General features: G+C 58.2%; 1 protein-coding gene across 1 annotated transcript; it reads right to left on the bottom strand.

Annotated features, from left to right (window-relative positions):
* Positions 1-73271: 73271 nt before the first annotated feature.
* On the bottom strand, positions 73272-132079 carry KCNK9 (potassium two pore domain channel subfamily K member 9). Its single transcript, XM_090282724.1, has 2 exons — positions 131419-132079; positions 73272-74110 (listed from the first exon to the last, which is right to left on the bottom strand). Exons 1-2 carry the CDS (start codon positions 132077-132079, stop codon positions 73272-73274), a joined length of 1500 nt encoding a protein of 499 aa, XP_090138850.1.
* Between the last annotated feature and the right edge of the window lie 9041 nt (positions 132080-141120).

Here is a 141120-nt window from a genome sequence, read left to right as displayed (position 1 = left end):
ACTTGAACCTTGCCTGCCCTGTGTGTGACCCTGGGGCAAACGGTGCGGTGCTGGCTGTTAGTGGACTGTGTTTGCTGCCCCCAAGGGCCTGTAAGTTTGTGGATATGACATGCCATTCACTTGAATACTGGCCACTTCTCTCTGTGGCTTGCCCACAGCAGGTGCCACATGGCCACGCATCCAGTGTCTGTGGGCTTGTTTGGATGAATGGATAGAAACCTGCCTTCACAGAAGCCTGAAAAGGAGCCACCTTCTCCCGGCTCTGCTGTGTGACTTTGGACAACTCACTTTCCTTTTCTGGTCCCTGGTTTTCCTGCCTGCATAAGACTGATGCTCTGAGCATAAATCTGTGCTGAAAATTGATTCCCTTAATCTGACGTACTGTGTGGGGTCCGTCCATATGTCCCGGGGGGATGGTGGACCTCAGACCACAGACCATGAGCAGATCCAAACTCCAAAGTGTAAGGCGGAAGCCCAGAGGTCAGGAATCAACCCTTTCCTCTCTCGACTTCGTTTTCCACTTACCGTTGTCAACGCCGTCTCGTGAACCCTTGCGACAGCCCCCAAGAGAAGCAGCACAGGGTTGCCACCACCTCATTCTGTGGAGGAGGTAATGAGGCCCCAGCAAGGTGGTGGGTCTGGCTGAGGCCTCCCAGGTTGTCGCGGTGAGTCCCAGTCTAGAAAAGAGCATCCACAGAACCTACTGTGAGCGGGTGAGCTGCCAGGGCCACCAAGGAGGCAGGTGACACAGCCTGGAGATTCAGGGGTGACCTGGGCTTCGCTTCAAGGACAGGCAGCAGTGACCTGCAAAGCCAAGTCCAGAACGGGCCAGCCAGACACAGGACGCTATAGACGGAAACCTTGTATCCTCCCACAATTTTTCTGGAGAGAATGATTATACTACTCTTCTAAAAATGAGAGCAACAGAGAACAGACCTACTAAGCTCATTGTAGGAGAATGAGGAAATGTTTGTCTTCACAGTGAATGTCCACTATCAGCGTCGACTGTTCTTCAGCAGCAGGTGTGCTCACTACAACGGTTGGAGCCTATGAGGGGGGACCCAAAAAAAAATGGAATTATCTTCTGGAGGGCAGGCCCCTTGCAGTACAGGCTCCCCCCACTAGGTGAGTGTCCTAGGAACCCGTCTGGATCAGTGGCCAGCTGGCGTCATTGTGAGAGGCTGCATCCGGCTTCAGTGAATTTTTTTTAAGACTCTTTCAGCGCATTTGCCCATTTCATGATGGGTGATTTATGAGCACACATCGCGCTGAGTGTTCAGCAGTTTTTGACCAAAAACGGCACGACCCCCATGCTCCACCCTCTCTATTCACCTGATCTCACCCTGAGTGACTTATTTTTGTTTCCCTGGATGAAGAAAGGTCCTCCAAGGGAAATGGTTTGCGGACGTGGAGGAGGTGAAACAAAAACCAGCAGAAGCACCAAGAGGCACCAACCCCGACGAGCTCAAACACTGTCCTGAGCCGTGGGAAAGTGTAGTGGGCGTAGTGCGTCCGATGGAGAGCACTGGAAGGTGACTGAAGTTTAAACACATGAGAATACACAATGTTCTATAAGTAAATTCTGGTTTGGGGAGGTCACCCCTCGTATTTGTTTATTATAACTTTTTTCAAGGTCCTGGGAGGTGCTGAATTTGATGGCCCTCTTACCTGTCCCGACGGCTGTGCTATTCCATCCACCTGCAAAAATATAAGTAACAGGAAAGGTTAAGGGGTTCAGAGGCATCGTTCAGTGGCCATCAGAACCGTTGGATTTGGGGGAAGTGGGGGCTGGGTTTAAAACTTGAAATTACTTAAGCTTCTTAACTCTCAATTTTTGCATCCACAAGGCTATATTCACTGTAGTGCCGTCTTTAGGACTGTCCTGAAGATGGACTGTAATCCAGTGAATGCTGGTTATTCCTATTAGTGCTACCACCTCTGAGTTCATTGTTAGTGAGACAGGGTGTTTCTAAAATTATGTGGGGAGGCAAAGGACCTAAAATAGCCAAAACAATCTTGAGGAAGAAAAACCCGAAGCACTCACACTGCCTGACAGCAGAACTGAATATAAGAAACAGTGTCTAAGAGGGTGTGGTAACGGGGCAACCGCAGACAAGGAGAGGGACGAGTCAGAGGAGCAGACCCAGTCACGCGTGATTTGTCATAGGGCATTTCAGCGGAGCGAAGAATACTTTCACAACAAATAGGGCAGGAAAAAAATGAATAAACATAAGGGAAAACATCACACCACGCAGCTAGAAGATGATGAGGCCAGGATCCACGGCAGAATTTCTACCTGCAAACGCCGTGTTGAAACTGCCCCCAGCTGCCCTTCCAGCGCGTGGCCTGCAGAGGGCCCTGAGGACGCAGCCAGCGGCCGCGCCACGCCATTTCTGCCGTCAGTACCTATAGCAAGGAGAGGGCAAGGGAGGTGATTTCTAAGGTAGCTGTAGATCCGGGGATCTGTCCTTACGTGGTCGACAGCGGGAGGAAGGTCAGCAAGGGAGGGGGCCCCACGTGCTGACCCCTGAGTGGGAGGGGCCGGCGGGCTGGAGCAGGAGCCAGGGAGGCAGGGTGTGTGCCGCTGCAGAGCAGAGAGCCGGCCCCGGGAAAGACGCTTTCCTTCTTCCTAAAGGAAGGGGAAGGCAGCGAGGTCTTACGCAAGGGTGACACGGTGCACTGGCCTTGCCAGATGACGTAGAAATCTGGCTCCCAGGACAGGGCGCCCACAGGCGCTGGCTGGACGCACAAACTCGGACAAGCTGGGCCAGCCGGGCAGAGCGGCCGGCTCCGCGAGGGTTCTGCCTCTGCTCCTGCCCAGGTCCGTGTCTTACCAATATTTCACACCAGTGCCTGAGGCCCGCTGGGCGAGGAAGACAAAGTCGGTTTCCTTTCCCTGTTTTACAAAGCAGACTCTTGGCAGATGTGCCCTCTGTAGACAACAGGAATAAATCGCCGAGGACATTGCCCCAGTGCGACCCAGACAGGGCAGTCTCCAGACATAAATAGAAAGGTCTTCCGATGAGGTAACATCAAGTGTCCTTGACGCTCGGGAAGGTTTGAGCAGGCCTGCAGAAAAGAGAAAAATGGAACCGTGGTGCTGCAGAGGACCTTCCAGCTCAGACAGGCCAACGTGGACATTGCACCCCTGCAGGGAAGGGCAGCCTGAGAAACAGACCCCTCGAAGAGACGTCCACTCAGGAATCAGGAGCATTTCTGAACAATAAGAACCGATCAGACGTTCACATTTTAAAAAGGATCCCACCGTTAATAGCAAGAGAGACTTTGGTTAACGAAGAATAAATCTAACCAAGCATGTGCAAGGTCGTCACAAAGAATACGGGCCAAAATGTTCAAAATATAAACCGAGGCCTGCCCCCAGGGAGACCTGTGGAGCAAGGTGGAGGTTGGGGAGCTTTACCATCAGGACCCCCAAAACACAGTAGGTGCTCCTCATATCCTGGGCGGAGGGAACTCATGGGAAACACACCGGCCTTCCCCACTCGAGACACGTATTTTCATTGCCATTCCAGTAAAAATCCTGACAAGGTTGGTGGGATGCTTTATTTTTCTTTCTACATCATTTTTTGAGCGGTAACATACATTAAATAACGTTCAACAGCTTTTAAGGGCACAGTGTGGTGAACTCAGACAAACTGCATGCATTCCATGCACGTAACTGGCACCCGAGCAAAGGCCCTCATTTTCATGACCCCACAGAGTCCCACGAGGCTTCCCAGGGGCTTGGCACACTGATCCTAAAATCCACACTGTAGACTGAAAGGTCAGGGGTGGCTTCCACACGTCTGAAGAACGGCGAAGAAAGGATTTGATCTAACAGATACAAAGATGCATTTCAAAACCACAGTAACTAAGACATAAATACATAGTCCGAAGGCGCCCTTTTGAATCCCAGAAATAGATACACTCTGATACAAGATCTCTATGTATTTTCCAAGCTGTAGGTACTAAAAAGGGCACCTCAAGTTAGTTTCATCGGAATACTGTCCCGCGGATTCATTCAGACGGTCTGTGGCTCTTCTGCTGTCGCCGTGGAGCTGAGCAGAGACCGTGTGGCCTGCGAAGCCCCAACACTGTCTCCATATTTACTGTCTTTGCAGGAGGAGCTGGCCAAGCCCTGCTTACGACATTTGCTGGATTCTGGGGCTCCATGACAGGGGGGCCAAACTACTTAATTCTTTGTCCTTCACTGTCTCCTAATCAGAGGCATTAAAATTAAGCACACACCCCTCCCCGTCTGCACCCCTTATGGATTTCCGTTCTGTGTCTGTAGTGAACGCTGGCTCATTGCTGCATGCGTTCCCTTATTTTCGCACAGTATCATTCCTTTTGCCTGCAGGACGCCCCTTGGGACTGAGCGCAGGCATGTGACATTAACTTAGCTCGTATTTCTTTCTCAAGCTTTGCTGTTTTGCCTTCGTTTCTGAGGTTGCTTTCGCTAGACGTGGAATTACAGGACAGCATTCATGTCCTGTCAGGACTCTGGTGGTTCTCGCGTGTATCTTTGACTTACTTACAAATCAAATAAAAAAATGACTGCTTTTACCAGTTTCCTCAGAATGCTAGGACCTTGAAATAGTCTAACTGTTGCCTTTGTGTGTTTCTGTTTTAGAATAGATCAAGGATCCATACTCTAATCTCTCAGTTATCACTGAAGAATAGTAACAGATGTAAAACTAATTGATAGAGGGAGAAAGGGAATGATTTATTTTTAATCTTAAAGTGGTTATCAGAGGGGATGGGGTGGAGAGAGGACAAGGTGGGTAAAGGGGCCAAACACAAGGTGACGGACGGGGACCGGGCCTCGGCGGTGAGCACTCAGTAGAGAACACAGACGGGTTATGAAGTTATACCAGTGACACTTATAAAACGTTACTAACGGTTACCTCAATACATTTAATTTTAAAATAAAATGAAGTAAAGGCTGGTGAAGAGAAACAGAAATAGAAACACACCACAGGGGGCCCAGCAGAACCTCTTTGCCCAAGGTCACTCCGCTGGTCACCGGCCGAGACCCGGTGGTCAGCCCAAAGGCTCCGGGTCCACGCGGAGCAGCGTCCAAACTCACAACGCCGCCTTGCCCCAAAGAGCCGCCCCGAGTTATCAAATGTGATACGAGCAGTTAAACTCACAGCGGGTGTAGGAATCACTTCTCTCCCCGTCCTGCGCACCAGGCCGGCTGCAGCCACGGTTCCCAGCCCTTGGCGGTTCCCTTCACCGGTTATTCGCTGTGCCGCGCTGTGTTTCCCTTTGCTCCTCTCTCCTTTACTGATTTATAACTAGGAAGCTCGATGGTTTTAAAAAAACCCCACTCCACTGGCTTCCCACCACTCTGAGAATAAAATGCCGAAGTGCCTTCCGAAGGGAAGGCCGCACGCCCTACCTGCCTCACGCGCCTTTCTGGCCGGCCCGCCCGTGGCCTCCCCTCCGCTCCGCTGCTCTGGCCTCCCTCGTGATCCTTTGGTTTTGGCCTTTTTCCTCGCAGACCCGCTGCGCCTCCTCTCCTGTCAGAGTCCTGGCCCTTCTCCACGGGGCCTCCTCCCACAGGGCCGCGGTTTCCAACCTCCTTCATCTCTGAGCACACCTAAACTATTACTAATATACTGCAGCACGTCAGAAAATATGTTTTTTGCCAATCTGATTTTTTTTTAAAGGCATGATTTTGATTCGTTCATACCAGACAGCTGTTGTGTGGCTGCTGTGATTTTTGTATTTGACGGTCTAACTGGGACGAGGGCCGCGCCCTCACTGAATAGTCAGGAACGCATGTTTTAAGCATTCTGGCGGCGCTCCGGTTGAACACCGCTGCTCCGGATCACTCTGTAGCTCCCGGCTTCCTTTCCTGCACGTCCCTGCTCAGAAGGAGGTCCCCCTGAGCAGCATGTCCACAGGAGCCAGGTCCCAGCGTGATCCTCGCCGCCTTTCCTCGCGGCCGCTCAGCCCGGCCCACGGGAGGCCAGGGCATGAGAGGCCCCCGCGTCTGGTTACTTACCAGCCACAAGCCAAGCTGGCAAGCTGTGAGTGCGGTGTGTTCTGTCCCCCTGCAATGACAAACCTGCAGCTGTGACAGGGCAAGTTTGAATTTCCGATGTTCAGGCTCCGCTGAGTTTTGTTCCCGGGAAGCAGGGAGGTGGGGCTCTGGTTCCCGGACTCGGTCTCACCGGGGAAGTAGGCCCCTCGCGGGGTTTCAGTGGTCGTGTGTCTGTCCTCGTGCAGGCCACCAGGAGGGGCGTCCTTTTTTTTGGTGGCAATGGAGTCCTTCGTGTTGTGAGCCCCTCCTTGGACACGGCTGCCCACTCAGGGGTCACGGGCAGGGGCGAGGACACTGGGAGCTGGGGCAGCAGGCAGGGTGGCACATCTGGGCCAGCAGGTCTGTGGCTCAAAGACACGGAAGGAGCCGCCCAAGCCCCACCCCCACCCCCCAAGTCGTGACGAAACACCAGGCTGCAGCCCAGACACGGTGACAAGTTTAAAAGTAGGCTCTTCAGTCAACCGGCTCCTGTTCGAGTCCTGGCTCAGTCACGTCCTTGCTCTGTGACTTTGAAGAGCTTCCATCACCACCGTCCGATGGCTCCAGAGGTGCTGCGGGGTGGGGGGGGTGGGGGGGAGAGCCCAGCGAGGAGGTCACGCGCCCTCTGGTAGGCGTTGGCAGCGGCAGAGTGCTGTGGCTTTGAAGAGCCTCACGCTTCTCCTCCCCCAAATCCTCGTGGTTTCCAACAGGATCGGGACAGATACACAAATTAAATGTCTCCTTGAAGATGAGCCCTGAGCTGCAGACTTGGTTTCATACGGTTTCCAGAGAGGAGAGAGGGAAGCAGGCTCTGGGGTCACTCAGAAAAGCCACCGAGGGGAGGTGGGACCAAGAGGCACCCTGGGGCTGGGGCACTGGGCAGGAGCAGGGCTGTGCACCCCCAGGCCCCTTCAGGGGACCCAGGCAAGGGGCTCCGTGTCATCAGGGCCGGATTTTGAAGGACACAATGAGTTTGAGTGCTCTCGCCACAGTTGGGAGAACAGTTGTGGTGTGCGGGGGTGGGGCAGGTCTTCTAAATCGTTCCGTTTCCTGTCCCTGGGCAAGACTTTCTTCCCACCATAAGACAACTTCCTCTTCCAAGCGGCTGCTTGCTTGCGAGCGAGCCTGTCGGACTGGGGAGCCCCTGGTGCGTGCGCACAGAGCCACCGGGCTTTCGCGTCCAACCAGAGCTGGCCAGCAGGGCTCTCGTGGTCTCTGCGCAGTGATGGCCTCTGCCCAGGCACCACGGTGGTCTCAGTCCGTCACCAGACCCTCGCTCACCTCACCCCCACGCTGTGTTCTCTGCTCACTCAGCCCTGATGGCCTCGGGGCCAAGCTAGATTCAGGGGGGCCCCTGGGCTCCTCAGCTTCCCCTCCCCCACTTCCTGAAGCTCGACCTGCAGGGCAGCCCAGGACCTGTGTTTAGGAAAGGCTGCAGGAGAACCCAGGGGATTTAGGTAACAGAACACCAGTCTGGCTGCCCGCCCCGACGAAAGCCAATCTCGTGGGCCAGGGGCCGGTGGGAAGGAGTGTGGGGTTTACCTGAGCGCCGGCATCTCGAGCAGGTGAGCGGCCCCGGCCCCAAAGCCCGTCTCCGCGTCTCAGTGCCGAGGGGCGTTTGTAAGGAGGGGGAGGGAAGCGGGGCAAAGGTATCCAGCGAACAGGGTGGGGCGTTCCCTACGTGCCGAGGAGCACAGGCCCTTCCCATGAGGACCTCGCACCTGGTCAAGCCACCGTCTGGTGTGTGTCATCCTGGTTTCACTGTTGAAGGTCAGCGGGTCTCCCAGAGCTGGGATGCCTGGAGGTCAGACTCTGTATGTCTGGAAGGTGGTGCCTGGCATTCTTACACGCCCGTCAGAGTCAGCAAGCACAGAAACAACGTCAAGAGGACAGGGCTGGGTTTCAATCCCCGCCATTACGTTTTTTCTCTCAGACTGATCCCAGGCACCAGAGCCACCGTTCAATGACCGCATATACCTACGGGGTCTGTCCAGAAGGTATCCAGCCATGTGATACGGAAAATAGAGACATTCGTGGAAGAAGAGATAAGCTACACGGTCCGTTGGGCAATGACGCCTCAGTCCCCTTCACAGCAGGCACCTGGGCCCTCACACAGATCTCCCAGTCGCCATCAGCTGCCCCGTCGTATTTTCCTGGATCTCAGTGATGGTCTGAAATCCCTTCCCTTTCAAAGGTGATGTGAGTTTTGGGAAAAGCCAGAGGTCACAGGGCACCAGAGCTGGGCTGCAGGGGGCTGAGTCCCCTGGGTGACCCGTCTTTGTTGATTGCAGCCCGTACCCGTTCAGCACTCAGGTGTCTGCCTGTCGCAGGCCTTCCAGAACGTGGGTCACTTTCCACTGATTCTTGACCATCTTTGGAGCGTTTGGAGCACACTTTTGTTTGTGCTGCGCTCACTGCATCGTCCCCGAAAGCCTCTGAGTCACCCGAATAGCTTCCGCGGGGGAACGTTCCAGCTTCACGCAAAACTTGATGCAGATTCGGTGCTCTGCTCACTCAGCCGCTTTGACTGCGACGGCCACACAGCGCACGTGCTCTCTCAACGGCATCTGTCTCCCCCACTGACTAGTACCGTGAAGTCATTGCTCACACACGTGTGTTCCAGTCCACTCTCCTTGGCTGCCAGGCTACATCAGTCTTGCACAAACCGTTCTTGTTATATTAATAATGGCTGAACTTTTTCTGGACAGACCTCATATACACATACACACACACGCATATATATGTAATATTAGTATATCGTATATATGTGTAATTAGTATATATACATAATTTAATAATGTTACATGTATACATAGGCAGATACCTACCTCTATATGCCTGCTGCTGCGGCTTGTGACATTTGCTCGGAAATTGCCAGACACACCGGCCCATTTCAACCGCGCTCTCTAACCGGGGCCTCGGGGAGGGGTGAGGATGTAACTTCAGAAGGAAAATGAGAGCCGGGTGGTCTTCTCACCGCACAGGGGGCTGCTGCCCACATCCCTTTCTAACTCCCTCCGCCTTTCAAGGTGATGATGATACTTTGGGCTCTGGAATCTTTTTTTTTTTTTAGAACTGAATCTGAAACCCAAGGTCTCTGGGGTCGCCTTGGCCAGGGATTCCGGAGGAGGTGGAACAGGGAAGCATTTCAGAAAGTCACAGCCAGGGGCGCCCAGGACCAGGCACCAAGAAGCAGGCCCTGTCTCCTTCCCTGCAGCTCTCCCAAGGCCCACGTCCCTCAGAGTCCCCTCCCTGCCACGCCTTCAGCCTTTAGTGACTTTGGGCCTCTGTTCCCCCTCAAACCAGACAGGGGGAGAGTCTGAGGAGCTCCTGCAGCTCCAGTGCCAGGACTTGCAAAAGTTTCAGGAATGTTTTGAGTGACGATTGAACTCACTCAGGGGGCAAATGTGTGCCGGGAATGGCATGAGGCAGGGCCTTAAGCCACAAGAGGGCTTTCAAGCAGCCCGAGCCCGGATCTCACAGCCGAGAGGGACCTGCTGTGTGTTTTGCACTCTCTGGTCACAGCCTGTGTTCCCTTGGCCTCCCCACCCCTCAGAGTGAGGTGTTCCCCGACCACTGGCTCGCTCCGTGTGTGGCCCGGCGCTAAGCTTTTAAACACACGTGATTACGTTTCATCCTATTCCAGGCGTTATTCAAGCTTCGCAGCCACCCTCGGAGAAAAGCATTAAGGAAACTGCTTTTACTCCGTTGTGTGTTAAGGGAGGGAGGACGCTGCCAGGTAAGGGACTTAGCAGGGTGGCAAGGCAGTGGCAGGCCTGGAACCGAGACCCGGGTCCGCTGACATCCGTCTCCAGCTCTCTTCCCAGTCGGCTTTCACAGACCGTCCTGGACGCAAGGCTCACCTGAGACGCCCCCGGCGCAGGTGCATCTGACTCACCAGCCGCGTGCCTGGGGCCGAGCTCCCCAGAAGCAGGCGCTCAGGCAGAAATACGGTGCCGGGTGCTGACTTGGGGGTGTTCTCGGGATCCTCTCCTCTGGGGGAAGGACAGGAGGTGGGTCTGGCTGTAGTAGGTCACGACCAGGCTTCGGTGGAACCTACCAGAAGCTCTGAAGCTGGGATGACCCCTCAGAACGGAGCTGAGTTGGAAGACGAGCCAGACCTTTCCTCTCGCGGCTCCTGGAGCCCCCACTGGGAGTGCGGGGACCCGCGAGGCAGCGCCGGGGCGTGGGGCCAGGTGATGCCCCGAGCAGCTGCCGCTCCAGAGAGTCGAGAGCGGAGAACGGCCAGCCCCCCAGCCTCCCTGCGGCTGGTGAAGCAGGTCTGCGGGTGCTGGAGGGAATGCGGGCGGCACCCGCAGGAACCAGGACAGGAGGTCCCCAGGGTTATCCTGAGCGCGTCTGTCCCCCTTCTCGTCGTCACCGCTGGCTGCTGGGGGCCAGCAGGGGGCAGCAAAGAGCTTCCCAGGTGCGGCCGGGAGTGGAGGTGGAGCAGGTGCCGCTGAAGGCAACCCGGGGCCGAGGATCGTCAGGCGCCAGGGGCTCAGGCCAGTCCGAGGCTGGGCCGTGACCGGAACATGGAACCAGGAGTACAGAGAACGTGTGTTCTGCAAAGAAATGGGGCTGTACCCCACGGGGGCTGGGGGCCTCGGGGTCGTGCCAAGTCCTGGAAGTGATGCGTTTGGTGGGTTTTATGAAACCCACTTTGCCTGTCGGGAGGAGACTGGCAATGGGGCCACAGAGGGGAGGGGCCTGACTCGGGGGCTCACCCCCTTGCAGCCCCCTCGTCAGTCAACCTCATGACCCAGATCTGAAAGGCTGTGGGAGGTAGGAGCCCCCACCTCCTGGAGCCCCTGCGCCCGTGAAGGAACGATGCTATTTACCATGCTTGGCGCGACGCCTGCTAAGCAATGCGCTTTCCCTAAACCACTCGACTTACTGTCTTCACCGCATTTACAGGGAGATTCGCGATGTAACCAAGAGGCTGCAGAGCGCAGCCCTGGGGGGCCCTTTGCAGAGAACCGGCGTGGCCGTTGAGGGGCAGCCGGTTCGCAGGGACAGGGCGTCTGTCCAGGAGGCAGGCCGGTCTGGGGCCACAGTCCCGGTGAGGGTGGACAGACCAGGGGTCCGAGAGTGGACGGCGCGTTGGAGGGAGCTCTATACTGAGAGGGACGCCTGAGGCACGGCCGGGAACTAAGCAGCCGGCCGAAGTGTTTGGGAAAAGGATGAAGGGTGCGGCAGGAACGCGGAGGTGCGGGCCTTTTGAGAGTGCTCAGGCGGGGGAGGCGCACCCCAGGGTGTAGAGCGGAAAGGAGACCGGGCGCGTGCGAGGAGGACAGGTGGGGGCCCGCCAGGTGTGGGGGCAGCGGCCCAGGAACCAGGAGAAGCAGGTTTCCGAGAAGAAAATAGCCCACAAAGTAACAGGAAGCACAGACGTCCAGCAGGAGGGGGCTGGAGAGGGGAAGGGTGTACATTTTCCCCAAAATACCCTTCATGGGGGCAGAGGTTTCATTACAGTGAGCCCAGGGGCTGAGGGGGGATGATGTCAGGGGAGGCATGTGGGTGGTCAGGGCGGCGGCCTGGAGATTTTAGCGTGGAGGCAAGGGGGGTGGGGGGATGGGGGATGGAGGGATGGATGGATGGACAGATGGACGGATGCATGATGCATGGAAAGATAGACAGACAGACCAACAGTAGCTTAAGTCCCACTTGTTATGTCACTCTTCTAAGCCCTTACTGTGTTATCTCATCTAATTGTATGTGATGTTTATTATTATTATTATTATTATTATTATTAATTATTATTATTTTTCTATCCCTATGCTAATAGCACGTTTCCTCATTGCCCTATCTTTATGGTAAGATTTAATATATGACATTTTCTCTTCCACGTATGTTTTAGAACAAGCTTACGTTCCAAGAGGAAAACTAAGTTAGGCTACGTGGAATTAAATTTTTAGGCTAACTGAGGCATAATCAGAATCTCATGGGGCATCTACCCTTCCAAGGGCACAGCCTACGTCACCATTCATTCCATTTTCTCTCGTCGCCTTTAATAACGCACCAGGATTTTCTATATAACGGCCTCGTATATTTTGTGAGCTATTTTCCAAGGGAGCTAATCCAATTGCTAGGCCTTTTCTGCCATTACAGTTTATAAGCCGTTATCATGGGAGCACACCTGTGGCATGAACCCACGTGGGTTCACGCTCTATCCTGCAACCTTGGCCCGGTGACGTTCCTTCAGCTCGCCTCTGATTAATTCTGTTTTCCTATAGACTCTCATAGACCCTCTGTGTAGACGTTTTTGTGACTAGGGGCAATTTTCTCTGTTCCTTTGTAATTCTTTGCACTTTTCTCTCTTCCTTTGTAACTGTTACGTCCCTCACTTTTTATTCTGCTTGTCTTACTGGGCTGAGCAGGCTGTGCGGCAGAACGTTAACTAGCCCTTCTGGTGGCCAGCGTTCCGTGCTGGCGCCAGCATCACGGGAACGCTTCCAGCGCTCCTCCGTAAGTACAATGCTTGCTGTAATTTTTAAAAATACTCTTCACCCAGTGACGGAGGCTTCCTTTCACTTCTGTTTTTTCCCTGCAAGGGGTCACGGACAGGTGTTGAGTTTCACTCAGCCCTTTGTGGCCGGTGCCAAGTGGTAAAACCCTACTCTTCCTCCTTAAATGTTAAGGTGTTGAGTGGCTTTCGTGAATGCTCTGGTGTTGGACCATCTTTGCACTTCTGAGGTAAAATGTTGCCATTTGAAACTTATTAAAAAATGAATACCAATTACCCTAACCCATTATAAAGTAGGGTGAGGTCAAGAGCTTTTCTATGTGCTTTCTAAGAGGCATCATTTGTCTTCAGGATAAAACCACACATCCAGTCATTCCTGTCCCTCCGTGAAAACCCCTTGGTGCCCCTGTTTCCTACTGATTGCCTGATCCCCGAGCCTGAGCTTCCTGCCATCTGCCCCAGCCTGTCCCCTAGAAAGAACTGCATCCTGTGGCCACTGCAGACCCCGCCCTCTGCCACAAAGCAGAACAGGTGGGGATTTTGAGGCTCACAGCTCAGTGTCGCAGTCAAGGTGAAACAGGAGACAGATGGCCAACCCCAAAGGCGTGAATGGAGACAGGGGAGCAAGTCGTCCGTGAGCAAAGGTGAGGGGAGCACCCAGGAAACCAGCCTGTGTTAGTGGCCACGCACTTGGTACAAACCGAGAGGAGGGCTCTGGGGCTCAGGGGCAGAAGGAAGAAGCTAATGCTGGAAGCCACCAAGAACCAAAGCCATAGGAGAGAGAGCTGGGGACTGGGCCCCACCGCTGTCCACGTGGGCCAGCACGGAGGGAGCCCTGGCCTTCCGTGATCCCGTCCTCCTCGGCTGCCCATGCCTCTCTCAGCTGAACGCACCTGCAGAGGAGCCCAGGGGGGCTGTTTGATGTGGGCCACGGACTTGAGCCGACTGGATGGCAGAGCAGAGGGGCAGGTGTGTCGGGAGAGGCTAATGTAGACTCCACAGCTGAGCCGGCCTGCTGACAGTAGTCACCTTAACTTGACTGTATTTGACATAATTTGACGTATTTGCGTCTATGTCAATACTCTATCTTTTTAGGAGGAGAATTTTGGAATTCTCTTTATGTTCAGAGATCTAAAAACTATAAATCTGTTTTATTCCTCATGTTAAACAATGTGTGGGGAAGATTTATTACACTGATTTTATAGATCTAATAAGCTTATTAAGCAGAATAAACATAGTTGATTATTGAACTATTGACACAGAGAACAGGTTTTACAGTCATTTCTGATGAAAAGAAAAATAATAAAGCTATTCAAGATACATTAATTGGCAGGCAAGACGAAAACAAGCCAAGCAAGCCCCATGGGCGGCTCTGAGGTAAAAGCACAACCAAAGGGGCTGGAGACCACGGAAAGGTGAAAGCAATGAACTTTCTCTAGAACGTAGACACTATGACGTGAAGACGGGCGTGAACGTATAACTCAGGGACCTCCATCATAAAAAAAGTTTTTCAGGCAGAAAAAAAACCCACAAAAACAGAGAAAACATCAGCAGGACCTAAACGTCTTCGGATCAATGGTAAATGTCATAAAGCAATAGAGTGATGTCTACAAAACTCCAAGGTAAAAAGTTTAAGCCAAGAAAATGATTAAATTAAAGCAAAGGCTGCCAAACTAACAGCCATCCCTCATTCCTGGCTGACGACGGCAGAGTCTTCCCGGCAGCAATGTGCCCATTGGCCCAGGAAACGTGTCCCGGTCGGTCTCAGGTGGTGACAGCAACCCGAGGGACGGACGCGGCAGAGGGTCTGCGGCTCGCTTCTGGCTCCTGAGACCGAGAAAGAGTCTGACTGAACTTCTAAGAAAGGTTTTCCTCCAAAGGCTAGCAGGACAGACATCCCTTGACCAGCGCCCTTTTGATTCTTCTCTGGGTACCTGTGACGGGAAGACAGGTGACTTGGAGCTTCAGCAGCCACCTTGCAACCCTGAGGGAGGAAAGACCTCAGCACACGGGGGTGGAGGAGCACCAGGGCTGAGGAGCCTTAGTGTCTTGTGCCGTCCATCGATTATTAGAATTGAAATGGGGACTGCTGGCTTCTGGGCTTCTTGTTAAGTGGCTCATAAAAGTCTTCACGTCCTAAGCTGCGATTAGTCAGCTGTATTTGCTTGCCACTGAAATGATCCTAAGGCCACTCTTCCCATGAACAGAAGTCTTTGCACTGCAGTTAAACCTAAGCTTCTTGTCGGCGGGGGGAGCAGGAACGTTTTACTGATTTGGTTTACTGATGTCTCTGCAGTGCCCAACAGGGTTCAGGGGCACAGTGGGTACAAGAATAAATATTGGTTTTATGAATGAATTGCAGCAAAAAGCAAAGCGAAGCAAACATGTTTTATCTGGGAATTTAAATAGTAGGAACATCCCAGCAGTGGGATTATCTTAAAATTTCTTTCCAGCGATCACTCAAAACAAACAAGCAAGCAGCTGGTTTGCTCATTCAAAATCCACTGTCTGTCATTGTGGCAGAAGGCAAGGATGTGTCAAGGGGACTGAGTGGCTGGTTCATAGGGTCCCCTCTGGGCCACACACACTACCGGGGTCAGCTCACCCAGACCAACAGCCCTGAGGGCTTCTTGCCCATTTCACAAGCGCTGTGGCTGTTCCAAATCGCTGACATGTTCTAGCAGATAAAACCCTTCGGAGACATCGGCTTGTACAGTGCCTGCGTGTGCTCGGGGCCCCGTGTCTCAGTCCCCAGGGGAAAGAAACACTAGAGCGTATATTCGGGTGAGGGGGGACGGAACTACATCATCTCACTCAATTCTTAGACAACTAAGCGCTCTTTTGAGTTGACAGGGCAACACGCCAAAGATATTATTTTTCCAGAACAGAGCAGGACCAGGGAATGCCAAGAAAATCATCTTCTGTGGGACCTTCCTGGGTGCGCCCTGTGGTCCAGAGGAGCCGTTCTCAGATATGGTGTCTGCTCCGTGGGGTGTCTCGGGGCACCAGGGGACGCAGCCCCAGGAATTGGAGCTTAATGACCATGGAATGACCGATGGACTTCCAACGATGCACTTTGGAAATAACGTGGGGAACGTTCAAGGTTACCTCTGTGACAGCATCCTCTTGCTGGCAGGCTGAGGCGCTCCCGCCGGCTAGCGCCCGCTCCTGGTTCCGCTCCGGGCTCCGAGGCCGACCCGAATTCCGCGTACCAGTGGGCTGCAGGGGGAGTGCTGGCCAGGGCCGTGGGTCCCTCCCTTCCCTGTGTCTGTGCCCTTTCGGCAACGTGGCTCTGCTGCTCTTCCCTCCAAGAAGTAGAGCCTGTTTCTCCACCTGCCCCTCCTTTGTCAGCCCCCAGAGTCTGAGCTGGCTGGTGAGTCAGCCTGACCTTTAGACTGTAGCCAAAGTAACATCGTGGGAGTTCTGAGCCCTGGCGCAAAAAGGCTGGAGCCTCTGTTCTCTCTCAGAGCCCCGAGAGACCAGCTAGCGGAGGCCTGGACCGGCTTCCCTGCGGGTGGAAACCACGTGGAGAGAGAGATGCCCAGCTAAGAGCCAGCGCCACTGCCAGACACGTGAACGAGGCCACCCGAGCCCCTCCTGCCCCATCACGGCGGGGACGGCAACCACAAGGACAAACTCGGAGGAAACCAGAACTGCCCGTTGGGCCCCTTCCAAACTGCTGGCCTGCAGACTCAGACATTCCAAGCCATGTCCAGGGGCCCGGGGTCCGGGGCATGTGGCCATGTCCCTCCCAAGGACCACAGGCGGCAGCTGCACCTGGGCTCTCCCACCGCAGAGAAAACAGCTCGAGGCCTGGCGGGTCCCTGGATCTGAGCGACGGCGCGCTCTTCATTTGTCAGGCGCTCTGACCCCGTCTCCCCACACCACGGGGGCTGCGCAGAGGGGAACGGCCATCCTTCGTTCAGGTGCTCTGGCCCGCAGGCCACGTCCCCAGCAGGCCCGATGGTGCTCAGAGTCTCTGCGGGAGGCAGAAGTGCTTTGCGGGGCCCTTGGCCACCCCAGAGAGGAACCACGGCCCAAACCGGGGGACTTCGGAGTGAAGCCAGGCCGTCCTCCTCTGGTGCTATTCCGCTGAGACTTTCTGGCTTGGGGCAGGCCTAGAAGTCAGTGAATGCTGGATCGCAAAGCACCGAACTGCTGGGCCGCCTGACAGACCCACGCGAGCTGGGTCTCCTGATGCAGCTCAGTGTTGAGGTCCATGGGCGCGCGCGCTCCGCAGCCATCGGGCAGACCCGGGACCCATGAGGTGGGCCTGACGGGGTCTGTAAGCTCAGGTTCCCACACGGGCGGGCAGCCCAGCCCCCTGCAGCCCCTTCTCTTGCTGTGTTGCCCCCTCTCTCTCATGGTAGCCCCCTTTGCCTCGTGGGGAGTTCCTGTGACCAGCTGATGAGGGAGAAAACCTCCAAGCCTTGCTCACAGGGAGTTCTGCACAAGGTCCCGGCACTACCCGAAAGCGTCACGCCGCCAAGGAATGGATGGGGTTGGCTTGTGCCGTGTCTCCTTGGTGGGGCTGGGGCTCGTGTTCCCACTAATTCCCTTCCCTGGGTGGTCGCAGGTCAGAGCTGCACGTCAGAGATGCACGATCTGGAAGAAGCACATGAGCTGCCATTCCTCTGGAGGCGCGCGAAGGTGACAGGGACACAAAGGCGCCCGCCAGGCTCCAGGCTGGGCACAATGTCCCTGCCTGTCTGTGTCCAGCTCTTCTCCCAGGCCCCCACCCTGCTGGCCGCAGCAGTTCCCAGCCCACCGAGAAGCCAGCTGTGGTCAGGCACACGTCCCTCAGCACCACATGCGAAGCTGGCAGGCGAGTCTTCCCAGGCGGACCGGTTAGCACGGCCTCTCTGATCCCTGGACTCTCCCTCTGTGGCTCCTCCAACAGATGGGGAGGTCAGACCCCCGTGAACCCCTCCTCCCACCCACCCTCGCCTCACAGTGACGCTGCTCCCCTGGGTGGAGCCTGGCGGATTCAGGGGCTTTGCGCCCCGGCATCAGCCCATGGGGAACAGCGCGTGGGACTAGGAGGAGGGAGGGCGAGGTGGCTCCGGGAACTTAGTCCCTGGTCCTCTCCATGTGCCCCGAGTCTGGGTAAACGGTGTAACCCAACCAGAGGTCACAGTGCCCATCGGTCAGCCCTTTCCACGGAAGGCTCTGCCCCCAGTGACCTGTAACCGACTCTCCTCCTCGCCCCTCGGGTGTGGCACAGGCAAAGCTTGCACGACCAGCTCTGGGGCTGCTCTCCCCACACTGGCTTCACACCCCCCCCACCCAGACACACACCTTTGTGAACACTCGCTTCAGCCAGTTCTCCTTAGGTCTGAGTGTGCCCCGCGGACACGCGTGGAAGAGCCGAAACTGTGAAACTCACAGAAGGACACGCAGGGGCCGGTCCTCCCCTGCTCAGGTCAGGCGGTGGTTGCTCAGAGATGGCAAAGAAAGCATAACTGGGCTTCCAGAAACACCAGTAAAAACTGAAAACACAGCTCACAGAATGGAAGAGAATATCTGCAATTCATATCTGATATAAGGGTCTAGTGTCCAGAGTCTTTGAATATAAAAAATCCCTTATTATTCAACAATAAAAAGACAAAAAACCTAATTAAAAATAGGCCAAAGACTGGAATAGACATTTCTCTCCAAAAGTAATCGGGACAGTCAGCCGGCACGTGAAAAGACGCTCGACCTCATTAGCCATCAGGGAAACGCAGCCCAACATACCTTCTCCCGCGGGAGGAGACCCGGAAAGCAGAGGGAGGGGAGCGCCGCGCCCGGGGGAAGGTGCAGAGGGACTGGAGCTCCCGCGCATCGCTGGGGCAAAGGAAAGGGATGCGGCCACCTTTAGAAACAGTCTGGCGCTCCCTCAAAATGTTCACCGTGGGATCTCCATGAGACCCCGCAATTCTCCCAGGTAGATGAAAACGCTCAACTGTACTAAATCGCAGCGGCATTACTAAGAAAGCTCAGAAAGCAGACACAGCCCACCAGTCCATCCCCGGATGAAGTGCGCAATCCAAGTGTGATTTATCCACACACGGAATACTGGCCATCCAAAGGAGAGAAGTGCTGATATGCGCCATGACGCAGCGAATCTGTAAAACGTCACGTTAAGTGACGTGAGCCGGTCCTGTAGGACCGCACGCTGTGTGATTCCGTGGCCATGAGCTATCCAGACAGATCGATACCTAGAGCGCTTGCCAGGGGCCGGTGGGAGGGGCCAGGGGATGGCATTCCTAAGGGGCATGGGATTCCTTTGGGAAAGATAAAAATGTGCTAAAATTAAATGGAAGTGAAGGTTGTAGAACTCTGTGAATAAACCAAAACCCCTGAATTATGCACGTTAGAAGGGTGAGTTTTATGAAACATAAATTATATCTCAATAAACCTTTTTCTAAAAACCGGTGTCCCAGCTCCCTGCTGACACCCGGACCGCCGGAGCTGTGATAATAGCTGTGTCAGCCTGTCTTACCTCGAAGTCTGGCTTCACCCACGGGGGTCTCCCCCGGACCCCACACCGCACATCGGGACCATCAGAAAAGATAAAGGGGTTCCAAAGGGCAAAGGGCACCTCCTCAGCTGTGTGATACAAGCGCAGGCTGACTGAACAAAGCTTAGGTTATGTAAAATAGCTTTAATCGCGCTCCCGCGAGGCTGGGTGGGCAGCCACTCTCCCGAAGGCACGCGTCTTGGGCCGGCTCAGCGGCAGAAGGGAGCTATGTGGTCTGACAGAGCCAGGGGCGAGGAATGAGGGGCTGGGGGGTTTCGTTTCTTCTCTCACAAACAAAAATTGAGCCATGGCCTGCATGGGGAGTGCAGGGTGCAGGAGGGATCGGGGCGGGGGGCAGTGCTAACACTGGTGGGGTCCCCTGTAGGGATCCGTTAGGGGGTCCCCATGCACCTAGCTGAGGGGCGCCCCTGCACTTCACGGTGGGGGCTCTGTGGACCGTGGTAGGAAGCCCACGCAACAGGGACCCGTGGGGCCCTGCTCCCCACGCACGCACCGTGCAATCTGGGGCGGGTCTCTGGTCCTCTCAGAATCTCAGGGCCGTTCTCTGTCAACCTCAGTAAATAAAGTCACCCTGGCAATGCTGCTGAGGAGGCCATGAGACACCACATATGAGGGGTGCCTGGCACGGTGGGGGGGTCTCCTAGCCCCGTTTCTAGGTCTCTCAAACGTTGACTCTGGGGGACCAGAGACTAGGTCACTGGCTCCTGAACTGAACTTGTCTCTGCACCACCCAGGAACTGGCTTAAATCGGGGACCCCTGGGGCCAAGCCCAGGTCAGTGGGCCTGGAGTGAGCAGGGACAGGGACAGGGGACCTGAGTTTGCAGACCAGCCACCAGGGGTTCTAATCCTCAGATCACTCCACGGGTGGGACTGGAAGCTTCTATGTGAGGACGAGGCACCCAGGGCCAGGGCTCTGGCCTGGCGTCGGGCAGTCACCTCTGCAGAGGTCTATTTTGAGATCCACCTCCGGCCTCTGGCAGAGTCTGGGCAGATTACGTGGGCGCCTTCTCGCTCCATCTCTCTGCTTTCTAATCTAATTCTCTCAGCGGCCAGATGTGACCGGCTCCCTCTCAAAGCCGTTTAACCATCTCCAAAGTCACCTCGGAGGATTCTGGCCTCTAAGCTCCCCTCCCTCCCTTGCCCAACACCCTCGCTCCTGGCGCTCTCCCGGTGCCAATTAGCAGTGAAGTATCCTTCTGCCGGAATAATCCGATTATGGGCCCTGAGCAGCAGCCGCAGACCTGCGCAAGCAAACCCTCATCCCCAGAGGAAAGGAAATCAGCCCTCTTAGCCTGCTGTCAGGTCAGCCTCCTGGGATACAGTGACAGCCCCCCTGACAGCCCCCTCGGGAGCACGACTGGGAGTCTGTGCCGCTCCCGGTGCCTTTAGAGACAGGGTGGATGCCAAGGTTTCTTTCCCAGAAAAATGCATCTGGGCGCGTTGATTCACATCCCGTCTCTAGAGCTCACAGCCCCTGGGAGACCGTCCCTGGGCCCTGGCTCAACTGTGTGCCCTCAGCTGCTGTCACAACCAGTCCCTGACACCTTTCCTGTTCCCTTCCATACCTTCCCCATTCTGGAATTTTCTTTCGAGAACAGTCAGTGGGATCTTACTATGGCCGTTACCCCTCACTGTGGTCTTTTCACTTCATGTCTGCCCACCTTTCCACATCAGTAACGCCCCCGTCTCTCACTGTTCGTGCTGGACAGTCCCCTGGGCTGTCCACTCTGGGCATTTCAATGGCTCCCGTCCCCTTTCAGGCAAACCAGGCATCACTGGAACACAGAGAATTCAGGAATCGGCACCAACAATATTGATCAGGAAAGAGAAAACATTTTTCAAAACAGCACTGACTCAAAGCACAGAGTGTAGCCCACAGACCTGACCCCGGTCCCCTTCACCTAGCACACGGGGTCCCTGGAGCGGCCGCCGGGAGACCACCCCCCGATGATCTATGGGTCACCTGTACCCTGTCCCCGTGAGTTAGGATGCGAGTTCCCGAGCGTCGTGCCTCTGCTCCCGAACGGAGCACGGGGCCTCCCTGTCCCTGTGTGGGGCCCCGCCAGGCACGCGGACACATCAAACGCAGGAAGAGGAGCCGCAGGGAAGGGACAGGTGCCACTTCCCTTCACCTTCCCGGCCTCCTTACAGCCCTGGCACCTTGCTTCCTCGGTGCCACCTCGGGCCAGGACAGGGAGCAGGCAGTCGGGCTCCTGCCTCCGTCTGGTGGACAAGCCCCGGTGCCAGGGCCTGATACAAGGGACAGTCTATGGCTGCTCAGCGCCCGTCCTGAGTCAGGGATGGCCTCGGGTCTGCAGTGTCCTGGACCGGACGTGCCATTGGTGTCTACGTGTCCAGCAAGCCTGACCCTCCTCCTGTCCTGAGGATGGACCTCACCCCCTTCCTGCCCCGCTTTGCTCCACCAACAGCCACGCTCGCTGGTGAGGCCTGCAAACAGGCTCAGCCAAGGGCAGGTCACGCGACCCAAGCGTCCACTCAGGATTCATCCCCGCTGCCCAGTGCTGGGCGCTGCAAGACAGAGATGCTCCCTCTCCCCTCCGAGAGGTCCGGGCTGGGAGCTGCCTGCAGGGAGGCCCGAGGCCGAGGTCACTGTGCAGAGAGCGGGGCGGGGCGGAGGCGGGCAGCGGCAGGGCAGGGCAGGAGGGTGTGCCACCCCCGCTCAGGTCCCCGAGGCGGATGCCTGTGAGCTGCCCAGAGCCCTCTCCAAAGCGCGAGGCAGCAAATGCCTTTTTAAACACTGTAAGTCCCTTGAAAATAAACATATGACAAATGCATGGAGTTCAGCAATAGGCTGAGTCCTGAAGCTCCCCTTCATCACCCAAACCTGGGACAGGCTGTGGTCCCCTCACAATATGCGGAAGGACACGGCAGGCATTTCCGTTCCACCAAGAGTCCTCACCCAGGTCCTCTCACGGCTGGGGTTCCAACGTCTGGAGCAGCGCCAGGCCCAGTGGCATGGAGCCAGTAAATCTCCGTCACGCGAGTGACAGAAGAGATTCATACAGCAAGGGCCGAGATTTTGGGAGAGTTGACCTAACATGTTAGACACTCCACGCACTTCTTCACAGTGGTGTCTTTGGAGCAGCACCATTAGGCATCTCTTGGTACCTCGAAGACATCCTTCAGGCTCTGTTAGAGGACAGTCCAACCCACGTGACGCCTTCTCAAGACCAAAACTACAATATTGTGACAGCATCATCAGACCACAATTATTCCCAATTTCCTCGTCATTACACCAAAATCAGGTTAACTGAGGGTTGCCTTGTCTAGTTAACAAAACCATCCTTTAGAAATGGACAAGCACAATTTGAAATAAGTATAATTTGGCATCTTCTGCGATTCATAGGCCCAGGAAATTACTCCCCAACAGTCTGAGCCAGAGACATATTGGAGTGACCTGCAGCCGGGCCACGGGCCGCCAGTGCGCGAAGCCATGGACTCAGCACCGCCATCTGCTCCCTGGAAGTAGAGCACCTGGACGCAGGCCACCCGGAGGATGCGTCTTGTCTCCAGGCAGAGCCGCGAGACTGGTGCCTGCAAAACCCGTGGCGGGGGGTCCAGGTGGGAGCTCTATGCTGCACGCACTGCAGCCCACGGTGGGGACGGGGCGCTGCCACGTGGCACCACAGTTCCCGGGGAAGCTGGCCCTGGTCGCGCACTAGACAGTGAGGAGGGACATGTGGCACCCTCCCCGTCTTTCCCGTTCCCTGGCTGTCATCCCCTCAGCCCAAGATTCCAGTCCTTTCAAATCATTGTCAAGGCCACACCGAGACACCTGCCAAGGAGAGGAAGGACAGGCGGTGCTCCCTGAGCCAAGTTGGAACCCAAGGAGGCTGGTGACCACAGGGATGATGGGAAAGTCACAGAAGCGCTCTGAGTGGATTCAGCAGAAAGCACCAGAAGGTGCAACCCGGGACGACAGAGAACACTGCGAAGGGTCAGCGGTGCCAGCAGCGAAGTCTGAGTGACAGACGTGCCGCGTTTGAGGAGAGTGGGGTCAGCTGAAGTTACTCGATGCCAAGACTGTGGGGGACGTGTATTTTAAAATACTTCTAAGAGGTGTGTAATTTTCTGCTTCTAGACGCACGCAAATATGCAGAGAGCCACTGAAGGGATGTACAGTCAAGAGTCTCAGAGAACGGGCCTTAATTAAATTACCCTGTTAAGTGTTGCTGAATGGCTTCTTCTAACATTTACGACTAAGTACCTTAAAACATCTTTCTCTCCTAAGAGCAATAAAAAGGATGAAATACCTTGACACGCTTAGAATAAATTAACACAGCTTATTTGAAAAGAAAGCAAATAATGAAAACTAAGAAGACCATCTCCCCGCACTCGAATCTGGCCAACGCCGATGGGCGGGCGAGAGCAGGTCTGCGTAAACAGGGAGCCTCGCTCAGCAGCCAGGGGCGGGTGACGCAATCGTCAGCCCTTCTCAATCAGCTTCTGCGCACGCAGCTCCAAACGTAGAGCCGGCGCGCTGTTCTGAAATCTCACAAAGGCTTTCTAACGTTTATCTGGGAAAAAGTAGCCACAAGGTCACTCGCCAAGATGCTTTGAGAAAGAAGACCGCTGGGTGGGACGCACCCTTTGGGGGGAAGCGAACAAATCTGAAACCATTCCGGGGGTGCCGTGCGCAACGTGACCCGCCATTATGTCATGAAGAACAACGCATTGTAGGGGGCCCTACCGTCGCAAGATGGGTTTCAACAGGGCCCAGCAAACGCTTCTGCAAAGGGCCAGGTGGTCAGTGTTTAGATCTGGTGGGCCGGCCGATGTCAGCTGCGAGCATCCCGCTCTGTGGTCGCAGCGTGGAAGGCGGCATAGGGGATACAGAATGAGTGTTTGTGTCCCGACGTGACCGTCCTTACAATGACAGGCAGAGGCTCAGCCTGGCCCAGGGCTATGGTTGGCCAACCTGAGATTTTAATATAAGGTGACTGTCCAGAATCTAGGACTCAGAGCTTATGTGCACAAATGGCCGTGGAACTCAGAACTTCCCAGACTCCCATTGGTAGGCCACGGCGGTAGCCTGGGGCGGAGAAGCCCACGGATCTTTGCAGTGTCTCCCACCAAAAGGGCGGTCGGTCTCGCCACGCTCCGACTCGCTGTGGCCAGCAGACTGCTCCGATGTGATGTCATGTGAAGCCCGGGCCCCCAGAGGAGATGTGAGCTCCTTCGCTCACATTGAGAACCCAGTTTCCATGGCAACAGACCTGGTTGTCTTTGCTAGAAGATGGGATTCTATGTGGAGGAGAACCCCAGAGACTTCCCGGAGCCTCTGCTGGCCCCCAGCCATTCTGGGAGCTGAACAGACTCTCTCATAGGCCCCAGCCACGATCGGCTAAGGCCGGACAGAGACCCCTAACTGCCTCACGAAGCCCAGCCCACGTGACTGACCACGGACTCCTCCTGTCCATACATGATGCTGCTACATTCTGAGATGGTTTGCATGTGGCAAAACTAACTGAAACCATTCTGCCTTCGGGCGTGGGAAGCACACTTATTTTATAATGTAGACTTTCCAAGGGAAGAACTATTAGAAAATCAATTGTGCTTTTGTTTATATATTTAATATTTGTTCTGAAGACCTCTTTGCCTCGCTGGGTTCTTTGGTTTTAAAATCTGATGTGATCGCATGAATATATTCATACCAAATACTATGCAGACACGGGGACACTTTTTAAAAGCAAATCTACTGGGACCTGTTCGCAAAGCATAATCGTTTTTGTTCAGGGCCACACTGGCCCCAGGGGTTGGTAATCTTGCGCTAATTGCCCCGGGCTAACGCGAGAAGAACTGAGCAGAGTCACAGGTAAAGGCTGTGTTTAGCCAAGCAAAGGGAAATGACATTCCAGTGAGCGGTATGCCCTGAAGTTTTCCAATAGCTGGGCCTGAGGCCTGAGAGAGGAGGTTAAATCTCCAGGTGGTGACAGGGAGCAAAGGCGCACGCCACCCCCCCGAGCTCGTCCTGCAGCATCCATGGTCACCCAGGGGCGCTCGGCCCTCAGCCGCGTCACTGTGAGAGGCAGGCACTGGAAAACAGCGCACGGGACCCCGATGGGGGAACGGGTTGACACATGTACCCCCCAGGACGTGCTGCTGAGAATAAGGGAACGCGGACGGTTGCGTTGGTACCCGCAGCCCCGTGGGCAAATCTCCAGACACTACACCGAGTGAAACATGGCAGGCGGCAGGCTCCCTCCTCCAACACCCTCCGGCTGCCAGGAGGCAGACTCGCGGCTGGGAGCAAGAGTATGAAGAGGAAGGAAAGGGGCCACCACGGAAGGGGACCCAGGAAACCGAGGGCAGTGACAGCGCCTTCCCTCCCTGCACTGTGTTCGTCCTTCCAGACCAGAGCTGGGGGCCTGACGTTAGCAGATTAAGTGCGATGTCTCCATGAGGGAAAAAAGTCAGAAAGAAGAAGAAAGAGGAGGCAGAAGGAGGAGAGGGGAAATTACTTTCTCCTCCATTTGAATTTTTTTTTAATTATAAATGAATAAGTTTGGGGAAAATATATATAAAGTTTGACCGACACACGTGAAAAGCCTTGCACTACGGCCGTGGACCACTTGGCAAGTGGCGCGGTCCTGTCCGCCCAGTCGGCAAGCTGGACCCGAGAAGTTCCGCTTTCGGCCCGAAGCCCCTGAACACCAGAGCCGACAGCCGAAGTTCCCCGAATCCCAGAGGAGCGATGAACATCTCTGCCTGCCAGACCCTGGAATGCATAATGGATCGTGACTTCCAGTTTATTTTAATAAATGGCCCGATAATTTGAAGGTAAACAATCCCTCCCCCTTCCTCGCTCAGCCTGGGAAGATTTATGATAAGCTGGAATCATGGCGCAACTTCAGTGGGTTCTCTAGCCCAACCCCCGGCCCCGAGGCCCAACGGCGGATGGGAGGAGGCAGGTGGGGAGCTGACCCCAGCCTCACACCTGCCGGAGGAACAGGGCAGACGGGTTTGCGGAGCACAGGGCAGTGCCCGCGGGCCCGGGGTGCAGCTCTGGGTCCTGCTCGCTCTGCCCTGTGGGCGCCCTTCCACGGGGACATCTCCCTCTCCGGGACCGTGGCCCGAGCGCCTCCCAAAGGGGCACAGAAGCATCTCAAGCCGGGTTCCTGCAGTCCCAGGGAAGCCAGGCCACAGAGCGTCCTCACGCTGGGCTGGCGTCGTCGTACCGGAGAGCGTTTCCTCTTGGGGAGACAATGTGTCTATTCAGTCCTTCCCGAGTTACACTAACTCTGGGTAAGAAAAACAGGTTCCAAACAATAGTTTTTTTTAAATGCCCTTCTTAACCTAAACACAGACAAGAGGCCAACAAATCCTACTTCCCAATAGCACACACCCACCTCCCGGAACGTGGATTCTCTGCGTCTTTACTGAGCCGCTGCTGAGTGGTCACCCCTGTGGCAGCGACGAGGTTTCCAGCCTGCGCTCCCCGGCCAGGCTCCAGGGTGGGGACCTACAAGTCGAACGTTTCCTGGGGGCCACGCTGGAGGGGGTGCCTGTGGAGCGGGAGGAAGATAGCACTTGGCAGAGGGAAGATTTGACCAGAAGCTTCATCCGACCCCAGGGGACTCTCTCACTGGGGTGGCCCTTCAGTACCGTCCAACCGTGGGACCGGAGGGCTGGTCCCTCTAGCCCACGGTGGCCAGTCACTGGGTGCATGCTCCCAGGTGAGGTTGTCACGTGGGCTAGGCAGCTCTCTTCAGCAGAGGACAGTTCCCAGAGAGGGACTCAGAGGCTTCAGCCACTGGCCAGTGCCACCAGCAGCTGCGGGCACATGGGCTCGGGGCGGAGAGGCCGGGGCCAGGGTGGCACATGGCAGCCCTCACTGCCGCGCTCTGTGCAGCCGGGGACGGTGCCTGGCCGAGGGTCTTAGCAGCCAAGGTGATGAGATGTGCTGAGTTCCTGAACTTGTTGAAAGTAGAGAAAAAATCACTTGCTGGTCAATTGGACATTTGTCAGGTACGGGATAAAAAAAGTGTCAGCCAGGATGACGCCAAGGCTGTTGGCCTCGTGACTGGGAGGCGAGGTTGCCAGTAGGGGAGCTGGAGGAGGCGGGGCTGGAACAGGTTCCGGGGTGGGGGGCGGGGGGGCTCGGGGGTTAACTTTGCACCTGTTGAATGTGAGGTGCCTGGGAGACATGCAAGGGCCCATGTGAAGCAGGCAGTGGACACACAGGGTGGGTTTACAAGGAGAGGCCCCTGGGCGGTAAGTGTGGGCTCATTGCCATGTGGATGGTACTGGAGGCCCCGGGGCAGGACGAGAACTCCAGGCAGAGCAGATGGAGATGAGGAGGGGAGGTCTGGGGTTGAGTCACAAGGAAGTCCAGCTTTCAGGTGGTGGAGCCCAGCCACGGAGACGGAGAAGGGGCAGCTGGTGACCGAGGACAAGCAGGGACGTGGAGCGAGCCATCTATTGTCTGGGCACTTGACGCTGCCTCCTTCTGGCTCGTAACAGAAGCGCTTGCCTCACTGTTTGGGTGCTAAGGCCAGGCTGAAGGGAGACAGGAGAGAAGCTGGCCGTGGACCACACAGTGCGGGGACCTGGCAGGCGAGGACGAGACAGAGGCAGAGGTACCTCAGGTGGGAGTGACAGGGGACGAGAGGGCTGTGTTCCCAAGGATAAGGTGCACTAAACCACCTGCTCCGGCCAAGAGCAGAAAGCCAGGCTTAGATACAGGTGTCCGTCCAGGCATCTTGGAGTCCCAACGCTGGGACCTGGGGACGTGATGTCACTTTCTGAGCCCCGCACAGCTGTTGGGAGAGTGAAATGACAGTGGGGCATGTGTGATAACCCCCAGGACAGCACCCGTTGCAGACAGGGAGCAGCCAGAAGCCAGACCCCAGGCTGGCCACCAGGGAGCTCACATCCTTCCCCGGGCTTCGGGGACAAGCAGGACGGACGCGCAGAAAGAGGTGGGCGTGGGGTTCCTTTTTCAGCAGTTTTTAACCCCGAACTGCTTTTCGAGCTTTGGTGAGAGAGCCAGATGTGAAACCGACGTGGAGAGCCGAAAGGTGAGGGCTCGCCTTCCGCGGGGCTTCTCGTCTTTCTTCACACACTCGTAATTAAACACAAATCTCGAATAACACAAACCGATAATTCATGCAAATGGATCCGTAATGAGATGGAAACAAGCCAAGTTTTAATCTGTTGAGCTCCTGAGAGCCCACAATGGGTTGGAAGGAACCCTGTAAAACTGTGTCCCCTCTCATCTAAAATGAGCCTGAGCACTTCACGCGGGGCTCAGTCTCGTGAGCTTCGCGTGTCTTCCATGTGGTTTCAAGTACGAATGACAATCTGTGTCAAGAAATGATCTCCCGTTGCGAGCACGTGGAGTTACCCGAGAACTCCCTTCATCGTAGCCCAGACTCGTTCGTGACCTCTTCTGAGACTTTTGAATCCTGGAAGCGAACTTGGTCCATGCGTGGCAGGTGGTCAGTAAGCGTGCTGAATGCAGCCGTAACCGAAGGCTCAGGATTTTTTTGTACATGGTCACCAATCCGCTCTGACGTGGGCCAGAGGGGAAGGCACTCATCGACCCTGGTGGAGCCCAGAGGAGAGCATTTCAGGCAGAAAAAGGCACCAGCAGCCGGTGAGCATGAATACATGTGACGGGCGGACGGCACGTGGCCCACGGCGACTGGACCGGTCGTCCGCCTCTCCATCCCGACTGCTCTCACGGGGACACACAGAAGGTCGAGCAAGGTGAATGTCCAGGCGTGCCCCTCCAAGAGTCACAGTCCCCCCAGTGTCCACTCTGCCCCCTTAACAATGAGTCACAGCTCACTCTTAGAATACAGGAGAAACCAGTGTGACTTACATGCAGAGTGTCCGGGTTACGGTAACTGGGGAGATGCCCAAAATATGGCCCCTACCTATGTGACGTTTGCAACGTAAAGAGATGTATCTGGAGTCCCCAAGAGGCTTCCCTAGGAGGACTCACAGGACTCGTGGCTGAGGCGCATGATACTGACACAGAGAAACTCGGTGAGGGGCGAGATACATGGGAAAGATCCAGAGCAAACCAGGGACGCGCTTCCAAGAGCCTCCGCCCAGTGGAGACGCATGGCCAGCACTTACTCTACCCGCGAGGGGATGTGGCCCGCTTGCATCGCTGTCTACCGGGGACGCACCTCAGGGACTCAGGGCCCCGGGTTGTCACGGGGGCTGGTGTGGCAGGCACCGAACTCTGGGCTCCCAGGAAGAGAGCAGGGTCTCAGTGTCCACCCCATCGTTTGTACAAACAGTCTGGGCACCGGAAGCCACTATGACCAGTGCTGGGAAAACCCTCCCGAAATCCAAGTTCACATCTGCAGCCAAGGGCCAGCCTTGTAAGAGAATAATGACAATTTAAAAATGACACCTGCCTTTTTGTGTTCTTACGATTTTTTGAGAGAAAAAGACAAACCCATGGAAGAAATATAAACAGCACTGCCCCAGTGTAAACAAAACCCGTACCCTGGGTTTAGGGTCACACGGCCGATCTGGGTTAACCTCTGGCTCAGTGGGATGGCGTCATCCCGCAAATTGAAAGGTTGCCGGTTCAGTTCCTGGTCAGGGCACATGCATGCCTGGGGCGCAGGTTCGGTCCCCACTCGGGCACGTCGGAGGAGCCACCCACCACGGCTTCTCTCGCACGTCAGTGTCACTGTCCGTCCCTCCCCTTCTCTCTAGGAATAAATAAGTGCAATATATGCTTTAAGTTTCCAAAATTAAGTTGTGATAATATTTCCACAATCCTGAGACCATACTAAGACACGTGATCCACCTTTCACACAGCTCATAAACCCCTGCAAACAGATTTCCATGAATCGATAGCTTACAATCTCTGGTCAAACTGTACGTAAATGAGAAGCCAGATTTGCCAGAGTAAATCACAGCCGGACCCCCCAGATGGGTACTCTTAAGTCACAGAGGAAGGAAAACAAAGAAGAGCAAAGCGAGTGGCCCACACCCCAGAAAGAGGTCGTCTAAAGGAACGGAGGAGACAATGGGAAGCCTGTTGAAAGCTCAGAATTCGGAGTCCACCACTATTTTGTTCTCAAATTCCTTTCCTAGTAGCTCCCATTTGTAAAATTGTATCACTTCTATCTTCATACATACACCCAAAACGTTGTTAAATTTATGACAATGGTGAGGCTCATGCCATGAATAACGTGCCTGGGCGTCTGTGCCGAGAACGTGTAATCGAGAGTGTACATTCCAGGAGGGGGCGGATTCTGATTTATTCACTATCATCCATATTCCATATAATAGTGCTTGGCACCGAGGAGAGTGATGAATATTTATTGAATATTATAGTTGAATGTGAAATAAAATGAGTCAGAAGGGAACCGCCGAGAATTTTGCAGTCAGGCAGAACTGGATTATAATCCTGGTTCTAGAAGCTTCTGGCTAAAGTCGGGGAGAGTTGACGATCTCTCAGCTGCAGTTTTCAATGACATAAAGTAGAAGTGACAATAGCTACTCTGCCAGGATCTTGCAGGGCTTAGAAATGAGGGCCAAGTGCCAACTATTAAATTAGCGGGTCTTAGCTCCCCGTCCCCCCGCCGACGCTCCGTCCTGTGAGACGGGCCTGGGGCTGCAGAGCACGCTGCCGTTGGCCGCCTGGTGCCTTGCTGAGCCGTGGCCACAGGGTCACCGCCGCGGGGCTGTGAGGCTGGAGGAGGAGCGTGCCCCTACTGTGTGCTGGCCGTGGACGTCCCGTCTCCCTGCTGCCCCGCAGGCTTCTCCTCGCTGCACGGGCCCGTTCCTGCCCTTGGAAGCGGCTGACGCAGACTGCGGTCTTCCCAGCGCGCACGGACCGGCTCCTTCGGGGCCTACACAGAGTATCCGCGGAGCAGCCCCTGATCGGTATGAGTCTCAGCTCCACAATCCCCTCCCTCAGGGCCCACGTTTTTGTGTAAGTCATTCTGGGCCTTCCTCTGAGCCCAGAATCCTGCAGCCGCTCCTCTGGGACCCCTTAGGGGGCCCTTTCTATGCTTCTGGTGACGTGATTAACAACCCTCTACATTCAGTGCTCTGTTCAAGTGACTGATGTGTCTGTCTCCCGACGGTCCCAGGATGACGAAGCGCTGCACGCCCGGACGTGACAGCTCCCGTCACTGCTCACGAGGAACTTTGCACGTCTGATCACAGCTGATCCTCAGACCAGTGCTGGGAAGAAGTCACTACAGGCTGTTCTCATTTTCAGAAGAAAAATAAGATTCACAGAACCAAATCCAAACACCTTCCAGGATTCAGCCTGGCCCCCGGTTAGATACCCTTTCTTCAACATTTATGGGGGGGGGGGGTCGCCAGCTGGCCCCCAACGCTGAGCCGCGGCGCATTTAAAGTCTCCTGCCAAGCCCTGGCACCAGCGAACATGATGAGTATTGGTGGAAGCCTAACCCATTTATCTGTCTCAGCAGCTCTGGCTGGCATGTGACTCACGCCCGTGCGCTCACTGCCTGGGTTCTTGGCAGGGGACAGCCTCCCCGTGACCTGAACAAGAAGACAGGGAGCCAGCAGGACAGAGGGGGTGACTGTGGGGTGGGGAGGGAACTGCGGGGTGAGCAGGTTGACCCAGATGGCAAGGCGGTGACAGCAGGATGGGGGATGGGAGAGTGTGGGACCCAGGGTGGTGCATGCAGCACTGAGGGACAGCCTCCCTGAGTCCCGGCCTGCGCTATAAACATGAGGCCGGTGCAAAAATAATGCCCGATTTCGAGGTCTATTTTAAAAATGAAAAAGCCCATGATTATGAAAATATTTATTCATTAACATAACCTTCTTGCTTTCTAGAACCTCATTCCATCTGTCAACCAGCTTATAGATGCCACATTAGTAATATTCTTTAGGTTTTGAAACAAAATATGAATCCAACTCGTTTTCAGCCTCTTCTCCTGATGCCAACCTGAGACCATCCAAATGGCTCTGTGGTCCCCGAAACAAGTGACAATCAGAAGGAGCAAGGTCAGGAGAACGTGGAGGGTGAAGCAATATTTCCCAACCAAGCTCTTCCAAGGAGTGTTTGGTGAGTGGAGCTGTGTGAGGACGAGCGTTACCGTGATGGAAGGCGACACCCTTTCTGTGGACTGAGTGGGGTCGCTTTTGGTTCAAAGCTGCTTTCAGACGATGAACTTGTTCACAGTAAAGATGAGCAGTAACTGTCTGATTGTCGTCTGACAGTCCGTCACGGACAGTTCCTTCCATGTCCCACCACACACTCACCACGACCTTCTCTGGGTGAAGGCCTCCTCTTGGTTGGTGAGCTCTTCTTCCTCCCTGACTGACCCACGATCCGCGGCGTGTAACGTGATGGTAAAGGACCCGCTTCTCAGCGCCTGTAACAGGCTGACCCAAAAATGGTGCCTGAAGGGGCCGCGAAAGCGATGATTCCCAACAAGCGACCGCTGTTGCAGATTCTCTGGAGACGGTTCATGTGGGACCCGTTTTCCAACCACTGACACCTTCCCGGTCCTTTTCAGCTGGCGCAGCATCGTCGTATGGGCTCCGTTACATTGTCCTGCACGTTCCCTAGAGGCGATGGTGGGTTTTCTGTGACAACAGCTTCCAACGCTTCAGAATCAAGTTTTCTTGGACGACCCTCCTTTGGCTCATTTTTCAGACTGAAATCCCCACTTCGGAAATGGGAAAACCACCTCCTGCAGCTTCTTTCAGTCCCGGCGTCGTTCCCATGAGCCTCTGAACAGACTTTGCTGCTGTCCTGCACGGGCACCTTCATGGGACTCACAGAGGAAAACATTTCTAACGTGGTCTTAGATGGGGCGACCGTGGGTGCAAATATTGCAGATGATTATGAACAATACTCGATAATCTGAAAAAATAAGGTTTGAAGTAGTCACTGTGACGTCACATGGAAGAGGCACAGAGTTAATAAGTCCTATCTAAAACTTTCTTTTAAAAAGTCGGACGTTACCTTTACACCAAGCAGCACCCCCAGAGGACAGGCCTTCTGCCTCTCAGAAAACCCACGATGTCACAGAGAGTTTGACCTACAGACCCTCTGCCCGTCCTCCCAGTTCCTCACTGTCGCACAGGAGCAGGGCGGTGTCTCCGCACTCTGTCCTCTGGCTTTCAGAGGACGGGGACACCAGAACCTCACATTCCGGGCTCCGACCACATCCCATCCATCAGAATCATCTGCCCCAGCCCTGCGTCCTACGGGGGCCACTCAGAGGCCGGGAGACGCTAAGTGACTTATCCAAAGTCACAGTCGGGGTCGGAAGGGGAGGATACAGTGGGAACACAGGGAAGGTCCCCAGAAATGCAGGTAATCAGGCAGAACTGGAGTGTGGGGCAGTGACACCGTCACCCCCTAAGGCACCAACTTTAGTAAAACCTGCTGTTTTAGTCCTTAAATCGTCCCTAAGATTCTTCATGGAATCTCATTTACAGGAATAAAGATGAAGGTTAGACACCTGACCTGGGAAAGGCTCATCGCGCCTGTGCTACGGACTCTGAGCAAGGGGAGGGGCTCTGGGGCTGAAATAACGGGGCTATGACTCTGTCACCGAAGGCCGTCCACGGTCCCCTTACCGCCATCCTCAGATCAGACCATTCCCTACGAAAGTCACCTTCTTTCCCCCGGGAGCAAAGCCAACAATGCAGCATGGCACGATGAATGGAAAGGGTCATGGAAAAGCTAAGCCCGTGACCTCGAGACCAGGACGGCCCACACGCTCATGCTGCCGCCGAGGAAAGGAAGGCTCGGAGAGTCGATGTGACGGGTCCGTGTGTGCACACTCAGCGTTGAAATCACTGGGCTGGGGACTTCTGTCTTCCGGTGGCTCTGCTCCCCACAATCCCACACTGTAACTCGGGGCGTAAGTTGGCCTAAAACACAAGTATCTGCCCAAAGGCTTTGGGGAAATTGCAAGTAGAATAATTCATTTGAAAACAGCCATAGAGTAATTCTATCAGTCAAGGCTCAGTCAGAGAACCAGAGCCACTAGGGTGTGTGTGTGTGTGTGTGTGTGTGTGTGTGTGTGTGTGTGTGTGTGTGTGTAGAGGGTGGGGACAGGAAGAGATGGGGGAGAGGGAGACTGAGATCCATTTATCATAGGGAATTGGATCACACAGCTGGTGGGGGGGATGCCAGTTTGAAGTCTGTAGGTCAGGCCATTGGAAAGGGAGGTCCCAGGCAGGCTGGAACCCAACCAGCATGGGGTCCAAAGGCAGGCATCTCTCTCTCTCCCCACAAGAAAAGCATAAGCTCCCTTCAAAGGTCTTCCAACTGATTAAGCAAGGCTCACTCAAGATAACCCTACCAATTTGAAGTCGGCTAACCATGGACTTGAACCACATCTGCCAAATTCACTCACAGTGGCCCCTAGAGACGTGTTTTGTGGAGGAACTGGTGACTTGTTCGGCCCAGCCCAGCCGACAACTCAGGAAGCAATCATAAAATTCACGGATACCTCAAAACACAATTTCTGGCTGAAAAATCAGGAATGCAGGCAATAACCATTGGTGAGGAAGGGTTGGGAGCCTGTGACACAGTCTCTGAATTTTGTTCACAACAGAAGAATAGGGCCAAGAGGGGCCAAGGTTTCCAGTGTGTTACTGGTCTAAGTGGCAATATCGCCATGTTCAGTTTGCTGATGCTGGTTCAGAATTTTGCATCTGTTTTCATGACAGACAGTGGCATGTCGTTTTTCTTCCCTGTAATACCTTCCTCGGTTTTCACGATCAAGTTTATGCCATTGGAAGTCAGGATGGTGGGCTCTCAGGGGGGCGCAGACACTGTCGGGAATACAGGGGTATGTCTGGCACCCAAACGTTTTCCTCTGGTCCTGTGTGTTCTCCGCTCGCGAGAAGTCATCGGTCTGCACACCGTGTGACTGTCCAGGGCCCTTAGGAAGCAGAAGTGCCTGTGAAGGAGGGTGCGGGAGGGAGTCTGAGCGGATGCAGACGGAGAGCTTCCAGACTGGCACGCAGGTCTGACATCGGTGCCAGGAGAGAGGGAGGGAGGAGTCCCAGAGCAAAACCACTGGTTAGGGGCATCCGCACCGGGCAAAAACATCCCCGCTCCCGTGTCCCCACCTCCTTCAGTCACCACGGGAGCACCCTGGGGCGGGGGTCTTGGTATGAAAACTACAGCAGATCCCCAAGGGGCAGAAGCTGGAGGCGGACGGCTGATGCCTTTCTTGTGGGAGGTTCTCGGGCAGGCAGGTCTGAGCGCACTCGCCACGGCCCTGAGGGGGCAGGACGGCAGCATGTGAGGGCTCAGCCTCCCCGGTTTGCAGATGAGAAAAGCGTGGTTCCAACACATGAAACACATGCCGGCGGAAACGAGTAAGTCTCGGGGATGCAGAACCCCAGCCTAGACCCTCGCGGCTCCCGGCTGTTCATTTCCTTCCCTCGCCAGACTTCTGTGGGCTAATTCCGCAGCCTCCAGGCCAGGCCCCTTCGTGGCTGGGGTCCCATCACGGGGAGGAAACGGGTCTGCCTTTAACACCTCCCTCTGTGTCTTAAGGAACTTCCGGAGACTCTGGGAAGGATGTGTTAATGAGGGCAAAGGCCTCTTGGGTTATTTTGCAGACAACCCTTCTTAGAAATTGGTGATAATGAGTCTCTGGCTGTTTTTCTAAGGATGAGTTCTTCAGAGGTAAAGCAGTTCAGCCTTGTAATAGCTGCGGCAGAAATAATTTATGTTGTGAGCGCAGGGAACAGAGTCAAACGGCTGCCAAAGGGCACTGACCCAGAAACCTGAGATGAACCGGCGAGGACAGCAGAGCACGTCACGGACTGACGCAGCGGCGCTGGGCAGGCCGGGGGGACCGGGCAGGGAGGACCGCCGACCGTCCCGTCCGTAGACAGAGCCGCCCTGTGATTAGAGGAGAGCTTAGCGGCTCTGCCCTTTCCCCGGGCTGCAGCGGGGAGGGGACCTCCTGCCCCGAACCTGGGCCGGCTTCCTCTGTCCCGCAGCTGAGAAAAGACGCTCTGAGAGCTCTAGTTAATTGTGGGTCCCCTTCCCGTTGCTATTATGGCACATATTCAAGTTTCTAGCAGCTCAGAACAATACAAATGTATTCACTCACCGTTCTGGAGGTCAGAGGGCCTAAGTGCACCGGACGGAGCTAAAATCACGGTGCCAGCAAACCGCCTTCCTCCGGGAGTCCCGGGACAATCTGTCCCCTTGCCTTTTCCAGCTTCTAGGGGCCGCCCACACCCCTTGGCTCACAGCCACGTCACTCTACTCTCTGCTTCTGACGACAAGTCTCTCCTCTGACTCCGACTCACCTGCTGTCCTCCCTCCAGATGCTTCAGAGGCAAGTCCGTTTCCTTGGTTTTCGGCTTTCGGAAGCCATCTGCATTCCTTAGCTTGTGGCCCCATCCTCCGACTTCAAAGCCAGCCACAGAGCACCTTCAAATCTGCCCTCAAACCAACACCCCCCCCTCCACCACTGCCACCCCTGCTTCCAGCCCCTTCTCTCCAACTCCGACCCTCCTGACTCCCTCTTGCCACGATCCTTGTGATTACATGGGACGCGCCCACCTCAAGATCTTTAATTACACCCGGAAAGTCCCTTCTGCCCATAAAGTGACAGTCGCAAGTTCCAGGGATTAGGGCAGGGTGCAAAGTTCACTCTGAGGCAAGTGCACCGGTATCCTGAAGGCAGACCCAGCCCAGCTCTTGTCTCTCCAGGGGCCTGGCTTCCTGCGCAAAGACGAGGTGGCTGGGAAGGGACAGTGGCTGTCAGCTCCGCGCATGAGGGGAGACGCCAGCTCACGGGCAACTCCGTCATGGGACCCTGTGGCAGCCGCTCAGTACCCAGGCCAGTCCCACGGCTTGGCCCTTGCTCACCGTGCCCAGGAGAGGTTACAGATGAAGGCATTCGGGTGCCTGCCAGTCTCGAGGGCACAGACCCTCATTAAGTTACGTCAGCGGTAACCAAAGCCCCTAAGCAGAGACTGAAGGGCACAAACACCTTACGCTGTTTACACTGAAATATTTATATTTAAACTGCACGTGACGATGCAACGACTGTGTATGTTAAGTTTGAAATGTATTGGCTCAAATTACCCTCATGCGTGTCAATTAAAATACAGCTTGACAGATGAAACCACTTCGAGACGCCTTGATCTAAATCAAAGCTGACAACTGCGGCTCATCAAAGTCACGGGCTCTCCCCGTCCTTGGGACAAATAAAATGAAGAAACAAGCCGGCACCCATCATAGAGTTCAAGTCCCAGACTCTTTAACTCCGAGCCTCTACTGTCTGCCTGTAGATGTCCACCTTCGGAAACACCTCCCACCTTCTATGTGGACCTAACACTAGACACCAGACACCTGACTCCTCAAACATGGGGCAAGCAAAGTTAATAAAAACAAACCCAAAACTCAAGGACACGATTGGTGAGTTTACCCATAAGAAATGCACAGAGGTACCCGTTTAACAAAGCACAGCCTTCCTACCCCAAATTAAAGTAATCGGAATGGAAAGGACTGGGCACTGCTTCGTGCCTTTAAGCAGGCAGAGTTGGGGTGCAGAGCTAAGTCAGAAAAACCAGGAGTGTTTAATTAACGCAGAACACCCCCTCCCAGCTCCCCAGCTGACTCCTATGCATTGTGGGGCCCACACGCCCACTGCAGGGCCTTCTGGCTCCCAACCCTTGCTAGGGTGACCCTGGGGCGCTACCCGTGTGTGTCCCAGACTGCCCGCACATCCGGGCTGAGGAACCCGCGTGTTCCCGTCAGCTTAAAGCCCACTCTGCGAGGGCTGCACATGGGACGAACGGCACTTCATGGAACCCAGACAGTGACTCTGTTCTTCACCCAGCGGTGAGAAACGGCCCTGCCCAGACCCAGCGCTTCTCTGGGCAGCGTCCCCGGCGACATGTATGCGCGCTTCCCCCTCACTGTCCCTTAGGGGACGCACGAATCCCACCTTTAGAAGGAGGGAGGGGCTCTTCTTCCTCGAGGACGCCTGGGTGATTGCGCAGCAGCTGCCTGCCTTTCCCAAGGGACAGTGTTTGGGATGGGACGGAACTCGGGGCACAGTCTAGGGTCGGGCTGGGCTGGCCTGGCCTGGCAGAGGGGGGCAGGTTATTCTTTGGGTGTTCTAGAGGGGATGAGCTCTGAGGCAGAAGCCTGCCGTTCTTCCAAAATTGTGTAGCTTTTGTATCTTATGTTTTAATTTATAAACTAACCCTAAAGAATTAAGATAATTAAAACCAACAGGGAACATGCTAGGAGAACTCAGGTGTTAAAGTGATTGAAGCTGTAACTAAAGAGTGAAAGATTTGAGCCCTAGTTGATGGACTTAAGTGACTAATGCGTGTGGAAAATTGTGTAGCTTTTGAATACTCATTTCCTTTGTCACCAAAAAAAGGAAAAGGGAGAAGGAAATGTCAGCTGGGACTCACTCAAAGCCGCTTGGTTGCTGCTGGAGGAGGGGTGTAGGCCCAGGTCTGCTCAGACAGACGCTGGGAGCCACGTGAGCTCTGTTCTAGCCCGGCTCCTCCTGACCCGGAGCCCTGGGCTGTCTCCGCTGCTTCCATGTAAAACAGGGAGCAGGTGACAGCTTCTGCGGCTTTCACAGACGCCGCGCCAGCAGGGGGTGTGCCCAGAGCTATGGGCGCCAGCAACCCCTCCTCCGCGGGTGTGGGAGCGGAGGCGGGACCCCAACTGGAAGGCTTGCCTCGGCCCGGACCCTGCTCGCAACAGCCGACAGGGGGAGCTTCTCCAGAGAGCAGGTGCCCCCTGTGCCCCCCGAGAACTTAGCAACACCGGGACTGGAACACACCTGACACCTGCGTCCTGTAGGGCAAGTGACCCGTGAAGTGGAGCCAGCTCGGGCCACCCTGCCGTGGCCACTGCCGCCTCTGAGTCCCCTCCGGTGTGGGAGACACTGCCGTCCGGTTCCGGTGCTTAATCAGAGGCCGCGCGCTAAAAGCCCCCCTCTGCTGGCCTGCAGGCCGGGCCCTCTGCCCCAGCTCCCGCAGCGGCTGCTCCCTTCCGCGTCCCCGCTAAGAGGTCCCCTTTAGCGTCTCACCTGTCAGAATGGTCACTGCCCCGCGACAGTGTCAGGGCCTCCTCTGCTGCCAGGCCTCTCTCTTCTCCTCACAAGACGCTGCTGGGAAGGGCCCCTCTTTGGCTCCAAGAGCCCAGGGGCAGGGCCGGTGGTTTCCGATTCTCGGCGATGTCGCAATGTCGCGGCTGCTGTGCGGCCAGCTTGGAGTCGTCCCTTATTTTACTCGGGCACTAACTGCTGCCCTGTGAATGCGGGCTTAGGCGTGATGGAATGTCTTCGCATGTCAAAGTCTGGGCCCTTATGTTCTCCTGAGCCACAGCTCACCCCCATCCACCCCCACCCGGCCATGTTCCGTGTTGTATGTGGCGTGTCGAGGTTCAGAGACAGCTCATGGAACAGGCGGTGTGCAGCTGGGGGGTGACGGCACTGGCAGCCTGGCGTGGCCCCTGGCACCTCTGCCAGGGCCGGTTCATGGCCGTCCTGCAAGGGCTGGGCCCCAGTGGCCCCTGAGGTTGACGTGGGGAGCCTCTAGGCACGGTGGAGGTAACCAAGACTAAGCCTCAGTCCAGGGCTCAGTGGAGAACTTCTGTGACCATCATCCCCGCTCTTCTCCTGGGAAATTCGTTTGCCTTCCTCCATTCTGTCGAGGGCGTTTTCAGGGTGGGAGATACAGGCAAAAAAAAAAAAAAAAAACCAAAGGCGTCTTTCCAGAGCATCACTAGGTGGGGACTGGCTCTGAGCCCGGGTCAGTGCGATGCACAGCGTCCCACCTGGGGGCCTTCCGGAGCCTCAGGTGGCACAGGCCAGGCTCACACGCACGTGGCTGGTGACCGACAGCTCAGGACCAGCCTCTGCCCAGAACTGCGCTCACCATCGTCCTAAGGAGCAGTGGTCGCTTCCAGGACAGAGTCCGTCCTGATGTCAGGCTGCAGGGGGGCCGAGCAGCTAGACTGTGCTCCCGCTGGGCTCCGAGGCCCAAGCTGGCGCGTCCCCCCGAGGCTCCCTTTCAGGGGCGTGGAGGGAACACCTGCCCTTGGGCTGCCCCCAGGCACCTCAGAGCGAGGCTTTTCTGCGCACGTCTTTCTGCACAGGACTGGCGTTCCCCTTCGGGGTGCGTGATGGAGAAAGGGGGCGATGCTTTAAAATAACAGAACGGTCCTGTCCAGCCCTCCCTCGTCTTCTCTTGCTCCTGGCGCCAGTTGGTTTTTTTCAGTGAGAGCTGGGAGGTTTAAACACCAGGTGCTTTAATCTCAGCTGAAACAACCGGACTCCCTCTCGATGGCCAAGTGCTTCGGGGGATGAACCGTTTCATAGGATTGGGATGCTCAGCATTCAGTGTCAAAGGAAAGAAAGTGCTCATGCTACCAGGGACAAAAGGACTGTCTCCGAGCTTCTGGGTCCCTGGCTGTGACAGAAAGTTCTAAAAATGGGGGTGAATCAAATCCTGAAAGGACTGTTTTAGCCAACGAGTCTGCCCGTTCGCCGGGCTCCTTCCCCGCCGGGACGGCTGGGCAAAGTACAGCACTTGCCTTCTCTCCAAAACCACAGAGGGCTTTAGCTCTATTTTCGTGATTTAGAGAGAGGACTAATGTTGCCATGAAGTCATGGGCGATCTGAAGATGCCAAAGGCGGAATCTGTGTGCCTCAGTCGCTCAATGGCTTCACGTTTTTTATGGTCATAGACGGGAGCCAGAAAGGCCTCGGTGGCTCCTGACGGGTCCCTTTGAGCTCACTGGGGGTCCGAGAGGAGCGCATCCTTTGTGACGAAAAGAGGCAATGATACCGCACTTCTGTAAAATGAGTGCTTTCTTCTGATGTCTGAAGTGGTGATTCCTGAGGCAGGTGTCAGGTTACAGGCATGAGAACCCCTCATTTCAGACATAGGATAACTGTGGTAACAGAAGCAGGTGACAAAGCTGCTGTTTCACGAACAGCCAGAGGAACGTGGGCCACCAGCTAGAGGCAGAGTCACCGTCACAGCCGCTTAGGCTTGGTACGTTCCTGGTCCCGCTCACCTGCCCAGCCCCCCATAAAGCCTGCAGGGAAGGGAGGCAGGACTTGAGGTGTCTCCTGTCTCAAAGCTTCTCAGTTCACGCCACACCCCTCCCTGGAAGATGAGATAAAATCCGTGGTGGGGGGCTCTTCCCAGGGAACACGGGGGCCTTACTTGAACTGGTGGGAGCCCTGTAGGAAGTCAGACTGGGACATCTTTAAGCCGGAAATGCCACTGTTTAAAAGTAGCTGGGCTGAGGGTGGGTGGGCCCGGGAGAGCCATGAGGGGCTGCGGAGGTCCGGCTCCAAGCACCCCTCTCCCGCCCCGGTATACCTGGCCGGTGACCACCGTGACGGCCGGTGACCACCGAGCCCGGCTCTGGCGCCTGCCCGATCGGTGCTGCAGAAAACTGGAGCCTGGAAGGGCTCCAGGCCCGTTCTCTCAGGGCTCCGCTGGGGACCATCACTTTCTCGGTTGCTTGCTCAGGAATCTAGTTCAAAACCAGGGCGGAGCCATGGCCTGGGACCAGACATGAAGGTGGAATCGTGTGGCCTGGTTCCAGACTGGGTGCTGAGGCCAAAGCCCTCGTCAGGTGCCTCGGCCGGCCCCGGTCAGCTGCACGGACTCAAATCCCGCGGGTGGGTGCAGCCCCCCACCCACCCACCGTCTCCACACCTAGCAAGTGTTTTCCGGGTGACAGAGCGGTGGTCCTGCAGCGGACCTGGCTCCCTGCACACCTCTGCTCTGAGCCCAGCCACGCTGGCAGGTTCACTCTGCGTTTAGAATTTTCCAGCCCAAATCGCAGCTTTCTGTGTGGCCCTAGGACCTAAATGTTGTCCCCTGGGAAAACGGCTCATGCCCCAAGCCCTCTAACTTCCCATTCTGTCACAGCAGCTCTGTACAAGCCACAAAAACTCCGCCTCAGGGGACCCCCAGCATCACCAACACATCCTCAGCCCATGCCCAGGGCCGGCCATTGCCACCAGCGAAATGCAGCTCACCTTGACGGTCCTACCCCCACCCCCACCAGAGTTTCTGTTGGTGTGATCATCTTTGCACCTGCCTCCGCTGGTGCCTGGAAAGGTATGATGTAAGCAAAAACTAGCTCTTTCTAGTTTCAGCAAAAGTTATGACTTATGTGTTCCATCTAAACCTCAATAGTTACTTTTTAAAAACTAAAAACGAGAGTAAGACGTCTCTTCAGCTATGTGTGCGTGTGTGTGTGCGTGTGTGTGTGTGTGTGTGTGTGTGTGTGTGTGCCAGGGCGGGGTGATGCTTGCTAGATCCTGGCAGGGCAGCTTTCTTCCCTGGACACCCTTTCTGGAACTGCTCCTCATTAGCACCCCTTAGCCCTACCTCTACTAGACACTGAGTCCTTTGTGCCCCTGCAGGAACATAGGCATCCTCTCCATCCAGAAATAGGGAGACACAGCCTGGTCTGTAATTAGAGATGATCTCTCCCTCCGCGTGGTGAGGACAAGAGCTGCCGTGGCTGTACCCACGGAGAGCCAGGCCCTGTCCTGGAGATGCCACTGTTTAATGGCTCTGTGGCCTCTGAAGAGTTGGTGGTGACAGATGTGGACACTCCCTGGTCACCTAGCAGAGTCCGCGTAAAGTCACGGTGTGTCTCTTGCTAGGTCCACACAAGCCGCCGTGTGGCAGACATCCTATGGGCAGAATGCGTACCGTAAACCTTGGCCGAAAATTCTTCAAACTGGTTTTTCTTGCCGTAGATGGATAAGTGAAGCCGTTATCTCCCGGCTCCTCCTGGGTAACTGAGCTGCATTAGCTGTGTCGGGGGCGTGGGGGGACGTGACAGGGTCACGGCAGACACGAGGAGTTCTTAGTAGTCTTTGCAGGTCCCAGGCCACCTGCAGTTCTGCGTCATGAGTATGTTCACGAAGGATGAGGTCCCAGGCTGACAGGGGACTGCAGGCAGACTGTTTGCTCATGTCATTCAAGGCCACGTCACCAGTCCACTGAGATGCAATTTGACAAACTAAATCCTGGTTCATTAATCTGTTCCTGGCCAGGCAGCTTTTGGTGTGATTCACGGTGACGTGAGGACCGTGGCCCCAGATACCGAGGGGCCGGGTGATTACACTACATATTGTAATCACCTTATCCTGGTTGAAATGTGTGGCATTTAATATCTTCATAACGTTACAGAACTAAGAGGCAGCCCCCCTGCTGGCCATGGAGAGGCAACCGCTTTGAACGAGCGTCCTAAGCCTCCTCATGATCTCCCTTGCTTGCTTTTCAGATCCTCCTGAGCCCCAAAGCTTCCCGCGCACGAAGATTTCTAGGCCCACAGAGTCATTCGCACCTGACTGTTTTATTTAAAAATTCCATTTCCTAATAGGGACATTAAATTTTAATTAGAAGTTCAATCATATACCTTGTCTTGAACACCAACTATTCAATTATTCAGAATTTATTTTGCTCTAGGAACCCTGGCTGGTTTGGCTCAGTGGATTGAGCGTCGGCCTGCGAGCTAAGTGTCGCTGGTTCGATCTTCCAGTCAGGGCACATCAGAGAAGGAAAACTCTGACTCCAAAAAACCTCCGCTGCCTTGCGGCATACCTCTTCAGGGGAAAGGCTAAGGGAGTAAACCCCGACAGAAAATCTGGAGCCGGAGTCCCTAAGGCGGTTTGACGTTGTAGTCAACACCGGCAACTCCTGCGGCGCACCTGAAGCCAAGCTGTATTGACTCCGTCTTTCCCTTAGACCCTTCAGCTGCGAAGAGAGGGGGGGTCTGCTGCATGGGCAACAGCAGACCCTCCATATCACCCTGCCCAGGCTCTGTAGCTTCAGCGTCATCGCAAGATGTCGATTCAACATGGGAGGAGACAGATACCATGTCACTCCCGAGTCGGACTGCACAGCTATTCTCGGCGGTGCAGATAGACTCTTAAGAAGCTACACCATCGTCTCTCGAGACGGACGGCTGCCGACGATTTTGCTCTAGGAGGCCTGGAAGCCATAAATCAATTATTTTTTTCCCCCCAGTAAATAGTTAAACTCTAAGATTTATGCAACATTCAACTTGGCCAGGACACAAACATATTATAAATAGAAGAGCCTAAAATAAGCATCTGACAAATGTAACAGTGGAAATTTCACATCTCCAATTAAGTACTATAATTGATTGTTGAGGCGGCATCTTTCCAAACAATTACTTGCAAAACTTCGCAAACGCTGAGCACTAATTTTAACCCAATTATCTCTACATCTATTTGAACAACTCAAAGTCCAAAATCAGTTCTTGAGTAAAAACGGTTCTTTTCCTATCCAATTCTCCTGCCAAAAGTGGGGTTATTTTTCCCCTATCATTTCAGAGCCTCCGCATTTTTAAAGCCAACAAACTTAGGAACATATTTTTTATGGAAGTCATTGTTTATGTCTGTTTGGGGGAAAACATACCGAGTCCATCCGCTGGAAGTCTAGGTACTGCATCGGCAGCCCCTTACCTCCATGGCCCTGTGTGACTCCCGCTCTGCTCCCAGGAAGGGGGAACTGACACAGAACGCACTCCCTGGTCTGGAACGCATGAGCTTGCCAAGGGCGAGCATGAGCAGGGTCCTCCATGCGCTGTCCTTCCTCTCTCAGATGAGCCGTGCGGTTGGAGGTGACCCCTATAAGGACCTACGTTCTGGGTGACAGCGGCCATCGGCGTAGGGGCGAGCCTGAGACGCGGACGTGGTCCCTCTAATTTTTGTTCCTTCGCTGTTCTGGTGACTTGGTACGTAGGTGATTCCCTGAATTAGAGCATTTCTGCTTGAACTACCAACAGTGATTTTCCGTTTCCCTGTCCCTTGAATTATATGAGATTTGACACCAGAAATGAGGTGGCCCGGCCACTTCTGGCTGTACCAAAGAGATCACAGAATAAAAATGACAGGTTCAGAACTCTGTTTTCAGTGTGTCCGAGAACTTGTCAGAGCACCGAAGAGCCTCTAAAACATCCCCAAAAGAACGCCTCATCTCGCATAGCTATCGGGTCAGGGTGTTATAACATCAAACCCAAACTCTGGTCCTTCCAGTGGTGAAATAGTCACAGGACCAGCTTCAGAGCCACATCAGGGCTCTCGTGGGAGAGTCAGTCACTAAATAGCCCCATTCCAGTGTTTCGGATATTATTTTCAAATCCATGACAGGCCCCCAAATCCCCACCGAGGAACAGTTCTCCCAGCAGAGCCCTCCCAGCCCATCTGAAGGCTCAGCCCTCCCCTGGCCTAGGGCTCCCGCACCGACTTCTCCTGGGCAGTCACCTGGCAGAGGGCTCCGGACCTCCGCAAAGCCCACCTCTACCCGCCCTCATTCCTTCTAGAACAGTGAGCGCGGTCAGACCCAAACACAATGGGGACGGAGGTTGAAAATAAGAAGCAATAGCTCACCCAGCGTCAGAATGGCCACCTGTGGCCGTCATAGCAGCCACAACCGGGGCGTGTGTGTGGAAATGGATTTGAAAGGGTGTCGGGGCGGGGAAGAGAACATGGAAGGCTGCACTGGCCCCGAATGGCCAGAAATAGGACACTGAGTAGAATGGAGTGTGTCACCTGAGGCAGCTAGGAGGAAGTCGGGGCTGCTGTAGAGGTGGTACGTCTGTCTGCACAGCGGACTGCGAGGGAGCAGTAAAAGGGGGGCTGGTCTAGGCTACGACTTAGACATCAAGCCAAATGGAGGGAGCCAGACGCACAAGACGACTGTGGTGTGATTCCATTCGTGTGAAGTGTCCGTCACAGGCAAATACACGCAGACAGCAGAGCAGGGGGCTGCCTGGGGCTGACGGGACGGAATGCTTCTTAAGGGCGAGGGAGATGTTCTAAAATTAGGTCGTGGTGGTTCTTGCACTACTTTATATCAAAAAACATTGAATTATACATTTGAAGCTGGATTTTATGGTATGTATATTCTACCTCGATAACGTTATTTTTAAAAAGTCATCTCAAATGTGTTAAGAATTCAAGTTCACATACTTGAGGCAAATCTTTGGTAAATGAAGTTATTTATAGATCAGTCAGAAGATGTAGTCCTTTTTTTTTTATCAGTGTTCCGTATAATACAGGCATATGTTTTCGTTCCACTTGGATATGTTCTTCCTAAACTGGTACAGGTTTATTGATCACAGGAGCAAACACGTTTAAGAGGATGAAAATGTAAATTTGCATTTAACTAAACTGAATCATGAGGGTGAACTTGTACTTCGACATTATATTTTGTAGGCTGTCAGCTGGAAGATGATTTCCAAAATCTTGAGATAACATAACACCTCGGATCAATATTAATGATGCTCAGTGGAGGTCTAGATAACTTCTGAGGGCAGTGGAATCATGAAACAGGTTACCAAGCATGGTTTTAAGCTCATGATTCTGCTTCCTGTTTTTAACTGCTCCAGCGAGGCCATGTTTTTGACTCCGTTCCATGGTCGTGTTTGCTCTGAGAGGCCGCTCGGTGGCACGTGTGGCTGGGGAAAGCTGCGTGTGGCAGCGCCCCCGCGCTCTGACCGTCGCCGAGTGCTGGCGTGGGACGGCTCCCAGGCACCCGCCCCTGGTGTTCTCTGACAAGGGTCCCCTGCTTTGGGGTAAAGGAACCAATGGAGTCGATGGAATGGCTGAGCCTGTACTCGGCACAAACAGTCTCAGAGAAAGGCAGCTGCGCGTAAGCTTCTGTTTCTCAAGGGGAGGGGTAGCTCTTTGCTGAAGCGGCAGCGTCCAGGTATTCGGGCCCCCAGACCCCTGCACGATCCTCGGCATTCCTGGCTCACCGTTAGAAGCCCAGCCTGAGGCTCCTTGGGGGAGCTTCCAGCAGAGGCGCCCTAAGGCACACGCAGTACGTGACTTCGGCGCAGCTGCGTGATCGGGCCCCACAGACCAGACCAGCCTGACTCTGTGACGAAGGGTAACTGCTTCAAAGATGAGACTTTGACTAAAAGTGGGGGGGCAGCAGGCAAAACCTCCTGTGGAAGTGACGGAACGCTGTGCCTACGCGCCCCCCTCTGAGCGCCAGCCCGGCTTTACGCGACTATTTGACAATGTAGTCGCAGGTTGTTCCTGTCATGAGATGCAACAGAACCATCTACCCCCCCCTGCCCCCCCAAAGAGTCCACTCTGGCTCCATCTGCACCTTCAGTTCACCATTTCTCATCTGCAAGTGTGTCCTCTGAACCCGCAGTACCAGCGCGCTGGTTTCCTCATTATTTAATTAAGCAAAATAATGGATGCCGACCCGTAGATCTCTGTGGCGGCCCTGATTTCACGTGTGTGGGAAACCCCTTTAACCCCGTGCTGTTGCATGACGTGCGCCCCGTGGAGCGCTCCCAGCATGACGCAGGCTGCCCTTCTGTGCGTGGGGAGAGGCCTCTCTGGTTTGCAACTGCTGCGGGTGTAATTGCCGCCCCATCTGGAAGAATGCGAAGCCAGACCGCGGAGTCACGCTGTCACTAAAAACGGGCTCCAGGCAGACAAATGTATCAAATGCAGAAATGCGAGCGGAAGGTGCAGACCGGAAGGTTTCGGTGTAAAAGCAAACGCGGGTAACAGAACGCCTTGAAGAACATTTAGGAAACTTCGCAGTGAACGCCGTAAGCGGGACAGGAGAGTGTGCCACTCGGATGTGAAAGACGCTGACTTTCGTCCTTCATAGGGTCACCCAGGAGTCCCCCTATTACATGGGTGTTTAAAGGGACAAATACGTCCTCAGGCTATTATTTGTCTTGGGACTTCCTAGTGCTTGTTGTTATTCAAAACTTTCAACTTTTCTGTGCCAAGTGTCTCCCTCATTGTCTAGCTTCCGGGTTTGCGGTCTCGCTTAGAAAGATTTTTTTTTAAATATTTATTGTTAATAATTTCATTATGCCAAAGTTATTTTTCTTTGCATATGTAGAGAGCTCTTTGTGGATTTATGAATAGAAAACGCGTCTGGACGGTTACACATGGAACACACATGGTGAGTTTTCTGAGGGTAAAGTTACGGGTCATTTTATTCTCTCGGCTTCTGTTTGTTTATCTTTATTAAACACGTAATATATGTCCATTGTCAGAACTTACAAAAGAAGTGTACTTTTCTACATTTAAAATCCCTTATCTCTACAAAGATGCAGGGAACACTGGCTACGCTGGCCGCCTGGGTGGCTGGACCCTGGGCCCATGGGGACAGGAGAAGGACACTCCTCACTGAACTGTCTCTTGTCCCGTCCGAACTTTGACCCGTGTGGATGGAGTGCAGATTCAAAACATTAAACTGTGATCTCGCCTGTCCCCAGGGAAAGTCCCTGCCCCCGCTCGGTGTTTCAAGCACCAAGTGGCCCGCTCTCCCACCCCCACCAGCAGGAGTCTCTTCCCGCCAGGCTGTAAACGCAGCCCACCACGTGGCTCTGCAGACAGGCCTGGGTGGCACCGAACCCAGCGGAGGGGACAGTGAAGGCCTGGGCTTTGGCATCAAACCGACCTCCACTGGAGCCCATCCCAGGCCCTTGGCACCAGGGCGCCGCGAGGAATGGCTCTCCCTCCCTGCCTGGCTTCCTCAGCCCAGAGGGAAGCTAGTTAACATCACCAAGCCCGAGTCTGGCACTGAAGGGACACCCGTCAGGTGCCTCCTACCTAAGAGAGGCCCAAGAGATGGCAGCCACAGCTAGACCTGGCGGTCAGGTATCTCCTAGAGTAAGGTCCCACAATCTGACGTTACGGACGTTTTGGCGGCAATAATTCCTTCTGGTGGAAGGGTCGTCCTGGGCACCGCGAGGCGTAGTGGCCTCTACCTGCTAGATGCCAGTCTCCAGACTTGGACAGATACCTCCTGGAGGCTGGCTCTGCCCCACTAGAGAGTCCAGAGAAGTCCTCAGTCCCACTGACCAGAATTAGAGACGGTGCCGTTAGAAAATCAGGGTGTTCTGTTGCCACATGCACGCGGGAGGGTGAAACGTTCCAGCCCTGTCCCCTCCTTAGCTCCCAACCCCTGGCAGCCCCAGGAGGTGGCAGAAATACTCTGGGAACGCTGACCAACGTCAAGATTCAAACAAAGTCCCACCACGCGGCCCTGTGTTGGCGTTTACGGTCAACACGCCGCAGAGGCCCCAGCAGCTCCAGGGCGCCCCGCTCTTCTTAAAAATTGTTCTACATTCACTATTCTGTATTGGTTTCCAATGTCCAGCACAGTGGTCACCAGTCGTATCGTTTATAGACTGTTCCCAGCACCCACCTGGCACCGTCCACGGTCAGGGCGACGTTAGGACGGCGCTGCCTGTGCTGCGCTGCACACCACGGTGACGATTCCGTGACCACCCACTCGTACTTCTCCACCCGCTCCCCGTGTCCGCAGTCCCCCGCCCCCTCTCCCGCCGGCGGCCGCAGCCGGTTCCCTGTGTCTATGAGTGTGATTCAGCGCCGCGCATTTGTTCTGTTTGTATGGTTCCCCGCGCTTAAATGAAAGCAGACAACCAAAGACCACCAGACGTCGGGGGCAGACGTCTAACATAAAAAGCAGAGACCAAAACAAACAAGCAGGAAAACATAAAAGTTGAAATAATTGAGACAAAGCAGAAAGAAACATAGAAAAACAAAGTTATTAATATCCTCAGAGACACTGCATTCATGACATGAATCAGGATGTTGTTTTTTAGGGGAAAAGTACATTAGAACAAAAAACGTCTTTGCATTTGAAAAGCTATGCAGACATGAAAAACTCAGTATAATGGCCATCAGACAAGTGTTGGAGGAAATTTTCATAAAACAAGGAAAACACAAGGATGACTAATAGATGAAATAAGAAACTATTAAAAGGCCATCCTAGGAAATACGAGGTGCGAAGACTGTGAGTTCTACAAGGGAAACCAGAAAAGAAACCAATCGAAGTAAGAGTTTATGTTTTCCCAGAAATAAGGGAGATGACTTTCTAGGCTGAGAGTGTCACCAGGTCTCTGCATCCCACTCCCTACACATGACCGTGAAATTACGGAACAACAGAGGTGGAAAGATGAGTGTAGACTTCCGGGGGAAAGGGAAAGAGGAACTCCACATGCACAGGGTCGGGTATCAGAATGTCCTTATGCCTCCCAGCAGCTGCGCTGAAAGGGAGGGTTTGAAGAATTTGAATAAAAACCTTTTCCTAACCAATTCTATTGCCATTCAAATTATGAGGCAAATACAACAGCAGAACAGGCACGTTTATCCAGAAAAGTTCTGTAAGAACTTACGCTCCATGCGACCGTTTTGCAGAGAGCTCCTAAAGGGTGTGTCCCAGCAAAGAGGGGTCCGTGGTGCCCGGGGAACAGGGTGGCGGCAGCTGGCTGAAGCAGGCAAGAGGGCGGAGGAAGAGCCGGGATGACTGTGTGTGCCGAGCAATTGGTCTGGACCGGAGAGCAGTGAATCAGGGACACTTCTGAGAACTGCCCTTGTTAGAGCCAGATTCATTTTGTCTGAGAGGCTTTTGTTGTTTGGTTTTTGTTTTGAAAGTATATTTTATTAATTATGTTGTTATATTAGTTTCAATTTTTCCCCCTTTGCTTCCCTCTGCCCAGTACCCCCCTTCTCCCAGCAATCCCACCCCCTTAGTTCATGTCCATGGGTCGTGCATAAAAGTTCTTTGGCTTCACCCTTTCCTGTATTATCCTTAACTTCCCCCTGTCTGTTTTGTACCAACCAGTTATGCTTCTTAGTCCCTGCACCATTTCCCCATTTCTCCCCCTTCCCCCTCCCAGCTGATAACCCTCCAAGTGATCCCCACACCTGTGATTCTGTTCCTATTCTGGTTTGCTTAGTTGGATTTTATTCTTATTTTTTTAGATTCAGTTGTTGATAGTTGTGAGTTTGTTGTCATTATAATGTTCATAATTTTGATCTTCTTTTTCTTAAGTAAGTCCCTTTGACATTTCATGTAATAATGGCTTGGTGATGATGAGCTCCTTTAGCTTCACCTTGTCTAGGAAGCACTTTATATCCCCTTCCATTCTAAATGACAGCTTTGCTGGATAGAGTAGTTTTGGTTGTAACTCCTTGCTTTTCATCACACTGAATAATTATTGCCAGTCCCTTCTTGCCTGCAAAGTTTCTTTTGAGAAATCAGCTGAAAGTCTTATAGGCTCCCCTTTGTAGATAACTCTGCTTTTCTCTTGCTACTTTTAAGATTCTCCCTTTATCTTTAACTTTTGCATTTTAATTATGATGTGTCTTGGTGTGGTCCTTTTTGGGTCTAGCTTGTTTGGGACTCTGTGCTTCTTAAACTTGTACATCTAGTTCCTTCACCAAATATGGAGAGTTTTTCTTCATTATTTTCTCACATAAGTTTTCAATTTCTTGCTCTTCGTCTTCTCCTTCTGACACCCCTATGATTCAGATGTTGGCACATTTAAAGTTGTCCCAGAGGTTCCTAAGCCTCTCCTCATTTTTTCAATTCTTGTTTCCTCATTCTGTACTGGTTGACTGTTGTTTTCCTCCTTATGTTCCAAATCATTGATTTGAACCCCAGTTTCCTTCCCTTCACCATTGGTTTTGTGTGGATTTTTCTTCGTTTCATTTAGCACAGCCTTCACTTCTCTTATGCGTTTGCTGTACTTCAGTATATCTGTCAAGCCTGTGAACACTTTTATCACCAGTCTTTTGAACTCTCCATCTGTTAGGTTGGCTATCTCCTCGTCGCTTAGTTCTCCCACTGGAACCTTGATCCGTTCCCCCTTTGGGGCCATACTTTTCTATTTTCTCAACTTGACAGGTTCCTGTGTTTGCCTCTGTGTCTTAGGTAGAGCTGTCGCACGTGTTATGTTGTAAGAGGCAAAGCCTTAGGTATTTGTCAGTATAGGGCGACTCGTTTCACCACGCTGTGGCGCTGTGTGTGGGGGAGGGGTCTGAGAGGGAACAATGCTGCTTGCTCAGCACTTGCCCCTTTTCCAGGCACTTCTCCCACTTTTATATGGGACTGGCACCTCTGTAGTTGTTGCCCTGGCTGCTGTTCCCAGAGTGGGTGGGTCTACAGATGTTCTAGGACGATGAGGGCCCTTTAAACAAGCGGACTCTGATGAGAGACCGGCAATTTCTGCCTCTGCCCCAACCCCCACTGTATGCACAGTCAGAAGCAATGAGGCTTGATTTTCCCCGGCGTTAGGACTATGAGCTGCATGGTCTGGTCTGGTGCTGGGAGTGCTCCCCAGGTGTCCCTCCTGACTTTTAAAATGTGTGACTGCACTTTCCAGCAGCCTGCCACTGCCGCTGCTGCTGCTGCCACCACCACACCTCGTCCTCTCTGCCCCAGCTCTGCCCCTCCTGCCTGTCTGGATGAGTATTTCTTCTTTATGTCTTTGTTTGCTGGACTTCCATGTGGCTCAATTTTCTGGAACTTCTGGTTGTCTCTAGTTTTGAGGTAGTTATAGTCCTTCTTAGTTGTAGAGGGAGACGCAGCATGTCTGTCTACGCCTCCATCTTGGCTGGAAGTCTGAAAGGTTTTTGTTCTTTATTGTCACGTGATTATAGTTTTGCTGGGTATAGAATTCTAAGTTCTGTATCATTTTCTTTCAAAATCTTATGACAAAATACAGCACAAGTGTAGCTTAAATATACATGTTATGGACATTACTATACATGTATTTCCTGACTCTCTAAGCTTTCTTTCCAAACTAAACTAATGTCTGGCTAACCCAGCACTTTGTAGTCTCAAATCACTTATGTGAACAGCTTCCTTATAAAAGTTATTTTTAAAAAATAGTCTCACTAATCGTTAGGTGAATTTTGTGGTTTCTGGTTGCTATTAAATTTTAATGAAGAAAAAAATTAGAGAAACTTAGGACTTATGATGATACCAAAAACTGGCACATGAGATTTGCAATGCAATGATTGCAACAACCTAATAAATGGTATCTAGGAAGACATCTGAATCCCTGACGTCGTCAGACACCCCAAAATAGTTTGATAGATTTCTGACTCTGTCTACGGACTGGAAGCGCCTACCCCTTCTCTCCATTTTTATGGCCATTGCGTTGAGGATCTGAAGAAACTGCCCACTGCGTTCTCCCACTTGGACAATCTCCTCGGCCTTACGTAAGGTTACTTATGATTTCTGTGGCCACGTCCTCCTGTGACAATTAAGGACAATAGCACCGACCTCATAGAGTGGTGGCGATTCAATGAGACGAAGTCTGCGACGCACTAAGAACAGTGCCCGGCACATAGTAGGTCTCACAGACGTGTTTGCTGTGTATAGGAGTTTCTGGAGCAGGGGAGGCAAGAGAGCCTGATTCCCCAAATGTCTGTTTTTCTCTTCCAAGAGGAAGTCACACTTTCTCCCCTACTTATTCCTTTCACCCCACAGACATTTAGGTGCCTGCGTGGGACAGGCAGTCTGACACTCGGCACATGGGACACAGCCGTGGCAATAAGTCAGATCCCCCCTCAGAGCGGGTGGAGAGGAGGTGGTTTCATGTCCAATTCTTTGCAAATTCTCACAAATGCTATGAAGGAAAAGTTCAGGGCATGCTGAGCGTACAGGAGGGAAAACACTGACCATGGAAGCCCCCCAAGACCGGAAGGATGAGTAGGCATTGACAGGGCCCTGGGGTGGGGGCAGTGAGGGGGCTTTGCGTGCCGACCAAAGAGCAGGGCCCAGACTGGGAATCGGGACACGCGTGACCTGAAGACGCCAAGAATAGGAGGTGGTGGCTAGAGAGCCGAGGGCCAGGCATTGGGTGATGGCGGCCGGGCCAGGACTTGCGAGGTCTTGTACTCCGTGGCAAAGGATCCAGACAATGGTCTTCGTCCGCCCGAAACCCACCCATGGGTTCCCGTGGACTAGGACAGCAGCATGCAGGTGGCGGCGGGGTCTTGGACCGGAGAAGGAGGGCTCATGTGCTGTTGTCGGCTCTGGTTAGAGAGCCCTGATCTGACTCGGAGCAGCAGAGATCACTGGGTCCCTCCTGAGACTCGAGACATCCGTCACGGTGGGGTCAGAGCCTGACGAGCGTCTCCAAGTCCCCTCCAGGCCTCAGCGTGTGGGCCCCCAGGAGGGGTTTAGGCACCAGACACTGTTCTGCTGGGCCTGGGTCACATAGGGGCAATGGCAGTGACAGGCCCAGGGCGGTCCCTGAAGGCCTCCTGTTCGCTGCCGGTCAGATGCTGGGCTGGGCGCCCAGCCCCTGCAGGATGCCAGGCAGAGGGAGTCCTTGGCTGCGCCGGGGCGGACACCCACCAGGTTTATCATCAGGGAGGCGAGACGCCCAGGCAAAGGGGACAACATACGCAGAGGCGGACTGGGTACCCCGTCCCCTGCCCGGCACCGCTGGCTGAACTTCTACTCAGCCTTCCCTGTCAGGGTTTGAAGAGGAGGTGGCTTGTGCACTGACATTGTCATCCCAGCAATTAAGCTTGCGTGGGGGAGTGCAGACCCCGCGGTGAGAGGTGCCGAGGAGAGCGCTCCTCTCATTGTGTTTAATTGTTATTAAATACTCGGTAATTGGGCTGGGCCCTCGGGGTGCAATCTGCCAGCAGTTAGACCCAGCCAGGCCTTGGCGGAGACTCGCCTGGGAGGTGGCACTTCCAGACGGAGAGCTCCCAGGTGCCAGGTGCGGGGACAGAGAGGGCCTGCCCGGCTGCCCCCTCCCCTCTGCGCCTTGGTCTCTGTGGGTTGCGTTCTCTCTCGCCTTCTTCAGGAGGCTGGCCCAGGGCTCCTGGTGACCAGTTGGGGGACCTCCCAGACCGGCGAGGCCAGTGAGCATCCTGCACACCTACAGCAGGGTGACTCCCCTCTAGAGGGACTGCCTGTCCCCATCTGCCTGGGGGTGGGTGTGAGCCTGAGAATGAAGGACAGTCAGTGTTAAAACTAGGAAGGCCCCAGGCAACCTGCATGACCAGGACTCTGGCACCCTACTCTCTCCCTTCCACATCTGTGGCATGAGTCCCGGCTGATCCCACCCGACGGCCATAAAGCATGTCGTCCCTGTGCAGGCTGGAGTGGCCCTGCTCACCTCCCCGCCTGCATTCCTGTCAGACACTGTCCATCACCCTAGGTGGGTGCTACCCAGCAGATCCCAGACCCACCGGCCAGTCAGGGCTCCAGCCAGAGACCGATGGACTCCCCAGTGGGCTTCCTTGGAAAGGGTTTTCTGAAGAGACAGTTCCTAGAGTCGAGGACAGAGTTAGGGTACACGGGAAGGGATGGTGAGGCCCTGGGGTCTAGGAACTATGGGAAGCCTTCTCCACTCCGGGACCTGGGAGGTCCGGGGAGGGAGGAGAGAACATGGCCAGAGCCCAGACAAGAGGGACCGTTGTCATTCCATGGCCAGGCAGGGAAGCCCAAGGTCAGCACATTCCCTGATACCCCTCTTCCCACCCTCCCATCGATCAACTCCAACGAGAAGCCGGACAGAGCCTGGGAGACGCAGCGCACAGGACCGGCCTCCCGGGGCAGGGGAGCCGGGAGCAGGGGCACCAGAGGGTGGCGGGCACACACGGCCGTGAGGCGCTCACTCCAGGACAGAGCCTTGGAGCTGGAGTTCAAACGCCCCACGTCAAACCAGGCACGTCCTCCAAAGACGCACCCTCCGGGCTCCCACAGGCCTCCGCGTCACACAGCGCTCGGTGGGCTCCTCCCCCTACCCACGGCCCGGTCTCTGTGTCCTTGGCGATTACGCAGAATAGTGATACCTGCTGGATGGGGGGCAGGGGGGCCGGATGAGAGGACAGGCAAAGCATGGTGAGGCAGGGCTGCCGCCTGCTGAGGAACAAGGCGGGCGGGAGTGTCACATAAGCAATTGCTTCAACTTATCCCATGACTGGAGCCCTCCTGCCTGGGAGGTGGCCAGCACAGCACTGGTCAGAAACGTCACTGTCCTTGATTTCCGGCCGCTGCTGCTTCCTGCGAGATCTGAAACTAAAGTCAAGCAGTGTGACTCAGTTTCCTCTTCGGTAATGAGGATCAGAAGGCACCAGCCAGACAAACCCATTGCGGGAGTTAAGGCGCCACTCAGCACGTGCCTGCCGCGTGGGAGCATCTGCACAGGCCAGTGGCCGTCGCCATGTGCGTCACCATTGCCCGTGTGAGGCTTCAGGGAGCCCCCTCCTGGCACCCACACAGCAGACGCCCCAAAACCACGAGCCCCACCGACAGAGGGACCACCTGCGACAGACGGCGTGGCCACAGGCCCCTCGTCGGGGTGTGGCTGGGCAGCCGGATGACAGAGGAGACTCGGGGAAGGTCATCCGTCCGAGATAACCTGGGTGACCAGACTCAGTCCTCGGCAAGGCCTGAAGCGCAGAGCTCAGGGGACAGCGTGCCTGGGGACCAGTCTGCCCGTCCGGGGGGGCGCCCTCAGGGTCCCAGACTGGCCGAGCCAGGCCCACAATCCTGCAGACCGGCTTCTTGCACTAAGTCTCCTAAGGCACTTCCCTCCTGGTGGAACCCGGGCTGCTGAGGCTTCGCGACCTCTGAGGGGCCAAGGGACGTGCCTTCAGCTTCGCAGCAGGAGACGGAGCCCCGACCCCAGACCCTGTGCTTTCCCTGGAACTGTGGACGGCACGCGGCCCAGCCTGGGCCCTGGCCTCCGGCCTCGGGGGTAAATAGGCACTGGTCACCCCCAGGGGGCCCCGGACTCTGTCCATGGCTTCTGCAAGGTGCCAGCACTGAGACCCACACTCCAGGCGGGCAGTGGACATCGGTCACAAGAACAAAAGGCAGAGTGGTGGGTCAGGCTGGGAGTGGCTGCCCAGGCCCTGTGCCCCTCCGAGAATCCCTCGGGACAGATCCCTTCCCCCCAGCTTGTTAATACTGTTTACAGGACACCACCCCCCTTCAAAAAACGTCTGTTCCTGGAGCTGTACAGAGGCATTGCCATAGTAACGGGGCAGCAGGGAGGCCTGGCAGGCTGGCTGGCTTCTCTGGTGGCCCTGTGGGGACCTCGCGGTGCGCAGAGCGGCGTGCGACCGGCACCACCCTCTCTGAGCAGTGAAAGCAGCCCCCCTCTCCCCTCCTCCCCCGCTCACCTCGGGGCCCTGGGCCCTGGCTGAGGGGCCAGACCGACGAGGAAGCCACCCGTGTTCGTTTCCATGGACACGGGGCAGAGCGGACGAAGGTGGAGAGACATTCCAAGAGGAAGTAGAAGATTCCCAGCCCAGAGTTTGACGCGGGACCTGGAGTTCCTGCCACAGCCTGAAAGGTCGTTCCAGCTCATTGAAATTGATCAGCTGCTGTCATCAGCTGGTAGAAAGGGCAGGGGTGGACCTGGCTTCTGGGATGACTTGATTCAGGACAGAAGCCGCCGCAGGTCTGGCACGAAGTGTCTGCAGGCTGGCTTTGTCCTCTCAGCCCGCCTGTCGCAAGAGGCCCCACGGCGCTCATCCCACCAGTTTCTGCTGAGGAGGAAAAGGGCTCAGGCTAGACAGTCTGGGTCAGGTTTCATCCCTGGAGCAATCGCTGTGGTGGCCCCGGGGACGTGGCACCCTGATGAGCCCTGCCCGGATGGCAGGCCACCCCTGTGACCGTGGGCAAGGTCTGTTTGTCACGTGGGGATGATGAACATGTGCCTTCCAGTTCTGTACCCCAGACCCTGAGAAATCAGCGCAGCATGGCTTGGAGGGACCCCTGGACCTGCCGTGGGGTGGACCTGAGCCGAACTCCATGGGTCACCTGACCTTCGTAAGCTCCTACCCTGACAGCTGAGCGTGGTGACATTTTGGGTCTCCCAGAACTAGTGTCAGCTGAGAGCCCCTGATGCTCGTCACCCTGGCAAGTGGTCATAGGTCCCGTCAGGGGAGGCTGGGAGGGAGGAGAATGGCATACGTTTTGGGTAATCTAGCTAGGTCCTTTCTCAGGGGACCCAGCCTCCCTTCCATTCGGGGGTTCTGGGTCTGCAAAGCGGCTTGTCTGGACTGTTGCCAGAAGAAGGGACCCGGGGGGACCACCGAGCACAGCAGCCAGCCAGCCAGGGGAGCGAGTGTGGAATACACACGCCTGAGCAGAGCAGAGAAACCCCAGAAGCGGAGTCCCGGAACGGAGCCTGGCGCCCAGCTGACACTCATTACGAGCATTACATGTATTATCTCAGCAGGTGCTTTGGCTCATGGGGAGATGTTAATAATAATAATTCCTCAAAAGAGCCCTGTTTTACACGTGAGACGTCAACAGCGAAGGAGGTTAAGCTCATCTCCGCCTAGAACTACGGATGCTGAGCCAGGAAGCTGACCCTGTCCCCCGTGGGAGGTCCCGCCCGCCCTGTGACTCCGTCTGGCCCTGCAGGTGGACCAGGTGAGGGCTCCCCACGCTCTGGGGTCCTTGGGTTTGTTCATCAATGTGATTCTTGGTCTGGCTGGGGCCAGTCCATCAGAGCCGCTGAGACAGTGGGCTTGAGCCTCTTGGGCAGGTCCACGGCTGAGTCACGAGACCTCTGACTCCATAGCGGGGGCTCAAAGGCGGTCCAGGCTTTGCACCTGACCCTGCACCTCAGGCTCGCGGGAGGTCTCGCAGGACTGGAATCACGGCTCCAACTTGGCGTGTCCTGGCCGCTGCCAGCTCTAGACACAGGATGAAGATCAAACCTGGGTCTTTACCCACAGCCAGCGCGTCCCAGCTCACCTGCTGCCACTGCGGGGAGGGAGGGGGGGACCCAGGAGAGGAAGTGGCTCCTCCTTCACCGATGGTGTCCCAGCCCCTGAACGGGCCATGCCACATGTGGGGAACATGCTAGACATGCCAAAGGAATTATATAATTTTCGAAAAGCCCCCGGAATGGGTCTGGAGTGGGCAATGCTGAGGCCAGACATGAGGCCCCGTTGTGGGCAGAGTCTCCAGGGAGCTGCCGTGGGCCGGTCGTTAATCGGTGGGTATTTATTATGAAGTAACCGCGCGGCAGGCACCGAATGGCTGAGGAGCCGGGCTGCCTGGGAGAATTGCTCATCATCAGAAAGTAGAGGCGTTCCTTCAGCAGAGCCCCAGATATTTTCATATCGCAACACAGAGTGGCAGACACGTCAAAACACTTCGGCTCGTCGCTCCCTTTAAATTACAGTTGTTCTGAGACCCACTGCAGAGCTGTTTGCTTAAGACTTCAATCAAGCAGCATGTCGATTACGATGTCAAAAGTCTGGTTTTTTTAAAACTCTGATGTTCAACAGCATCCCTGTTGCTCACCCTGGAGTCCCGGCCCCCGTAAGCACCCTGTGGCCGCAGCCAAGAGCCCAGGGCTGGGGGTCGGGAGGCTGGCCAGCAACCTCTGAGCCCCCCCAAGAAGGACGACTGAAATGAAGACTCCCCCGTCCTGGGCACCGACTTCAGCCCTGGGTGCTCTTGTGCGCGGGAGGGGCCCAGGGACTGGACCCGGCTCCGTCCCTGCCGGGCACCGACGGGAACACTGGGGGTGGGTGCTGAATTAGAGTCCACGCAGGACGGAGCTGAGAGCTTAGGACAGAGGTCTGCACAGCGGCCTGAAGGCCCACGGTCTTTGCGTGACCCACCAGCTAAGAATGACTTGTATTATCTCATTTTATTCAGTGGTGGAGGGGGGTCAAAAGAAGAGCATTTTGTGACCCCTGGAAATGACATGACATTCAAGCCTCCGTCTCCATAAGCGAAGGGCCTTGGACTGAGCAACACAGAGGGTTGTCTCTGGCCGCCTTCCTGCCCCAGGCAGCGTGGGGTGACCGCGCAGAGTCTAGAACGCACCCTGTCTGGCTCACATCTGGCCTGGAAGACCCAGCTCCTGACTGAGAAGCACACCTGTCCCTGCCCCCCTGCCCCGAGGACCCAGAGCACACCTGTCCCTGCCCCCCTGCCCCGAGGACCCAGAGCACATCTGTCCCTGCCCACCTGCCCCGAGGACCCAGAGCACACCTGACCCTGCCTCCCTGCCCCGAGGACCCAGAGCACACCTGACCCTGCCTCCCTGCCCGGAGGACCCAGAGCACACCTGTCCCTGCCCCCCTGCCCCAAGGACCCAGAGCACACCTGTCCCTGCCTCCCTGCCCCAAGGACCCAGAGCACATCTGTCCCTGCCCACCTGCCCTGAGGACCCAGAGCACATCTGTCCCTGCCCACCTGCCCCGAGGACCCAGAGCACACCTGTCCCTGCCCCCCTGCCCCGAGGACCCAGAGCACACCTGTCCCTGCCCCCCTGCCCCGAGGACCCAGAGCACATCTGTCCCTGCCCACCTGCCCCGAGGACCCAGAGCACACCTGACCCTGCCTCCCTGCCCCGAGGACCCAGAGCACATCTGTCCCTGCCCACCTGCCCTGAGGACCCAGAACACATCTGTCCCTGCCCACCTGCCCCGAGGACCCAGAGCACACCTGTCCCTGCCCCCCTGCCCCGAGGACCCAGAGCACACCTGTCCCTGCCCCCCTGCCCCGAGGACCCAGAGCACATCTGTCCCTGCCCACCTGCCCCGAGGACCCAGAGCACACCTGACCCTGCCTCCCTGCCCCGAGGACCCAGAGCACATCTGTCCCTGCCCACCTGCCCTGAGGACCCAGAACACATCTGTCCCTGCCCACCTGCCCCGAGGACCCAGAGCACACCTGACCCTGCCCTCCTGCCCCGAGGACCCAGAGCACACCTGACCCTGCCCACCTGCCCTGAGGACCCAGAGCACACCTGTCCCTGCCCCCCTGCCCCGAGGACCCAGAGCACACCTGACCCTGCCCACCTGCCCCGAGGACCCAGAGCACACCTGACCCTGCCCTCCTGCCCCGAGGACCCAGAGCACACCTGACCCTGCCCTCCTGCCCCGAGGACCCAGAGCACACCTGACCCTGCCCTCCTGCCCCGAGGACCCAGAGCACATCTGTCCCTGCCCACCTGCCCCAAGGACCCAGAGCACATCTGTCCCTGCCCACCTGCCCCGAGGACCCAGAGCACACCTGACCCTGCCTCCCTGCCCCAAGGACCCAGAACACATCTGACCCTGCCCACCTGCCCCGAGGACCCAGAGCACACCTGTCCCTGCCCCCCTGCCCCGAGGACCCAGAGCACACCTGACCCTGCCTCCCTGCCCCAAGGACCCAGAGCACACCTGACCCTGCCCCCCTGCCCCCCTGCCCCCTGTCCCTGCCCCCCTGCCCCGAGGACCCAGAGCACACCTGACCCTGCCTCCCTGCCCCAAGGACCCAGAGCACACCTGACCCTGCCCCCTGCCCTGGAAAGTCTCCCAAATGAGGCTGAGGCGGGGCACCCACGCCCCAGCTCTCAGCCACTCTCTCTCAACGAAGGAAGACCAAGACACATTTGCAAACGTGCCATAGAGATTTTAATGAAAAAATTAGAAAACGGCATTATTTTACAACACTACCGTGATTCTTTTTCTGTAAAGACATTGTAAAATATATACAGGGTTGCTTAGTGCATTCGTTACAAAAGAAAGGTGCGACCTCTTGCATAAATTACATATTTTACACGGGCGGGATGTCTACGTGGACTTGTAAACATTGGTGATAGTTTGTTTTGTCATTCTTCCGATAAGCTGCGACAATAAATACCTCGGGTACTCATTGGATGGTGTCTCATTCTGGTCAGCTTCAGAACGGCATTCTAAGGCCATTTGTGAAGGCGCCCTCCCCACAGACGGGGGGGCCAGAGAAGAGAAACGAAGGAAAACAGACAGTAACAGTAACAGTAGGCTTCTTCGAATTTGGTTCGCTGTGGTCCAGTTGGAAGCACTGGTTTTGCCAAGTCCAGTGTGGCTTCCCACCGAAGGTCTGACGCCGTGGGCAGAGCCAGGCCTGCCGTCCAAATCCCAAGGTCTCGCCGACGGCGGAGGACGGCTCCCTGCTAGGAACTTGGGACAACCCAGTCCCTTCTCGCGGAACGTGGCCAAGCCGGCCCAGCTTCGGGGAGAGATCCCCGATTTCCGTCTCACGGCCTGGGGGCGTTCCGGAGACTGAGCGGCGGCAAGGCCATCGGGCAAAACCCAGATCCTCCAACCACAGCCAAAAAATGCCCAGCAATGCCCCAAAAAGGAGAAAAACCCAGAGACCCAAAGATACCCAATCAGCGCACACACACACACACGCCCCAAATAAATACGTGAGGACCCGCAACCCGTGCCCCGACCCCCGAGCGAACCCGCGCGCCTCCGCCAATCACGTCCACGGGTGTGAGCTTAGCCTTAGCTCCAGCTTCCCCTCCACGCCTGGGGTCACACACGACACTTGTTTCTCTTTTCGGTGTTCTGAGGTACAAGGATACACAGTTGGCTGAAGTTAAAAATTGTACACCTACGAGGGACGCTCTTGGCCTGCTGGGAAAAGATGGGAAATTCTCCCTCCCTGCTAATCGATTGGGTGATTTAAAACCTACTCAGAGTCTTTGGTGCCTGTGTCCCCTACGTCTCTGTCATCGCACACGCGGTCAACACTTACGGACGCACGAGGCGGCCTCGCATCTTCCAGTTGGGGTCCCTCCGTTTTCCCAGTTAAATTTTGCTCAGGAAAGCCAACCGTTTCGCCAAACCCAACGCATCCTCTATGCCCTGCAGATTTCTGATCACGCTGAGGACGGACTGAGATGACCCCTGCCAGGTCCCCTCCCAGCCCTGAGCGGCTGTCAAACTGCTCTTCGTGGACTGAATAAACAAATATGTAATTAGCCTTTTGCAGGAGTGTGTTCTCCTCTGAGGAGTCATCAAATTATAGAGAAGTCTTGTTAATTGTGGGTTCTGCTTCATTGGGTTCCCACAATTCACGTTTTCCCATTCACTGAGTTTTTATTTCTCCACCCACCTTCTAAAATTGAGCTCGAGAAAATGCAGCGGCTGCCAAGGTGGGTTCGGGCTCTCATACCTGCTCATGGGAATCTGTGTCTAGACCCCGTGCCTCTTGGAACCATGTGGTCCATGGAATTGAACCCTTGGGAGGCGAAGCACCTTGACCGTCCGGCTCACCACGTGCTCTGGGAATAGGCCCTAGATGACGGGTTCCGCGGCAGCGGCAGGCCACACGGAGGGGCCCTGTGGTCACCCAGGCCCTCCCCTGGGGCAGCTCACCCCTAGCTGCCCCGTCCCCTCGGGTGACGGAGAGGTGAAGACATTCCACGAGGTGTGTCATGGGAAGGAGGGCTTTGGCCTGCTGGGAAATATCCCGCCCCCACCGTCACCAAGCATCCGGTCCCTTGGGACCTGCCAGCCAGGCCACAGAGAGCCAAGATGAAAGGGTCAGAGGAGCTAGAGACTCATGACTCTTTGGTGTGAAAAGGTCTGTAGACCAACGGTACCTGAAAACTAGGATGTCCCCAGGAGAGAGGGGCTGGCCCACCAAAATGCCCACCAAAGCCTTGCTCACGACCACGCTTTAAGTCCTTTCGTCTCTGCCAGCCCATCTGGGGCACGGGTGGTGCTCACCGGCCGCTGGGCCCTTTGTAGAGAAGGGGGTAGGAAGTGACAATGTGCCCAAGGCCACGTGGCCGATAACGAAGAGGAAGGAAGGAAACCCCAAGCTGGGAGCTCGCCGAGGCCTGAGGTTGAGGAATGAGAAGAGGTGAGACTCGGGTTTTACGTCTCTACTGGTCAAGGCTGAGAGCGGGCTCCCCTCCTCAACCAGGACGCCCTGTGGATGCTCCGGGCCCCCAGGAAGCTGCACAGCAGCCTGCAGAGGCCAGGGCAAGGACCCCGGAGGGCGCGGGAAGACACAAGAACAAAAACCTCCCCAATGAGGTCAGGTGTCCTTACGCATTTCCTCCTGTCCTCCATCCAGCCCTGATGCCCCCTGTGCTGGGACTGAGGGGCTCCGGGCCAGCAGGGGCAGGGGACAGCGAGGCCATGGCCTCTCTGACTCCGGTACTTCTGGCACCGCCCTACCCCTCCAGGGCCTTTCTGCCCAGGTGGGGAGACCAAGGCTCAGGACAGGACACGCCCACCGGGGTGACATGTATGACATATTGGGACATTACAGTCCTCCCCTAAGCGACCTCATTTCTACCGCCCAGGAGAGGGGACCTGCCCAGGTGACACAGCACGGACGGCGGACGGGGTTCAGCGGAAATGCTCTCACCCCCACCCCCTTGCCCCGAGCGGAGGACGCACTGGAGGGGCTGCGCCCATCACCGCCCGCCGTGCCGGGCCCACCGCCAGCAAGGTTACCCCACATGCCCGGGTCTGCCGCCCGGGGGCCCCTGCTGCTGCAAAGGCTCCAGGGGACAAAGGTCTATGTGATTCACGGCAACAACCAAAGCGCTTGGTCTGAGCACGGCTCCCATCTCGGGGTGTTGTCCCCGGGGCTTTGCACAGGCCTGGATCCGAGGACCAAGCACAGGAATGGGCAGATTCAGCAAATTCCCTTCCGGACGGCCTGGGACTTTCTCCTCTCCAAGCCCCGGCCTTCTGGAACACCCCCCAACACCCCCACCCTGCGCACCGTCAGGATGAAGCGCCCCCACCCCTATCTACCTGGAGGCGACTCCCTTCCCCCTCCTCCCAATGGGCTCCCCCGCGTCCTTGGCCATGAGATCAGAGGGCCCACCCTCCCTGTGAGCTGAAGCACAGAGCCTGGGGAGGCGGGGCCGAAATGTGCCATCAGGACTCTTGGCTCCGGGTTCCAGATGGGGGACCTGAGTCACATGGGGTCTGTGCTGGGCCGGTGGCTCCTGTAGGTGGGGACATGTCCCCCCAGGAGTTAAAGAGGGCTGAGGACATGGCAAGGAGGAGCAGGGGTGGGTAGAAGGGAACATCTGGGTTTCGGGTTTGACCGGAAGGCACATCCTGGGGAGCCGCACCCTCCTCTCACAGGCAAGGGTGAGCTCCGCGTACACTGGTGGCCCTCAGCTCCAAGGGCAGGGCTTTCTCTCCAGAACAGGGCCCTTCGTGCCGTCAGGAGGGGGGACTGCCTGTCAAGGGGATGAAGCGGAGACGCACTGAGGGAGCTGTTGCTTAATTAAAGATCTGCCTATTTTAGAGCCTAAACGGGAGGGAAGCGCCTGCCACGGTAGGCGTCTGGGCCATGCCCGCAGGTGCTGGCTGACCGATCCACCCAGCGGCGGTCCCCAGGCTGGGGGAGTGGCCAAGAACCGAGCACACACCGCAGGCAGGGGCGGGCCTCGGAACCTTGGGACCTTGGCCAAACCCCTTCGTCTGGAAAGGGAGACACTCAGTCCCCATGAAGTGACTTGCCCCAGGTCACACTGCAAGTCACAAGGCCAGAGCTTGAGTCCTGGTCCGACCGCATTCCCTCCGCTGGCCTGCTTCCCACCCCGCCAACTGCACCTCAGCCCCCCACCACCCAGCACCCTCATCTCAAAACCCAAGTCCACGTCGTGCTGCCTGGGGGCAGGTCCACACCAGCAGATTCCGCTGCTTGGCCTTGGCCATGAGTCCTGGTGCACCAGTGACAGGAGAGGCGTGAAGAGCAGACAGTGAGCCTTTGTCCCTGCGTCACCAGCACTCAGGACAACAGACACCAGGCCTTCCTGCCGCCGCCCTCACGCACAGGACCCTGTCCTGGGCGCCAGACCCACTGGAAGCCCCAAGTCCAAGGAGAAACACAGAATGAGAGAAGGTGGCCATCCGAGCTAGCACCACAGCCGGTCCCGAGGCCCTGGTCGCAGGCAGGCACAAAAGCTGTTGCTCTTAGAATTGGTCACGAAAGCACAAATCCTCCCTGCCAAGCAAGCCTGGGCATCACCCAGCATCTGCCTTCTGTTCGGTGCCAGGCTAACCTTTGGGAAAAATCCAGAAGACTTTAGGGGAGCAAGTCCCAGGGGGCTTGAGAGACCACGGAGATGTCATCCAGAAATAGTCGCATATGCAAATGAGAGCTAACAGCCGGAGAGAAAGCCAGCAAACAAATAAACCCACTTAACTCCAGCGAAACAATAAGACCCCACAGAATTCAAGTTTGCTATCGGAGGAGGAGGAGCTGGCAAGACAGTCAGGTCGGTGCTCCTCCGTAGAGGCCCGAGACTCGGGCTGTGGTTGTTGGAATGACGGGCCTTGAAATAAACTTGCTGTGGGGCACTGGGGAGCCATGGGGTGCTCTAGAGCAGGAGAGTGGCCTGAATGACCAGCGTGTGAGGGGGCTGGGCAATGACGCTGCCTCATCTCTGTCAGGTGTGGCTCTCGGGCAGGATTCCACCAACCACTGGGTGAAATCTGCGCCTGCCCTTCCCCCCGGTGCCTTCACCATGCCTGGCCTCTGCCAACGCAGCACCCTCTGCCCCGTCCAGGCTCTCCTCAAAGGTTACAAAGGCCACTTCCTCCAGGAAGCCCTCCCTGACTGAGGTCCTCGACCAGAATCCATCCATTCCTTTCCACAGTGTGAATGCAAGCCGAGTGCGCTGGCCTAACCTCACGGAGGACACGTGGGCCTGGCCTTTGGGGGCAGGCCCAGCCCGGGTAAGAAGAGTGGCCGGCACTGGGTGCAAAGTCAGTGCCCAGTTAACTGTCACCTCATGCTCTTCTCTTCTCATGGCCACATGGGCCGTAGGCTTTATCTACAGCTGGGACACAGGCCCGGAGAGGCACGGCCACCACACGCCTGTGAACAGCAGGAAGTAGCCACTGTGAATGGCAGCAGCAGGCGCACGCAATGCGCCCACCCCCACCCCCAGTGCTGCACCATGAGAGCAAGAAGACTGGCCTTGCTCTGTCCAGCGCCGCTGTGCCCTCAGTGGGCAGGTGCAGAGCTGAGGCTGGCCCTGTGCTGCCCTGCACCTGTCCCCACACCACTCAGCCTCCACGAGAAAACAGTGCTGGCCTGGTTCCTGGTGACATGCCCGGCACAGGGCCTACCCACTGCAGGGTGGATGTCACAGGCATGCTCCTGGAATCGTCTGCTTTGCAGGACATGTCCAGCTGTGGACAGCCTGTGGCCCTATTGCACATGGCACACTCAACTGCCTGACACATGCCATCGACTAGCCAATGGTGGGCAGGTGGGTTTTTGTCCCATGGATGTGCATTGATTTCCGGGGGTGAGAAAGGCTTGCAGTGACGTTGACATGCCTTGAGAATGGCGACGAAGCTAGTCAAGAAGCTAGGACCCTGATGGTGAGTGTTCCCCTGTGTAGGTGCTCCCCAGGCAAGGCCATCAGTCCATCTGTCTGTGAGAGAGAGGGCTATGGAGCCAGAGAGGGCACCACTGCATCCATCGGGGTCAGAGGATCTGAGGAGGCTTTTAAAGGATGTGGGAGGGGCTCCCCTCCCCGCCTCCACGCTGAAATGCAGCAGGGAGGCCTTCCAGGAGGAGGAACAGCGCAGGCGAAGGCTCAGAGGTGCGCATCTGTGTGGACATAGGTTCTTGATCAAAGTGGAAGGGCACTTAACCACAGCAGGAGGGCTGCTTATGCCGTCAAACTGAGAAGCTAGTGCAGAACTTCCCAGCGCAAACATCTCCAAGGCACAGGTCACAGAACATAGCCCTCAGCGTCCCGGAGCACTTCCGCAGCGGCAAATTACACTTCCATGACTGGTGTGGCCAGGAAGGGCTCGGCCGCCGTCACCACGCACTGAGAAGCTACCAGGTGCTCAGGAGCCAGGCTGGCTTACAGGGACCCTTAGGAAAGCCCTGCCGGCTCCCACCTGCTCACAACCCATGGCACGCAGCTCTGCGCTTTGTCTCTTTCTAGCTGGACTCCCCACCCCCAGGTGCCCAGGAGCGGGGCTGCGGGCGCTCAGCACAGAGGAGAGGCCCGCGGGAGGACGCAGAAACAGCTGAGCCCCGCTCGGCTTTGGCGCTGAGACCTGGCACCCGGGGCTCGTGGACACCTCTCGGGACGCGTCAGTGTGTCTCTAACAGAGGAGAACATTTACGATGACAGGTTTATCCACAAGGAGGTGAGACAGGTCCTCGCGGAGGTCTCCGGAGAAACCACCACGTCAAACGCGTTAATGATGGCTGACGCTTCCTTGCTGAAAATCCCTTAACCGGAGGGAACCCGCCGACCACAGCAGGTTGTGGGTCACCCCACAAGGCAGGGGCCCCTGCACGCTTCCAAATGTCAATGCCAGGAACGCAGAAGCGCGAGGGGTGGACTTCCAGACAAAGGAGCGGGTGGGCCGGGGGCCACCAGACAAGCGATGCGGCAGGACCGCGGACTGTCCCTCCTACTCCACCAAAAAACCCTCTGGAGGACACTTTCAGGACAACTGGGGAAGGGAGCGGACGGGCTGGGTTTAGATAATAAGCAGTATGAACGCTATGAACGCCATGTTATTTAGGGGTGATAATGGCTCTGGTGTCTAGGAGAACCCTCTTCTTCCTGGGAGATTAATTTTGTCTTTGGAGGAACCACCAGAACGTTGCAGACATCACTTCGTCCTGCAAATGCCTCTGAGCAGGAACGCGGGGGTGGGGCAGATGGGAGAGGGTGGGAGAGGATTCAGCCAGTAAGGCGAGGCAAGGCGAGGCGCAGCGGCCTGGGAGCCTTGAGGGAAGGGCCTCCTGACTCTTCCGGCTTTTCCATAACCCTGGGGTCTGCAAAACGGGAAGCTGGGGGCTGGGAGGAAACTGTGGTCACAGTTTTTCTTCAGCCTCCGCCAAGGTGTGGTTGAGAAAGACCCACATAAAAATGGTTGCCCCAGGGCTTTGGGAACCCCGGAATGCATGGGGCCTTGGCTCTCACGATGTGACCCTTGTTATCGGTGACACTGTTTGCTCCCCCGTCAGCTCCCCGGCTCCCAGGGCCCTGCCCCGTGAAGTGATCTGCAGTTTTCTTTTTGGGCGGCTCCACCTTCAGATGTGCCCCATGACCAGAACAGCCGGGCCAAATGCCTTCGTGAGTCAAGTTCACTTTGTGCTGATGCCCATAAATTGTGCCCCAGCTGTCCCCGGTGGCCTCGTGGAGCCCAGTGGAGCAGGCGCTGTGGGCCAGGTCCCTGCCTGGGATGCTTCCAAGGTCCCCCCCAAACCTCGACTTGGGGAGAAACACACTCTAGGCCCCCTGCCCCCACCTAGGCCGCAGGCCTGCAGGTGACAGGTCTCAAGTCACAGCCCTTTCAAAGCAAAGCCACGCTTCACCAGAACGCGTCCCAGACGACTGTCTCCGTTGCACGAAGAGCATAGACACATTCCGGGTCTCCAACCCTGCGCCTCTGTGGGGGCCCCTAACGGGCTTCTTAGTGAGGGCTTATTACTTATAAAAAAGATCGGACAGACAGGCCCTGAGCCTCGGGGGTGGTGAGCGTCCTCCTTAGACTGTCCTTGAGCGCGGAGCTCTCTCTCCAGCTCAATACGCAGGGACTGTGAGCACCTCCACGCCCTTCTCTCCAGCTTCCCTGGAACGGGGACCCGCAGGCTCCCCAGGCTGGACGGGGCACAGAAAACAAGCTGCGTGGGCCTCTCCGCGGGTTTCTGAGTCACCGCCCAGAGGTTCTCCCGTCAGGCCCCCTGTGTGCAGAGAAGAAACGCCGCTGGGGTGGGGCCGTCAGCCTCTCCCTTTTTTAGAGCCGGGTTTAACGAGCACCTGCAAAGGAGGCCTCCTGAGCAGCCGTTTCTGTCCATTTGCTTCCTCTCCAGGAAAAGGACCCGTGGGGACTCCTGGGCTGCAGATGATCTGCTGTGATCCTTCCCAAAGCGTGGGCACAGCCCTCCCCAGCGGGGATGCACAGCGGGCGCAACAGCCGCTTCAGAGAGAGCGTTCAAATGTAGAGCACCAGGCGGCCCACGGTGCTTAAAGGGCCAGGACAAAGCGGTGCAGGCGGAAAGGAGATCCAATCCCAGCTCTGGGGCTCGCCGGGGATTTCAAAACCCAGACAGGTGGGTTCGCTCGGTGTGAATGAGAGTCTTAACGGTCGATGGCGTGACAGCACCTTCTGCCCAGGGTGGGTGTGATGAAGATAAAAATGGGAGGGTCTCTACAGAGCACTGAGCCCAGAGCTATTTGGGATAAACAACCCCATTCTGCACCTGCTCCAGTCTTTGACGGAATGGATGGATTGAGCTCTCTTAGTTGGAGAACGCTCAAAGCAAGAGGCTGAAACCTCTAAGCACCTACCCCCCGCGTTGATGGCAAGGTCCCCCATGGCCATCCAGGGACTGGCAGACGAGCAGCTTCTCCTCAGCATGTTCTAACAGAGGTGGATTCTGGAGCCTGGCAGGACCTCTCACCCCTCCCTGGATGCGCACGGGTAACCTGGGCAGAGAGACGGAAATCGCCAGGCGGGAGAGCAAGCAAGAGACGCCTGCGCCGAGACCCTCAGGACTCCGGCGACGAGGGATGATGAAGGATGTGGTCCGCAGCAGCGACGAAGCAGCCAGCATGGCAGAAAGACCCACGAGGAATGACCCGGTTCTGGGCGTGTGCCCTGAGGTATGTGTTAACCCTCCGGGACCTCAGTGTCCTTCTCTGAGAAGGAGGGAGCGTGGTGAGGTACCCCAACTAAGTTTACTCTTGGCTTTTGAGGATTCTAATGCTGATCGAGGGGGCAGGTCTCGGGGGGCAAGGCTCTGGATGGAGATGTCCTGTCCCATTTTTACTATGAGAGGTGATCCCTAGGGACCCTCGACAGTGTGTCCCCATGGGAGCACCTCACTGATGTGCCCAGAGAACTCCGTGGCCAGAGACCACAGGAGGGAACAGACAGACCACCTGAGAGAAAGACGGCATCACAAGAAAAGCAAGCTAAGGTTCACCTGCGCCCCCAGAAGACTCTGAGCGTGAACAGGGATGTCTGATTTCCAAGGAGAAGACTCAGTGATGGTTCTTTTGGGGCCCAAATGGGTCACCAAGGGCAGAAGAATAGGAGGAAGACAGAAGCAAGACAAGTTCCAAGTCATTTCAGACTCCGAGGTCAGTGAGCCTCACACACACAGCAGACAGACTCCATCCTGTGAGCCTCGATCCTACAATAAGAGTCAACTGTCGAAATCTAGAAGATACAATCTTTTCTGAGTTTCCCTGGACAGGGAGGAGCTCCCTGTCACTGGGAGCATTCAAGCAAAAGTGGGCCACTTTAGGAGCCTTTCATACAGGTACCTTAGCGGGGAGCCCGTCTGGAATGGCGGGTTGAGCGGGTGTTCCTGGGATAGACCCCGAGGGCCCGATGCGTTTACCTGTGGAGACGGAGAAGGAGGCTCCCTCACCTGGGAGCTGAGTTAGGGGGCCAGAGAGTGGTGGCGTTCGCTTCCTGGGAAATTTTGGGGTCTAGACTGAGACCATTCTCTCAGTCTGGGGAGGGCCAGCTCTGTGGCATTGAGCAAGTCAGTCACCCTCCGTGGGTCTCAGTTTCTTAGAGATCAAAGACCATGGCACACACACCACACTGGAGGGCAAAGCGGAAAAAGGTTTTCGGGAGAAAGCCCACCCTTGTTCCAAGCAGCCCCCTGCGAAGCGCAGAGCGCTGGGCAGACAGGCCTTAGCCCTGCTGCGCCCTCACCCCCCAGCCAACAACCTCTCCCAAGAGGAAGAAATGAAAAAGAGCGATGTTTCCATTCTCCACACAGACTTTAGGGCCCTAAATTTTTTTTAAAAATAATAATCTTAAAGGGGAGTGAAGAAATACAGATCATGAGGACTGATACCTGCTCACATTGCTCTGAGCCTCTGAGGTCCCCAGAGTCCTTCTAAGGCACTGTGTGCTGTACGAAGGGGCCCCTTCCAACGTGGATGTGACATACAGTGCGTGCCTTTCACAGGGGTCTTGGGGGCTGGGTCTCAGTCCAATGGCCCAAATGCTTGGGACTGGTGGCCCTTGGGGATGTCTCCTTCCCGCAACCGTGCAGGGTTACTCTTCCTAGGAGCGAATGCCCCAGCCCGGGAGACCCCGCCAGGGCTCCCGCGGCACCTTCTGAGCTCATTTCCGTCCAGCGGCCATGGCCTTCCCTTCCCTAAAGGAGCAGGAGGACGGAAACTGTTAGAAATGGCAGGGACGCTGGCAAGCAAGCTCCTAGCCCCCTCTGTGAATCTGGAGGTTAGACTTGCCTTTATTCCTGCCACGGAAAGGGCCCCCAAGGGACCACCCATGGCCAAACTGTCCCCCAGGAGATAAGCAGGCCCTCCCTTTTGGGTCACCCCCTAGTGAGAGTCGGGGAGCATTTCTCCACTGCTCAGAAAAACTGTCTCCTGAGATTGACAAATTCCCAGCAGGCCAAGACACAGCTCCTTGCCTATAAACTCTTCCTGAGACCAGCATGAATGTTCCCTTATTTAAAAACCAAATGCAATTAGAGACCATCTTTCTTGAAATACACACATATATATACACATATGTATGTACGTGTATATATATGTATATTTTAATGAGGAATGCCCTGTCTCCTTTTTTCTTTTTTTTTTTTAGGAGAAGAACCCGCATGGATCACCTAATCCGCATCCTCATCCACACATCCCAGACCGTGACTCTTCTTCCCGCAGGTAGGATGCTCCACAAACCGCCATCGCCACCACCATCACACACGTGAGAGGGAAATAATAAAACACTCTGCTGTGCCCACAATTTTCCAGTGGACCCCGACACTTGCAGGTGCATGGTAAATTGTTGGAACTGGAGATGATGAAATTAAACATGCCTTTGATTAACGAACGTTACCATTCGCGTCTGAGGGCTCCACCGCGAGCTGCGTCCTGTGTTGGTAATGCGTACAAGGGTAACAAAGTGCATGCTTTTAAAAACCTGTTTTGAACTGGCAAGCTAAAATGATCCGTGTCGTCTTGCCCACCCCACCCCCAAAAAGAAGTTAATATAATTTAGAACCTAGCATTTTAAAAACATGGGCATGACGTATCTGGGGTAAAGGCTGCGTGTGGAACATGCTTGATTTGGCAAGATGATAAATCAAAAACCTCGTGGGTTTTGTTTCCCTTTTCTGTTTGGAAGCAGCCAAAAGCAGGCTATTAACAAAATTGGGGGATGGAAAAAAGAAAGGAATACCTGATAGTTTCCACTGTGCCGCATGGTACACACTCACACACACACGGAAGCACGCGTACGCACACGCACCCACACGCATACGGCCGCCCACTCCTCGGGGAGGAGAAGGGGGCGTCCGGTCACAGACATCGCCCCGGGCGGGCGGCGGGCGGCCTGGTGTGCAACTCTGGGTCGGCATCCTCTCCGCTCGGCCCTGTCGTGGGGAAGCCGCCCCCGTGCTGGGGCGGGCCGGGGGAACGTAAGGCATACGTCGCGGGGAAGGAGGGACTCCATGCTTCATGCTCAGAGGCGGGTTTCGGAGCGGGACTTTCCCGGCTCCCTCTCGCTGGGAAGGTGGGGACAAACGAAACCGAGGAGGGAGAGGGAGTGACAACGATGACAATACTACTACTGATAATAATAACCGAGGACAATAAATAACCAAGGAGCAGAAGGCGAGCTGGGCCCGTGTGACCGACGGCGGGTCCTGCGCCGGCCCCTGCCGCGCCCTAGACGGACTTGCGCCGCCGGGTGAGCCTGCGGGTGTCGCCCAGGCTGTGCAGGCCGGGGGAGACGGAGCTGATGGGGGAGGGGAAGAGGCTGTTTCTCAGTGTGCTCGGGGAGATCTCCTCGATCTTGTAGGACACGGAGTGGAAGTACTGGGGGCCCAGCGCGGCGCCGAAGGAGTTCTGGTGCCCCGGCGTGCGGCCGGCGCGGGCCTGCGGCCGGTAGCAGGAGCAGGAGCACACGGACTGCAGGTCCCCGTCGGCCTTGCAGCGCGCGCGGCCCCGCAGCGCCTCCTCGGGCACGTGGATGACCATGCTGTTCCGCGTGCCCGCCAGGGACGCCCGCTCCTCCGCGTCCCGGCGCTCGTCCTCGCTGTTCATGGTCAGGAACCTGAGGACCACGAGGTTGAGGAAGGCCCCGATGACCGTGAGCCCCACCAGGATGTACATGAAGCTGAAGGCCACGTAGAGCGGCCGCTTCTGCAGGGCGCCCTTGGTCTGCAGCGCCACGTAGTCCCCGAAGCCGATGGTGGTGAGCGTGATGAAGCAGTAGTAGTAGGCGTGGAAGAAGCTCCACTCCTCGCACTGCGAGAAGGCGGCCGCGCCGATGCACAGCGTGCCCATGCACGAGAAGAAGCCCACGGTCACCATGTTCTCCATGGACACGTCGGTGCTGTCTGTGCCGCAGCACTTCTTGATGCGCTTCAGCAGGTAGCGCACGAAGGTGTTCATGCGCTCGCCCAGGCTCTGGAACATGACGAGCGTCAGCGGGATGCCCAGCACCGCGTAGAACATGCAGAAAGCCTTGCCCGCGTCGGTGCCAGGCGCGGCGTGCCCGTAACCTGGGGGGACGAGAGCACAGGGAGAGCGAGTAAGGGGGGTGCCGTGAGGTCCGGGTGGGGAGGGGCTCGGGGGCATTCCGGTTCCAGATGGGGTTCGGGGGGCTCCCTTGGGAAGCGGGGTTGGAAGACATCCATTACCTGGCGGGCAGGGGAGGGGGGCAAAGGGGTAGGGGCAAGAACAGAGGTGGCCGTGCAGAACTGTCACCTGAAGCCTGGGGCACTTCAGCTGGGATGGAGTTGGGAGCGTGCCCAAATCCTGAAGGGCGGGGGAGAGGAGAGCAGGGAAGAATCCCTGAAGAAATTGCCTTTGAAGTTTGGGGTTGTGGGGGAGGCGGCGATTTGGAGCAGTTCAGTTGGGAGAGGAGGAGTTTTGGGGCCATTTCATGGTTCTTCTTAGAGCAACACAAGGTTTTTAAAAAATAAAGAAAAGAAAGAGAGAGAGAGAGGTGGGGGGAGGGAGGGAGAGAGGGAAGGAGGGAGGGAGAGAGGAAGGAAGAAAGATAGAAAGAAAGAAAAGAAAAGAAAAACAGCATATTTGCTACTAAGAAAACGGCAAAGGCACCAGGCCCGTGGGAGAAAATAAGCCGCGCCCGCCACGGACCACCACCCACAGTGAACACCAAGCATGCGAAGGGTCGTGTGTCGGGCTGTGCTGAGCCCTGGTCACCCATGCCCTCTTTCCCGTGACCCTACCAAGTAGGTGTGATGAGGCCAGCCCCACTGACGAGAAAACTGAGTTACTTAATAACAGGGGAACTTGGTTCCTGGAGAGCTGAGATTTGCAGCCACGGTCTTCAGCCGCCAAGCACAAGGCTTAAGTGTGGAAGGTTTGAATCAAGAGAAGTGAGCACAGGGACTTTGACCTGCTCTGGCCACCGCAGGACCCCCACACCTAGACGGACGCCTCGCATGTGAAATGTCCCTTTCACAAAGGCGTAAATGTCTCTGTGCCGCTGTGGAATGCAGACTGCCAGAAGAGAGGTAACGAATAAGGCCTGAAGACCTCATGTGTGTAAATGCTTTCTTCACACACCTTCACGGCACATCCCTTTGCTGAGTTCTACGCCAACTATGCAAAGTTGATCCTGTATTTTCCCGCATTCAAAAGGAGGACAGTGGTGATGAAAAGGTCAAGTTATCTGGAAGGGTCACCCAGGTGGTCAGTGATAATGTCAGAGCCCGAATAAGGTCTGCACAACAGGGCGGAAGGAACATAAGACTCAGGAGGTTCTAGTTCAAGTTCTGGGACAAATACTACCTGGATCATGGGCATTTTTGGAACGAGGATTCAAGGAAAAATGTGGCCTTCCAAGATCTCAAATCCTGTCCCATCAAGAAAGACTTCCCACGCTCTCATGGGTTCATGGTCACTTAACCAGCTGCATTATCCTGGTCCCCAGAAGACCTCTTCCAACCCAGGTTTCTCTATTAGTTGAGATATATTATAGGATGGGATAATATTAACTCCTAGGTGGGTTGGTTTTTTAAAATTTCCCAATGCTTTTACTTTGAGACAGGAGGGAGAATATTACAGGTACGCATGCAAAAGACAGAGCATCTAGCTCAGGGCCTGGTACACAGTAGGGACCCACCAGACCCCAAGACTTCTATCCCTTCCACAGCCTCCCAGAGGAAGCCCCCAGCTCTCTACCGGGACTTCAGCACTTATGTTCAGTCTGCCTCTCTCTCCCTTGGCATGAGTATGTGGCACCTCCCACCCACCCCAGAGACCACACTCTCCCTACAAAGATGACATCACCTGTTTGCCCCCAGGAGGCCCCCCCTTCATCCTCTCTGGCCCTCATTCCACTGAGCCAGTACTGAGCCCTGACCCCTCAGAAACACCAGGAAAAATGACATGACAGAGTTGGATTCAGGCCAGGCAGAATAGAATGGGGACAAAGAAGAGCTGGAGGAGAGCTCTTCAACAGAAATGACCCAACTTGAAGAAAAGAGAGAACTAAAGATCAAAAATAAATAAACAAAGCTTCAGAGACCCATAGAACAATATCAAAAGGCATCAGAGAAGGAAAATAGAGAATAAGACCAAAAAAGTAAAGAAATAGCCAAAACTAACCAAATTTGGTAAAGCACACAAATGTACAGACTCAAGAAGTTGAGTGAATCCCAAGCAGAATCAACACAAAGGAAACCACATGTCAGAATCAAACGGCTGAAAACCAAAGAGAAAAGAATCCTAAAGGCAGCCAGAGAGAAACAACACGTCACATCTGTGGTTCCGCTTACTTCCAACCATAAACAATGGAGGCCAGGAAACAGTGGAAGAACACCTTTAAAGAGCTTTTGTAAAAGGCTCTTAACACAGAAGTGTCTATCCAAAGAAAGTATCTTTTAAGAACGAAGGAAAAATACCTTTTCAGGTTAAAGAAAACTTGCTACCAGCTGATCTGCCCAGAGTGACGGCTAAAGGAAGTTCTTCCACCCGGAGGGAAATGATACCAGATGAAGCCTTAGATCTTCAGGAAAGAATGGAACACATCTTGGCAAACAAGTGGGTTTCTATTTATACACATTGCAGGGGTGGGAATCCCACTGCGTCTCCATACAGCTCACCTGCGCAGCAGACACAGGAAGCAGATGGGTGCTGGAGAACAGGAGGCTGTTAGAAGCTTAATCAGGTGGTAATATTCACTAACAGTTACAAACGTGGTATGTTTACTGGAGGAAGCCGAAACGGCGTTTTCTGGATCAAAAACTGCACCCCGGGTGCCTGGCCTACCCCAGCCCCCATGCTGTCGGGGAAGATGGTCAGAAGCAGCCTCCGTCACATGGCTGGGATGGCAGTTCCCCTGGACAGCCTGTCTCGGGGATGCAGCAGGTCTCCTGTTATCTGTCACACTACAGAATGAAAGGCCTCGGTCACTGTGATGTCTCACGGCACAAGTCACTGGCCTATTAGAGTGAGGACGTCCCTTCACAAGACACGTCCATGAGACAGTGTGAGAGGGGACACCCCGAAGCTGCGGGCCTGCCACCTGAATAAGTCTCCATGGTCTGGGACACAGGACTGTTCACACTATGGGGAGAGCCAAGTGGCAAGGTCTTCCAGGGAAAGCAGGCTGGGCAGAGTATCTCCAATGTCCCCATCCGGACGCAACTTCTCCCTGCTCTCTGCCCAGGAGGCTGGCTTACATGAGCCACATCACGTGGTCCTTGGTCCTCTGGTTTCCCGCGAAGCTCACCCAGCAGAAGGGAGGAAGCTGAGGGCCTTGGTAATGAGCTGTATCTGCCAGTGGGTTCACAGCACAGGGCAACTGTCCACAGGTCCCAGGAATAGTTCCTGGCACCCTGTTAGCTCTGTGTTTTGCTGGCTTTGGGGTACCGTGCCCTCCCACCCTACTCCCCTCCACACATTCCAGAAGAATTACAAACAGTCCATTACGTCACTGCTCAAACTGAGGGGGCTGCTTCCTGCAAAGACCCCAAGTGATCAACCAACCACATGTGTTCTCTGCTTACGGTTATCGGCTGTGACATTGATGTAACACTGTGGGCCCTGCACACATCCCATCTGCACATACGGTGTCCACAAAGCATCTGCATGAGCACAGACGTGGCTTCTCTGGGTCCCTCACGGGAATATCCATGCTGTTCCCCGGGCCTTGTGAACATGGCGAGCATGTTGGGTGGGACACCTGGATGTGTGCACGTGACGCAGAAGCACAGACACACACACAGCTTCCTTCTGCTGCCCCCTGGCCAGGCCTGGAGCCCCGAGGGGGGCAGAGCCCCTTCTGGATGTGCCTCTGCAATCCCCAGAGCCTGGCCCAGAGGAAGCACCCAGAAGTTGGGGCGACACATCGCTGTGCAGATCATGTCCATCTTCCGGGGCCTGCCTGGAAGCCCCCTCCCACCAGCCAGTCCTGCAGCGCCCGGCCCGGTGTGTGCCGCCCCTGAGACACACCTTCCTGACCTGCTGGGGGAGAGGCCGTGCAGAGCAGAGCCCTGCGTCTCTCCACTGCAACTGGCCAACAAAATAAAACACAATGAATTGGGTCCATCCTCCCAGAGGGGAGAGAGGCGGAGAAGGAGGGCATTACAACTCATCATTCCTATCGGGTCTGGGGCTCCCCAAAGAGTTGGCTGCGGCTCTTCGCCGGCTCCTGCAAGACTTTGCAGAGGTGTGACCGAGCCACCGTGAGGAGTGAGCAAGGCCACAGAGCCACGTGGCCAGCCTCACTCCTGACACCCCACTGCTCAGAAACTGTCCGGGGCTCCTTCCTGCCCCCTGGGAACCCAGGCCCGTCAAGGGCTGCCTGTCGGGGAGTCTTCCAGATTCACACAGCACTTAACAGTTTGTACAGCTCCCCTGGCTGGGAGTGCCCCTCCCCGAAATGCACCCTGGTCCCTCCTCCAGGAGCAACCCGCCGCACTTTGAATTCCCAGTTGGCACACTGCACACTGAGGGCAAGATTGCCCCCCACATCATGTCAGCCAGGTGTGAGCCCTGACTCCGCCCCTTAGGGACTGTGAGTGGTCACCTCCCCCCTCAGGGCTCTCCATTTCCTTCCACTCAATTCATTGCGATCCCCGTCACCCAGGGAGGCTCGGCAGCTCCCTGAGCAGCAGCAGCGGTCACGGCCGGTGCCAGGTGTGGGTGGGCATGACTGTCTCCTCCCGCCCACAGCTGCCTGGGGCGGCGGACAGGCTGCCAGGCTGCCAGCCCAGAACAGGAGAGGGCCACACAGGCACTTGGGCATCAGAAAATCTGCCGCCGGAAGAGAGTGAAATATTTATAAAGGACACGCAGGACTTTGTGCTGGTAGGAATGCAGTAGGCACAAATTCCATTAAAGAATGACTCAGGGCATCTTTGGAAGAGGAGATGCGGGAGGAGAAAGCCGCCTTCAGCCCCCACGCGTCCTGGCTGGCTCCCCACTTCAGCCCGGGGCGCGCAGCCACTCAGCCTCCCCTGGCCGGGCCCTGCTCCCATCCCCGGAGGAGCCGCCCGTGATTATTAAAGCTCAGTTCACCGGGCTTTTCTGCATATTCATTCTTTCACCTGCAAGGGGCGCCCAGTGTTGCAGCTGCCCTGGGTCAGGTCGCCCTCCTCACAGTGTAACAGACCCCTGAATTCAGGGGTGCCACCACACGGGCTTCTGTGCAGGTCTCCAGTTGCTCCCTAAGCGGGGGGGTGGGGGGGGATGATGCTTCTTGTGGGCTCTGATTGGGTCCCTGGCCAAGCCCTGGACCAATGACCTTTTGTGCTTTTCTGCCAGAACTGCAGGGATGCAGAGTGTGATGTCCGGAATCACTGGAGCCATTTCAGCGCCATGAGGATGTGCCCGCCCACAGAGGAGGAGGTCCTGAGTCAGGGGCCATTGTTCCCCCCCAGGTCTGAGCCCAGCTGAGAGTCGGCCCCACTCACACTCATCGCAGACGTTCTAGTCTGTCTCCCAGCAAAGCTTTTGGCGTCAGCCAGTATTTTGATTACAATTGATTAACACTCAACCTGTCCTACGCCTCAGCATGACTACAAACAATGAACGACAGTTCTGTGTTGGTAACAAAGCACTTGGCAATTCAAACGCCCCTGCACCTCACAGGGTCTCTCCCACAAGCCACCCAGTCTGTCCGAGGGGAGGCGGGCAGGGAGAGGGACCAGGTGTGCGGGCAGACAGAGGCCACCAGCAGAGAGCCAGGGACCCTGGAGGAGCCCCGTTCCCCGCCCAGCAACCGGGGCTGCCGGCCAGGGTGACCCAATGTCCTGGTTTTAAAAGAGAAGCTGGAAATGTTTTTTTTTTAATGTGGGATCTAATTGGTGTCTGATTGAACATTTTTAAATGTGGCGCAGACCAAACAAAATAAGACAAAACAGACCATCTGTTTGTCTAAAGCAGAGGTCTCCAAACTCGAGGAAAGGGAGGCGCGAGAACAGGAGAGCTGGGAATATGGTGGAGGGGGATGGTCAGCGGGAGGGGGGAGGGGCGTGAGCCAGTCGCCAGGTGCTGGGCCTCTTCCCACACCCCCTCATCCACCTGCCCCCCGTCACTGTGAGCCCACAGTCGGTCTCCCCACGGCTGCACAAATAAAGGCAGCGAGAGGTGACATCACCCCTTGCCCGCCTCCCCGACCCAGCACAGAGGAGAGCCACACCCTGGAGGGCCGGGTCATTCTGGGTAGACTGAGGCCCCTTCCTGTAACGGGGGGCGGAGCGTGTCCCCCACAGTCCTTGACTGGAGGGAGGGCATGTGGAAGGTACAGGGTTAAGATACTTTGCACAACAAGGGCAAGTTAAGAGCTGGGCCTCCCTGAGGGCAAGAGGGCTGCCGCCCAGGGCAGGTGACTGAGAGCTTCCGGGGACGCAGTCAGCACACAGCGCCTGCACGCGGGCAGCGGGTGGGTGCCCACTCGGGATGTCATGCATCGCTGGGAACTGTTGCCCTGACCGAAGGTGGCGGCAAAAGAAGGTAAAAGATACGGGGACGGGCAAAGGCAGCGATGCTAACACAGGGCAGGAGGCGCTGGGTATGAGCTCGCGCAGGGAGTTCCGGGCTGAGCATCAAAATGAAGGGGCTTCCCTGGCTGCTGTGGCTCAGTGATTGAGCACCGGCCTGCGAGCCAAGTGTCGCTGGTTCGATCCCCAGTCAGGGCACGTGACTAGGTTGCATGTCAGGTCCCCTGTCGGGCGCGCGAGTGAGAGGCAACCACACAGTGGTGTCTCTCTCCCTCTCTTTCTCGTTTCCCCTCTCTCTAAAAATAAATAAATAAACAAACAAATAAATAAATTATTTTTTTAAAAAAATGAAGGGGCTGAGAGAGGGTCACTGAGAGTCACGAGTCCGGGAGTCCCCGGAGCTGGCAGTGTGGCGGCGGGGCCCTGCGCACCACCCCGATCCGAGTCGGCCTGGAGAAGATGGCGGCAGAGCTGGCAGGTCCGTGTGGGGACCTGCCCGGCCGCCCGGCCTCGTGAGCGACGCTCAGAGCTGACCCGTGACCGGGAAGGCCGAGCAGCAGCCCTCGGCTTCCCTGAACGGCGGCCCCTCTGGCTGCCGTGTTCTGAAACTGCCCCGCTCCGGCAGCGGGAGGCAGGACCGTGGGCTCCGGGGAGGTTTTAAAAGGGAGCAGGACTCAACGGCACGAACCGGCCGCTCTTCTGCATCTGTGTGACTTAAATAAACAAGCCCTCTCCTTTCTCACCAAACTCGGGCACTGGGCGCCCCGCTCCTGGGCGGCGGGCACTGAGCCGCCCAGCCATTCCAGAGCAGCGCTGGCGGGTTCGGTCGTGGGGAGCGCCACCCCGCAGTGTGTGTGAGCCCAGCGGCGGCTCTGCCCCGGGCCCTCCGTTGCAGCCACTGCGGGCCCTGGTGACCTGCTGGTTCACGGTTTGGCCCTCTCTTCCCTGGAGGAAACTCATCTGGCCACTGGAGTTTCACTCAACAAAAGAGCAATTCCCTCATAGGCTTTTTATTATTAATCCCTCAGAACATGTGTTCTGGTTTCCTTTCATTTTATGTCTTCAGGGGGAAAGGGGACCTAAAAATACATTTTTTAAAAAAACATGCAAAAGCTTGTAAGGCACATGTTCCTGACAACAGCTCGTGACCGGCCTTCTCCTCTCCTGTCCCGTTGGAGGCTTTGTGTGAGGACCCCCTCCGGAGGGCCGGGGAGGCGGGGCTGGGAGGAGGGGCGCCCGGAGAGGGCCCCAGGTGAGGGCTGGCCCCAGGGAGCCTCCTGCTCAGCAGACCAGCCGGGCCCCACCCCCTGTGGCCCTGTGACATGACATCCCTCTCCTGCTACGTCTGTGGCTATCCTTCAGGGGACCCTCCAAAAAGCCCAGCACGTCCCTGATGGGAGACTCATAGAAACCCTGGTCCAGACTGCGGACTCAAGGGGCTCCTCCCAGCCCGGGGCTGCAGCTCCTGGGCACCGCACCTTTGTGTTATCAGGGCCAAGTGCGGGTCAAATCCTGGGTTGTTAACCCTGTTTTGTGGATGAGAAAACAGCCTGGGCAGCCACATGGGCCTCATGTCCCCACGATGACCCTGCAGGCAGATGTCAGGAAACCCTCAGCTGGGGGTGTAGACACATCAGGGGGCCCCATGGGTGGAAGGACACCCCCACTGCAGACACTGTCGCCACCTCCACAGAAATCTGTGGGAGAGGCAGGGCCTCACGGTGTGTTCAGCCATGTTCTCTACTCCTAGCTCAGATCCAAGGAGCAAAGAAAACATTCTTTTAACATTTTTAGCAATTCCACTCCTTGGTGCAGTAAAGGATTGACAGCAGGTGTTCAAATGTGTGTACCCCGTGTTCCTGGCACCCTATTCACAACAGCCAGAGGGGGAAGGCAGCAAGCCAGGCCAGCCGATGGGTAAATGGATCACAAAATGTGGCTCACGCATCCAAGTGGAGTACTACACAGCCCTGAAAAGGGAGCCGCTGCTGACAGGCCACACTGTGGAGGAGCCTTGAAAACATTACTCAGAGTGTAAGAGGCTGGACACAAACAACCACATGTTGTATGATTCCATTCACAGGAAATGTCCAGGACAGACGGATCCATAAAGACAATAAGCAGATGGTGGTTGTCCCAGGCAGGGGGAGGGGAACAGTGGTCGCTTGAGGAGGCCAGGGTGGCCCTGTGTGCTAAATGCCACCGCGTTGTTCCTTTTAAAATGTTAACTTTATGGAATGTGAATTTTACTGCAATGAAAATAGGGGGAAAGCCATTACTTTTAAAGCCAAACTTTTCCCATTTTGCACGCAGGGAAATGGAGCCTTGAAGGATGGGGGGGGGCAGGGCCAGGGGCTTCGGGGGGGTCCCAGGAGGAAGGGGCCAGATGCCTGGGCTACTCCACACTGTGGGCGCTGAGGCTGCTCCGCGGAGTCCTGGAGTCCTGGAGTCCTGGGGTCCCCAACCCTCCGTGCCTCTCTCTGCAGCTCTCTCCTGAAGCACTGGCCCCAACCCTCCACCGGGGACACTCCCCACTCAAGGACCGCTCCCCCGGGGAACCCACAGCTCAGGGGCTCCCTTGACCAGCCCCCCACTCTGGGCTCTGGGCACAGGTGACAGGTGTCAGCCACGGGCCACCTCCAGTAGAGGGAGGCCATCGGGGGGGGTGAGGGGGCTGGGCCAGGAGCAGGCTCAGCATCCTAGCTGCGCCCTTCTGGGCCGGGGGTGGCGGGTGGCGGCCCGTCCCGTTTTCTCTGCCCGTGAGACAGTGATGCAGCCGCATCCCCCCAGGACTAAGGGGCTCCAACGAGGTGTCCCCCAGGGCCAGCTCTGCCTGGGCAGGACAGTCCCTCCCAGCCCCAGCCACCAAACCCAGGAGGCTGGGAGCCGCGGAGCAGGGAACCAAGCTGGTGGAAGTCCTCCATCCGCCAAAGGAACTTGTTTTTGAAGAGATGCGTACGTGCGGCCACTAAGGAGCTGAATGGGCTCAGATGACAGTTAAAGCCCCGTGAGTGTCAGGGCCACTTGCTCCAGAGCCTCGACCACGGGCGTCCGCGGCCAAAGGCGCAAGCACGCCCTCTGCTGGGCACGCGGACAACTGCGGGGACGCCCAGCCCGCCGCTCCCCTGGGACCGCGTCCCGGGCCGTCCCGAAAGCCGTCATCCTCTTCACAGCCGCCGCGCTGCGCCACGAGATTTCCCCCAGAAGGCACCACCTGTCGGTGGCAGCACTGGCAGGAAATAATTAATAATAATAATAAATAACAATAATAATAAGATGATGATGATATGGCCACCACCACTTACGAGGGCATGCACTGCCAGGGACTGAGCTAGCGTGTTTTATGTCCCTTGCGTCATTTACTCTTCGGGAAGAGGGACCACCTCTGCAAGGGGAGTGGCGTTGCCTCGCCGCATGGACGAGAAGCGGGGCAAGCTGCCACCTTCCTGCGCACCGCGGCGAGGCTGCCCTGCTTCCAGTCCCCAGTCTCCGCCGGCCGCCGGCCGGGACACGGTTTGTGCGGGGCTCTGGTCTCTGCCGTCCCCGGTGCTCCTCTCCTTCCCGCCCGCCGCAGGGCATAACAACACCCCCCGCAAAAAAAAAAAAAAAAAAAAAAAAAAAAAAAGTCTAAATTTAAAGTTCATGGAAAAAATTACATGAAGTTTGGCTGACTTCTGAAAAGCCTGTGGTAGAATGAGAAAATTTTAAGTCAAGCTTAATAGCCGGTAATGCCCGCTCATCAATCATCCATCCCTTTTGTCAAGGAAGCGAGTTTCTCAGCGCTGAGTCCCCCTGGAGGGCGAGGGAGGGAGACCCGCCCGCCCGCCCTCCCTCGGGGCCCTGCTCCACGCCACCCTCGCCAGGAAGGCTCTGCTCTCCCTGCTCTGAACCCCCAAAGGACCTCTGGGCACGGGACCTAAGGGACACGGCCTCCTCGTCTGTGAAGTGAGTGTGGCTCAAGCCTGTGGGTGTCCGGGGCCGGGAGGCCGGCAGCGGTGCTGTCAGCGCCGAGGACGATAAACTGCAAACGCCGCTCGGAGCCCGGAGCCCCGGGAGGCGCCGAGAGGTGCTGAGTGCGCAGCCCGGGGAGCGCTGCTCCCAAACGGGCTCCGACAGGTGGGCCGGCTGCGGCCGCGTGCGGGGCAGGTCCTGAGTCAGCACGCCGCGTTCCAGCGCGCTCCCCGGGCTCCCTCTGCGCAGGAAGGCGCCGACGGAGAAGCAGGAGCACGTGGAGCGGGTCAGGTCAGTGCCCGGCCTTGGGAGGACCACCGGGCCCACGGGAAGCACGCGCGGGCCGTCAGCGTGCGCTCAGTCCCGCGTGCCCGGGGCCGGCACGTGCCGGCGTCTCGTGGCAGCAGACTTGCTTCCGGGGCTGCGTGTGTTGAGACGCCCGTTTGGTCCAGGGGCAGCAGAAGCAGGTGGTTCTAGAAGAGACTGCCCGCGGCCACCCGCGCGTTGGCCCTGCTCCTGCCCCTGGGCTCACGGCGGGCCCGCACGGTCCGCACGCAGACGCGGCCCAGGACTCCGTGCCAGCCAGCAGGGCTCCGGGCCCAGCCCACAGGACGGCCTCGCCATCTCTGCCCACTGCCCCTGCCCCGTCAGCCCCCACAGCCACTCTCTGCCTGAGGATGGACAGACGCCGGTGCAGGGAGCCGAGACCCCAGCGGCTGCGTCAGGAGCTGGGGTTTCCGAGCGCATGCGTGGGACAGAGCCCGGCTGCTCGCAGGGACTGGTGGCACCCGCTCCCAAGGAGCGCGCGGCAGAGGTGACGCGCAGCCAGCACAGGCTGAAAACACAGCAGGTCTGTACAGACTGACGTTGCGACCCTGGTCAGCGTGTCCCAGCTGCCGCAGAGACCCCGGGCCTCAGGGCAGACGCGGACAACCCACTGAGCCCTGGCGTGCGCCGTCCTCGCAGCTGCCGGGTGAGGAAGGCACGGGGACGGTCATGTCCACGTCACAGTTGAGAAAACTGGGTCTCGGGGACGTGACTGGCTGCGTGGCCTTGCAGTTGTCCCATCAGCAGTGGGACAAGGCCCGGGACGTGGTTGTGACTGCAGGGGTGGCCTGCCGTACATGTACATACACACAGAGACACACCTGCACACACAGATGCAGACACACGTGAACGCACAGACACGAGTGCACACACACAGACACAGCTGTGCACCCAGACACGAGTGTACACACACAGACACACACACGCTCCTCTGTGGCCCAAGATTCTCTACTGGGAGGTAATTAAAAAGAAGCAAGACAGAACCGAGTATATCAGAAGCACCCCGCCTCCTCCCCCCCCCCCAGTTCTCTGCCGAAGTATTAATAGCAAACACACATTAAACGCACGTGGAAACACACTGGGGCAATGCCTGGTGCATAGCCTTCGGCCCACCGTTCCTCGTTGAGCAAAACCCGCACACAGCCTCCTGGACCAGTGACGCGTGAACGACCTCAGCCCCGTCACGCGCCCGAGGACACACAGCTCACAGGTGGCAGTCTCCCATGCCACAGCCTCCTGGGTGGGCCTCCTCGGAAGGCCTCAGCCAGCACCTGGGGGACACCTCCCTCCCCTGACAGCGGCCCGGTGCCTCCGAGCCTCCGGGCGGAGCGGAAACAGCGGTCAGAGGCAACCCCACTCGGCCGGCTGCTGCCCCCTGCGTGACCCCAGTGAGATGCGTCAGCACCTCGCACCCAGGGGTGCCCCACAGACCAGGGACGCGGCCCAGCACCTGGCCCCGGGCTGGCTGCGAACACCGCAGAGGGACAGACACCACCAGCAGGTGCGGGCCACCCCGGCACCAGATGTGTTTTCTCTGCTCTTCCCTTTCCCACACCCTCCCCGTTGGCAACTATCAGCTCGTTCTCATCTCTATGGTCTGTTCCTGTCTGATTGGTCTGTTCGTCATTACTTTAGATTCCACATGTAAGGGAAACCATACGGCGTTCGTCCCCCTCTGACTTATTTTACTTAGCGTAGTACCCTTTGGGGTCCATCCATGTTGTTGTAAACGGTAAATTTTCATTCTTTTTTACGGCCGAGTAATATTCCATTGTGTGACCGCACCCCTTTTGACCCACTCACCTACGGATGGGCACCTGGGTGGCTTTCTCCGCTTGGCTGTTGTAAGTAACGCTGCTCTGAACACAGGGGCACAGCTGTCTTTTCAAGTCAGAGTTTTCGTTTTGGGGGGACAAGTACCCAGAAGTGGAATTGCTGAGTCATAGGAGGTTCTATTTTTAATTTTTTGAGGAAGCTCCGCACTGTTTCTCTAGTGGCTGCTCCGAGTCACAGTCCCACCAGCAGGGCACCAGGGCTCCCCTTTCTCCACCTCCTCCCCAGCGCTTACAGTTTGTTGGTTTATTGATGGTGGCCATGCTGACAGGTGTCAGGCGGCAGCTCATTGTAGTTTTAGTTTGCATCTCTCTGGTGAGCATCTTTTCATGTCTATGGGCCACTGGTATGTCCTCTTTGGAGAAGTGTCTGTTCAGGTCCTCGCCCATTTTTTAATTGGGTTGATTGAATTTGTTGGTGTTAAGTTGTCTAAGTTTCTTCTATATTTTGGATAGTAACCCCTTCCTGGATGTATTATCTGCGCATATCTTCCCTCATTCAGTAGGCTGTCTTTTTGTTTTGTTGAGGGTCGCCTTTGCTGTGCTGATACGTTTCAGTTTGATATACAGGGATCCCTCACTTATTGCGGGTATTACGTTCTAGACCCCCCCTCTCCCCCGCGACAGGTGAAAATCCACGAAGTAGAACCTTACATTTATTTTAGTGTTTATATGTATTTTAAGGCTTTATAAACCCTTCCCACACACTTATAAACTGTTCCCAGTGCCTCATTAACCTTTCCCACTCCCTTATTAACCTTTTCCACACATTTATAAACACTACTTATGTTCTTAAACATATTCTACACTCTTAAACCTACGTAACTTTAACAGCATACGTATACAGTACCACAAAATCCCACAGTATAGCAAAAAATCTGCATTAATAATTAAATATAGTATTTTAAAAAATCCCATGATACCGTGAGGCTGTGATAAGTGAACCGCGCGATACAGAGGGGGACTGCTGTAGTCCCATTTGTTTATCTTCCATTTCTTTCCCTTCCCCAAGGAGAGAGTTTCAGAAAGATATTGCTAAGAGTGATGTCAGAGAGTTTACTGCCTATTTTTTTCTTCCAGTAGATGTATGGTTTGGTTTCAGGTCTTCATTTAAGCCTTTACTCCCTTTTGAGCTTATTTTTGTATCTGGTATAAAAAGGTGGGCTGGTGTGGTGTTTTGCGTGTACCTGCCCAGTTTTCCCAACACCACAGACTGAAGAGACTGTCTTTACCCCATTGTACATCCTTGCCCCTTCTGTCATCAATTAATCAATCACCCATGTAAGTGAGGATTTATTTCGGGGCTCCTAGTCTATTCCACTGATTTATGTATCTGTTTTTATACCTGTGCTGTACTGTTCTGATTATTATAGCTTTGCAGTAAGCGTGATCCCTCCCACTCTGTTCTTTCTCAAAATTTCTCTGACTATTCAGGGTCTTGGTGGTTCCATATGAATTTTAGAATTATTTATTCTAATTCTGAGAAGCATGACATCGGTATTTTAATAGGAATTGCACTGAATCTGTGTATTGCTTTCAGGAGTGAGGACACGTTACTAATCCTTCCAGGCCACAGGCAAAGCACATGCTGCCATTCATTTGTACCTTCAGTTTCTTACATCAATGCCTTACTGGCTTCAGAGGACAGGCCTTTCAGTTCTTTAGTTAAATTCATTCCTAGATATTTTCTGCTCTTTAATTCTCGTTCTGACAATTCATTACTGCTGCAGAGAAAAAGCATTATCGGTGTAGAGATGTCAGTGTATTGGTTCTGTATCCTGCTACTTTCCTGAATGCATCTATTAGTTCTAATCGGTTTTTTGTTTTCTGTTTGTTTGTTTCTGGGTGGAGGCTTTGGGGTTTTCACGTCATCTGCAGATAATGAGACTTTTCTTCCTTTCCAAGTGTCCCCCTCTCGCTGCCACGGCGAGGACTTCCAATACTATGCTGAACAGGAGCAGTTACCGGGCAAACTCTCATCTGGCTCCCCATCTTGGACGAACAGGTGTTCAGCGCTGATATTAGCTGTGGGTTTGTCATGTACAGCTTTTATTCTGTTGAGATGTGTTTCTTCTGTACCGGCTTCGTTGAGATTTTTATCATAAAAAGATGCTTAATCTTGTCAAATGCTTTGTCTACATGTATTTAGAGGATAATACGGTTTTATCCCTTAGTTCATTAATATGATGTATCACACTGATTAATTCACAGATGTTGAATCGTCCCGGCGTCCCGGGATGAATCCCACTTGGCCACGATGCGTCATCCTTTTGATTTATTACTGGATCCAGTTTGCTACTATTTTGCGGAGAATTTTTGCGTCCGTGTTCACTGAGGATCTTAGCCTGTAATTTCTGTTTTTGTAAGCTCTCTGTCTGGCTTCAGTATCAGGGTAACGCTGGCGTCACAGAATGGGCCTGGGAGCCTTCCTTCACCGTCAGCTTTCTGAAATAGTTCAGGGGGGATAACTGTTCCCTCTCCTTTGGCTGTTCGGTAGCGTTCACCCGTGAAGCCTCCTGGCCCTGGACTTTCATTTGTTAGGAGTTTTCTCATTACACTTAATAAAGAAATAATGGCCTTAATGCCACATTCATGTTTTGTCCGGATGATCCATCCACGGGTATGAGTGAGGTATGAGCCCCCCAACAGTGATGGGACTGTGGGCTCCTCTCTGTGCATCCACTGGTGATCGTCCTACATCTCAGGGGTGCCTCTGCTGGCCGCGGGGGTATTTATGACTGTGGCCGCCGCTTCTCGGACGGACCCCTTTACAAGTGTGCGACGTCCTTGTCTTTCTCCTTGTCTTTCTTTACTTTCTTTTTTTTTTTTTTTATCATCTATTTTACCTGATACACTTATTGCTGTCTCCGCTTTCTTTTCCTTTCTGTCTGCGTGGGAACTCAGGTTCCACCCCTTCCCTTCCGTCCGTATGTGTCTGTGGGTGTCCGATGAGTCTCCTGTAGGCAGCACACGGACAGGCCCCGCTTTACAAGCCAGCCAGTCTCCCCGTCTCCCTGGGACACCGACTCCGTTTACAGGTGAGTATCGGCGCGCGTCCACTTACCACCGTCCTGTCGGCTTTCGGGCTGACTTGTTTGTCATCATTCCCTGCTCCTTTCGTCCTCTGGTCTCCTCCCTGGTGGTTCCTTCAGCAGCTGGTTTGGGTGCCCTTCCCTTTATTCTTTTTTTTTTTTAAATAATAGTTCACATTTATTTTTTTAAATTATTTGTTTGTTTTGTTTATTTATTTATTTTTAGAGAGAGGGGAAAGGAGAAAGAGAGGGAGAGAAACGTCACTGTGTGGTTGCCTCTCACTCGTGCCCCCAACTGGGGACCTGACGTGCAACCCAGTCACGTGCCCTGACTGGGAATCGAACCAGCGACACTTGGCTCGCAGGTCGACGCTCAATCCACTGAGCCCCAGCAGCCAGGGCTCCTTTCCCTTTATTCTTTATGTGCCTTTTGCAGATTTGTGGGCAGGTGGCTTGGGCAGGTAGGAGACAGTGGCTGCCAAAGGCGTGCAGGACGCGGGCCTGCTGAGCCGGAGCTGCTTTAGGTGGGGAGGCCAGGTGCACTCAGTGACGCCCTGTTCATCCAGCTCACCCCCTCTGCTGGGCCGAGTGGGCTTGGGCGTGTGTCCCGGACCACTGCAGGGGCCTGACAGGCAGGCCAGAGCACCCGGCTGGGCCCCACGGGTCCCGAGGTGGTGGGCAAGGGCGCTCACCGGGCGCCTCCCACCCGGGGCTCCCAGCCTTCTCAGCGTGGCTCTCTCTCTGTTGGACAGAAAGTGGCCTGGTGAAAAGTGCCCTCCGAGGGGACTCTGGGTCCCAGGTAGCTTGGGGACGCTGGGTGGAGCCAGGCAGGGGCTTCCTGCACCTGGCGCGCTGGCCTGCTGGGCTGCAGTGACTCTAGCAGGGACTGGAGATGCCTGGTGACACCCCGTTGTTCCTGCCGCCTCTCGTGGTCGGGAGGCCAAAGGCTCAGGGAAGCGCAGCTGGGAACGAGCCCGCGGTCCTACAGGCAGGTCCAGGCACCCCACGCAGCTCCCGCCCCGCCCCAGAGCGGAGGGGACAGACGCAGCAGCACTCAGCAGCGGCGCCCCAGCCTCATTTAGTCACATCGTGCCCGTAAACAGCGCTGGGACACGTGGGCGGCCACCCTCCGAGGGGGCAAGGCTGCCCTCCGGCACCAAACGAGCGCAAAACGGACCAAGACCTGCCTGCAGGATCTGCACTGACAAAGTACAGAGAAGAAAACAGGCTCTGAACTTACGGAACTTGGTGTTTGCGAACGCGACCCCAAAAGCAAGAGGAGGAAAAGCAAAAATAAATGAGTGGGACTACCTCAAGCTAAAACTCCTCTGCACAGCAGAACAAACCGCCCACGAAACAGAAAGGCAGCGACGGGACGGGAGGAGATGCCTGCACACAGCATCTCTGACCGGGGGCTAATGTCCAAAAGACATAAAAACTCATACAACTTAACAAAAACAAAAACAAATCTGATTTTAAAATGGGCAGAGGGCCTGAACAGACACATCTCTGAGGAAGACATACAGGTGGCCCATGGACATTTGAAAAGATGCTTGGCATCACTGGCTATTAGGAAGATGCGACCGAAACCACAGTGAGATACTGCCACCCGCCTCTGAGAAGGGCTGTCACCCGCAAGACAGAAAAGAAGTGTCAGAGAGGACGTGGAGAACACAGGTGTAAGCTGGTGCTGTGGGCACCGTGTGACACGGTCTGAGCAACGCGTCATTGGCGATTCTGCCGTCAGGCAAACGAACATCATGAGCGCACTAACTACATACATGACACAGCCCACTACATACATGGTACAGCCTACTACACACCCGGGCCGTGTGCTGGAGCCCCACTGGGTGTGGTCTGTCACTGACCCAAATGTCACTACGGGATGGGGGACGAAATCCCTGCCCACCTCTAAATGGACAGACAGACTGTCCAGGGCGTCACCTCCTTCCTTGTCCCAGGGGATTGAATGGCCACGCTTTCTCCCTGCGGGCCTGCTGCCTGGCAGAGGGGCACCTTCATCCACCCCTCCGCTCCCTCACCTGCCGTGTGTCAGGCACGGTGCGGGGCCCCAGGGAGACCGAGAGAGCAATGACAGCAAGGATGCGGGTGACAATGGTGAGATCAGTGGCACTCCCAGCGGGAGGCACGGTGGCCACGGAGGGGACACGGAGGTGGCATGGAGGCTGTGTGCGGAGACCTCCTGGGAGCCCGACAGTCGCCTCAGCTCAGATGAGGGACGGAGGCACAGAGAGGCTGTCCCCCACCCCGGCACCGGCTGGACGTGGGGCCCCAGCCCTGGCACAGAAGGAGAGGCGCCCGTCCGCCCGTCCCCGAGGAGAGGACCCGCCTGCGAGCCGCCCCCGCTGCAGGAAGCGCTTGCAGGCAGAGCTGGCCACGGTTCCCCTCCCGAGAGCCGCGGAGCCCTTTTAATTAAAGCGGCTGCCCGGCTGTCTGCGGATGAGGGATGGCCCTTGGACCGCGGGAGCGGCCCTGAATCTGTCTTGTTAGCGGCCTGCTATCCCGGAGCTGCCATGCTGGGCGGGAGGCGGCGTCGGCCAAGGCCGCCAGGCCACTGAGGGCCGCCCGCCCGGCCGGGTGAGCAGACCCCGCGGCCCTGCCCTCTGCCAGGGGCTCTGCACGCTCAGCCCCCAGGGGGGTGCGGCTCAGCCCAGCTTCCGTGGCTGCCTCGGTGCGGCCCCCGCCCAGCTGCCCTGCTCCCCGCTGGTGGCTCCCAAACAGAGGCCACAGGGAGACCTGCGGGCAAAGGCGGCCTCCGAGGGACAGGCCTGGGAGAGCACTGGGCCCAGCTCACAGGAAGGTCTCTGACCTCTCTGGGACTCAGTTTCCCCTGTCACATGAGGAGTTCTGTGGCCGGGGGTGGCTGGAGAGCGAAAGGGGGTGACCTGGCAAAGCACCCGAACTCCGATAACACGGCGCAGGTGTGCAGAGATCGCTGCGTTAGCACCAAACCAACACAAGGTTGCCATCTGTTACTCTCCCTTCCTCAGAGCGGCACGGGCAGCAGGAAATGACGGCACCGCTGAAGAGCACGTAGTAGGCCCTCCACAGGTGTGGTTTCCTCCACAGGAGACCCCATCCCCTCCCCCACCCTTACCCCCACCGTCCCCCAATCAAAACCTGTCCCGAGAACACTGTGGCTCCCCAGAGCCTGGTCAGGGCAGGAGCAGGAAAGCCTGTCCCACCATTGCCAACGGCATGCGGGTGACCTGTGGGGGACCAGCACTGGCTGGCCTAGAGTGGGACACGGGGTGTTCCCGATGTCACCTGACAGGTCACGCTGCCAGGGTGAGCCTGTTTCCTCCTCGGTCCCAGGCAAAGGGTACCGCACCTCCCCGCCACAGCCCGGAGAAGGGAGCACTGTGTGACACCCTCAGTCCAGGGCCGCACACACGTCCCCACGCGTCACCTTCTCTCCCAAGCCAGCCCCGGGCCACCCCCACATCTTCCAGCAAAACCAGCCCCCTTCCTTTTGCAGGGCCGACCACTCACAGGCTCCCTCAGAGCACAGCCACGGACCATCCACAGGACTCCCTGGGCTGCTGCTGGTCCAATGCAGGTTCCAGGCCCGGTCCCCGGCACCTGGGGGCAGAACCCCAGGCCAGGCCTTGGAATCTGCATTACAGAACCACCCGAACTGGGGGTGGAGCGCCACGGCCCTGACGTGGGTGGGCTCTGGCCTCACACCCGTTTCTGGGCCCGGTGTGAGGGGGAACACTGGGGGGATCTCCAAGGCCATGCAGTTTGGACGGAAGCCCGCAGGGTCCCCAGAGGCAAAGAGCCGCCCAGGGAGCAATCAGTCCTGCCCAGAGCGCTGCCCTTGATCCCCCTCCCAAAAAGGTCAAGTGTGACAGTCGCCGTGGTGGGCTCGCTCCCGAGACTGTCACCTCCAGCTTCTATCACCGTGCAGCATCGGAACCACCGGCAAGGGCACCGGCAGCATCTCTAAGGGGGGAGCTTCACGCTCATGATACCGGCATAACGACTGGAAAAGACCAGGCCCTGGCTCCCCTCCTCCATGTCCCCACCGCGTGGCCTTGGGCAAGTCACCTCACCTGGCAGAGAGCAAAAACCAAAGCGCAGACGAGATGGAAAACTCCACACCCATCTCATCTGCCTTAATTTGTCTCCTCGGCGTCCAGCCACGTTACCTGCTTTATTTTCTATGTTTTAGAGGTTTCCATTTTATAAATTGCTAATTGTAGGAATAAGACTCTCTCCCTGGAGAGAGTCACAATTTTTTTTTAAAAAAGAAGTCTACAGAAGCGGGCAAGAATCAGCCACAGCCCCGCCCCCCACCTGCATTTCCTCCAGCCTCTTCCTGAAGCATCTCCCGTGGCCGTCAGCAAACTGCCCGTAAGCAATTATGGAGCCTCCTTTTTTTCTACTTAAAAGAAAGTGTTTATTCCATGATGGTGCCAATAAAAATTCTTCATAAACATTGTTTTTAATTCTTCATAAACTTCAAGTAGATGGGCTATAATTTCTCCAGCTAAACAGGCTAAATGGACTCCGACTGTCCCCAGTGTGTCTGTTGCTAATAACCATTTGCGCGTTGGCTGAAAGCACACCGTTTCTGGCCCGCGGTATTTTATTCGTCCCCCATAAAAAGACCGGAAACCAAGGCAGGGCCAGAACGGGGGCAGAGACGCAGAGAGGAAGCGGCTCCTTCACGGCTCCTTCCCAGGGGGCAGGCTGACAGAACCCTTCTCCCCGCGGCACGCCCCACCGTGACATGGCCTTCACCCCCTTTTCCTGGGTGGAAAAACAAGCTCCGAGAAGTCAGGCGACTTGCCCCAGTCACACAGCCAGGGAGTGGCAACGCTGGGGTTCCCATCCTCATCCCTCTGACCCAGAAGCCCCAGCGATTCTCGTGCTGGGGTGATGAAGGTCACAGCCAGGGGGCAGACACCCAGGCTGGGAGGAAGGGGGGGCCCGCCACACTCGAGGGTAGGATCCATTCCTCGGCTTCCCCGTGGCCAGGTGCAGAACCTCCATCCCCCCATGCGCTACGGCCCTTCCCTTCAGCAGAGGTGGGTTGCTGCTCCTGCTGGTGAGCCTGCCCCCCAACGCGCTCTCTTGGGTCACAGAGCTCACTGGTGGGCGGCGCACCTCAAGAACGGCCCGGTGAGGGCCTCCAAAGGCCTGCTTCTCCGTAAGAGCAGTGAGTGTGCTGGAAACAGTGTCAAAACCAACTTTTCACGTTCTGGAAATTGACTGAGGGCCTGCAATAATCCCATAAAGCGTGTACTCAAGAAAAATGAGCACCTTTCAGTAAAACAGGAGAGCTTGGTGGGGGTCTAACGCGTCCTGCCCCACCTCCCTGACGGCAGCTTCACGGCGGCCTCGGGAACCACAGCCCAGTGGTCGTGAGGCTGCGGGACCGCGTCCCAGCAGCCCCGGGAGGGGGCAGAGTAGCTCTGCAGCTCCCCAAAAACCTGCCCCCGGAGAACTGCCCCCGTTTGGCCTGCCGGGCAGCTCCCTGTGGGCTCCACTCCCACGGCTTGTTCATTTGACCTGACCCGGAGCGTTCTCAGAGAAAAACATATCGCGTGGGCACGTGCTGACAACAGAGGCCATTTTTTCACACTGCAGCTGCCCGAAGTGGCAGAATCAGTCGGAGCCGAGGAGAGGCTGGTCAAAAACAAAAAAGGAAAACCTGGGGAATGGGAGGCGTGGAAAGGCCCGCCGTACTCCTAGGGATCTAGAAAGCTACACACGTCGACAGGACTGTGCACAGTACCGGGAACCCTTGGCAGGTCCCAGATCGCTCACGTCCGGCTGACCCTGACACTCTGCACAGCAGGACGTGAAGGCTGGGCTGGAGCTGTGAACAGCCTGCCAGAGCATTGTGTACCCCAACACGCACAGAGAGTCCCTCAGCAGCTACGGGGAGAGTCCCTGACTCCAGATGCTTAAGAAAATCTCTGTCCAATAAATAGTTGACCCCTGAGCTCACCGGGCAGAGACTTCATGGCCACACGTGACAAAGAATACAGGCTTCACAGAACTCCACCAGGAAAGTCGCTAAACACACAGACAGCAGCAGCAGCAGCAACTCTATCAATAATAGCAAGAACATTACACACCGGGGAGGGGGGGTTGATTTCCAGAGTTGCCACATTATATCATTTTAAACATCTAGTTTTCAACAGAAAATTCTAAGACAGAAACACGTAGAAAAGTATGGCCCATCGACGGGGCCGAAAAGCAGTCAGTAGAAACTGTCCCTGGGAGAGGCAGAAGTTAGTGGAGATGCTAAATTAGCCATTATAAACGTGTTCCAAGAACCAAGAAATCATGTCTAAAGAATGAGAGGGAAGCATGAGGACAATGTCTCACCAAATAGTATCAGTAAAGAGGCAGAAATGATTTCTGTTAAAAACTAGGAATTCTGGGGTTGAACAGTATAATAACTGATATGAAAATCCATTAGAGGGCACAATGGCAAATTGGCACTCGCAGAAGCATCAGTAAACTTAAAGACAGTTTAATTGCGATTCCCCCGCCTGAGGAGCAGGAAGGAAACAGTATTAAAAAATAACAAACAGAGTCTCCAAGACCTAAGAGACTATAATAAAAGAGCAACCATTTACTTCATTAGCGTTTTAGAAGGAATGGGCAGAAAAAGGCAGGAAATATTTCTAAAGAAATAATGGCAAAAAAAAAAACTTCCAAATGTGGTGAAAACATAAATCTGCACATCAAAGAAGCTTAACACATCCCAAATAGGATAAACTCAAAGAGATCCACACCCAGACGCCTCTTAGTGAAGCTCCTGAGAGTAGCTAGCCGCTGACTTCTCAAATGAAACCAAGGAGGCCAGAGGCTGCACCGTGGCTGTTCAAAATGACCGTCAGCTAAGACTTCAATATCCGTCAAAACTATCCTTCGAAAACAAAAAATAAATTAGGTGTTCCCAGAGAAGCAAAAACTGAAAGAATTCACTGCTGGCAGACCTGCCAGACAATACCTATCACACGGGTCCCCTGCGCTCAAACAGCAGACGGCAACTCAGATCCACACAAAGAAGCAAGAAGTGTCCGTAAAGGCAGCAGCAGAGGTAAATCTCCGAGGGAGTGGGACTGCATTTTATCTGTGCCCTCTTCCTCCTCCTCACTGATTTAAAAGACCATTAGGTAGAACGATAATAATAAAACAGTGCTGAGCAGACTGTGTGAAGGAGTGATTTATATGCTATTAACAAAGGAAGAGGGAGGGGTGGGGTTATTCTGGAGCCATGTTTTTGTCCAGCACTGAAACGAAGTCGGTATCATTCCAAAGTAGACTTTTAAAATCAAGCTGTTAATTATAATGCCCCAGGGATTACTAAGAAAATAATATATATACACATAGAGTAAAGAAATAACAAAGGAATCAAAATTGGGTACAGGAAAATAGCTAAATACACTGTGCAATAACAGAGGGGCCAAGTCCCACAAAACAGTGAAAGCTAAAGAAAACGAAGAGTCAAACGGCAGACTGGACTCCGACCATATCATCAGCCGGGGCCCGTGTGGCTCAGTGGGCTGGGCGTTGTCCCGCAAAGCTAAAGGTCGCCGGTTCAATTCCCGGGCAAGGCACAGGTTTGGGTTGCAGATTCAGTCCCCAGTCGGGGCTCATGTGAGAGGCAACCGACTGATGTTTCTCTCCCTTTGTCCCTCCCTTCCTCTCTTTCAAAAAATAAATAAATAAAATCTTTTGAAAAATAATAATTACATTAACTATAAATGGATACATACCACAATCAACAGGCGGAAATTGGCAGAATGGACCCCCCAAAATGACCCAGCTGTATGCTGTCTGTAAAAGACACACTTTAGATTCAAAGACACGGCTGGTTTACAGCAAAATGATTGGCGGGGGAGGGACACGCTATGCAAACTAACCCCGGGAGCCGAAGAGGCCGCGCTTGCCCCAGATGCAGCGGATGGCCAGGGCGCAGCGTGGCGGCCCCGGCAGAGCCGAGCGCAGAGCGGCCACAGAGCCCGCCGCGGCTCTGCCCGGGCTGTGCCCCGGGAACTGAAAGTGGAGCTGCAAGGCCTGGACACGCACGTTCCCAGCAGCGCTTTCACCGCAGCCTCCCACCCCTGATGAAGGAGTGACCCCTCAACACACGCATTCGGGAGCTCTAGTGGTGACCATGAACCCCCGACAACACCCGCTGGCTCCGAGCAGCGGCGCCTCAGCGCAGAGCCTGGTGACAGTGGCAGGCCCAGCCGTGAGCCCACCCCCGCGCTGGCCACACTAGCCGCCGGGTGCCAGGGACCGGGCAGGGACTTACTGTGGCCCCCACCCCCGCCGCGGCCGACAGCCACCTGCTCCTGAAGGGAGAGCAACCGCTGGGCACCCAGGGAACGACTTCTGTTGATTTTCATGAGCCACTCCTGGGAGGCGTCCCCCCAAATAATCAAAGGGCTGAGCCGCTCCCCTGGCCAACGGCCGGACGGCAAGCACAGGCAGGGCCGGGCTTGGTTCCACGGGAGACGGGTGCACTCGCGTCTCCGGTCCTTTCTCCCTGTCCCTCGGCGGGTGGAAAGCGACAGGATTCCCAAGTAGACCCGACCGGGACCACTGGCCGGCTGGCACGTCACAAGCGTTTAATTGAGCCAACGCTGCGGCCGCCTGGGATGCAGGGGCTGTGCTGCGGGCAGCCGGCCAGTGACACGCGGTGTGGGAAGCGCGTGGGTTTCACAGAAACGAAGAGCCCCCAGGACGGGCCAGGTTCACCCCCAGGTGTGTCCTGCCGCATGCCGTCCTCACAGGCCTTCCCACGCCTGGTCTCCCCCCAGGGTCAGAGACATCCCCCCCTTCCTGCCGTCCTGGTGGGGGCTTCCGATGGCACCCGGGCCCGTCCCTCCGCCGGTGTCCGTCCCTGGTGCTGCCCAGCAGGTGCTGCCTCCGCTCCGAGCCCTTCGCTGAGACGGACTCCCAGGGCACGTTCCGTGCCCCACCAGCCAGCGCTCCCCGCCGCACACGGTGTGCCCTGAATCCCCCATCACGCAGACCACCTGCGTCACCAGTGGGAGCCTCCAAGGTCCTCCTCAGACCCCTGTGAGCTGGTTAGCATGGTCCCTGTTTCTCCAAAGATTAAATGAGGCGACAGGACCGTGGGCACAGGCTTGTGGGGAGCAGGGGACAAACACATACCCCAGACACCCCACAAGGCACCAAGCCCTCCCCGCAGACCGGCCCGAGCACGGCCCAGAACCGGGCACACAGGGACGCTGAGACCCAACTCGCCAAGCGTGCCGCTGTGTGGGGCTGTTCGTGCGTCTCCTGAGCCCAAGCCCATCCCGGCCCCACCACCCCAGGTCCTCGTTCATGAAAAGGTGTGTCTGCGGGCGGAGCCCTGAGTGAGCTGGGGGCAGCGAGCCGACCACGTGCCCAGCGTGGGGGACCTCCCTCCCTCCCTGGCCCCCCGGCTGTTCCAGGGGCTCAGGGCGCCATTCCCAGCTCTGCTGCTGACCTGCTGCCTGTCACCTGTGCCAGCACCCTCCCTGTACAGCACAGGGGACTTGCCCAGACACTGGGGCTGGGGGTGGCCTTGGTGTCCTCCTAGGGCCGGAGTCTCATGCTGGGAGCTGGAAGTTGATTAAATGGTTACGTATTTCTTCCACCTTCCAAATAGGGGAAATATGGACCCTAAAGAGCTTTCAAGAGGAAAAATGCTACGCAGTGGTTATTTAATGTTTTATGGGTCCATAAATACACCCAACGCTGTGCAACCAAACATTGTTAGCCGCCAGCTCCCAGAGTGCCAGTCGGAGGTGACAGGCAGGCTCTGGACACTCCCGGCACCTGGTTCCCGGTTAGCACAGGCAGAGGGTCCCTCTGAACCCCAGGCCACGGGGGTTCAGCCCTGGCTCTGTCCTGCCCCCTCTCCTAGCGGAGGAATTCAGTGCCTGGGGGCTGGGCGCCGTGTGCCCCTAGGAGAGTCTGCTGCTGTCCCCTGTGGGCCATCTGGGGCCCTCTCCCGCCCCCACCCCTCACTCAGCCTGTCCTCAGATGCTTCTGTGATGCTGGTGGGACTGCCCAGCACACCGCCCTGCCCTGCATTCACGGCATGAAGCGGTGACAAACAGTGGCAAAAGCCACCAGCCCTGTCAGCCTCTGAGTCCAAACTGTTTTGCAAGGGGCCAGCGGCCAAGACTCTTAAAATTATCTTATTATAAAATGAGATCGCAAATATATGCCCGGCAATAGAATATGTTAAAACTCACACACAGGTGGCTTTCTCTTAACCTCATAGGAAAAATACCCAAAATGTTTTATTTGCTTTGAATCACATGGAAGTCCTGCTCCGGAAGCCCCGGCCTGATCTGGTCCCTCCCCACCCTACCCCTGCAGGTGACCCTCTTCCCAATTTCAGGGTCCCTGCTCAGATCCATCCTTAAACTCTCTCTCTGCGGACATTTCTGGGGTGCAGCTGAGGCCCCCACGGGAATGCAAAGCCCTGGGGACAGAGCCATCCCCAACCCCTCCCGGACCCCACAGTCCACTAGATGCGGACACTGTCCAGCAGGTACTCAAAACCCCACCCAGACGGCACGAGGGGAATTCCTTCAAAACCGTACGTTACTGTATAAACACAAGGCAGTGTTACAGGCCCCAGGAGCATCCGTCCTGCACACCAGAGGCCCAGGGGTGCCCTCCTCCCCACGCCAGCTCAGCTCAGCTCTGCGCTCCCGGGAAGGCCCGCTCGGGACCACCAGAGCCTCACTGACCCCGAGGCCCCAACCCCCACGCCTCAGAGCAGAAGGGGCAGGTCTGATCCCCACGTGCTGTTCCCCGAGCAGAAGAGGAGGCGCCCGAGCAGGCCAGTCCATGCCCACTCCGTTCTCAGGGACAGCGCTTTCCGGCTCAGTACCCTTTGGGGGGAACGGATGATGTTTCTACTTAAGAAAAAGGAAATACGTGGGACTGGGCACAATTAAGGAGCGGCTGAGGTTTACCTGCATGTTCTGCTCCTACCAGGAAGGCTCAGGGAGTGGTTTGAACATTTACTTGTAAAACACAGGCCAGGAGATCACTGGGGTGCCCCAGGGTCCCACAGCCCCAGGCCCCTCCATGGGGGGTGGCTGTGCCTGATCAAGGAGAGAGTTCTAAGCAGGAGGCGGCCTCGGGGTGTGCGCCCACCGGAGCAGACCCTCCGAGCCTCCGCACGCCAGGGGCAGACAGGCCCTCTGCAGCCCCGAGGGCCGGCTGTCCGACCACGGCTCCCAGCTCCGTCCCTGCGCTCATGGACCCCCGGGCCCCCGGCTTTCAGAAAGCAGCCCCTTCCCTCTCATGGCCTCCCAGGCTGGAGGAGTGTGCCGGGGGACCCCTGGACCCGCCTCAGGTCACAGCTGAAATGTCACTCCCTCCGAGGGGCTCCCCTTTCTGTCCCTGGGGCTCCCTCACGTTGCTCCTGGTTCCCATCCTTCTAAGCACCTGCGATCCACCCAGACCCAGCAGGACGAGTGCTCAGGGCCCGGCCAGCCATTCAACGGTGGCCTCCAGCAGGTCCGGCAGGGCGGCAGCGGGGAGTCCCGTCACCAGCCTGCCCCGGGCCTCGGGCACCACCATGCTCGGGGTCCTGCAGCACCTCCAATGGCCGCTGCGGAGGGGCGCGCGGAGGCGGCCGGGGGGCAGGTCGTGGGTGGGATGAGCACGAGGAGAGACGGTGGTCAGGTGAGCAGATGAGGAAAGGGACCGGCAGGTGCCAGCGGGGGTGGGGGGCTGAAGAGGTAAGAGGGCGGTAGGCAGGCGCACAGGGCACGGGTGGACAAGTGGACGGACAAACCGATGGTTGCGAGAACCCATGCTTCAAATCAACAATGGACGAAGGGGTGGGGGGCTGGGGGGCAGGATGCAGGGCTGGGGGGCGGGGGGGCGTGGACTCGGGAGCAGATAACACGGCTGGGAGGACCGTTCCGCTGCGGCGGGACCCCAGCCCCTGCTCTCTGCACACCCGCCTCCTTCACGGCCCTCTCCGCACAGCCGGGAGCCAGCCGGCAGCTGCAGGGGACCCCGTGAGGGGCAGGGCGAGGCTGTGGCCCCCCGCGCGGCCTCCGCTGTCAGGAAGTCTGGCGGCCCGCCCTCCGTGCCTGCCCCATGCCCGCTCTGCCCTCCCTACTCGCCACCTCTTGTAATCACGAGGCGCGAGCAAAACAAAACACTCCTTCCCGGCTGGCTCCCAAAATAGCCTCTCTCGCCACCCAGACACGCGGCTGGCTGGCTCCTCATTCAAACCTGACCAGGCAGATTTTCTAGAGCCCTGGGGGGTGGGAGGGCAGGGGCCGGAGAGGCTAGACTGCCGCCAGGTCCAGGGGAGAGGATGGCGAGGGTGGGCCTCGGAGCGGAAGCAGGGAGCTGAGCAGCAGGCCGAGGCCTGTGTTGGGGGCACCGCAATACCCAAAACCCCAATCCGCCCTGCAAGGACGGTGCTGCCATCCCTGCTCCTGGGAGCAAACCGAGGCCCAGAGAGGGGCGGTCACTGCTTACGACCCCGCAGGCCTGTGCGTCGCCCACCCTTGCCTGCTCACCCCAGGGCTCTGCCAACCAGAGTGGGAGCAGAGAAAGCACAGGCAGTGGACCGACCCAGAGTAGTCAGGGAAGGCTTCCTGGGGGAGAAGGCGGGGTCATAAGAGGACGCCACCCACAGTACGGAGAGGCAGTGCACCAGCGCCGCTGTGGGGGCCCGGGAAAGCTCCTCGAGCCCTCTGAGCCTCGGCCTGCTCATCTGCGTATCAGGAGCAAGAAGCCTGGGTGGGAACCAGGAAGCTCAGGCAGGTCTGACTCTGACAAAGAGGTCGGGGGCAAGCAGGGCGGCCCCGAACGGGCACTGAGCCGCTGCTCGTGGGCGCAGCTAGGGAGGCTCAAGTGAGCAGGCGCTGGGGGCAGACCAACGGCCCAGGGGCAGCTCAATGACCCTCCCGGGCGCTAGACCTGAGCTGAGAGGCAGCCGGCCTTGCCTCTGGGGGACAGGCAGAAAAGCAAAAAGGAGCCCCCTGAGCAAGAGAGCAAATGTGGGCTCAGCCCGAGACCGGACTCCCCGGGCCTGTCCAGCCCACACCTCCCTGCACCCCGCTATCCAGATGCAACAAGCACCTTCTCACCTCTGGGCCTGCATCCATGCTGTTCCTTTGCTCAAGGCAGCCTCCCCTGTCCTCCCGGGCTCACCAGCCTCTGCCCCACCCCCACCCCACCAGGCAGGGCGAGCCGCAGATGGGGTCCCTGCGAGGCTCCCAGCCCGGAGGAGCAGACCAGAGAGCAAGCAGCCGGATGCGCTGAGCCTTGTCAGACGGCCCCTCCTCCAGGAAGCCTTCCACTCTCCCCACTACCCCAGCCCCAGAAACAATGGCTTTCTCCGACTGGAGGGGCTCAAACGCACCCTGTGCCCCACCCACTGCCACAAATACTCCCTAAGCAACCACGACCCTCTCCCAGACCTGCCTCTGCTCTGGGTTTCCACACATGGGCCATCTCTCACCTGGACACGCCACAGCCTCCTCACGGCCTCGCCATCCCTGGCCCCGGGGCCAAACCGACCTCCCCAACACGAATCAGGCCAAGCCCAGCCCCGCCCACCCGCTGCCCCCCACCACGTGCAGTGACATGAGGACCACCCTCCCCCTTTCCTGGGCTCAGCCCCCACCGCCAACTCCACCCCCAACACACTGAGAGCCCCTCCCAGCCACACCTTCTTCCTGCGGCCTCTGGCCTTGGGACCCAGCGAAGCCCACCGCGTCCCCGTCCACACGTGCACGTGCTGTGTCCTCCAGTGGGAGCTGCCTGTCCCCTCTGGCCTGGTCCTCCTGGGTGAGTCCAGCTCTTGCCCCGGGACTCAGCCCCAACGCCGCTGCCTCCGGGAAGCCTGCCCTGTGTCCCCAGGGAAGCCAGGCCGCACAGAGCCATGGGAAGTCGGGCAGTGGTGTGAGCCAGGACGGTGCCCGGGGCTGGCTGTGAGGACCCAGGCCGGTGGCTGAGCCTCTCTGAGTTCCACCTCTCACGGGTCTGGCCAGGAAACGAGGACCCGCGAAGGAATTCCACTCAGAGCACGGACCGCAGGGGCTGGGGAAGCTGAGGCAGCCTGGAGTGCAGAGCGCAGACACGTCCGCGAGGCCTCGGCAGGGCCGGGAGGCAGGCCAGGGTCAGGCCACTTGGCCAGAGCAGGAGCCATGGGACCATCCCCAGGAGCTGGAGCCCCGGGGCGCCCCAGGAGTGAAGGGTGATGTGTGCACCCTCTCACTGCCCCGCCATTGAGCTTCTGTGGCTGCCTCCCTTGGGCTAAAACCCCAGACCAAGTGCGCGTGGGAGCGAGCGAGCCTGGGAAGTTCTTGGCTGGACGCGGGAGGAGGGGCAACTGGGCTGCAGACAGAGCTGCTGGCCACACTGCCCCTTCCCCACCTGCCGGGTGGGGGCACCCCCGCAACAAGGCTGGTCCAGGCGCCCCATGTGAACCCGCCCGAGTCCGCCCCGCGGGGGTGAGGGCCTCTCTGCGGCCTGTCCCACTGCCGCCCTGAAGATAGGAGCCAGCCCCGCAGCACAGGCGCTCCAGGGAGCGGGCGACATGGCCTTCGGCTTCCTGGCGGGTTTAGAATAAAGCCGAAGGCCCTGGCTGTCTCAAGGCAAGGCTGCAGCGTGAAACAGGAGTGCGCACCGGTGGGTCCTGAATGACGAGAGCTGGACGGCAGGGCCCAAGAGAGGAGCTCCCGCAGAGCCGTGGCCACTGTGGCAACCCCACCCGCCCAGCCCAGGGCAGCCCCCTGAGAGCTGCAGCCCCCAGGGCGGGGCACGGGGAAGGGGCAGGAGGAGCGCGCCATCTCCCAGTGGGCTGGGCCGTCCTGGGAGCCAGTCCCCGCTCTTCTCCTAGAGCCCGCACGACATTTCAGTGCACAACAGAAGCTGGACAGGGACGGACCCAGGCCTCAGGCCCTCCTGCCTCCCCCACTGCCCGGTCGTCCAGCAAGTCCTCAGTGGCGGCCCGTCTCTCCCACGCTGGAGAGCTCTCATGGCGGGGCCCCGCCAACTCCTGCCACTGCTCCGAGAAGCAAGACCCTGGTCTGGCCACTGCTGTCACAAGCCAAGGGAGCCCTCAGGGGCCAACAGACTCCAGAGCCCAGTGTGGAGGCTGACCACAGCCTCTGGTCTCAGAGGGGCGGGTCCAATGACCAGTCAGCTCCGTGTGCCTGCCCATCAGCGAAGTGGGGCGGCCTGCCCACTGGACCGTCCCTGCCAACGTCCCTGGCTCATCACTGCCCTTGGACCTGCCCTCCAGGGCCCACCTGAGTTGGGGGCTCTCTGAGGGGCTGAGGCCCCCAAGTTCAGAGGTTAGCACAGGGTGGGAAGGCCTAATGCTTTCTGAGTGGGTGCTGGAGGGGCCGGGCCTGAAAATCTGCACAGGGAATGTGATTAGAAGTGACTGGACGCAAACATTTCAGTGTTCAGAGGCCGGGGACCAAGGAAGGCATTCCGGGGGGCTAACACCCCGCCTGGGCGGAGCCGCTGAGCCTCAGAGGCCCGGGAGGCCAAGTGAGTTCACAGGCAAGAAAGTGCTGGTGACCCAAGGCGGGGGGGGCCGGTCCAAGGTCCCCCACCTGCTAGGGGCAGCTCTAGGCTGCAGCCTGGACCCCTGAGACCCGACCCAAGCTCAGCTCCCCAGGCCTTCCTCAGGCGCACGGTATGAACCCCACTGCCCCCAGGGGGTGCCCGAGAGCTGAGCCCAGGAGGCCAAGCCCGTTCACTCCAACCTCCGGGAGCCTGCCCTGCGCTTCCCCGTCGCCCTGGCAACCTCCTCCCAGCACCCTGTGCCCAGCGGGAGGCGGTGAGGTGGACACAGCAACAGGAGGGCCGGAGCTGAGGCTCCACGCAGGTCAGGGCCGGCCATTCGGCCCTGGGCAGACGGCCTGCACCCAGGGGCCCCTCCCCCCCTCCGCCTCCCCCTCCCCCTCCGCCTCCCCAGGGCCAGGGTTCAGCACTCAGCAGCTGCCAGATGCTCCGCTGGCCCGTCTCACGGCCACCAGCCACCGGCAGTCCTTTTGCTTGGAAGGTCTCAGGCCTCCTCCCTCACAGCCCCACCCCACTGCATGGAGGGGCAGGAGGGGGGCCCAGAGGCGGGGCTTAGCATGGCCCTACCCTGAGCCACAGCTGCTCCGGTCCTGCCGCCCACCCAGCACCATAACCTGAGGTGTACTGAGGACCCCACCAAGGGCCGAGAAGGACCCAGCAGCACCCAGACCGGGACAAGACAGGATATGTGGGCTCGGTCCCCGTCCCGGCCCCAGCATGGCCTCGAAATGCACCTCACCACCCTCCCAGCCCCACTGCCAAAGGCAGTGCTGCCGCGAGCATCAGCCAGAAACACACCTGGACCCCCTCCTCAGGCCCCACGAGGCACTGGTACCCAGAGTTCCCCTCCTGGACGCCGGGCAGGGCAGGCACGGAGGACAGCCTCCCGTGCGGGCGGGCAGGGTGTGTAACCACCTGACCCCAGGCAGCGAGGGGTGGGGCTGCCTGGGCCACCGGAGCCTCGTCCTGTCCCCGGGGTTCCCGCACCTGTTCTGCCTCTTCCTCCTCTTGGGGAGGGGCTGGGCCAACAATCAGTGCTGCCCCACCCTTCCCTCCACAGTCAGGGCTGGCCAGAGACCCCAGGCCCGCTCCATCGGTCAGGCTCCAGGGGCCTCTGACCCACCCCACTGAAGACCCCAGTTGTCCAACAGGGCCCCTGTTTTCTCCGCTCTCTGAACAACCTGCAGGAGCCTCAGGTGGCACTGAAGGGGACTGACAGGGACACAGGACCTCTGCCTCTTCTGTACCCACCCCCACCTGTCATCCTGGTAAAACACTTTCCATGGTAAACTCAGTCCCAGACCCCTGAGGGCGCAGAGCAGAGTGAGTCATCCCAGGTCAGTTCTGCTGACGTGTGCCGGGTCCACGGGGGGTGGCCAGGCCCTGCCTGGGGCTGCAGAGAATCCAGGCCCAGCTGCCACCCTTCAAGCCAGCGCGGCAGGAGGGGCCTGAACACTCGTCCTTAGAAAGGCCAGCCCCCGACCCCACGTGGATTCCACCTGCAGGGTACGTGCGAGGTGGGCCGCCACCGCCACTGCTCAGACGGGGAGACTGAGACTCTGGCTCCTGGTCACGTGTGCACCTGCCCTGCAAGCCAAGAGGCCCAGCAGTGCCGGGGGAGGGAACCCCGCAGCGTGCAGAGCACACCCCACACCCGCCGGGCAGGGTCCCGCTGACGGGGCTGCAGCCCCACAGCCTCTGCGTGACGCAGGAAGGGCCTGGCCTGCAGGAGCCGTTCGTGACGCGGCAGGTGTACTCCTAGGAATGTGTCCTGAGGGGAAACCGACGCTGGGCAAAGGAATGTGCGTGCGAGGGTCAGCGGCACATTCCTCACGGTGCGGACTGACGGCCGTGTGTCCACAGAGCAGAGGTGCTTTCGGGCCGACTCGGACCCCACCGCGCGGGTGGACCCCTGGAGCCGCGCTGCAGGTCTCAGGGCCACACTGAGGTCCGGGAAAGTGGCTTCTGGACACATTGAAAGGCAAACGCCAAGTGACAGGAAAGTAATGGTCCCAGGAACCTGGTTTCAGCAAAATAAAGACGATGAAGAAGCAGCCGCCACGCCACCCTGGGCATGTGTGTGTCTGGGAAGCGCAGAGTGGGCCAGCGTCACCTGGGGCCTAAGAACCACAGACTCTGGGAGGGAGGGGGTCAGGACACCTCTCCTCCTTCATCGTCCAAATTTTCTTACAGGGAGGACGTATTATGGGCGGGATTTTATGTTTTGTTTTGTAAACTTAGGAACATCTCAGCGGGTCCGATGGGGCAGCCTGACCTCCCACCTCCATCTCCTCCCACTCTGGGATCTGAGGGCCGCCCCGGGGACATGCCCATCACCACACAGGGACAGGCTGGAGCTGGCCAGGGACCCTGCCTGTGGCACACAGCCTTCGCCCCTGGCGCTCCCTCCACAGAGCCGCCAGGGGAGAGAGAGCCATTGCCCCTGCTCGGCCTCACGTCATGCTCCTCCGTGGGCCTCCCTCCCAGATTCACCACCTCCGTCCTAACAGCAGCAGCAGCGAGCTGCCTGGGCTCAGGCGGGTCACCGCCACCGGCTCCCACAGCCAGAGGCAGCAAGTGCAGCCCATTTGCAGAGGGTGCCCAAGCCCTGGCGGCCGGACCCCAGAGACAGGCCCCCTCCCCACTCCCCCGCCTGGCTCACCCCTCCCCCGGGGCGCACGCCCTGGCCCTTTGGGGCGGTGTCCTCCTTTCCAAGCTCCGCGCCCCAGTGGCAGGAGGCACTGCGACTCTGTCTCTGCAGGGCGGGGGTCCAGCCCGTCCCCACGGCCACTCCCTTTGGTTCCTTCTGTGCTCACCAGTGTTTGGGCACAGCGCCCTTGTGCCGGGTGCACCACGTGGGGGTGGCGGGCGCGGCCGCGGCCCCACCTGTGCAGGGAGCAGGGAGGGCCTGCGACGCAGCGCGATGGAGAGACAGACATGAAATGGATAAACACGCACTTCTCACTCCGATGAGGGAAGGAGAGGCCGGGGGCCCGGGGGCCAGGGCGGGACACCCCGCATGGCGCGGGCAGCAGCCGAAGCTCAGGCCACCAGCAGCCAGCCACCCAGGTCCCTGCCTCTCCCGCCCTGTCCTTTAACTCCCAGGGGCCCGGGCGGCTCTGTGCCTTCTGCACCTGTCCCAGAGGCACAGGCCGCGCCCACCGATGTGGTCCAGCAGGACTGTGTCACCCAGGCTGTGCCCACTGCTCCTCACGGGGCCCCGTCACCTGTTACTCATTACACAGGACTGAATCCGCATCCAGAACCAGAACCGACAAACCGTTCTGGCTGGTCCAAACTCGCTCACATGGGCAAAGGAGAAAAACCAACAGCCAGCAGTGCCAGGCAATATTAAAAATCATGCTACAAAATGGTCTCGAAATAGATTCCAATACGCAATTCCCATGGCAACGGCCCGAGCCTGAGGGCTGCCTCCCGAGGAGCAGGGAACGGAGGGGACCTGAGGCAGGGTGGGCCCAGGCTCTTGGGACCTGGCCCGCCACGGGGGCGGAGAGGGCTCGGCCTCTTTCCAGCGGGCATTGGGCAGAGCCTGGGGCCAGCCCTGGGCGTCACCTGCACCCTAGAGTACGTGGCTGGGAAGGGCCTCAGGGAGCAGCTTTCCCGGCCTGGGGGTCTTCGTGGGCCCCTTCCTGACCAATCTTGCTGGTGCGGCCGTGACGAGGCTCAGTGCCAAGGCAAGAAGGTGGGCAAGTCGGGAAGCAGCCAGTCCAGCGGCAGTGGGGGTGGGGGTGGGGGTGTGCAGCACACAGACACGGTGGGAGACGTGGACAGACAGGCATGGATTCAACTGACCCACCACTGACAGGGCCCGGCCCACCCAGTGCGGAGTGGGATGCAGGGACCGAGGAAGCCCTGCGCCTTGGACCTTCGGACTGGATTCCCCCTGAGTGGCCGCACGGACAGCGGCAGAAGCAGGATCCAACCTCGCCTGAGAGCGACCACAAGGAGGCACGGGGCGATCGCTGAAAGCACCCAGGGTTTCTCTTTGAACAGGTTCTCAAATTAACTACAGAAATGGAAGAAAGAAAACCTCGCCAGGCCTGTGCCAGGAATCAAGAGAGGACGGTCAGTGTCTGCCCACCAACCCCACAGCGGGAGCATCTGGAAACAGCTGGAAGGAATGACTCGGGAGGGGAGAGGGTGGCTGAGGAGGGGCGGCACCCCTGAATACCTGCATGCCCTTTACCCACCCCTGCCCGGGGCCTCTTGCCTTCCTGAAAGTGCCTGGAGAGCGTGGGGCCCCTCCCCACTCCCCCCACCTCCCGTAGCCAGAGTCGACCTCAGCTTCTCCCCAGGTGACACATCCAGCCTCCCGCCTCCTCCTGGGCACAGGGCCAGACGACATTTCTCAGACTCCTTTGCAGTAAGGCAGGGTCACGGGACTGTGTGCCAGCCCATGGCGTGCGGGCAGAAATGAAGCACAGCAACCCCAGGCCTTTCCCGTGAAGAACGCCGTGCAAGGCTGCAGGCCCTTTTTCTTGTTGGCAGGCTAAGTGGAGAGGACACCAGGACTTGGAGGGGAGCGGAGCCACAAGATGGAAGGAGCCTGGGGCTCTGCATGACCTCGTGGGGCCCAGCACAGCCTCTGGGCTCCCTGCGTCGGTGTGAGAGCGAAACAGAGCGGAGCTGTGCTGAGCCGCAGAGATGCAGCAGTGGCTGCCACGGAGGCTGGCCTGTGCTGATGAGCGCGCGCCCCTGAGCCCCCTCCCAAGAACAGACATGTCCAGGGTGGCTCCCTCCTCGAACCCCTCCTAGACCTTGGCCCTCCAGACCCCCGTTAGCCGGTTCTTGTCTGTCTCCCACCCTGGCGGTGAGCCCTTTGAGGACCAACCTTCAACCTGACACCTACTCACTTCTGCTCCCCTAGCTGGGGCCGGGGCAGTACAGGCACTCATAAGTTTTGCCTGATGCATACATCAAGATTGCTCAGAACAGGGCCACCTTGAAAATGAGACATTTGTCCCCAAAGGGCCCTCCAGCCTTAGCACGCACCTGGTTCTCCAAGAGTAAGCGATGACTATTATGAGTCCCATGCTGGGCACCATCCTAAGCCGTTCCCAAGTTTACGTTCACAAAACCGACACGCACGCGTCCGAGAGCATGGCTGGCAGGTGGCAGCGCCAGGACGAAGGCCCAGGCCGGGGTCCTGGGGAGCATGTGCCTCCCCAAGAGGCAGCCCGGCGTCACGCCGGGCCCCTCTGTCCCGCCTCCTACTATGGACGTGTCCAGAGCGTCCTGGGCAATCCAGCCCGAGGGCTGATGGTCCCCAGAGCTGCCCCTGTGCGCTGCTCACGCTCAGCTCAGCTGAGTGCAAGTCCTATGAGTAGGAGCCAGAGCCGCCCCAGCCGGCCAGATGGGAGGCGTCCGAGAGAGGGAAGGTGAGCCCCCGACACTGGGCCTCCCTGCCCAGGAGTCCATGGGGGCGTGAGAACAAGGACCCCACCGTAAGGGCTTGGGGACCAAAGGGGGCCTCACAGACACCACTGTCCCTTACAAGGTGGACACCATGCCATTAGCGATTCTCCCGAAACAGGGGCCCCAGAGCGGAAATGCCAAAATTCTCCGTACCTCCCAGAGAACAGCCACTCCCTCCCCTGCCCCCCCCCCCCCACATCTGCCAACTCCAGGCTGTCACCAGGCACAGCAGACCCCAAAGTGCCTGTGCCTGGGCTGGGCCGGATGTTAGAGGCCACCGCTGTCACCCGGACGTAGGAGCCCCCCGCAGCAGATGGGGAAACTGGGGCAGAGACGTGGTGTCTCACCGGGGAGAAGGGACAGCCCCTGTGAGCAGCCCTGTCCAACCCCAGGTCCGGTGGCTCTTTCTACAACCCTTGTCCTGCGGGCTCGTCTGACCCCAAATGCCCAGAAGTGTCCCTCACCGGCCGACGGGGATGCTGGTTTGTCCCAACCCCAGGAGGCAGCTGGAGGCCAGCTGAGAACACAATTGCTCTGAACGCGAGCTCTCGGCCGAGGGCGAAAAGCGGGTCGGGCCCCTTACGGGAAGGAAAGCAAAGCAAGGGCTCCCGAGTCCCCACGGCCACTGAGCAGCGCCCGGCACCCAGGCCCAGCACCGCAGCTCGCCCAGGGCCCAGCCACGGGCCTCCTCCCCCTCCCACCAACCGCCCATTCCTGCTTCCCAGACTCCAGGACACCAAGAACCCCTTGGAAGCCTCTGGGCTCAGGATCCCGCCCAAGGTCTGGCCTCCCCTCTCTCAGGGTGTCTTGGAGAGGTCTCTCCTAGTGGGCACGCCTCTCGGGCCCCGACCTCTCGGCCGCACGGAGACGCTGAGCTGGCCGGGCCGAGTCCATCACGGGGCCCTGGCTGGGGTGATGTCTCCGTCCTCAGACGCAGCCGTGAACGACCTTCCCCGGGGCACGGCCGCCCCTGCGTTTCCGCCCGTTGACGCCGGCGCGGGGCTGCTTTCGCAAGGATCCCCCCTCAGAGGGGGGAGCACGAGGCCCGGGGGCTGCACGACGGTTGTCCGCGTGTCACCTCGCCCCTGCTCCTCACCAAGAGCGCCCCCGTTTCAGGAGGAGCAGCCGCGGCCCAGCCGGAAACCCAGGAGGCCACGTGAGCCAATCTGGCCAGGGCCAGGGGACATCGGTGCCACATGCGCAGGGGTGGCCCCAGCAGACCCCTGCCCTTGGTCCCCTGCTTCCCGCCTGGAAGGCAGGACGATGAGCAGCCAGTGAAAGCCACTCGCTGAAGGCGGGGCCGGGGGAAGGGGGTCCTGGGTGACCTCTCCAAGGGGCTGTGATGGCTCCACCTACTGACACCCAAACTTCCTGTTCCGGGAACATCCCAAACCTCGAAGCCACTGCGGCCAATTTTTCCTCACGAGAAACACCGGAAGCAGCCAAGTCCTTCCTGACACAGGGAGGCACCATCGACCCAGGCCTTCGGGGCGCACGGCCCTGGGCAGGGCTGAGCGACCGCTGAGCAGGACCCACTGAGTCACCACCAGCCTCCCACGTGCCTCCCACGGGGAGTCCCTCCCCCAGATGAGAAAACTGCTCAGAGAGGTTAATGAGCTTGCCCAAGGTCACACAGCCTGTGAGGGCAAAGGTCTGGATTTGACCCCAGTTGCCTCACAGGAGGAGAGATGGAAGCCAGTCGGGGAGGCGGCTCTCACCTGGGGCAAAGCCGACTGGCGGGCAGTCACCCATTGATAAGAAGCCTTTAGTAAGCCCTCCCTGTGTGCAAAGCCCCAGGAGAGGTCACCAGGACAGGAAGGGCAAGGACAGAGGCTGCAGCGCACAGGACCCTGCCACCTCCACGCTGGCCCAGCAGCCTGCACTGTGCCTCCCACCACGTCACAGGTGGCCTTACTCAGTGGGTGACGAGTGTCCTGCATGAGGTGAGCACCCGCTACCTGCCCAGCTCGGTGTCTTCCTGGGAAGCACGGTCTGGGGGCCTGTGGCCTCGTCCCCTGCACCACCTGGTCCCCCCGCGGCTGCAGGGACAAGGCAAGTCGTGCCCGAGGCCAGCAAGAGCTGGCAGCTTCCGTTCCGGCGGGCACAGCTTCTGCGCAGAGGGAGCCGAGTGGGGTCCTGGCTGGGCCAGCAGCAGCAGCCGTGGAGGGACCGAAGTTCCAGTGCCTGGTCCCCCAGGGGTGGCACAGGGGCGGGGGGTGCCCAGCTTCAGGAAGGAGCCTCCACCCGGGCCTCCCGATGCCAAGCCTCTGCTCACTCCCTCAGGACCAAAGTGCAGGACGTGCTCGGACAACACCGGGGGCCACCTCGGGGACAGTTCTGGGACTGGCGGAGGGGCAGGACGGAGAGACCCCTTTCCTGGGAGAGCTGCCCGACCCTCCTGTGACCAGTGTCTCAGGTCTGCCTCTGTCCTTCCCCACGGCCACCGCCCCACACAAAGCTCCCGTCTGCACTCGCCAGATGGAAGGGTGAAGGCCTCAGCCCCACCGCCCCCGCAGCCCAGGTGCGGGTCCCACAACACAGCTGGCGTCCCTTAGCTGGTGCTTGTGAGTCTCCACCGAGGTGAGGCCCTGCACCTGTATTCTCCCTCTGAGTCCACCCAGTCCTTCACGTCAATACTCTTACCGCCCCACGCTGCAGTTGAGAGAACAACGGCACAGAGAGGTTAAGTACCTTGTCTGGGGTCACACAGTAGCGGACGGCCGAGCCCGGATTTGAACCCAGGTGGTTGCGTTCTCTGAGTCCAGAGCTAGGCCGCCTGCCCGTGCTCATCCCAGGTGCCGCCCGCCCCCAGGCCAGGGCTCTCTGCAGCCTCCCCCCATCTTCTCCTGCCCCGCGGCCTCGGCACAGCCCACGCTGGCCCCCTGTCCTGGCAAACAGTGTCTCCTCTAATCACTAGCTCTCAGCCTCCCCGGCCCTTCCCCGGCGCCATCCCTGACCGCTCGCTCCCTGCCCTCCACGGCGCGACCCACAACTTGGGGCTGAGCCTGCGTCCTTACTGTTCATCCTCCGTCTCCCCAGACGGGTCTCCGTGGCCTTCACGTCGGCTCCCATCTCCCGCGCCGCAGCCGCCGCCCGCCCGTGTCCCGCACCGCGCCTCGCCCACCTGCCCCGGCGCCAGGCACAGCGCGGCCGGGGAGCGGCCCCTGTGCGGCCGGGGCACCTGCGGGAACTCCGGCTACGCCGCCTGTCCGCCCAGCACAACCAGCAACGGCAGCCGGGTCTGAGCCCCGGCGGCTCCCAACGCTGGGCTGGGCCCCCTGACAGGCTGCCCCCCGCAAGTGAAGGAACGGCGGGTGGCCTGCGAGGACGCCCCCGGGCGGAGGGACAGGCCTGAGCAAGAGCGGACAGGGACCAGGCCGAAGGGAGCAGCGCGCAGCGTGGGGGGGGGTGGGGGTGGCGGAGGAGCCCCGCGGGGGGGCCGCGCACCCCGGAAGTCTGGGCCTGGCGCCCCTGAGGTGAGGGCTGGGGGGCTGGGACGAGGGCCGCCGGCTGCAGGAAGGTCACCAGCCCTGCAGGGCCCCCAATGGCACGGCTGGGGCGCAGGCCGACGCGCCTTTGCCGGAAGGAAGGACGGTCCCGAACCTGCCCTGGTGCGGAGCGGCGGGCAAACCCCGCCCCGCGGGTGGGGCGCTGGCAGCCACGAATAGACGCCCGGACCCGCTGCTCGGAGAGGTCGCGCGAAGAGCCCCGCGGACCTGCGCAGGGCTGCCACGGAGCTCAGGAAACGGGGCCCGGGGCCGGGAGCAGCCGCAGGGAAACCAGGGCGGCCGAGGGGTGCCCGCTGCTTCTCACCTGCTGCTCTGGCCTGCGGGCTGTTCCTCAAGCACGTGCTTTTCGTAGAGAGCTGGAGAACATTCCAGAACAATTAACTACAGCTCCCGCGGAAGCCGTTCCACTTACACGCCCGCGTTCATTGGACAAACGTTCTCCGAGGGCCTGCTCGGTGCCAGGCGCGGGCGGACACGCGTCCGGGCCACCGCGAGGCGAAGGGGCGGCTCCTTCCCAGAGGGCCCGGGGCGGGGGAGCCGGGCTCAGGAGGGTGACAACGCGGGGCACAGGTGCCGAGCCGGCGGAGGTCCAGCAGCTGCAGGCGCACAGGAAGGGCACCAGCCGACCAGAGGGGACACTGAGGGGAGGACTCTCCGGTGCTCGGTGGCTGGGTCTGCGTGGAGCGGGCGCAGTGCGGGGTCGGGCTGAGTGGCGGCCAAGGGCGTGGACCGCAGGGCCCTGGAGAACAGTGGCCCTCTGCTATGGCCCCTGGGAGCCGTCGGTGGCTTTGGAGCGAGGCAGTGACTCGGTCTAATCTGAGGCCCCTGGGCAGCGGGATGCACAGCACTCGGGCCCGGGCCCCTCAGAAAGGCCCGCCGGGGGCGGAGGCCCGGGGCGAGTGTGGTCTCCGCTCCGCGCTGCATCAGGCACGGTGGCCCCCCGCCAGCCCTTTAAAAACAGACGCTTAGGTCACCGCCAGAGGAAGCCAAGCTAGAGAGGGCTCTGCCGTGTGCCCAGAAAGGACCTCAGCTGAGCTGGAAAACGCCACCTGAAGGAAAAAACCCAGAGCATCTCCGAGAGCTGGGACTCCCGCGGCTGGGGCGGGCGGACAGCCACAGGGGCGCGGGGCTGGGGACCAGGCACCCTCGGGTCTCTTCTAACGTGCAGTGAGGGCAAGGTCCTGGGTGACGGCCTACGCACGCCCGATGGGGGAGGGGAAAGGCACTGAGCACGCAGCAGCCGGTGCAGGGCACTGCCCGGCCTGGAGGAAATGCTTGAGGACGCGAGGGCCACGTGGGCCAGCGCGGGGCTCTCTCCACTGCGCGGGGCGGGGAGCAGGTGTCTGGAACCAGCGGGAAGAAAGCAGCCGGGCAGGTGGCTCTCTCTTGGCCAGGAGACTTCCCATTTCAGCCCCATCTTCTCCTCTGCGTCCCTTCTAAGGGACTCTTGGGACACCCTGAGAGGCCAGATAAAGCAGCCAGTGGCCCATGTGCAGTTCAGCAGCAGGTCCACTGCCGGCCACGGGAGACCGCAGAGCCAACTTCATCAGGGGGATTATCCCCCGTGTGGGCGATGAAGGCCAGACAGGGAAGGGAGATCTGCCCCAGGGGCGGGAGCGGACCCTGTGGGGCCTGACAGAGGGCCGTCCCCGTCACCGAGTGTGTGCAAGCAGGGCCTGTAGCCCCCGGATGGGCTGCCCGGGGGGCGTCCGGGCTCCACGTCCCCTGGGCCTCCAGGCGGGAGTGAGATGGGCATGCAGCCACACCCCCTTTGTGGTCCCCTTCCAACGACCGGCTCGTGTGGCCGTGTGACCACCCCTCGCCCATGAGATGGAGGCAGCAGTGCTGGGCGGGGCTTCCAGGAAAGCGTCCGAAGGCCCGTCTCACTCGCCTTAACCCGTAACCACCTGGCCTTTGCCCCATCCTGCCTCCTGCCCTGACAGAGGCGTGACCAACACAAGTGCCAATGCCACCCCACTAAGAAGACGACACTGGGAACCAAAGGAGCCCAGGCCCCATGTGACCCCGGACATCGTGCCCCGAGCCAGTACCATCACCCCTGGACACTCCACCCAGACGTCCCCCGGAAACTCACGTCCTCTGGGTGCCTAGGGTCAGCCACACCCCAGCGTGGGTCCCATCAATGTCCCCGACCCCAGCTCAGTACTCAGTGTGTCCCCACGAAAGGCAGAAGCCCACATCCTTGTGATGTCCAGCACCCACATTTCTCAGCATAGGTGCTCCAGCATTTGACATGTTTTCGTTTTGCCCTTTCTCCTAGGAAGCTCCCGGTAAACTTGACCTGCTGTCAAAGCCATCACGGAGGTTAATATCCGTGAACCACACCCAGATACCGCCGGTTTGGGGGGCCGGGCTTTAGCTTTATACCTTATTTTTATGACTTTTGTTATAAGCTGTCTCAAAATCTTCCTGGAAGAGAAAGGGTAAAAATAAGTTGAAAACATAAAGATATGTCAAGTGCTAATAAAAGAAAGGAGGCGCAGAATGTCGAGAAAAAAATTAAGGGGCAAAGGATCAAACACTTGAAGAAGCATGTTTCTAAGGGCGGACTCTGTCTCTGCTAAGAAGCAACACACAGAACCTCTGTGCACCTGACCACGTCGCTTCAAACATACTGAACTGGTGCAAAGTAACGTCCGACTTTTTAAAAGAAAGTTTTAGATAGGATTTAGTAAATTTGTGCCTCTTCTTATAATTTTTTGATGTCACAGTGACTACTTCAAACCTTATTTTTTCAGATTATCAAGTATTATCCATAATCGTCCGCAATACTTGCACCCACGGTCGCCCCATCTAAGACCACGTTAGAATTGTTTTCCTCTGTGAGTCCCATGAAGGTGCCCGTGCAGGACAGCAGCAAAGCCTGTTCAGAGGCTCATGGGAACGACGCAGGGACTGAAAGAAGCTGCAGGAGGTGGTTCTCCCGTTTCTGACGTGGGGATTTCAGTCTGAAAAACGAGCCAAAGGAGGGTCGTCCAAGAAAACTTGATTCCGAAGCGTTGGAAGCTGTTGTCACAGAAAACCCCACCGTTACCTCCAGGGAACGTGCAGGACAATGTAACGGAGCCCATACGACCGTGCTGCGCCAGCTGAAGAGGACCGGGAAGGTGTCAGTGGTTGGAAAACGGGTCCCACATGAACTGTCTCCAGAGAATCTGCAACAGCGGTCGCTTGTTGGGAATCATCGCTTTCGCGGCCCCTTCAGGCACCACTTTTAGGTCGGCTTGTTACAGGTGCTGAGAAGCGGGTCCTTTACCATCACGTTACACGCCGCGGATCGTGGGTCAGTCAAGGAGGAAGAAGAGCTCACCAACCAAGAGGAGGCCTTCACCCAGAGAAGGTCGTGGTGAGTGTGTGGTGGGACATGGAAGGAACTGTCCGTGACGGACTGTCAGACGACAATCAGACAGTTACTGCTCATCTTTACTGTGAACAAGTTCATTGTCTGAAAGCAGCTTTGAACCAAAAGCGACCCCACTCAGTCCACAGAAAGTGTGTCATCTTCCATCACGATAACGCTCGTCCTCACACAGCTCCACTCACCAAACACTCCTTGGAAGAGCTTGGTTGGGAAATATTGCTTCACCCTCCACGTTCTCCTGACCTTGCTCCTTCTGATTGTCACTTGTTTTGGGGACCACAGAGCCATTTGGATGGTCTCAGGTTGGCATCAGGAGAAGAGGTTGAAAACGAGTTGGATTCATATTTTGTTTCAAAACCTAAAGAATATTACTAATGTGGCATCTATAAGCTGGTTGACAGATGGAATGAGGTTCTAGAAAGCAAAGAAGGTTATGTTAACGAATAAATATTTTCATAATCATGGGCTTTTTCATTTTTAAAATAAACCTCGAAATCGAACATTATTTTTGCACCGACCTTATATATAAAACTAAAATTGTCAGAAACACAAGGACAAATGGAAAACCAGTGACAAAGCACAGGAAGAGACACTAATAAGTCTCCCTCAGAAATTAAGTAGAAATCGTCCTAATACTCAGATAATTATAAAGCAAGGACACGTGTTGGAAGACACGGAGAGTCAGACAGCCAAACTGAGTGAGGTGACGTGACGTGGCGGGGACAGGGATGGCAGTGGACTGAACAGAGAATGGTCTCCGTTACAGGCATAGAAGCTCACTGAGTGATGACCACTTAACACTCCATACATACATATGCTGATCCCACATGGGCGCAGGGAGACATAGCCAGTGGTCACTGTGTCCCACCCTTGAGAAGGATTTAAGTGACAAACAAGTTTGATTTAATAGATTTATGTAGAACCTTATACACACACACACACACACAACAAAGATAGAAACACTCTTTCCAAGTATCTGTGCACCTCTACAAAAAGTAATCACTGAGCCACAAAGAAAAGAGTCCATTAAACTTTGACGGCTAGAGATGGTGCATCATAAATGTGCCCACGGACAGTCAGCGCTCAATCACTGTGAGCAATTTTAAACGTTTCAAATGCCGTAGCTAACTTAACCTTCTCAACAACCTGGAGCGCTCTTCTTTTTATCATTTACTTATTTATTTTTAGAGAGGGGCGAGGGAGGGAGACACAGAGGGAGAGGAACATCGACGTGAGAGAGACACATTGATTGGCTGCCTCTGGCACGTGCCCCAACTGGGGACTGAACCCGCAACCCAGGGAATCAGACTCGCAGCCTTTGCCCCTGAGGAATGATACCCAACCAACGGAGCCACACCGATCCCAGCAAGAGGGCTATTCCTATTGTTATTATCACTATGCTACTGTGATTACTAGTACTACCCCTATTTTTAGAGATGTCGAAAGCCAGGGCCCAGAGAGGTTGCATTACATGTCCATGGTCACACAGTAAACAGCAAGAGAAGGTAACATCCAAGGAGTCAGGCTCTGAACTGGATGCTCCTAACCACTATGCTAACAAAAGAGAGTGCGTGTGTACACATGTATACGTGTACGGGTATAACTGCATAGTTTTAAATGCATACATCAAATAACTTGCATTAAAGAAAAAAATATTTACAGATAAGTGATAACGAGAGACCTGTGCGTGGCAGCCAAGCTGGCGCCCAGAGGAACATGTGTAGCCTTTCGCACGTTTATTCAAGAACAGAAAGCCCAGTAACAGTCAGTGCATTAATGCACAAAAAGAAAAAAATAAACCTGGAGGGAGTAAAATAAGTATTTAATAAATATAAAAGCCAAATCAGTAAATTAGGTAAACTAATACAATAAAACCAATAGCTAGTTCTTTTTAAATATCCATTATATGTTGGAAACTAATTCCAGATATTGTCAAGCAGCAGAAGAGCCACAGGAAAACCCGTGAGCAGGCCGGGCCGGCCCAGGGCCGAGCGTCTCGGCCACATCGTCACACCAACCCGCCGGCAGCGGCCACCTCCCAGCGGCGGGGCTGAGGGCGGGACTGCTCCAGGAGACGTGCACATCTACTTACTTTTTGTTTCATTTTCTCAGTGTTTTACTAGGCAAAATTTCAAATATATACTGAGGTAGGAAGAGAAGGTATAAGAGACCCAGAGACAATGAAGCTTCCATAATGAACAACCCATGGCCGGTCTCATTCCATCAAAACCCCAACCACGTCCGCGGCCATTTGGATGACTTCCTCTCCTCCCCGAGGTTTAGCATATCGCTCTAAAATGTGAGGACTCGCTTATTATAAGCAACCACGGTAAAATAACCCCACCAAGAACTTCACAGAAATACGTGTTCATTTAAATTCAGGACTACTGCATGCTATCTGTTGAAAAATCCAATTACAAAAGATTAAGAGAAGCACAGTCCGTTTGTAGTCCCCAGAACAGGCAGCAGGAGGCAGGGTCGCCCAGTCTGGGGCCAGCCAAGGGGCTTGGCCACCGTAAGCTGCAGGGGCTGGAGCTCTGGTCTCCCCATCACACGGCCTGGCTGAGGCCACGCCCCCCCAGCAGCCGTGTGACCTAACGCAGAACCAGACTTTGAGAATAATGATAGAATAATTAACGCGCTGGGGCAACACACTGTCCTTGGCCGTAATTTGATCAGCTCACACTCACACACACGGTGCAGCAGGGAACCGACATCTGTCGAGTGACTTCTGTGTGACAAGGCCTAGCGAGATGTCTTCATTCCCATTTCTCATTCAACGTTCACAGCGGCCCCAGGGGGGTGATACGCGCTGAGTCGTGCCCCCTCCCCCAAATTCCTGTGCTGGAGTCCTGGGCCCCAGAGCCCCAGCATGTGAGCGTCTTTAGAGAGGGAGTCTTTAAAGAGGCGATAAAGTTAAAGGAGGTCCCTCGGGGGAGCCCCAACTCCACATGCTAGGTGTCCTTGTCAGGGGAGGCGACTAAGACACACACAGGGAGGGGACCAGGAAAGGGTGCGGGAGAGGACGGCCGTCCACACACCAAGGAGAGGGGCCCCCAGAGGAACCGCCTGCAGACAACTGGGGCTGGGACTGCCAGTCTCCAGGGCGGTGAGCGAACAAGCGTGTGTCGCTTAGGCCGCCGGGTGCGGCGCTTCCTCACGCAGCCTGAGCTGACGCGCCACGGGCGGAGGCCGACAGGATCTGTTTTGCGAAGGACAAAACAGCTGAGGACCGCAGGAGACTGGAGCCCGGCGGGGAGGCCACTGTGGTGGGCGGCTCGTCCCGGGGAGCAGGAGGACCCCCGCTAGGCGTGGATGAGCTCTCGGTAGCCGCAGGGTGACGAGGCCGTGCCGTGGCCTGGGCTGCATCATGGGCAGGGATCTCTCCCAGCCCCTGACGCTGGCGTTGGCCCATGTCCCTTGCTTCGGCCAAAGGCACGGGGATGACACAGAGTAGGCCGGGGAGGCCTGGCAGGAGACCTCACTTGCTTCCCCTGCCCCCTGTGCCCCTGCTTCTGCCGAGAGGAGCGCGCGCAGTGGCCCGCAGACCAGCAGTGGGAAACCCTAGCCCTAACCCTAGGGGCCCTGCAGCCTAGACAAGACGGTGAACAGGCAACATCCGTGGAGCCACCCACGGGGCCTCCCTGCAGGCGCAGGGACAGAAAGGCTCCCCCTCGGAAGTTCTCTCTTCCACTAACCCAGGTGGGCAAGCATGTGGCAAGCGTGCCAGCACTGCCCATTCTCTACCCATGGCAGACGTGACAGGTCAGTCACACGCAGCGCTCTGCCCAACGCGGCTCCTCGGTCAGACGTGGCGCCCCTCCCCTCGGGGGCTGCTTCTCCGCTCAGCATTCCAGCGACCACGGCCAACTGTCTGGACCAGACTGACCGGGTGAAACCTCTCCATCCCTGGAGCCAGACCAGCACCCAAGGGCTCCCACCCCTGCCTGGTTCTGTGGTATCCAGGAGGCTGTGGGTGCCGTGTGTCTCCAACTACACCCACAGACCCCTGGGCCTAGCCGTGTCTGGGATGAGGGTGAATTTTCATATCTTTGGGCACCAGCCTCCCAACTGTGATTGCCAAGAAAATGTTCTGAAATACTAAGGACATCACAAACGTTTTCAACATTGCTGAGAGTTGCTGAAGCAAAAACCCAGCAGAACCTATACACACAGAGTTGTTCAATAAAGAGCTTCAACTATTTATAACTGGCAATAAAAAAGGAAGAGAAATACTTTTAATCACTACAAGTTGGAGAATTGGTAAGGAGATAACAGCATGTTCATTTAGTGGCTACAGAGCTGTTAAAGGACGTCTCCCTGAGGACTGCAGGAACGGTAAGGGATGTCTGACAGGAACCTGAAGAGAAGACGGTTCTGAAATGCTAAGCACAGCACCACAGTGACCATGGGTGCCGATCAGTAGCTACGTCCACTCCTTCCTCACCAGCACCCCAGGTTGGTTGGAGGAGCAATGCACCCCCCTTTCCAGACTCCCTTGCAGCTAGCGTTGGTCATGAGACCCAGTCCTGGCCAATGAGCTGCAAGCAGGAGTCCTCGAATGAGCCGTCCAGGAGAGCTCCTGAGAAAGGAGCAGGCTCAGCTGGCACATGCCTCTCTTTGTTGTTCTTCCTCTTCTTCCTGTTGGGAAGGACACTAGGGGCAATGCTGGAGGTGGAGCAGCCATCTTAGAACCATGAGGCACCAGCCAAGCTAAGACAGCTGAGCAGAAAGAGAGAAGGGGCCTGACTCTCCGAAGGAACTGCGGAGCTGCCTGTCAGCCCACCTGCCTGCCCCAGAATTCTTAACCAAGAAAGAGAAAACCCGGTCACTGTTAACTGGGTTCTTGGCGACAGGCGGCTAAGCCCAGTCAATCCCTGGCAGATTCGTTCTGAAGAGATGATAAAACACAGGGCCACACTTGGGCCATGGCGAGAACGTGAACGTGAAGGGCGGAAGCCCCTGTTGCATGTGACCGGGGACCACACAAGAGTTGTGGAGACCTTGGTCCCCTCTTTATCAAACGTCCCGTGCCCTCCCCCATCCCCCGCTGCTACCGCTTCCCCTTTTCAGGGACGTGAGAGCCCCTCTGTGGACCGACACACAGTGGCGCCCGCCCCACCGGCGTCTGGGTCCCTCGGCCGGAACACTGTCCCAAATCGGTGTCAGACCGACGGGCCAGCCGCCGGCATTCCTCAGCACTCGGGGGGCTTCCGAGGAGGCTGTTATCGCCCCAGAGCAGCGCTCACGCCAGCAGACTCCTCGCTGTGACCGGACTCGGCAAGAACATTTGCCGGCTCCCGCGCATCCCTGGGGCCCAGACATGGCTGCGTCCCCGGCAGTCACTTCCCACCCAGAGTTCAGGGGACACCAAGACCTCAGCTGCACAGGCTCAGGCCTGCGGGCACGGCGCTGCCTCCAGATGCCCCCCGAGCCCCGCAGCCCAGCTGGCGCAGGGACCGCTGAGCACAAGGCTGCCCGGAGCCTCTGCTTCCGGGGGAAAGGCAAGCGTTACCCACAGCTCTCCCCAGCCCCCCTGAGCTTGTCCCGCCCGCCCCACCTGATGGCTCACCCCGATCCCACCTGCGCTCTCATCTCCCAGCCGCCTGGCAACAGAGACCCAACGCTCCAGGCCGCGGTCGCCTCCTGCAGGGCTCCCGCAGGTGTGACTGCTGCCCGAGCCAGCCGGGACCCCCGCCCACGGAGGCCGGGACGTCACCAGTGGGCACCACAGGAGAACCTGAGGGAGCACCAAGTCCCCGGCGGATCCTCGCCCTGTTTCTCTGTACCCGAAAACCGGGGGCTCCAAGGTATGGGAGAGGCCACCAGAGGCGCCGGTGAGCACGCCAAACAATTCTGGGGACCCAGCGACCAACCCCAGCGGCCCAGACGACCTCAGGGCTGCAGCCCCCCACCCTGCACAGACAGACCCCAGCAGCCTCATGGGCCCCCGATACCCACCACAGCCCAGCTGTGCACCCACCCTCTGCACCTCCGACAAGCGGCCAACGAGGCGCAGACGCCACGGCCACGTGCTGCGTGAACTCACTAACATTCCCAGCCAGCCCCCGCGCACCCCATCGGAGAGTCAGTCAACAAACGCCGGCCCGCAGGCAGCCCAGGCCAGGTGTTGGGGACCCCGGGATCAAAGGCCTGGCTCCAGCGTCCACATGAGAAGACTCAGCCCAGAGCAGGCAGCCCGTCACCCACTGACCAGTGTCCGGGGGACAGACACGAGGACAGTCTCGGTGCTGTGAGCACACCGTCCCAGGCTGGGTGGAGGGAACGAGTGGACGCAATGCCACCTTGGACCTGCCAAGCACAAGGCGCTGCAGGGTGAGGGGAGAGAGGGGGGCAGGGGGTCGGGCGCAGCCACAGGACCAGAGGCTGGGAGGGAGGCAGGCCGCGGTGTGGCGGGGAGACGGCGGGCCACGTGACAGCACCTGGCGAGCGCACCGCTCCGTGACACGCAGCCCCGAGCCAGGGCTCGGCGGCCCCTCACCTGCCTGAGGCGGCTGCACCCACACGGGCGGGGCCAGTACCAGCCACAGGCCAGCTCACAGGCGGGCACCTCTTCCTGCCAGGCGCCTGGCAGACTCCCACGGGCCTGTCATCAGCGGTGGCGGCCTTGGGGACCGAGATCACACATCTGTGCCACCTGCACCGTCTGTGCCATGGGAGTGAGAAGCTCCCTCTTCAGCAAGATGGGTCCCTAACCTGCCGAAAACCAACAGCTCAAGTTCAAAAGCCTGGAGCCGGCACCCTGCATCCACCGAGCCCGCCCCGTGGCCCGAGGCCCCAGGAATGGGAAGCTGTCACCAAACCGCTGAGCTCAAAGGCCGCCCGCCCTCGGGGGCCAGGAGCGTGACTGAGCATGCCCTGAGCACTCCCTGAGCCTGGCTGGGCCTGGGGGGCCTGAGACCACTGGGTGTCCAGCACCGGAGATCAGGTGTCTCCTGGAGAGGCTGCGGCCCGAACACAGAACTGGGGGGTCATGCAAGAGGCGCCAGAGGGCGGAGTGGCTGAGCAGGCTGGGCCCAGTCCTTTGCCCATGGGGGCGATGATGGTCACAGGAAGAGGAAGGAGCAGCTGGAGGGGGGCAGGCAGGCAGGTGTGCACTCGGACCTGGGCAGACGGGCAGACAGACAGACACGGTGACAGCTGGAGGACCTGAGGACCTGGCTCAAACCCGGGAGGGCAGGGAGGCCGCCGGGGGTGCACATAAGGAAAGATGGCAGCGTGGGCTTCAGAAATGGCACCGCGGTGGCAGAGTGGCGGGTGGAGTCCCAGGAAGGCACATTTTCCCCGACAGGGCCAGGCTGAGAAAATCTGACACCCAGGATTGGACTCTGTGGCCCCAAGAGTCCCCACCTGGCATCCCCGCATGACAGCGTCCTTCCACTGGACAGCGAAACTGTCCCGGCTGCAAGGGGGCTTCCTCAGGGCAGAAAGGCCCTGGAGGGGCGCTGAGGGACAGGGCCGGGGAGGAGCAGGGCAGGGACTCCCCTGGAGTGGGGACAGGCGGGCAGAGCTGGGAGCTGCAGGTGACTACCTTCCCGGGAGCCAACGGACCCAAATGGCCCCCCGCCTGCCCACGTCATCACAACGACCAAAGGCGGGCACTGGCGATAGCCCTTCACACGCATGTGCTCTGACGCCCACAACACACGGACACCTTGCCCCCCGTCCCTCGCTCACAGACGAGGGCGCCAAGGCGGAAGGGATGCACCTAGAACCAGGCCTGCCGGCCAGCCCAGCGCCCCATGACCTGCCAGCTCCCCTGAGCTCTAGGGTCACGAGCCAGAGGCCAGCAGTGGGCCTGGCCCCGCCCCCTCCGCTCCCCCGACACCTGCATGGCCCCGCATCCCTCTCACGCCGACATCACCTCCACCCCAGCACCCACGCCCACCGCAGGGCACTCTCCTCTCGTGGGGCCCCACCCTTCTCCCATGGCCACTCGCTGGCCCCTCCCAGGGCTGGGGGCACGGAGAGGGCGGCCCAGGCCCTGCCCCTGCACTTGGCCACCTGACAAGGGGCTGTGCCCAGAGCCAGCTCGGCCATTGCTCGGAGCCTGGCGCACCGTGGGACCCCAGGAAGGAGCGAGCCTGGCACGGTGCTGGGGACAGCAGCTGAGTCAGCTCGGGAGCCTCTGTCTCCCCGGGCCCAGGGGCCAAGATCTGCGGCAACGTCCCCAAGCCAGGCCAACGCGCTCACAGACGCAACTGAATCTCCCCGTCGTTCCCCGCTGCAAACACCCCTGAGTCTCCAGCACATGATTCTGCTCTGTCTTTGGAGGTCAGCTCCAGGCTTGGGTTCCCGCCAATTGAGACAGAGGCCCCAGCTCAGGAGAGCACCACAGCCGGCAGCGTGACCCCGGCGGCCCAGGAGCGCACGGTGACCCCGGTGGCCCAGGAGCACACGGTGACCCCGGCGGCCCAGGAGTGCACCGTGACCGGCAGCGTGCACTAGCTGCTCAGGATGCGGCCACACAGGCAGAGGGCTGCCGACGGAAGCTGGTGCACCAGCCAGGTGCTCACAGGAGCGTAGACAGCGGGGCTGAGGCCGTGGTCCCCCTGTCCGTCAGACCGGACTTGGAGAGCACCCGCAGACCAAAACCACCCAGAGGAGAGGGGCCAGGCTTAGGAAGGACACTACCGGATCCGGCTCGGGGCCTGGGCTGTGATGGGACAGGAGGTGAGCCACGCCCAGCCAGCCCTTCCTCTGAAGAATGACGAAGTACAGGGCGAGTGCCCCCAGCTAAAGGGGGAGAACTTTCCACAGGCAAAAGCCCCAGAGCTGGGAGAGGCAGATGAAGGGGCCCTTGGACAACATCCCCTAAGGAAATAAACAGCAGACAAGCCACCCCAGGGCAGGCACAGAGGAGGATGGTCCCCTGCACAGCAGGAGACCCTCACCCGCATCCTCACGTCCCCACCTGGGGTCTATGACCCCTCCTTTCCAGGCCCTGCTGAGACGAGGGATCGCGTTTCTGCTGCCTGTGTTTCCCCAGGACGGCCGGGCTGGCATCTCCAGGGTGCGGGCTGCTCTGTGCTCCGACGCAGAGGGATAGGCCCCAGGCTGGCGGGCTGTCTGTGCTGGGTCCCCACACGAGTCACGCCACAGACCAGCCCAACAGACCCTCCCTGCGGGCTCACCCACACATCAGGGTGTGGAGCTCCCTCTCCTCTCCCAGGCCTGGGCCCTCCGTTTCCAGTTTCTAAATGGAGCTCCTCTGTGCCCTACTCAGGTGACCACCAGATGCCTCAGTAAGAGAAGACCCCCACGCACACCCCTCCTTTCCACATGGAAGCCCCGCAGATCAGAACCTCATACAATACCCTCAACATTCACCTAAACACACGCCCTTTCACCATGTGTTAGGTAGTGAGCTCCCTGTCTCTAGAGACATTCAAGAAGACGCTGACTGACAAGGGAGGTCCTGGGTTGCCGGCAGTGTCACTTCTTGATCTGAATGTAGGTACGAGAGGGTTTGTTTTCAAGAATCACTGACCAGGACACTTGTGACGTGTGCACCTTTCTGTGTGAATGCTACAGTTCGCTAGAGATTTTTTTAATGAAAATGATGAGGGGCTGCTGACCATTTGGCAGGAAGGAGACAAGGCCGGACTGCCTGGGCGAGCGCCCCACCTGCCACGAGGCACTGAGACAGGGCTGGGAGCGCTGTGCCTCCCCAGCACCGTGAGCCTCGCCTGCCCGAGCATAGGGCAGGCGCCCACGGAAGCTACCGGAAGGAGAGATGGAGGACCCAGTGACTGGAGGCCCAGTGGGCGCTCAGAGGAGCGAGGGGAGTGCAGGACGGGTGCACGTGTCCTGCCTGCACAGGCGCCTGCTGAGGGGAGGTCCTGAGTTCGAGGCCCACTGCTCCTCGGCACCTCGGTTTGCCCATCTGTCAGGCGGGGCCAGACCCCCTCCAGCCCCGCATGGAGCAGAGTGAGCACCAGTGTGCAGGATGCTGGGCTTAGCCGGCAGGAGCCAAGAGAAGAGACCAGTTTGGTCTCAACGATGCTGGAACTGAGGGGGCCACGATGGGAGGGGGTGCGCACAGTCCAGGGAGGAGGCAGAGAGGAAAGCCAAGCAGCCTTCCTGGAGGGCGAGGACGGTCTGCGCAGGCGGCAGGGGCGGGGTTAACCAGCGCAGCTGCCCCTGCTCTTCACGCTGGGCTACAGCTGAGTGCTTGGGTTTCCAGCTCTGTCCTGCTTTAGGCCAGGTCTTATCTTGTCATCGAGACTGTCCCCAGGCCTCCGTGGCGGCAGGGATGAGGCAGGAGAGCGGAAAGGGTGGAAGACGACACCCCAGCACGCCGGCCTCTGAAGCGCTCTCGCTGCGTGCGAGAACGAGATAAGGGGCGTCCGTCTAGATTGCGGGCGCGAGCAGGTGCGGAGTCCCACCCAGGAAGCGACAGGAGCCCCAGATCCTTTTCTCAGGGTGTGCCTCCTGGCCAGCAGAGCCCAGCTCCTCCGCCAGTCACCCCAGTTCCCGCAGCAGCCCCCGCACACACACGCCTCCAGCTTCAGAGGGGCCCAAAGGGCCCGGGGAAACAGAGGCCAGACGAAGTGTCCCCACGCCCCCAAACTGTGTCCCGCCCTCCTGGCCCTGCAGGGGAGCTCTTAGCTCTACGCACGGTTTCCTCTTCAGTGACCCTGAGGGGGGCAACGACTTCCCTCCCAGGTGGCAGGTTCAAAGGAGAAGTGTCATGGAGTTGTCACGAGGGGCAGCTGATCACGGGACCCAGTTTTGGCCTCAAGCGCCTCCTGTAGTGAAATTACAAGTTTGCTGGGGGTCCCGGCGCCCCCAGGCCTTAGTCCCAGGCAGAGAAACTCAAGCCCGGCACTGCACTGCCCGCCGGCCCCTGAACCCACCTCACAGCCCAGCACCCACGACGTCGGCCACAGCCATGCTCCCCAACTGTCCTGCCAACCAAACTAGCACAGAAGGGCATGTCTAGGAGGGTTCCTCACTTGTAACATGGTGGACAGCCCCGAAGTCTAGGGCTCCCCAAGTCCAGAATCAACAATACCATCTTCGGGAAGTGGCTACAAGCAGAACAGACATCAAAGAAGCAAGTGGGGGGACAGGCACCCAGCGCCGAGTTCCTGGTGGGGCTGGGCCCACCTGCCACGGCCCCCGGCACCCCGGCTCATCCCTCCTCCCGAGGACGGCAGCTGGGCCTGGCCCTCCCGGGAGAGCTGGGCTGGACTCGGCGTGACGTGCCTCTGAAGCCTTTCATGGGGGTGCGGCCACAGATCCAACGCAAAGTGGTAATTACAGGAGAGTTTAAAATCCATTTCTCAGAGTGAGCTAACAGCTGCCTCCAGGAGCAGCGCTCATTAGCGGAGGTTCCCACCCATGGTCCGGGCCCCACCCGGGACCCAAAGCTGGTGGGAAACAGCACTGGAGATCCAGCTGGAAGTAAGGACCCCCGAAGATCAACCTGCCTCAGGAAGGTTCCTGTCCAATCGGAGGCAAGTCCTCGAGGGCCTGGCTCGGGGCTGGGCTTTGTTCTAGGCCCAGGAGCACCTTCGTTTGCATTTATATTAAAAAGAAGAAGAAAACAAAGAGAATTCGCTAGAAAGGTGCTTTGTTTCCTGCAAAGTCAAGGGCTTCTGCCGAAGAGCTTCCTGGGGCAGAGAGCAGAGGCCCACGCAGTGTCCTGTGTGGGAGCAGAGAGGGCTCGCACCTACTACGCACTCCTGTGTCCTGGGGGCAGCAGGTCCCAGGGTTCCCATGGGCCCTTCGGCTTCAGCATCAACCCGGAGGTGGCCCCGGTGCAGCACCTCTTCCACCGGCGGGGAAACTGAGGCCAGGAGTTGGGAACTGACCTCCTCATGCTCTTCCAGGGTCTTTCCACTGCCGGGCAGCCGAGTGTGGCAACCCTTCCTACCTGTCCTTACGTGGTATTTCAGCCTTTCTTCCCCCAAACCCATCGACCACCCAGGAAGGGCAGTGAGAACAGCCAGGCCACGAGCGGCACCTGCGGGGGCCACATGCTCCTGCTGGCTTCTCTTTGCCGTCGGACCGTGAGAAGGCCGCGCCCAGCACCACCGACCAGAACCCATACAGACACCTCCACACAAACTTTACCAGCCGAACGCTTTCTCTTTGCCGGTAAGCTGGAGCACCCCTGGTTTTGAGTCAAACTCCAGTCCCTTCCTAATGGAGCTCAGCACCCGGGACCTGCCAAAGGCTGTGTGTCCCCGTGTGGGCCATGCTTCCCCCGTCGGGTCCAGCGCACCAAAGACCGGGGAAGGACGGCTTTTCCCTTCCCGGGGCGGTCAGCGGGGCAGGCAGATTCCTGCTCGCTGGCTGTCCAGCACACAGATCCTCTGCGGGCTACGGCCATGCGCACGCTGGAAGTTTAAAGACAGGAGAGACGGTGATGACCAGCCGGCCCCACCACGCATGGGACGCACACTGTGGCAAAGGAAGGGCTTCTCTGGGTTTTGGCCGCTGGGCCAAGGGCGTGGGGCAAGTGGGAGCAAAGCTGGTTATGGAGACAACAGAGGACAGTTTCCTTCCGAAAACAGAGAAACCTGCGGCGCTGAATTAAACATCTCAGACGAGAGGACTCTCTAAAAGTACGTATGTCCGACAGAGGAGGAGACACAGGCCGCCCTGCTCCGGGGCTTCCTGTTGCATGCGGTACAGAGAAGCCCCGTTCTGCCAGAACACACAGAGCCTTCCAGACAAAGGCACACGCCAAGGGGAGCGTGAGAGGAGGCCTCTTCTGGGGCTCGGGGGCAGAAAGGACTGCAGGGGAGCAGGAAAGAGGCCACCCCAAGCCAACAGGGTGCCCATAATAGGACCAAGGAGAGGGCTGGGGTGGGGGGTCAGGGTGCCCACCGAGACCCGTGGCAGATCACAGAGACACCACCTGCCTCCTGCCAGGAGGGCCCCCCACATCCGCCAGGATGAAGTGACCTGCCTCAGCTCCCAAAGGCCTCTCTCCTGGTACAATGTCTATGAGTGAGGGTGCTGCCCTTGGCACCCACGAGAGAATGGGTGCTCACTGCACAGCATCTTTGGTGGTGGTGCGGAGGGGGGGGACCCACAGGGTATCCCAACAGGACACTCTCTCCCCAGGCTGGGGCTGAACTTCTCCGGTTTCCAGGCAACACGCAGACTTGTCCTGCCCACTGTCACAGCCTGGGGTGGGCAGGTCCTGCCAAGCCCCCGGCCCCGACCTTGCTCCTAGCACAGTTCACGGGCTGCCACCCCTCTCCAATCACCAGACAGCAAACTCTGCCCCCAAGCCTGGCATGACCAGCCCCAGAATTTGGAAGAAGCGCCAGCAGGGAGGAGGGCTGAGATCTGGGCTCAGAGGCACTGGAGGCGGGCGGGGGTCGACGCCTCCCACGCTCCAGGAGCAGTCTCTCGCCACCTGAGTCTTTTTCTCCACGCCGCAGAAAGCAGGCCAGCCCTCTCCAACTCCCGGAGAGGTAGTAAGTGTAAGGCTTGGAACCCCGCGCAGCCCAGCCGCGCCGGGGCGGAGGGTGGGTGGGTGTCTGCTATGGGATTATTCTTAGCGCTCCACTCTCTTCGCAAAAGTGGCGCCTCCGCCCTCCGGGATCCGGCACGCTCGCCCGGGGATCGCACGCCCGGCCCAGATACAGACGCCCGGCGCAGAGGAGCCCCAGGTGGGGTCCACGAGGCGCCGGAGAGAAGGGGGCTCCCGTGGTAGGAGGGGGCCCCGCCGCGGGAGAAACCCCAGCGACGGGCTGCGTGGAACCGTCGGCGCCCCGCACCCAGCCCCACGCCGCGCCGCGCGCTCGGCCGCCTCCCCGGACTCCTCCCGGGCGCAGGGAGACGGCGGCGCGCGCCCAGCCCTTACCTATGGTGGTGATGACCGTGATGGCAAAGTAGAAGGAGCCGGCGAATTTCCACTGGACGCCGGCGCGGTGCGGCTCCGACTGCAGGATCACCAGCTCCAGCTGCCGGTAGTCCTCGCCGCTGATGTTGTACTTGCCCCTGATCCGGGTCTCCTCGGCGCGGAGTTTCTCCTCCTCGCGCATCTCGTGGTCCGACTCCAGGGCGTCGAAGACGGCGGCGCCCACCAGCAGGTAGGTGAAGGTGCAGACGATCAGGGACAGAGTCCGCACGTTCTGCCTCTTCATGGCCGCCAGCAAGAAGCCGGCGCGGGGGGCATGTCCCGCAGGCTCGCAGCCGCGCGCGTCCCACTGCAGCGCCCGGCGGCCGCCGCCTCCTCCTCCGCCGCCGCCGCCGCCTCCAAGTTGTAAGCGGCGGCGGCAGCAGCAGCAGCGGCAGCAGCAGCGGGGAGGCGGGGGGCGGGGAGGCTGGGGGGGCCCCCCTCCTCCGCGGCCGCCACAGCCGCCGCCACCGCGAGGCGGCTGGCGGGGCAGGGGCGGCGCGGGCCCGGGCGAGAAGGCGGACAGGCACAGGAGGCTGCTCGATCGCCGCGGCCAGGCGTCCGGGAGCCCCGACACCCTGCGCCAGACCCGGCTGAGGCAGCCCGCCCCACTGCGCAGGGCCATGCACGGCGGCCGCGCCGGGCACCGCGCTGCCCCCCGCCCCCCGCCCCCCGCTCCCGCCAGAAAAGCTGGAGCAGGAGCGGGAGCGCGGCCCGAGGGCGGCCGCCGGGGCCCGCGCCCCTCGGGGTCCCGCTCCCGGGCGGCGGCGCCCCGCGAGGTGCCCGCAGGTTTTCGCACACCCCGTGGACCCCTTTTACCCCTCCTCGCCCCCCCCTCGAGGGGGAGTGGAAAAGTTTTCGAAGTGGCGCTGTCTCCGGAGTCCCCAGCAAGCAGGGAGGGGGCCGAACAGGTGCAGCGGGCGGGGCAGCCCGGTGCCCGAAGGTCCAAGCGCCCCTGGCCCACCAGAGCGCCCAGGGACGCGGCTGAGTCCCCGGCGGGCGTCGGCCGGTCTACGAAGTTTGCTCCGCTCAGCCCCCGAGGCGCAGGAGCAGGGCGCGGCCTCCGGCTGGCAGAGCCCGCGGCGGAGCGGCCTCGGGGGCGGCCGGGGGACCGCTCGGCGGCGGTCGTCCAGCCCGCTCCTCCGCGGGCGGCGGGCGCGGCGGCGGCGGCGGCGGGAGGGGTCCCGCGGGCCTCTCGGAGCTGCGGGGCGGGCGCGGGCGCATCAGCCGCGCCGGGGTCGGGGCCCTCCGGCGTCCGGGCGTCTGGGGAGGCGGCTGCGGCGCTGGTCTGCCCGGGGCGCTGCGTGCGTGCGCGCCGGAGGGAGCCCGAGTGTGTGTGCGTGTGTATGTGTGTGCGTGTGCGCGCGCGTGGCAGCCCCGCTCCGGCGGGAGGGCCGCGGGGGGCGGGGGCCGGGCTACGCGGAGGCCCGGCCTTCCTCCCTCTCTCCTTCCCTCCCTCCCGCAGCCTCCGGGGCGCGCCACCTCCCTCCTGGTTCCCGGCCAGCTGGCGAGGCAGCCGCGGCAGCTCCGGCAGCAGACCGAGCGCGGCGCAGGGCGCACGCGGAGGGAGCACAGGCGGGGCGGTGGGTGCCGCGAGAGGGGGCGGAGGCGGGCGGGGGACTAGGTGTCTCTGGAGTGAGGGTGGGGGCGGAGCCACCAGCAGGTTTCAGCGGCGGGGGATGGGAGGACTAAGGCGGCTGCTTGGGTCCTTGAAGCCCGGCTTCCTGAGAGCGCACGCAGCCACGCGGGGCGGAGAGTTTGGGGGACCCGGGGGTGGGGGAGGAAAGGGGATTGAGCCCGAGAAGGCAGACAGGCGGCTTAAAGAGAGTGGAGAGATCCGGAGAAGAGTGAGGAGCACAAGCAGAGGAAGCCCTGGACACCCGGGAGCGCGGCCGCGCCCGCGGTTCCCCCCAGAGCCGGCCACCTGGTGCTGGCGGGTGTCCCTGGCCGGGGGCACATACTCAGGGCGTGTGGGGTCCCCAGGGTTGCCTCAGCCCCAGCGCGCATCGCTGGCTGCTCCTGCAGACCTGAGTCGTTCCCCGGAAAAGTGCCAAGGATGGCACGGGCCTCCACCCTTGGGGTCCGGGCCTCAGGGGAGGGCACCGCATCCCCGCCTTTCCTGTTCCCTCCTTGTGGCTTTTCCAAGAAGCACTCCTTGGTTCCCCGAGGCTGGGCACGGGTTGTACCCGGGATGCAACCCTGCCCGCTCCCACGCTCCCAGCACGGCTCGATGGCCCCTCTCCGCCAACCCAGTCTGGGGAGGGAACACGAGGCTCGTGCTGGGGCGCACCTATTTCTTGGATCCAGAGGGGAGACCTCGCTCGACTTTATCCCCTTCCGTTTCAGCCTCCTTTGCCCTCTTCCCACACCTCCCTTCAGGTCATCGATGGGGTTTCCCTCGACCACCGGACCCCTAATCTCTTAGAGTTAGAAATGGGCTGGTTGAAGCCTCAGAGATGGCCGCCCCCACCCCTACTCCCACCCCATTCCCACACACAGTCTTGTTCCCTGGGTCATCAGGCAACCTCTCTCGGACCCAGCCAAGGAAGGGATGGAGACTTGGGGAAAGGGGCGCCCCCCGGCGGCGGGCTAAGAGCCGGGGCAGAGGTGGCCATGCGCCACGCGAAGTAGGCCGGAGTCAAACCCAAACCTTGCGCAGCTCGCGGGCTCCCGGAGGCCCTGAGCCCCCCGAGTGCCCCCTCCGGCGGTGCTTCAGCTCCCCGTCGCAGGGACTCAGGGCCGAGGGACTCGGGGGATCCTATGCCTCACGGAGTCTCCCGGGCATTCCACGCCACTCCAGGGACTCACGGGTGCCTGCACCCCCGCTGCACCGGCCCAGGGGGTCCGCGCTTTGGTCTGGGCCGTGGGGGGTCTCTGCTGGGTCTCGGGCGACCTTGAGCACCCGAGGAGGTCGGGGGCGAGAGCCCCGCCCGACAGGCACTCTCCCCAGAATTCATTTTGGAAACCTAGGCCCCGCGCTCAGCGAACGAGCCTGGCCGGGCGGTGAGTCACCGCGAGCGGGCGAAAAGGATTCCCAGCAGCTGGTAATTAAGTGCGCCGCGGCTAGGCCCACGGCGGAACCCCAGTCGGACCTCCGGAACTCTGCAGCGACGCCACCCCTGAGTCACAGCCGTCGGGCCCCCGCCGTCCGGAAGCAGCTGGCCCGCCAGGGCGCCACCAGGGGGCACTGGACTCCGACCCACGGGCGGCCGCGCGGAGCCAGCCCGCGGAGGGCAGCCCAGGCGGCCGCTGGCAGGTGCGGGGGGTGGGGGGATGGGGCGTTCTCCACCCGCAGAGCCCCGGCTTTGGAGAGGACGAGCCTTTCAGGAAATCGGAGCCGCTCTGTGCGCGTCCGGGCGGGGACCGCAGAGACAAGCTAGTCCGTTTAAACCACAGAAGGGGACACTTCCAGCCGGAAAGAATCACACGCCCAGGGACACGAGGCGGTCCGACCTAGAACCAGCGCCTGCACCTCGTCTGGGCTCTGCCCAGAGCTCCTCCCAGGACCCAGCTGCCTTCCGACCCCAAGTTCACAGCGCCACGCAGAGCCGCAGGCCACGCCCGAACGCTGGTTCTTCCCTCTCTTCTCCCTCGAGAGAAACGAGGCGGGCGGGGGGGGGGGGGGGGTCCCAGGCAGGACCTGGGAGGGGAGGGTGCCCTGGTCTGTTCACCTGCACACACACTCCCCTGCACCCCGCACTCTCCTTCCAGGGCGTTGACCTACAGGTGGATTGGAGCCCCTTGCCAGAGCCCGTCTGGACCTCTCCTTTGTGTCCGAGGCAGGTGCGGGCCGGCCCGGGGGGCTGCCGTGACTGCCCAGAAAGCGTCAGGCTACTGACGGCGCCTCTGGATGGGGGGCGGGGGGGGGCCGCACCTCCCTCTTTGCCCCAGCCCTTCAGGAGGCACCAACTCCGGCTGGATTCAGAGCTCGGGTGGAGCCAACCAGAGCCCAGGATTCCCCCTGGCCACAGGGATTGGCTGGGCGTGGCTCACCTCTCAGCCAATGGGAGCCCTGGGAAAGCATTCCTAAGTGGAGGGAGGCAGGTGATGGGGGCACAGGCCCAGGCGGCCCAGTGGGGGGCCCAGGCGGACGCATTGTCGCTTCTGCTCAGGTCACTGTGAGCTGGTCCTAAGCTGGAGGGAGCTGCTGGTTGGTGGCTGCTCCCTGGCAGCCCGACTGCGCTCCGGGGCCTTCGTTAGCAAAAGCAGGCGAGTGTGATTAGCTAACGAAGGCCACCAGGGCTCTGTGACTCTGGCCTGCCTCCTTGTTTGCCAGGGGCCTCACCCACGCGGAGCGCGAACAGCCCCAGGTCGGAGGGTTGTCGCCCGCTCTCACCCAGAGAGGCCTCGCAGTGCTCCGCGTGCTCCCATGGCCACCCATAGCGGCTTCCACGGCACCCCGCGCCCGTGACCGGACTCTGCTGCTCCTTGAAGGCAGCGAGGTGTGGCTCTAGGCCAGGTCCCCCAGCTCAGGTGTCCCCAAACTCCGGGCCGCAGACTGGTACGGGTCTGGACTCGTTAGGAACCAGACCGCACAGCAGGAAGTGAGCTTGAATGCATGCACTTGAATTATCCCGAAACCATCCCTCCTACCCGCGGTCCAGGGAAAAATTGTTTCCCACGGAACTGGTCCCTGGTGCCAAAGATGTTGGGGACCGCTGCCCCGGCCGATGCGCAGGGGCCAGTTCAGGTCCGTGCGGCCTCCAGCTCCTCACTGGCCCCTGAGGGCCCTGCCCTCATGCTGAAAGCCCCCAGGAGCCCCTACACCTAGCATCCCGCCACACACCCGGCCCCCGGCCTCTGCTCCTGCCTCCCTCCTCCCCACCCCACCCCAGCGGTCCAGTGCTGTCCTTTGCTCTGGTTGCTCCTCGTTTCAGGCCAAGGACGTGTCCCGGTTCCCCGTGCACTCGCACGCCCTCGCTTTATTAGAGGAAATGTGATTAGTGGTCTCAGGCTTCTTCATGGGGCCTGAACCATCTCCACGCATGATCCATAAATAGCTCCATCACGGCCCCCAAGCCCCGGCACTGCCAGGATCAATCGGGCGATCAGAGAGGCTGACAGCTCCCGAGGGGCTGCTGCAGGGGTGTGAACTGCGCCCGGCAGGAGGGTCTCATTAACTGTGGCCTGAGCCGCAGGGTGGGCACCCGAGGGAGGCTGTTCTGAACAAGCCCCACCGCCCAGCGCCTAAAATAACGACTAGGCTTTCACCGAGGGGGGGCCTTGGCGGAACCCAGCCAGCTCTTCTGCTTTCTTAACGTTAATGACGACTTAGTAAATAAGACAAAAATTAAAAACAGATCTTCTGCCTTAAAAATCAAACCCATGGCTGACAGAGACGGCAGCAGCTTCAGCACCTTAGGAAAGCGGCCCGTTTCTTCATCTTGAACTTGGGCGGGAGATGGGGTTCCCTCGGGTGACAACCCCGGGCAGTGTCAGCAGAAGGAGGGGCAAAGCCAGGAGGTTAAGGCAGGTGCGGGACTCCCTCCACAGAAGCAGACTGTCCCTAACGTGTGCCCCTAGCACCCAAACATGGCAGGCTGTCCCCAACGAGGCTCAGTGCCTCCGGGCAGACCGAGCTGCTCTTGGGCTGAGTCGTGAGTACAGGTGGCCAGGGTCCAAACCCCAGGCTGTCATTTCCTCCCAGGGTGACCTTGGCCAGGCAAGGGACCCTCTCTGTGCCTCTTTCCTGGTTGGTTAGGCAAGGGGAAGAGAGCCGGCCCACCGACGGGCCCCTCTCCCCCCGCTGCCCGGGCAGGCCGGGAGATGCTGCTGTGCAGCCAGCTCCCTCCGGCGGGAGCTAACTTTAGCCCGGTCACATGGAGCGTCCCCGGTGCCTGTGCCCAGAGTTTACAGATCCCTGCGGAAGGTGTTTGAATGTTTTTCCCTTTCAGAAGCCCGGCTCTCGCCTCTGCCATCTTCACCTTTGTGTGGCAGAAGGTATTTTTGCAAACACAGCCGAGGCGGCAGCGATCTCGCGGCGTGACACCGCGTCCCTGTGCACATGGCTGCTATTTCAGGGACACGCAGGTGTGCCCTTTGTATCCTAAGGGGCCTGTCAACTCCCAGGGAGAGGAAGAGGGGGCAGGGTGCTTCCAAGGCCTGAAAAGGTCCCTGAGCCCCTGGTCCCCAGGCACTGCCCCCGGGAAGCCTTCCTGGACCCCAGGCGGGGTCTGGGCGAGCCCCCGTGGGCCCCACAGCAGACAGCACTGCCGCTCTGCGGTCACAGGGGGCTTGCACTCCTGAAGGACAAGGCCCGTCCTACCCGCCTCTGTCCCCAGCAAAGAGCAGAGCTCCAGAAACATCCACTGAGTCAAACCCAGGCCCGGAGGCCTGGGAAAGGGCCTGAGAGGCTTTCTCTCCCTCCGAGCGGCTCGCTGCCCCAACATCACCTGCCGGGCTGGGGGTCTCCGAGCCAGTGCTGGGGTCTGTGACACAGGACGGACAGGAGACAGCAGGGCGTGGGCTTGGAGATGTGGGTCAGCTTAGACAAGGGGACCCCAGAGGGCTTCCCAGCAGAGGGTCCCTTGCCTTTCAGCCCCTGGGCCACGGGACGGGTTAGTCCTCAGCTCTCGCGGTGGCTGTGAGCACAGGGCAGGTGCAGTCACCCTGAGGACGCACGCGTGGCACAGACGTCCTGCCCACAGGGCAGAAGGAACCCTGGCACTTGGTCTCCCTCCTCTTTTGACAAAGGAGGAGGCCACGGCCCAGAGGGGTGGCAGAGGCAGGAAGCACGAAGTCACCGTGACAGAACTGGGACACCATCCACCTCCAGAGTTCCGTGAGCTCCGGTCCCCTTAGGGTCTTCTGGGGGTCTGTGCCGCTCAGCAAACCAGCTCCTGCTGCCCGCGCCCTCGAGGGGCAGGAGCAGCAGCCAGCAGAGCGCCAGCCCTGCCTGCCGTGGGGAGCAGGCGTCCGGCTGAGGGGCCCGGGGCTGGCTCCCCGCAGCTGAGCCCGAGACGCGACCGCAGGAAGACGAGATATCCTGGGGCAGAGGGGAGTTCAGAGCGGGCGGAGAGGTATCTGTGGTGCAGCGGTCAGGGACGGTCTCCCCGGGGCGATGGCACTTGAACGGAGACCTGAACGCCACGTTGGGGTCCAGGGAGGGTGTCCAGACAGACGGAGCAGCTGACGCCCTGGGTTCCAAGAAGGGTCCTGGCTGCTTCTGGGAAAGAGCAAGAATGGGAATGTGGCTGGGGGCGGGCCCAGGAGAAGGTGGCCGAGGTGAGGTCAGAGGTCAGGGTTCCGAGGCCTCCAGGGGGGTGAAGGGGACGCAGGGCAGGGGCGGGGGAGTCCTGACCTGTGCATTCCCAGAAATCTGTGCTTCACTGGACGGAGAGGGAGCTGAGTCGCACGTACAGCGCCCCACAAGACGGGCACGGGGCCCCGCAACCAGCCACACGTGGCGCCCAGGGCAGCCCTCTGACCCGGCAGAAGAAAGGCCCCCGAGAAATGGGCAGCCAATTAAACCAATGACGACTCCAACTCTGACGACTGTGAAGGCGCCGGGGCTCACACCACAGGCCACCCGTGGGCCGCCGCTGAGGCCTGTGGGGGAGGGGGTGGCAGGGTGAAGACGCCGAAGCTCTCAGGCCCTAGGACACGGTGTGATCTCTGCAGCTCTAGGAAGGGTCCTCAGGTCCCCAAATCCCTCTCCTACCTCCACCCAATGCCTAAAATGTCTGTAACCGTGACAGATTGGAACACTGACTCTTAAAATCACGTCATCCTTTTCATGGATATATTCTTGATCATAACTTTTTTTTGCATAAAAGCTAACAAGTAGAGGAAAATATAAAGAAACCTAAGGACCACGCCCACTCCATCCTGGGGACGTCAGCCTCGTTCCAGCATGGGGTCCAGCTCTGGGAGACACAGACCGACTGTCAAGGCAAGTGGCTGCTGGAGTGAGAGCCTCCCAGAGTCAAGTTTAAGTGAGTGGGTGGGCGCTGAGCCCCGAACCACATGCTCGGTCCCCACAGTGCAGTCCCAATGGAGACACGGTGTCCCCTCGGAGCCGATGACAACCAAGCTGTCCTAACACAGCTGAGCAGACATCCCTGAATCAAGACAGACTGGAGCTCGGGTGTCTCAGGGCCGGATGATGTGTGGAGCGGTGGCTGGAGAGGACCCCCGGCAAGAGGTGGGCCTGCGCAGTGACCCGACAGGACAGGTGACGGGGCGGCCCCCGCTGATGGGCTGGTGGCAGCATGAAAACCCTGAAGGGGCGCCATGTGCCGCTCTGGCATGGCCTCCGGACCTGAGGCGGGGGCAGCACCAGCACGTGGCCTTGGGAGGGAGGCCCTGGTGTGAGCCCTGCCGCACGCACGGGCTGTCTGGCCTTGGGCCCGTCGCCCCACGCGTGTTCCCTCGCCTGCGCGGTGGGGACGGGGTGTGCGCTCTGCTCCCGGCACAGCTGAGCCGGAGTGAAGGTGAGCTGGTCCCGTCCGTCCCTGTCCCGGGCTTTGACCCTCACCTTCTCATGAGCTGCCGTTGCTTCTGCAGAGGCAGGAGCACCAGTCAGTCCTGCACAGCAGCCCCGGGGGACCCGGCAGCAGGCAGAGCAGGGGCAGCAGCAGGAGTGCGGGAGCGCAGAGAGAGGGTGCGGGGCGGGGGCGCTGACCTAGTGTCTGCTCCATTCCCTGGCCGGGCCCAGACGGTCCCTCCTTGGTGCCCCCGCCTGAGGCCCATCTCCCCCAGATTAGGTCTTAGAGGCTGAGGGCTGGCTCCTTCTTTCTTAAAGCATGGTGTCCACGCAGCCGGTCCCTGGCCCAGGCCCGGAGGCCGCCACGGTCAGGCCGGGGCGCTTGCCCACCGCAGGGCTTGGGTTCTGGCGTCTCCACAGCAACACCGACTGCGTCTCAGCCCCCAGCGAGTCCCACTCCCCTCTCTCTTGTGCGGCCTGCGTGAGGCCACGCTGACCACAGGCCCCCAGCGCGGCCAGGTTCTGGGGGCCGGCACTGACCGCCTCCGGGCTACCTGCCGTTTCTGAGCAGCCGAGTCCTCCCGCCCCGCACGTGGGGCCGGCTCGCCCAGCCTGCGCCGCGGCCTCTCACCCACGTCCTCCCTGGTCTATTTCTTGAGTGTTAAATTGCATGTCAACATCTGCTTCTTGGGGGACCCTAACTAATACAGGAACATTCAGGAATCCATCTGAGCCCCCAAAGAGCCAACACAGAAAACTCACGGCTTCTGAGGGGCCGAGCTGGACAGAAGGAGCAGAGTCTCTCTCACACACACACACACACACACACACACACACACACACACGACCCCTCTGCCCATCACTCTCTGAATCAATCAGCGTAGAATAGACGGGTTATACCGCACGTTATAGGCTGACTGAGCCCCCCCTCTAGTGGGGTGGTATTTGGAGGTGGGCCTTTGGGAGGTGACTGGGTTTCAATGGGGACACAAGGGCGGGGCCCCTGTGGCGGAGGTAGAGTTCCTACGCGAAGAGGAGACCACAGCTCCGTCCCCACCGGGTGAGGTCACGGCAGCGGGAAGACACCCTGCCAGGCCCTGGCGCCTCGGTCTCGGACGCCCAGCCCCAGGCCTGTGGGAAGGAAATGCTGGCCGTTGAGCCCCCCGCTGGGGTCCCCCGTCAGAGCTGCTGTGCGGACGAGGGCAGCGCGCTACCAGGCTTGTTTATGTGAAAGGAATCAG

This window comes from Furipterus horrens, unplaced genomic scaffold (genome assembly GCF_987537825.1).
Source record: "Furipterus horrens unplaced genomic scaffold, mFurHor1.1.pri manual_scaffold_7, whole genome shotgun sequence".
In the NCBI taxonomy this organism is placed as follows: Eukaryota; Metazoa; Chordata; class Mammalia; order Chiroptera; family Furipteridae; genus Furipterus; species Furipterus horrens.
This window is presented reverse-complemented; position numbering and strand designations above follow the sequence as displayed.

What these genes read in the sequence shown, in the direction of transcription:
- KCNK9 (XM_090282724.1), bottom strand. Translation starts at nt 132,079, where the DNA reads ATGGCCCTGCGCAGTGGGGCGGGCTGCCTCAGCCGGGTCTGGCGCAGG. An exon ending in CACGGTCATCACCACCATAG is followed by an intron (nt 74,111 to 131,418) that starts GTAAGGGCTGGG and finishes TCGTCCCCCCAG; the next exon opens with GTTACGGGCACGCCGCGCCT.